Genomic DNA, 123,967 nt, shown 5'->3' on the forward strand with positions numbered 1-123,967 from the left:
ATTGTTTGTATATATTTATTTATTTATTTCACCAATTTAATTTTATTTTAAACTCATTTTTAATAATTTATTTATATAAAATAAATTAACTATTACCACTATAGTGTTATTTAATTAATTAAAACAATAATGTTATGTTTATTGTAATTATTACTTACATTTAAATTGGTGTTATGTGTGTGGTAAATATATATAATTACATATGAATTGTTTTTGGTTATTGTCCTAAATATATTTTAATTTTTGAGTTCATTATTCAGAATAATTATTTTTATACCCTGTATAAATGTAATATATATAAAGGTATACCAAGTTTATTGTACATTGTGTATGGAAAATATCAAGGTATAAGTTTAGTCTCAAGTTTGTTACGCTTAAAAATATTGACGTCACGAACAAAATTTTGGTATAGGTGTTCATAAAAAACCTAATTAGTCCATTTTCAGTAGCCTGTCCGTCTGTCTGTCAACACGACAGCTCAAAAACGAAAATAGATATCAAATTGAAATTTTTAAAGCGTACTCAGGACCTTAGAAGATAAGTCGAGTTCGTAAACGAGCAACATAGATCAACTGGATCTTGGGTCCGTACAACCTTTCTTGTAAACCATTACAGATAGAACAAAAGTTTAAAAGTAAAAAAAGTAATAAAGAAAAATATCCACACTTAGATAGCCAGCCACACATAATTGATATTCCCATATAATACGTACTATAAAATGTGAAACTAATTTGCAACCTCGCAAACAGTGACGTTTACGAAGAAATGTCTCAAACAAAAGTTGTATATTTAACGTGTATTTATTAGGAACATTTTTTCAGTTAACTTTTTGTTCTATCTCTAACGGTTTACAAGATCCAAGACCTATGTTGCTCATTTTCGAATTCGACCTTACCTACTTTTTACGTCCTAAGAACGTTATAAAAATTTCAGCTTGATATCTTTTTTCGTTTTTGAGTTATCGTGTTACGCTGTTAACACCTGTACCAAAATTTTGTTCGTACCATCAATATTTTAAAGCTTGATATATTTCATATATACATGGTATAAAAATGTATTTAACATCAATTAATTACTGTTATATCCATACAAAATTTTTGTTTCGTAGAGACATCTTCAATTTCTTACATTTCTTACACGATGGTGGAGGCGCCAATAATTTTAAATATAACATCCTGTCTCAATTTTGAACACTGCTTAAATATTTAAAAATAATTTTAATAACCCCTTCTTATAAATGCAATGTTTGTCCACTTAATTAATATAAAATATACATTCGAATTGAATTATTAACCACCATATAAAAATAAATATCTACACCAAAGCAAACATTTCATTACCCACAAAAAGCAATGAACGTTATATATGTATCGCTTCATGCGGTATTTTAAAAAGTTACTCAACATATACCGCATATTTGAATCATTAATTAAAACTCCAAACATAATATTTAAGAGTTATGTTTGCATTTTAATATAAAAAAAATAAAACTATAGTAAGGTTGTTAGTGTAATTAATAGATATAGTCGATTCACAAAGTTGCAAAAAAATTTAGAATAGAGTCTACACTAAATGTCATTGGACGCTCAGACAAACGACTTTAATATTTCTCAAAAATAAGCAATATTTAAGAAAGAAAATTAAAATATATAATTACAATATTGTAGACATCAAGGATAACTGGAAATCATAATAAAAGAAAATACGGCATGAAGTTCGAGTAATTTATCATCAAATGATCATTTTAATTACGTAACAAGTAATCAACCATGTTAATATAATAGAAGCAGCAACCAATATCTGACATGTTGACCATACACATCATTGCTAATAATGTATTTTTTTCCCTAACTTTATTGGCTGGACATTTGAACTAAACCATTATTTTAGTAATTAATATCTTTTTAATTACTTAAAATTAATTAATAAAAACACAAATTCAAATTTCTAAAACAGAAATTCAAATTTTAAAACGGACGTGACATCATAATATGTGGCATGTCAAACTTGTTGACAAACTGTCTGGTATTAATTACTTTTGTATGGTATTACCATGGATATATACTATATGTACTATATACGTGGGTATTACACTTGTAGTAAACAGTACATTGAACTGTCACCAAATGACAGCTCACATATTAATACGTCATCAGGACTTTGTTTAAACATCTCAAATTATTCTGTATTTTAAATATTTTTTTAAAACTTAATTACTGCATTTTTATACAGTATTTATATTTTTGATTTGTTATAACGGTCTAACCAATGAATTAAAAATATATAAAAAAAAAAGAAGCATGAATATTCCCTATTAGATAAATTAAAAGAAAACTTATTGCTGTGTTCGTTACAATCAACCTCTGGGTACTCAAATTTTTCTTCGACCATTCTGGTTAGGATATCTACGCATATACTTTTTAAATAGTCTTTTATTTCACCAACCATCTTAATATGAAAAAACTTTTTTTTAATTTTAACTTTTTTATTATTTTCATTTCCAAATAGAAAAAACTAAAAACACAGAGGAGTAGCAAAGCAGTATAGTAATTTATGATATTTAAAAAAAATATAAGTAGGCGCCATTTGATGTTTTTAAACGCATATTTTAAACATTAATACATAATAAAAGAATGTTTTTACTTGGTAACTAGGATGTTTTAAAACTAGAATAACATTTCTATACGATGTCATTTTCATAATTTACGTAATATATGCAGGTACCTACAACGTAACGTAATGTTTGCGAATGTGTCAGTATATTACGTTTGTTGCCTTACTTTTCTTGATAACCGACTTTTAATCCAATCATCTTAGGGTTTCACCTCGAAATCAAACGGAATAAGCTGACTTTTTGTACAACCTTTATTTTGATTGTACAATGTTGTCTCAAAAGTCACATATAGTCACGCGTGCGTGTCCTTAGATATTCAAGTTCAAAGGTTTCGAAAATCAGTTTTTTGTGAATATCTCGTTTCTTTTGCTTTCAATAGTATTAATATATTGTAGAAGACAAAAATTTTTACAAATTTTGCTTGAAACTTTTTTTTTGTATTTTGAACCGTTTTCGAAGTAGATGGCGCAGATGATACGCTCAGCTTAACTTACTTAAGTGCTGGGTCACTTTTTATAAATATAAGGTATTAAATAATTATTTAAGTAGTATTTAATAAATAATTAAGGGAAAAAACCGCATAATAGACTGGAATTCACGATTGATCCTGTCTATTATACGGTTTTTTCACTTAATTATCGATAAAATACTATTTAATTAATTATTTAATACCTTATATTTATAAATATTGACCCTGCGCTAAGGTACGTTTAGCTGAGCGCTCCATCTTCTGAGACCCCTATTTCAAAAAACGCTCCAACATATAAAAAAAGCTTTCAGACAAAAAATATCTCAGCGATACGTACCTTATCGTTTCCACCTACATTATTATTTTAGCTTACCGAGGGTTTCTTGTACGTATGACTTTGAACTATCGGTTCAAGGGAAAGGAAATATAGCAGATTTTCAAATCCTCGATGACGGGTCTTTTTATGTCACCGGCTTACCGCTTATTACTCTTTGGATTAAAAATTTTTATAATTTTTCAAAATATTTACATATTTTTAAACGGTAAAATAAGTTTATAATTTCTTAGCTTCTTTGCTATTCGAATAAACGGAGATTTACTTCTCAACTGCATAAGTGTTTTAATACTTAAAATCATAAATCTTATTCGATAAAGAAAGCTGTGGTTCAAATTTTATTTTTAATACGTTAAGCATTATTTTTTTAAAGTGTTATTATGTGAATTTTTTTTGTATTTTAAAAATGTCATTCACCATATGTTTTTAATTTGATTCGAAAATAAACTGTACGCTAGATGATGCTACTGATTTTTTTCTCTTTAACAAACTTAGTTATAAGTGCATCTTTTAAAAAACACTTTTAGGTAAATCTTTTTAAGGAACATTGTCTTTGAAACTACTGCACTTAAACCACCTATTTTAATCTAAACCAATATAATTAATCTAAAAGTTAGACCGTTCTTTTGTAAAATTACATTTTTAAATACAAAAGTTTTGATTTGATTTGATTACGATTCCAAGCTTTAATTTTAGTCATGACTACACGTCAAAAAATATTAGTCCTAATCATCAAAAAAATTATATTTATACAGAGACAAGTTCTTATGATAAGCTTGGTCATAGGGGCAGCGTTTTCCCAAATCGATTTCGCAAATGAAGAAAATTGTACCGAATGTACCATAGATAATTTCATCAACCAGTGCCAAAATATCTTTTTCCATTAATCTCACATGTCCCCAATCAAAACGTCGGAATACAAAATACAATTTCGAGGAATCGAATATATCATATTGTATTATTTTATAAAATTATAATAAAATTTATTATTCTGACTAATTATAGCAAATTAAATACGAGAGAAAAAAACATTCTGGCAACGCTCATTAAAATCTTATATTCTGCCAAAAAAATTTTACGTCTCATATAGGATTAGATACAACTTTTTCATACGAAGAAAAAAAAAATGTTTATCAAGATTATTTTATTGACGTTACGAACTTTGAACTCATTGAGGAAAATTGTAATTAGTAATTTTTTTTCGTGTAATTTGTAAAAGTATTTACATCCAATTTTCTCTAGTGCCAACCAAATACTTGTAAACATATTTATCATTAAAGTTGATAGATTAGTTTAAAATTTTAATTATTACAGTATAGCGGAAAGAAATACGGTGCCAAAGTCTATTTGTCGGTGGCTCCAAGTTATGTCACGTAATAACGTAGGAATTTTTTTTTTTTAACACAGAAAAATTATAGCCAAAAATAAAAAAATTCTGGTCTTTTATATTCTTATTGTTTGTTCCTTGCGCTTCCACCAAATTCTTCTGTCTTATTTTTATACCATGTATATATGGTATATTATAATATATATAATTAGACCATTTTCGGCTGTCTGTCCGTCTGTCTGTCAACACGATAACTCAAAAACGAAAAGAGACATTAAAATGAAATTTTTATAGCGTACTAAGGACGTAAAAAGTAAGGTCAAGTTCGTAAATGAGCAATATAGATCAATTGAGTCTTGGGTCCGTAGGGCCCATCTTGTAAACCGTTAGAGATACAACAAAAGTTTAAATGTAAAAAATGTTCCTTATAAAAAGTAAACAACTTGTTTGAATTTATAACTTACATTGAAAATTTAATATTATTGTCTTACAAATCTAAATAAATAATTATCATAATTTACATTTGAAAAATAATATTTGTGCAATTTGATTTCTTATTTTCACAATTTTTAATGCAATAAGTTTAATTAATAGTGTTTTTCAATAATATTAATTTGGCATTTTCTATAACATTAACATGTAAAGAATTGCAACTTAGCCATAACAGCCTCCTTTATCGCCAAAATTTTTCACTGGAAGCGCTGGTATCGATTTAATTGTCCCTGCCATGACTACGCACACAACGAATATTAAAATTGTCATTACCTCAATCATAATTTAATATAATAATTGAATTGTTCCTTATCCTTTTAATCTAGTTATTAATCAATTCAACATTAACCATTTTAATTAATTTAATTTTTTAATTTGAAATAAAAATTAACTATTGTTTATAAACCTGTCATTTAAAATGTCTAATAAATTTCAAGGGTACATCTAAAAATGTTTAAAAAAACGTGTGTTTAAATCTAGAAATCTAATAATAAAACTATTATCTAAACAATATTAAGAAATATCTGTTTTAGTAAAAATATTTATAAATTTTTGTTTCAGATTCAACAATTTATATCTTCGATATGTTTATTCAAAGACTGAAGAAAGAATTATAGACTTTTTAAATATAAACTATTATAAAATATAGAATTAATACACCTAAGTAAAAAAAAATCATGGACAAATTAGTATGGAACATAAAATATTATGCACGAATAAATGAAAGTGGAATAATATTTAAAATCAAATAAAAATGTAATTTTAAACGTGTTTTTTAAAGCAATATGATATTGTTTAATGATGGTTTTTATTTAATTCGAATATTTTTTATTTTACAATTAATTAAAACGGCAGCGTTTGAATCATCTGAAGATGCAACAAATTTTTATAAACATTGTAAGTATTTTTAAACTTTTTTTTAAACTAACTTAAGTATATAAAAATATATGTGATATTATAACGGAAGTTCTAGATTAATTTGACAGTCAGGGCCGTAACGAAGGAACATAGCGCCGGTGGCAAGTATTTAGGTAGCGCCTTATATATATCGGGATCAGTTCTAACGGTTATGATGAAAATTCGTATACTGATAGAGTATTTAACATAAGAGTAAAGTCAAAATGGAGGAGAGTCGCCATAATCGTGTCATTTTACTTAAAAGAGTCATTTGTACATTTAATTGAAAAACTTTTTTAATTTATTCAAATGATAGAGTATCAAATTAAAGTATTGATTTCTCTCTAAGTTTCCGAGCAAAACAAGGAACTCATTACTCCCCTAAATGATTCTGGGGTATTTTGCATAAGGAACTGATTAATCTTCAAAATCGAAATTTTGTTGATAATAAATAAAGTAAATAATACAAAGTAATACAAACAAAATTGGATTAAAATTGCAATTATTATTAATATATTCGCTGTTCATTAAAAGATATCAAAAAGTACCATATAAATACCCTACTAAATGTGGGTCATAATTTTCAAATTTGTAATCAAAATTAACCTAGCTCTAATAAGTTTCAAGAATTTGGAGTCCTGGTTCCGGAATTAAGCACATAAGTGATAACTAGCGAAAAACTGGCATCACAGCTAAAAAGAATGATCCAAAATTAGTGGGTTTCAAAAAAAATTCCAATTAGATTGGATAAAATTTGCCTGTATTATCAACAAAATCGAATTTATTAACTTCATGACGTCATCAGAATCCAAAAAATTTAACTTTGCTCTATCACATTCAAATTTTATCCAATTTTGATAAACCAAGTATGTAATCCTACTAAAATTGGGTCATATTTTTCAAATTTATGATCAAAATTAACCTAGCTCTAATTGATTACCAGAATTTGGAGGCTTACCATGACTAAGAAAACGTTTTGTTGAGAAAAGGGGGCAACCTTTCGGTTAGAGATTAGTTTTATCTACTCTCATGTGACAATCTATGTATCTCAACCAGAGGATATTTATACAACCGGTTTTCGAACTACTAAATTATCCATACATTCTGTACGAGATGAAAAGTTTGGAAACAGAATATAGGCTTAGAAAATATCACACAGACAGAGTACTTTCCGAAAAAATGTAAACAAAAGCTATTTAACAAAACATTATAATAGCAGTAACGAAAGTTAATATTATTTCAGGTTTCAAGACAAATTTTTAATCATTTAATATTCTAGTAAATGCTGTAAAAATCTTTTTATAGTAACTTGCGCTACACCTAATTTTTATTAAACTGTATTGATTTTTTTGAGACCAACATTTAATCCTTTTCGACCACAAAATAAACAAGAATCAAAATCACTAAACATTTATCAGGATTATAACAAGACAGACATTTACCTTCATCCAAAAATAGTATACTTGTAGGTAGATAAATTCATTAAATTGTCCTCTAAACGTAGCATCTATATTCAATACAGCAGATATAAGATGTATATTTTCATTTTAATTAAAAATAACAAATAAAAGAAATTGTATAAAATACAATTTTAGAGATTTTAATAAAATACATAATATATATAGGAGAATCTTGTACCTCGGAGCACAGTTGATATTTCTATGTTTCTATACCATGTATATGAAATATACCAAGGTATACTAAGTTTAATCCCAAGTTTGTAACGCTTAAAACTATTGATACTTTGAACAAAATTTTGGTATAGATGTTTAAAATCACCTAATTAGTCCATTTCCGGTTGTCTGTCGTCTGTCGTTTGTCGTTTGTCTGTCATCTGTAACCAAATTTTTAACAACACTTATTAGATTAATAGTTAATTTTACAGATTCTTATTTTTATCGAAAAACAACTAACTTTCCACAAAATTTATTTTCCTATACTATTCTTCAGACTTAAAAAAACGAAAATTCAAGCAGTTTTATTTAAAAGCTGACCTCCGACAACATCCACGTAAAAAAACCTTAATACTGTTTCTGCATTTCTCCTAAAAATGAGTCGATGCCAGTTTTTTAGTTTTATGATTTTCCATTCCGATTTCAAAATATAAGAGTAAAAGCTTTTTTAAAAATGATCCTGCATAACAATGGAAATAATACCCTCTTAAAGTATCAATATTCCTACTAGTTATTGGTAATTATCGAAAAACCATATTTATATTTTATTGATGTGTTACCCATGGTATAAGACCATAATATACAAACAAAACATCACTCACTAATTTACCTTGGATCACGCCCATCGATTGAATCATTGAAAACCTTTAAAGTTTCTCTTACAGGCATCTCTCTTTGTGAGCTTCCAGCAATACCTTCAACTACTTATTTCATTAACTCTGGTTCAATCAGAAAGGAAAATTTTTTACTTATTTCACTAAAATTTTTATTTTATTTATTTTGAATCAAAAGCACGTAGAAAACTTGGTAACAATTCCTTCTAATGATCGCCAACTCATAGATAGAAATATTTTTCTCAGAAGTTGTTCAAGATATACTCTGTGTTGCAAAAAATGCACGGATTACATATGATACTATATGTAATCGGTGCATTTTTTGCGACAGAGAGATACATTGTCTCCCAGATACAACACTTTACCTTACATTATTTGGCGACTTACCTCACAACGAACGATTTGTTCTTACTTATTATTACTCTATTACACAAATAAATAATTCCATTCATTGTTTAATACAAAATTATTTTGTTAAATTGAAAGTTTATTAACATATCTATTTTGATTTGTCTTCGAGAAATCTTTCAATAATACATCATTTTCACAGTTAATGCATTTAACATATGTATGAAAACTTGATGATATTCAAAGTAAATATTAATGTTTTTTTATCGATTCAATTTATTAAATTAAACATCATGTGACTTCCACAAATCTGTCACATTTAATTAATCCTCAATCAATCTGAGATAAATTTTATATTTTACTGAAATACTGAAATAAAAGAATCCTGAATAATAGAAGCAACTGTCATTAATATGACATACCATAAAATGGTAGACCATACATACTTGAATAATTTATAATAAATTGACTGTTGCCAAAGCTGAACAATTAATCAAATAAATAATTTTATCTACGCCCGTGAGAAAAGAAGTACTTTTCTCTTTCAGTATGCGTGGGAAAAATAGGTCATCATCGCTCTAGTGTGTTTTTGAATGCATTTCCGCACTAGGGCGGTCACAAACTTAGATTATTGATTGGGACAACATCTTAAACAAGTCTGCTAAAAATCAGAACTACCGGATTTGATGCATAAAGTTACGTCGAAAATTTTTGAAAAGCTTTATCTCAGGAAGGATTGGGTCTACAGAGTCCATTCTCGTCTCATATTGTAGAAAATTTAGTCTACTTTAAAAACGTACTGAAAAGAATTTATAAAAAAGTCCTTTAGGGTTATAATCGCAAAAATTTTCTCCGAATTTTTTGATTTTGCAATACAAAGTTGCATTCAGCGCTCGAGATCACAAACTTGGATTATTCATTAGACCAACATCATAAACAAGTCTGCAAAAAAATCGGAACGATCGGATTTGATGCAGACTACCCCGTACTTTCAAACGACAAAGTTACTGTATTAAGAGGTGTAGATAAACTTTTGTACGATATACGTGTGATAAGGCATTACTAACGTACTTTTGCTATTGTCAGACTCGTGCTACGTAGTCGTTGTGAAAATTTCGCAGGCGTACGTTAATAATGCTGTTATCCCACTAGTATCGTAAATAACTAATATAACCAATCAAATAAAGGGTGAGAGTGTAATGTAATATAAATCATGTTCTATCATACAGCCAACTTGAAGCTTGTTTAAATTAAGTTGTTAATGATCAGTATTATTAAAATCTCTTAGAGAATGTATCAAAATATCTTTATTGAACGTATAAATAAATCAATAAATTTATTTACGTCACATAAACTCGGACCTGACACACTTCTAAAAGGTTACCAATCTAAATAAAATACAAATATATTATTTTATTTTTCACAAACAAATAGATACAGGGTGTCTCAAAAACAATGCTCTACCACGTACAGTTCTGCTCAAAATAAGTCGATTTAGATCAAACTACTTCCTTATAAAGTTTCTAATTTTTGATGGCTTACTCGAAATGTTGTAGTTTTAATAGATTCTTAATTACGAAAATTTATGTTCAATTCTAGAAAATAGTATTTAATAAAAATATAAAAATAGCGTATATATAAATCTAAAAAAGAGCTCGTAATATAATATGTCCAACAACAGTTTGAACTTTAAATACAAGTTTGGCAGTTCTGATGTAAGGACAGAATATGGTCTCTAAGTAACCTTTAATAACGATCAAAAGAATATTTCGAATAGCTGAGCATAAGTTTTGCTCAAATAACTACAGGTACTAGCATTGGCACGCCATTATGTGTCAAAGAATTGATAATAATTTAATTATAGCCGGTATATATGAAATATATATTAAGTAACGCTTAATATATTACTTAATTAGTCCATTTTCGTTTGTCCGTCTGCCCACCCGTAAACACGATAACTCAAGACGAAAAGAGATATCAAGCTTAAATTTTTGTAGCGTGCTTAGCGTAAAAAGTGAGTTTGTAAACCGTTAGAGAAAGAACAAAAGTTTAAATGCAAAAAATGTTCCTTTAAAAAAACATCTTTGGTTTGAAACATTATTTCGTAAACATCATTGTTTATCCGTGAGGGCGCTAATTAGAACAAAACTTTGATGTCCATTTTATCCAAAACTATAAAAAAAAAGACAGTTGAAAATAGTTGGCAAATAGCTTCAGCAAGTGGTCTAGTGTACGATTCTCGACGAACAAAAAAAATTTTAGAAAATACTTTCGAAAATTTTCGAAATCTAAAACAAATATAGGCCGACCGATAGGGCGCCATAATTGTGTTTTTTCTAATTTATTAAAAAATAGTTTATTTTTATTTGTTTTATATAGTTTTTTTGTCACAAAACAGTGTCACCATATCAAATTTTAGTAAATTCGCGTTTTTCTTTTTAATTAAGGTAATTTGAAAAAAAAAATTTTTAGAATTTTAACTAGAAAGTCATCTAACAAACAGGACAGCATTTGTAGCACGTTGTAAAGATTTTTTAGGGAATCCTGTACATAATTGCGTACAAGACATTTTATAGCTAATGGAAGTTATAAATAATTGTACATACGTTTGCTCATACGTGTACTATACGTGTACAAATTCACATGATGCTTTTAACATTTTACAATTAGCTTTAAAATAATCTATTTTTGTATTTAAAAATAAAAATAAAATTCATAATAATTCAATCACCATTAACGATTTTCAACTATAAAAATTGTACAAATTTTTTTGAATTTGTAGCACTGACCACGCACAATTTATTTTTTGTTTAGATATATAAAAAAAATTTTTAATACTTTCCATACAAAAAGTAAAACAACCATCCAGCGAAAGCTATCACAACAAATTTACGTTGAAAAGAAGTAAAATAAATATTTTTGCTACAAAACACCAATAACTTTTACATTGCCATGATCAATATAATATATGAATTAATGGTTCGCTTAAAACAAAGAGGGATCATTTTACCCTGAGAGATCATTGTGTAGCACGTTCGCTACGTATATATTGGACCATATCGAAGTACAACTTTCGGAGTTGACTTCAAAGGTCTGAAAAATGGTTAATTTTCTTGAAATCCTTCAAACTACGCATATTAAAATTAAAATTATGAAAAATATATTTGTAGGCCTCGAAACAGACCATTACATTTTATATATCCCCTGATACACTTGCCAAAGTTTTTATTTTTTACCCCTTCAAAATTAGAATTCTATAACAACTATCCTTTACGTCTATATCAACAAACGTAGTAGATTACAACTTTTTTTACGTAGTAGATTACAACTCAATTTATTTAAATCGTGTCTATTCAAGTCGTAATTTTAGCAAATAAATCTTATGTATCTCAAACTACTTGTTAAGTAGAAAACTCATTAGCTCGAATTTTTTTGCATTTCTCTTGAGGTTCGAGTTATCGAGGTTCTACTGTATTAGTAATATCGATGATGTAATAGGTACTAATTTTATTATTATAAACTCGTAGCATAAAGAGGCACTTCAACGTAGTGGCACTTCAATCTAATGATAAAACTCTATGAAAATTTACCGACAATTAAAATCGCGTTCTAAGTATATTTAACTTATTTCCTTGTTGGAAACGTTTCTGCATACATATGACGTATGTACATAATTATTATAGAAAATTATATTTATCATGTTGAATTAATATTTTGTTGAAATAATGAAAAATAATTTATAAATCCTAGGATTTGAAGATCAAACGAATCACAATGACATGAATTAAATTTTTTGCTCTAATAAATTCATTTTCACTAATGGATAACAGGTGGAAATTTTAAAATAGCATTTGTTTTGTCTATTCAAAATTATTTAAATTTGAATCATTAATAAAAGTACAATTTTGGATTTTTTTTACCTCTCAATTTTTGCATACAAAGGCAACTTTTGGTACCATATAGAGTTTGATGATTGATACCCATCATATCATTTTTAATATAGTGATGATATACATAAAAAGAAAGTTTACAACTTGGCAGACGATAGAACGTTTAAGATCAATTTTTTTTTCGGAAAGATTTTTTTTACATTAGATTCAGAAAGTCATTTATAAAACTTGTGACCTATTTGGATTCTATAAAATCCGTGAACATTATTTTGGAATCACCAGGATGATTTTTCGTAAATGCAGCATATGACGTTAAGAAAAAAAAATTATTACTTGGAAAATAATTAACGAAATCGAAATTTTGTTACTTGAGTATTTTTGAGGTCGTTGATTGCGAATATGATGTTCGAAAATTTTCACTTGGTGACCAGGAGGACCTGGTTGTACATGTCATCACCAGGATTAACTCTAAATTGTTGTGAAATACATCAAAAATAATTACGTGCTAGTTTTCAAGGTCGTTGATCACGAATATGGTATCTAAAATACTCCTCGGTGTACCTGGAGGCGAGGATACCCTGGTTGCAGAACGCATGTCCAGGTTTTTTTTTAAAATTTGTCACAAAATCGGTACTCAGGGATTTCCGAGGTCGCTGATCTTAAATATGATGTCTAAAATATACTATTCGGGGGTACTCCTAAAGGGTGGAATAAAAGAAAGGTGCGTATCTTCAAAAATACCGTGCAAAATGTCTGGAATTTGATCGTGGAAGACGCAACAAATATCTAGAATCGTCCTGATACTGTACTGTCAAAAAAAAAACATGAATTTATCGTGCTGAATGTTTCATTCAACCAAATAGCGGCCACTTTGAACAATTACTTTGAATATTGTAGATATTATTAAATAAATGTCTTTTTTCTCCAATATTTCGGAACAATGGGATTTGTTTGCACTAATTTTCGAACTTTTTTTTGCTTATTTTGAGTTACAAAATACACATCTAAAATAATGCGTACAATTTTGAAACATCCAATATACCTAATTTTCTTTTAATTAGTCACACACACACACTTATTATACCTTTTAGTTAAAATTTGACGGCTTTTTCTATTTGAATTAAATGCATAATCACGCTTTATTGTTAACAGAAATTATGAAACAAAAACAGAGGAAATAAATAAAATTCCTCAAATTTAAAATCATAAATTCGTTTAGACAACTATTATAGTTCATTAAATATACCTACATTTATTTTTCGACAATATTCTATTTTTAAATTTTAGTTCTAATAACTGTAATAAAACAATTTATAAATCTTCTAAACAAAATAAATTCGATATTTAAATAGATCGGGCGATTTTAGTACAAAAAATTGAATGTCAGAATAAAGTCGGTCCTTTTTAATACTGATAATTTTTAATGCAGAATTTCAAATTTAACGCGGTTGTAGATTGTAGGCATAACGGGCGGCTACAAAATAGGTAATACGTATTATTAAATTTACGGAAAAAATGTTTCGAATAAAAGTTGTTTGTCCTTGTATAAAAAAAACAACGTTTTAATATAAATTTTCCGCAATAATTTTTCGTCGTAGCGATTACCAAAAAAAAAAATTATAAAGTTTCACGCCAATCAAAAATTTTTACATAACAGCCTTAACAATACAATACTTATTCAATATAATTGCTTAAAGGGGGCGACGTTTTCTTGAATGAAACGTTTTGCACGACGAATCCATGCTTCTTAGCAATTATTACAGCGTCAGACCGATTCTTTGAGATGTTACGGCTTCCACGATCCAATTTCAAAAATTTCTCACGGTTTGTACAAGAAATGTAGTGAAGAGTCGCAGCGTTAACAGCACCATCCCTTGTACATACCTGGTGTAAATTAGCCTTACCATTGGTAGGCCTGTGGTAATAGCCCATAAACTATACGTAATTCTAACAAGTGAAAACAAACAATTGACTCAGTTAATTGTTGAAATACCATGCATAGTCAGTGTTGATTTCTTTATCACATTACACATACAAACATGTGACACATACATAACTGATAATCAAGTACATATAGTACATATTATAAAATTTCCGCCTAATTGGCGCCCTCACGGGTAAACAGTGATGTTTATAGTTCGTACAAAACCAAGTGGCACCGAACAAGAGAGAGTATAGATATAAGTGCACATACATATACATCATACACTCTCTCTTACTCGGTGCCACTTGGTTTTGTACGAACTATACGAAAAAATGTTTTAAACAAAAGTTGTTTAATTTTTGATAACATTTTTTATATTTAAACTTTTGTTCTATCTCTAACGGTTTACAAGATGGGTCCTACGGACCCAAGACCCAATTGACCTATGATGCTCATTTACGAACTTGAGCTCACTTTTTATTTCCTGAGTACGCTGTAAAAGTTTCAGCTCGATATCTTTTTTCGTTTTTGAATTATCGTGTCCACAGACGGACGGACGGACGGACAACCGGAAATGGACTAATTAGGTGATTTTATGAACACCTATGACAAAATTTTTTTCCTAGCATCATTATTTTTAAGCGTTACAAACTTGGGACTAAACTTAATATATTATGTATATTTCATATATACATGGTATAAAAATATATTATTAGATCATTTTGGAATGCTAAAATTTATGAGCCAAATTCATTCAAGCATTATCTATATAAGACAGTCCTTAAATTTTTGTTTTTAATATAAAAAAGTAACCAAAATAGAATAAATATATTTTCGAGACCATTATAAACTTAAGATAAAATTGCATTCCTTTGTGGAAAGAATTTAATAATCCCCTTCTTAACTTAATGTTAATTACTCTCAAAAAAAAAATTAACAAAACAATTACATTTTTAAATAAAACCATTTAAATGAAAATTTTTAAGAATTTTTTTTAGAAGAATTTCAAGGTTTGTTGTTAGTAATTTTAGTATAAATAGAGGGAGTAAGAGGTACATGTGAATTAGTGAAAGTAAAAATAAATATTTTGTGACTGAGACAAATGTAGATATTCGTATAAATAAATACACAAACAGAAAACGTTGTGATTTAACGACGAATGCTTTTATTTATTTCGTTTTAATACGTTTGGTGAGGGATACTGTAGCATATAAGTCATAAACCCTTCTAAATTTACCACACAACATTCCAATTTTATACTTTTGAATGTATTTTATAACGGGTGTCTCAAAATTTAAAGTAAAGCTTTTTAACATGCATAAACCTTTTACAGGCTTAAACCGCATGAATGAAATATATTTGACTTTTTGATGGGGTTTCCACACACGTTGCAGATGTCTGAATGATTTAAAATTATTAAAACTTATTAAAGACCCTACGATAATTATGCACTTGAAAGAAACGAATGCCAGTCATTTAAATAGGATTTTGAAGTAGAATTTGATCTTAAGGTTATAATATAGAAAAAAATTACAAAAATCGGGTTCATTTGACGACTGGTCGACTAGTTTTTGAGATACGGACTAAAATCGATCCAAATATTGTGATATCTCAGAAACTATGCATCCAATCATAAAATTAACCTGATTTTTATACTTTTTGGATCAAAATTACCCCTTCCACCGAGTTTCGTCAAATTCCAAAACAAAAAGTTTTTTTTCGATTTCTTCGATTTTAACAAAGGGGTACCCCTTAAAAAAATTGCTAAAAAGTCGAAAAATTTTTTTTTGTCCAATTTCGATAAAACTCAGTATATAAAGTAATTTTGACCCAAAAATTACAAAAATCGGGTTCATTTGACGACTGGTGGAATAGTTTTTGGGATACAGACTAAAATCGATCCAAATATTGCGATATCTCAGAAACTATGCATCCAATCATTAAATTAACCTGATTTTTATTATTTTTGGATCAAAATTACCTCTTCCACCGAGTTTCGTCAAAAAATTGCAAAAAAGTCGAGAAATTTTTTTTATTTCCAATTTCGATAAAACTCAGTATATAAGGTAATTTTGACCCAAAAATTACAAAAATCGGGTTCATTTGACGACTGGTGGAATAGTTTTTGAGATACCGACTAAAATCGATCCAAATATTGCGATATCTCAGAAACTATGCATCAAATCATTAAATTAACCTGATTTTTATACTTTTTGGATCAAAATTACCCCATCCACCGAGTTTCGTCAAATTCCAAAGCAAATTTTTTTTTCCGATTTCCTCGATTTTATTAAAGGGGTATCCCTTAAAAAAATTGCAAAAAAGTCGAAAAATTTTTTTTATTTCCAATTTCGATAAAACTCAGTATATAAGGTAATTTTGACCCCAAAAAGTACAAAAATCAGGTGCATTTGACGACTGGTAGAATAGTTTTTGAGATACCGACTAAAATCGATCCAAATATTGCGATATCTCAGAAACTATGCATCCAATCATTAAATTAACCTGATTTTTATACATTTTGGATCAATATTACCCCATCCACCGAGTTTCGTCAAATTCCAAAGCAAAATTTTTTTTCCGATTTCCTCGATTTTATTAAAAGGGGGGGGGGGATCTATATATATATATAGATTTCAATATATTAGTCGGTATTGTATGTGTTTATTTTAGGATACTCTGTAAATACTATGAAAAAGTATAAAACTAGAATTTATTTATATATAAAAAATCGATTTTAACATTTCACCGAATATTTACATTTGGAGGTCCCCTGATACCTATTAAAATATTATTTATCGCCATTGATACATAGATAATACATCCTAAGAAATAAAGAACGGGTGTAAAGACTCTTAACCTGCCTCTGCATTGGTTTAACTTTTTGTAACACTCGGTATATTGTTACAAAGTTTTTTCTATTAATATCGCCATAATTTAAAAAAATGTTTAGGAATATAAGTAATGATTTAGGATTCATGTTTTGGCATATTATTATTTAATATTTCCTCTGTCCATATTAATTTTCATTAGATTTGTATGTTAGAAACACAAATTTGTTTTCCCTGTAGTGCATTAAGCCGTGGCTTTGTTATGTGACAAACATTCGTCAAATAGAAAATATCGAACAAATGTATCCAAATAGCATAATACCAATGAGTACCCAGGGACCCAATTAACCTATGCTGCCCAATCACGTTTCAAATGGTTAAACAGCTCCAAATGGTTCATGGAGTAGTGGCCGGAAATGCGCCAACCCTTTTTCGGTATCCCAACGGACCCTATGGTCTAAGTGTGTCCCACCCCAGGACAGCTACTCTAACCTAACCTAAGGGTTTACAAGATTGGTCTAACGGACCCAAGACCCAATTGACCTATATTGCTCATTTACGAACTTAGCCTGACTTTTTATGTCGGAACACGATATAAAAATTTCAGCTTGATATCTCTTTTCGTTTTTGAGTTATCGTGTTGAAAGAAAAACGGACCGAAAATCTGAAATAGAATAATTAGGTGATTTTATGAACATCTTTACTAAAAATTAAATCATATATTAAGTTCGTAGTATCAATATTTTTAAGCGTTACAACTTTGGGTCTAAACTTAGTATACTTTGATATATATTTTATATATAATATACAGGGTATAGAAAGGGAGGAAGAATTTGATAAGTTAATACTCCCAAATGGCACACCTTTGAATCTATTTCAGCTTACATACCGATTTTCAACCCTTTGGTGAAGCTGTGGATGTGTGCAAAGGCTTTAAAACCGCGAAACCATAATGTTAATACCCTCAAAAAGCACATCTTTGATACTAGACGAATCTGGGGGAATCAACCCAGCCATATCCATCTCCAGACATCCCCAAAACCCTATAAATAAATCATGTTTTAGAGATCCTGAAACGGATTTAAAGCACAACCCTACCTTCCTTGTTAAACTCCGATACAGTGCGTAAGTCTATATTTTCGGGGGTAATATTACTAAAAATATGAACATTTCCAAATGAATTTTTAGTGATTTAAATCATACCATTTACATTTTGAAATAACAATCTTTCAACGGATATATAAAATTGGAATACCTAAATACATTTTTCTAATTAAGTATAAGTTCGTATTATAAATTTACAAATGACTTATAATATATTGTTCTGCACCATTTAAGATATTTACCATTAACTTAACAAGCCTTGATGTTGATGTCGCTGATTATTTTATTTTTATTACAGTACCAGCCCAAGTTGTATGGGCCGTATTAGACAAGAATGTGGATTTACCATGTGATGTGACACCACCAACACCCCAAGATAGTGTTGCTATGGTTTTATGGTTTAAAGGTGAATCAGGAATACCTTTATACAGGTAAACTTTTTTGTAGTAAAATTTAGATTATTTTATTTATACCCTTCACTTTGCTGAGGAAATTTCAACTTTAAAAACAAAGACTACCGTGTTATAGCCCTCACGTTCTACTCATGTGCTTATGTGGAGGGGGAGGGGGGATTAAACCAATTCTTACGTAAGATTTTATGAGTTGAAATTTAATACTACCAAAAAATTTCAGATTTACCTATCGCCTTCTAGACCAAAAAGTACTGGATTTAAGATTTAGATTTACGTAAATACTTTTAATTATAGTTTACATACTATAACTTCGATTAAGTTACGGTAGAATTCCGTTAGATATATCTATACAGCGGACCTATTTATATATACTTTCTTTAGGAACTATGATAATAGAATATTAGGATACCAAAAAAAAGAATATGGTCAATTAATTCGTTCCTCCCCTGGTTTCAATTGTAAAAAATTTTTCAAAACACTTCAATAATATGTTAAAGTATGTTTTAACAATTAATTTCTCTCTTTTCAGTTTAGATTGTAGAGGTGGGCCAATAGAAAATGGAACACATTGGGCAACCAGTGATAATTTAGGTACCCGTAGTTTCTTTGTAACAGGAACTGCACCGTCAAAAGCTCATTTACATATACGAAACATTGAATTAAGTGATGAAGGTATATTCCGATGTCGAGTTGATTTTTTTAGTTCACCTACAAGAAATTTTCGATTAAATTTAACTTTAGTTGGTAAGAATTTTCACAATTAATAAATTTCATACACTTGTATATTTCAAAATCGTATTATTTCAGTTCCACCATCTGAACCGAAAATTTTTGATGGTCAAGGGCATGAAGTATTAAATTTAGCCGGTCCATTTTTGGAAGGATATGATTTATTTTTATCATGCCAAGTGAAAGGTGGACGACCACATCCCACGCTAATGTGGTATGAAGGTGATAATATTTTAGATGGTGTTATCGACACAAGTATTGATTCATACACAACTGTAAATCAATTAACTATCAGGAAAGTTTCAAGAAAAATGAATAATGCACGTTTTATTTGTAAAGCCCAATCTTCATTTGACAGTCCGCCAATCACACGAGAAGTTATGGTTGCTGTTTATTGTAAGTACAGTAAAACTCCACAGAAATCTATCTATTTTTATTTGATCTAGAGTGCCCGTTCCCATATATTACCGTTGATAATGATAGCTCGCTGCCTCTATGAAAATTTTTCATCCCCGGGCAAGCTTAAAATAGTTTGGTACTTGTTTGGTTTAAACCGCATCATAAGGGTTTCCATAATTGAAACTGTACAATTCCCTAGTTGTGGCATTAAAGAATATTTTTAAGTTGGAAAACCGAAACATTTTTTTATTGCGTGCTTCTATAATTTTGCACACTTTGTTACTCACTTCAGTGTAAGATAGGGCATTATTTCTAAAAAAAGTCTGTCTACTTATATAACCTATATGAAAAATTATCCAATCGTGATGCCTGAAAAATTATGCTTTACGATTTAAAGTTTTTCTCAAAAATCAACTTGTAAAACCAAAACGTATTTATTGTCGCCTATTACAAGAAATGGTTTCTTATACCAAAGAATACTTAAGTATTCTGTATTCTTTGCTTATACTACCCTTATTTATTTATTTCACTTTACAAGTATATGAATGATTTTATATTTGCAGTAAAACCTGATTATGTTAAATTAATATTACCATCACAACTCTTATCAGTACAAAAAACACATTTATTGAAATGTGAAACTTCTGGCTCATTTCCTCCAGCCATTATAACATGGTTTCTAGATGGAGAGCCAATTACCAATGCTACCTCAACTGTAAGTATGATATTGTAATAAAAGATCCGTAGATATTCGTAGTACCATGCCATCAAAATTTTGGAGCACGAAGCTGAATATAAAAATTTTAAATGAAAATTATCCAACGACGAAACTATTAATTTCATTTTTATTGAAAATTTGATTTACTGTTTCTAATTAGATCATTTTTTAATAATGCATGGATGCCAACCGCTTATCTCGATATTGGAAACAATTTCACATCTCAGAGAATTTATTGCTCTATTATCGAAAAGTGGGATAATTTACTTACTACTAATAATACCGCTACGGATCTTTCAAATTGAAGTTTTGTAAATCTTGCAAAAAATTTGACGAATTTCCTATTTATAAACTTTGCTTTTAGAAAAAACAACATGGAAATGTTACTATAAGCGTTTTAAATTTAAGAGTAGTTATTTCTGATGATAACAAAGAAATTATTTGCCGAGCAGCGAATCCACACATTCCAGATGGATTTGTTGAAGAACATAAAACATTACACGTAGCCTGTGAGTATTATTTTTATTGATTTGAGCAATAATAGTAATTTTTAAATAAATATACTATAGCATTGATGTTCCTATTACCAAGACTTGAGGCTTCGTTTGGTTGGTGACGATTTATGACAACTGTGAAACTATAAGATTCTCTAAAGGCTCAGCTCGAGGCGCCGAATGTACATACTTTTTCTGTTAAACTTATCATAGTTCGTTGTTCAGTACCATATACAAATACTCAGCGCCTGTGGAAACTAGTAACACGAACTACTTTTGTACTCGTAACACTAAAAACTTTTAAGTATTGGGATCTAATTTAATCAGATTCATCTTGCGGAGAAAATATTGTCGTATATTTAGGAACAATTTTCAACAAATCGAATAAATTTATCAAATTTTTAGATCCTCCAGCTGTATATATAGTTGCTGGGCCAGGTATCGATTCTACAAGTTTACATGAAGGTTCTGAAATAAACCTTACATGTGAAGCTCATGCAAATCCGAAACCACATAAATATAATTGGTTCCATGGCGTGAGTATATCCTAAACATTAAAATGCGTATAATCCTAGAAAAATGTTATTTCTAAAATGGATGATATTTTCAGGACCAACTACTTCAGTATAATGAAGTAGAAGGTATCATTCCAGTCGATAAAACACTGGTATTACGAAAGTTAGGACGACAGTCTAGTGGTGAATATCGATGCGATGCTGTAAACAGTGAAGGCGAAACAAGAAGTGTTCCATTTAAAATTAAAGTTTTATGTGAGTTATATTTATACTGCTTATTCTTTAAACAGTGTAAAATAGGTGGCAGAAACCAAATTAGTTAGAAAAATGATTTTCTTGGCTTAATACAAGAAAAACATTTCTTGCGCCAAAAAATTTTTCATGCTATAAGTAAATTTCCATCGCTCCATAAATTTTTTTCTTCCTGCTTATTCTCGATTTGGATTAATTACTGGTTCACTATTTAATTGAAGTTTGTAAGAAATTTGTATTCTAGATTTATATCATTTATGTTTACGTTATATTACCTATACTTTTTAATATTAAATAGTAATATTATAAAGTTGGTAAATTTTCTACTTCTAGAGGTACATCTGTTCTACTCTTACACCGAATAGACTCTGAATCTGCAGTTCTCTATCCTAAATAATTTACAAAAAATGAAAAGTCCTGAAAAATATGCTTATTAAATATTCTAATTTAAATTATTTTTAGATAAACCACGATGTCGACCTGGCTATGCAATTAAAGAAATAGGAGCATTTGAAAATAATGCACTAATTGCACATTGTGAAGTCGAGGCATCACCTAGTATAGTGAAATTCTACTGGACATACAATAATTCACAAGGCAATTTCCTTCCAGTACAAGGTTCACGAACTGTATCAAATGGGCTTGTGAGTTTATTATATTTCACACCATCGAATGAAAAAGATTACGGAACTTTAGCGTGCTGGGCAACAAATTCAGTTGGAAATCAAGAAGTTCCATGTTATTTTCATATCAAACAAGCGCGTACGTAATACAATTTTAAACTACGTTTATGCATACTAAATATAACGAGTTCCCATGCATTATAGGTCCTCCAAGTCCACCGCAAAATTGTCAAATTCGTTATCTTGAACAGATAAGTGTCGAAATTACGTGTACACCAGGCGAAGATGGTGGTATAACACAACGATTTTCTTTGGAAGTTCTTGAAGATAGCGCTAAACTTGATTTTACGCATGATCGAGCTGTAAATGATCAAGCGACGAAGTAAGTCCAGATTTGGTGATTCTAATAATTATTTTACGAATTTTTTTTACGAAAATAAGTTGAAATTTTTATTTTTCAGTTTAGTATCCCATTCACCAAGACTGTTTCGTGTTGTTGAAAACCAACCAGTATTCTATCTACATAATTTAGATCCGGGTCATGAATATAAATTAGTAATACATTCAATAAATTCGCGTGGACTAAGTGATCCACCAGTTGTTATTGACGGTGTTAAAATTCAACAAATGCTACAAAAACTTGAAGACACAGGTAATTGCAACTTATTGATATCTACTATTGATATCTACTGTATAGAAAAATTGTAATCTTTGTTTATTTTGCAGACATTTCAAAATTTCAAAATAATATTGAAAATGTAAGCCCAGTGGCTGACAAAGAGGATATACCAAAACTGTATTTAATAATAATTAGTGCAAGTATTTTATCAATTATAATAATTACAACGGTAGTATCAATATTAGTTTGTGCGTGCAAAAAAACAAACAATAGACAATCCGATAAAGGAATGGATTTAGCAGTAGTACGCCGTCGCCGAGAACCCAGTGATGATGGTGGTTTTGGTGACAGTTTTCGACGACATTCAGAAATGTTTACACGTAGTGCTAGTATTGAACAAAGTGTTCCAATCTCACGTAGAATATCACAACATTTAGTCATAGGTAAGCATGGTACCTTTCGATATTAGAGTACTACAATGATAGTACTAAATTTCTTAAATTTTTTTGTAAACAAAGAGAAAGCATTTTAAAATAAATTATGTACAGTATTTATAAAATTATTTTCTTTCGATTTTATTATTTACCTAAGAGTGGCAAAATTTTATTTAAAATAATTATTCTCTGTAGATTATTAGGAAAAAAAGGACTGACAATTACAACGGCGGAATATTTTTTTTTAATCGGATGGTAAATTTTCTAGATATTTTTAAATCAAAATTTGCTATTGACGTAAAATGTTTGTACAAAATTTTCTGAAACATTAACCAAAAATTATATTAATTATTTTGCTAAATTAAATCCTTAAAAAATTTGGATATAGACTAACAAATTCTTTAATAAACCAAGAAAATTTATTGCATTTCTATAGATTTAGTAAATCAGGCGGTATATTCTTAACGTATAAGAACAGATCTTAAACAAATAAAATTTACAAAATTTAAAAAACCCTCGGCAAATGCGGTTTTTTTCTTTGTATCCATAACCCCTAGTTTTGTCTCTCCAAACTGAACCAAACATACTTAAGAATTACACACACACATACATAGCAATATCTCATTTTTTGATATAATAATTTTACGGATTTTCAAAATACCGATGACCATCATATGATTTGGAACAAGGGTAAAAATGCGCTTTAACTTTTAATGGAAGGTTGGAAATTTTAAAGAGTAAACAGCACTGAAATTACTGAAAATCTTCTGAAATTTCTAGCTTTTGCTACTCATCTTTGGAGCTATTAGCAAAAGCTAATTTCATTTATTTTCCATATCAAGAGTAGTGTCAAAGACATCGGGGAGACAAAAATTAAATGAACTAGTTAAAAAAAAAATTACAAAAAGGAAATGGGTCCTAATCTAACAGAAGTTCTAAGGCAAAATCACAAACTATCCACATGCTCGCAGTCTAGGAGATCGAGTTTGATCCCTACCTACTTTCAATAAAAAAAAAATCTAAAATCCAGTCGTCTAAAAATTTTTTTCATGAAATTGGCTATTGTACCATAATAAATATTATGATTAATTTATTTATCTATAAAAATTTTGACCATGTTGAGTTACAGTTTCGGTAACTAATATTATTAGGGACTAATTATTTATTGGGAAAAGTATTCGCGTTTCAATTCTTCCACTATCAAAAGTTCTCGAGAATCTTCTACTAACAATCAACTACATAACGGCACATTGTATCTCTCTCAAGATGAATTAGCAGCTTATCCTAAATCTATTACAATGGAAGAGAAGAGTAGAGTTCTTAGAAAGCGTCATTTAAAATCATTATTTAATTCTTCATTACAATGGAAATTATTCTGTTCGTTTTCTTAATTTCAGAAAAATACATCCTCACATAAAGATTGTTGATAATTTTCGAAAATTAACTTTCAATTCAAATAAAGTCTGTTTTCTGTTAAATTTATTGTAATGTATTTAAGAATTAAAATATCAATAATAAATGAAAAAATTTTGTCGAATTAAATTCACATTTTTAATAATTTCATGTCAAGATTTTACAACACAATTTCAAGTATGCCTGTAAATATATTTTGAAAATAGTTCCTAAATATATTTTTTTAAATTTGATTAAGTTCATTAATTTTTAATTTAATTAATATCAAATTTGTGTTTTTTTTTTTGTGTTTTCTAGTAGCACCACTTTGCCTTTAATTTTGTTTTAGGAAAGCTTTTTCTTTTATTAACATTTGAATTTTATTTTGCTTTAATAGCTACAACAGAAATCGATGTTCATATAATTAATTTATAATTAAATTCTAAATTAAGTCCTATCCTCCTCTCTTCAAATATTTAAAATATCCTGCCAATCATTTTTTTAAGTGTTTATAAACGTTGGATTTAGAAACTAAATATTTCCAAAATATTAATAATTATTTATAGTATTAGTTAGTTATTCGAGAGAAATAGAATAGTTTCTATAGAATTTTAACTTTAATTTACGTATTTTATAATTTCATAGTGTGATCTGGAAAATGATTACAAAATTTTTGATTCTCATCAGAATCAAAGGCGTGTGAAAAATTTCAAACCTGTAGCTCAGTCAAACTATATACACTAGCGTTTTGTAAGAAACAAATTTATGCTTATCCTCGATCTCTTGTTTTTTCCACACATATCTCTGTTTCAAATAATACTGTCTTAAGATTTTCCATCCATATAAAATTTTCCTTCCATTTCCAATAACTGATCCAGAGAAACCTACCTCTCTATTTCACTTCCAAGACAGTAATTTTTGTTATAAAATTTCCATTGTACATAAACCAATAAGTCATTGTGAATTGTATTTTTTATAAAAAAAATTTCTGTTGTGGCTACAAATTAAAGCTTTTTCACCTTTTTTCTATACGAAACTGATACTATATTATTTTCTTTAATTTTCAGATCATCCTGACCTCATTCTACACTAAAATAATCTATATTTTATAATTCTTCTGGTTTTATCTTTAAACTGATCAGTATTTAATGAAAATATTTTCTTCTTTTTTTTAAATAAACGTACAATTTTTTTTTTATTCAATTAGTTTTATTTTGCATTTAAGAATCCAATAAAATTCCAGTAGGTAATATTTTATCTTACAACATAAAATTTATAACAGTATTTGTTTTTAACTCAATAATTATAACAATGACTAGTAATACCCTATTGATAATAATTGTAAAAAAATAATACACATTCAACCATTTTATACAATAATTATTATATAATTCAAGAGCCTATAATAGTCAGGTTGAACTTCTAAAGATTTAGATTTGCTAGTTCCACTCTCGGCATATTATAGTTTTTCTGCTATTCGGGGTTGAGACGAATCCAACAAATCAGAATCATTAAAATCGGTCCAGCCGTTCTTGAGTTATAAATGGTTTAACTAACCTGACTTTGTTTTATATATTAAATGTATACTGACCCTAAACCTAGAATTAATATTTCGGAGTATGAAACATAAAATAAATTGACTTGAAATATTATCGACATGCGATGAAAGTGATCTGACTGCTATGAGCTCTTGTACTAATAGAAAATATTAATTAAATGATTCAAAACTGTTGTAATAATCTTTGGAAGGACAATTTTTTTTTTTTTTTTGAATGGTTTAAAAAAGTTCAGCCCTGCCGGCTTTCCACTAAACGGGCAAACAAACAACAAAACACAAACACAAATAATAATTTGGTTTGTATAAATTTTATTTTTGTTTTTCAAGTTCTATAAAAAACAAACGCAACATAAACTCAACTGTCCATTTAGTGGAAAATCGCCTTTAGGAATGATTCAGGTTTTCCCAAATAAATTAAATCTATTAAATAATTCAAATTTCAATGTTTTATTCTTCCTTGAATATTTTAATTGTTTTTTATTTCTTTAATATGCGAAATTAAATCCCAGTAATAATTGTTTCGAAAATTCAAGTAGATGGATTGTAGAACTATACAAAGTTCATGCTACAAGGTACAACATATATATAAAGTCAACAAAAAGAACCTGTAAATTATTCCAGGCTAACTTTAGATTTCAGAAAAAACTAATTCATTCAAAACCTTCTAAAGAGGGCGGATGTAACAAATTTCACTAGTTCCTTATATCCTTTCAAGATGCAATAAAAATCAAAATCTTAAATTAACTCAACTATATGGCAGTCATGTAAAATGTCGAAGTAAATTCGAAATAATACCTTAAATTCACCTATTGTAAAAACCATTACAATATATACAAATTCCCGAAACGTGATGAAACATATTAACTTAATTAACATTCTCCAACCTTTTAAAGATTACTATTAAAAATATTCGTTGTATCATAACTATGAAATTCACTTCAAAAGATAACGATTAAACTGTTTATCAAATAATATTTTAGTCAACCATATGGAGCTTCAAAATTTATATAAAGAAAATTTATAAGAAAAAGTAAGTGTAACTATTCTAAATTTTATAATTAATAATTAATATTTTTTTCAACACTTTTTACTAAGGTTCAAATTGCTCAAATCTTGTCAATTTAAATTACCCCTCTCTTTATTGATTTTATACAGTATGTCACTACAAAGGCTAGTCATACATCTAATGAATAGCTACTAATCTTGATGGTAACACCTGCATTTTCTCGACATGATATGATTAAATTCACAAAACTAATTTTGCAAAGCCTTTTAGCTAAAACCGGTGGAAAATCGTAGTATTCGTAGAACCACATCTGTTCGACATGACTCGACTATGTATAATGATTTACATTAGTTTTATGCAGGGTCCTTTTGAAGCTGCTTTGGGAGGAATTTATATTAAGGTAGTTTGTTACCCAAATCGCTTAGTCAAGTCAGCAATCATTTTTGAATTACTTTTTACAACTAATGATAAAAAAACATTTCTAATAAATTAAAATAACAAAATTTAATATTTTATTGATCAAATTCAATCGGCATTAACAATAATTAAAAATCGTAAAAACATTTTTAAAACTGAGTTGTCTAAAATTAACTGTCAAATCCTATAGTCAGCTGTTGTTTAATACAATTCATAAACATAACCTCAAAATTTACCTTTTTTACAAAAGTCAACCTCGATTTCCGGAATTTTTGAACAAGGGCACTCATAAAATACCATATATTTTTGCATAGCTTTAGTAAATTATATCTCTCGGTAGAATAATCCGATTTTTTTATATGGCTGCATTTAAGTATAATATTTCGAATAAATATGAAAAATACGGGGTCATTTTAAGTGATTTAAGTAACAAACTACCTTAATTTTGTATATTTTTAAATAAATCACAAAATCAATACAAACCAAATATTCCAAAAAAACGGAAAAGAGAAAATATTTAGACTTTACATGCTTACAAATAACACAAGCCTTTTAGTTATTAATAAAGACTAAATAAACATAATGAAAAAATATATTTTTGCTTTTTACACAATAAGAGTGGAATGTATAGACAATTTTTGATTTGTGGAAATTGATTAGCAATTAAAGTTTTGGTAAGAGTCAAAATCCAATCACAACTACACAAGAAATTTCGAAGAACACATTTCCTTTTTAGTATTGAAACAAATCCAAAATACTCATAAATTTACACGGTGGCCCAGAGTTTTATTAAATAAATTCAGTGTAACTTACAAAATTACTCCAGATACATGGCTTTTTACAGAACAAGTTGAAAGCAATTACTAATTTAGGGAATAATTTGATAAGCAATGTTTATTAATTTGAAAAGTAACATTAACTAAAACAACATTCGAGGTTTGTTCAAAAGCAATCGTTATATACTGGAAAAAATACAATTTGAATGCGTGTCTAATAAAAAAACTATTCACTGCATTCGTTAGCTTAAATTGAACCACAAAGCAAACCTTTTAGAAAATGCATTCATAGATATTTATATTATTTATAGTCAACTTTTCTTATCGTTAAATTTTCTTAGAAAATTAACCCAATTAACAGCTTTGCTAACATCTGATCATTGTCCTTATTGCATAGCGATTTCTTTGTATATAGATCTTAATGACCAGAAGTCTAGGTAAATATCCAAGGACAGACGAAACTGAATATATTATTTCAAGTATTATGACAACATTAATTAATCGCCTGATTGCATCTTCATAGATTAGTTGCAACATTTAATTTCAACGGACGTTCATCTGTAGATTCATTGACATTGTAGGATCTGATTCCTACATGAGATGTTCAGTGGTAGAATGGACATGAAATAAAAACAACTTGGTTGAAGTTTGAAGTCCACTTTCTGAGTATCTCATTGATCTTGTATAAGATCAATAAGAAATAAGAATCACCAGGCTGTTACAACATCAGACACTATTTCTATACAATATATTTCTAAAGACGCATGTTAGTTTTAACGGTTTTAACTTACTACAAATTTTACAATTTGGTGTCAATAAACATTTTTTCTCAAAAATACCCACAAAACCAGTAAAACTTCTCAAAAAAAGGCCACCATGATTCAATTTGAAATGTGTAATTTCCTAAACAATTTATTCGAGTACAATTAAATTGATAGCGAGGTAGTTAGTTACATAACATTTTTTAATTAGTAGAACCTCTCATAAAGAATTAATAATACAGCCTTTGAAATTGTCATGGTAGTTTAAAAGATCTCCACTAATATTTTCTTCCCAAATAATTTTTTATCAATAAAAAAACGTTATGAACCGTTCTATATTTCTTTAGTTTAACTACTAAATAACTATTGTTCATAAACCCACGATAGAGAAAAAATATTTCCAACAAAATAAATTTACGTATCCTTTTCTTTATACGGATGTACGGACCATCCTAAAACACGACGGTCAAATCCACATGAATACAAATTTGTAATTGTGTTATGGCCGTTCGCCCATGCAACACTGGCCACCATGCGTCTGTGGCCTTGACGGCTGGTGCGCGGTAAACGAGCTAAACGTTGTCCAGATAAATCAAATAAACGAATTTGACGATTATCATGTGGTATTGCAATAATACCCGTATCTGAAACAGCTAATCGATTAACCGCTGAATCGGTACGAATTGTTGCTAATGGTGATCTCATGTTACGTAAATCCCATACTTTTACACTCCGATCATCAGAGCCGGATATCACTTTGTCTTCACTTGTGAAGACAGCCGATGTTACACTCCTATAAAATAAAAAAAAAATATTTTCAGTCAAAAACTTCCAAAGGATCACGCACTAAATACACAATAGTTTGACATGTCTAACCGAAGGTCATCAAAGGCATGAGGCAACGAAATGGGACATGTTTTAAGATATAAAGGTTTGAAATGTGCAAAATTAATTTTGATGAAATATAAAATATGTGTACAATATAATTTGATCAAACGACAGCCTTATGTTTTTACAAAAATAAGTAGCCTAATAAAAGTATACTGTATTTTATAGGTTAAATAATAACCAAAGGTTAATTTTGAATAAACAGCTCAAATGATCCCAATCTATGTAATGTTACAAAATTTTATATTATTTTACACTTGAAACGAAATACATACTCGGTATGTCCTTGAAATACTGAGACAGGAAACGCTGGTTCTCTAAAATCCCATAAACGGAATGTCGTATCTCTCGAACATGTCACAGCCATTTTTTGAGCTGAATGCGTTGAAAGGTCAGTTAGTTCCAAATCATGACCACCAAGTGTATTTAAAGCAAGGCCAGTTTCGACATCATGTAACATTGCTAATCGATCCCATGATGCAGTTATCACTTGTTCAGCACCAGCTAAAAAATCAGCAGCTGCAATTGCACCAGAATGAGCACCAAATTCCATAATGGGTGTACGTAATGTTTCTACACGATCAAATTTCTCGTCAATTTCTTCTCCATATTCAAGTTCTTCTTCAGACGAATGACCTTTCTGAAATCAAAAAAACAAGTTTACAATATAAATTAAAATAATTTTACACTTTAGATATTTACCGGTATATCCCAATTCACAGCAGCTTGCCATAAATGAGCTGTACAATCCCCACTTGAAGTAAGTACTAAATCTTTATTGGGATGAAATCTTAGTGAATTTACGGAGCCATTATGACCTTGATATTGCAATAAACATCGAGCGGAATCAGTACTCCATATACATGCCGTGTGATCTGCGGATGCCGTACCAATTACGGGTTGTTCAGAACGTGACACCGATACCTCCCATACACCATCTTTATGCCCTATATATTCCCGAATCATTGAACATTGTGTATTAGGCCCCTTAAAACTGGACACAATTTTACTTGTTTGAGCTTTCAGTTTATGTGCTGTTTTCAGTTTTTGTGATGAAGTATTACCCACTAAAAATTAAAAATAAATTTAATATTGAAAATTGTTTCATGTTAAACTAATCTCTTACATTTAGCTTTAACTGTTTTGGCAACATTATCAAAATCAGTTGAATCGTACCCAGGTTTATCACTAATAAAAGATTCACGTTCAATTTTCTCATTTAATGTATCAATTTTTTCTTGTACTAAAAATTAAAAAAATTTCTGATTAATATAATAATATTGCAATAAAATTTCAAAAACTTACAACTAAGATTCTCAGCATACAAGATATCAAATTCTTTTTCAATTTGTCTAAATAATTCACGTAATCGAGTTTTAAAGGGTGGTTGTATAAATTCTCCTTCAACTTCACCACGAATTCCTAAGTAATTTTCTCCATCCAATACTGACTGTAATTTAGCCATTGTAGACCGTTTCTTAGTCGATTTTCCATAACTCATTATTTTATTTTGTAAAAGCAACTCTCACAAGTTACTCACTTTTTAATTAAAATATGCTTATTATATAAATTAATTTAAAACATTTATTCTTCTAAACAATTGTTAGTAAACATTTTTTTAAACACTTGCTTTAAAAGCTGTCAAATCATTTTAGTGAGATGTCAAAAAAATTTCAATCCTTCCTTGTCAAATAGTAGAAATTCTTTTTATGTAACATTTTCTATTTACAGGTAATTATTTTAAAAATGTGTATAATATTGAATAAATTATATAGGAAAAAAATATTTGAGAAAATAAAAATATTGCAAAAATGCAAATTACATAAGTTAATAATAAAAAGTTAAAACAGGGTATGACTCAGTTTGTTTAGACGAATGATGGATGTTTATGAAATGATCCAAATTAAAAATATTTCAAAATAAATAATAATAAATTAATTTAACCTATAAATTATCAATAGATCAATACCTTGAACTTAATCACAAAATTTCATTTAAGTTTATTATTTTGAGCATGTTGCCAATTATTAGATAGTCAAGTATTTCATGAGTATTTCCTACATAGCAGAGCCGTACTTAAATATTTTATACAGTTATTATTCATGGTTGCTATTATCAAAGAACAAAGACTTACGATATTAAATTTTCTTTGCATTTCCTAGCAAAAAAATTAATTATTATTAATATTTTCGCAATTTATAATTTACTTTATCGCATTAAAAAATTTGATTTTGGCAACCAGTTTCCTAAATAGGAAATCACCAAAATCTTGCCAGTACATATAAGTAAAGTAAGGTTAGTAAACTTTCTTAGTCCATTAGTAAAGAAATAACAACCAATAAATTATTTCTTTAATTATTTTATTTAAAAGAAAAGGCTTTTAATGGAACCTTATAGGCATTTTTAGCTAATGAAAAAATCAACACGTACGATTTTAAAATCGATACGCAATAGGCAATTCTCTCCTATATTTATATTTCTTCACGATATTGGAAAATTGGTGAAAGTTGAGAGCCTTAGCCATAGAGAGCACATTAGCCATAGAATAATATAGACATTAGATATATTCTGATTGCTAACAATAAATTTAAAAAAAAATTAGTTCGAATCCCGCTCTGAAATTTTTAGAACTTATACGTTCACAATGCATAGCGTCTATAAAACCAAACTTTTCTGTAATAGGTACTAGTTACTTCATAGAGGTATTCATATCTCTATGAGTTACTGTGATCACACTCATACATCCTTAAATACTTTTGAAATATTTTTCAAAATTAACATCCCATCTGTCGATACTTGTTATAAAAATTGAAATGAAACTGCTCTAGACAAAATTAATTTTACTTATTTAAAAGTAACTTTTATTAATTATACTTAAAGAAGGGTGTACAGTGAAAGGGAGCGTATACCCTCCCTTCCCAAGAAGTGAAAACAAACAATTGACTGAGTTAATAGTTGAAATACACTGTATAGAAAGTGTTGAATATCAGTGCTTGCATTATTTTTTTTTTATAAATTAGAAGAGTTTAAAAAACCACCCTCGCGAGGAACAGTGGCGTTTACGGAAAAATGTTTCAAACAAAAGTTATTTATTTTTTTATAAGGAAAATTTTTTACATTTGTTCTATCCCCAAATGTTTACAAGATTGGTCCTACGGACTCAAGACCCAATTGACCTATATTACAACTTTACGATCTTATCCTCACTTTTTACGTTCTGAGCACGATATAAAAATTTCAGCTTGATATCTCTTTTCGTTTTAGAGTTATCGTGTTCAAAGATAGACGGAAATCGGAAATGGACTCTTTAGGTGACTTTATGAACACCTATACCAAAATTTTGTTCGTAGCATTAATATTTTTAAGCGTTACAAATTTGGGGCTAAACTTAGTACACCTTATATATTATATAAAAACACAGAGTATAAAAAAAATTCAGTCGCTTTATGGATTTAGCATTGAATTTTATTGAACCAATTTCAAATCATAAACTTATGAAACTTTATCTCCACCACTTGACGCTAACATTCCTCTTCCTCCGTTTTTCTCCATTTGAAACAAACTCGGAAATATCGCGGATCTAGAGACAGGAATATTCAATTATAAGTATTTACCAAACTTGCATAGCCGCTTGCCATAATATTATTACTCGTAGTTAGAATAGAATTTCTGAATTTTTTGAACCTTTTTATCTCCGATTTGTGTACAAATCATTTTCTTCAGTAAATTTGACCTAAAAATTCAAAAGTCGAATCCCTTTAGCGATTCGACGAGCAGTTTTCTGAAAAATCGTATACGAAAGGTGATATCCAGGAGTAATTTCTAATTGATACCTCATAAACTTATTGAATTTGATAAAGAATAGTTTTTTATTTTAAATATCTCCAGAATCACTACGATATAAAATCTTTTCGCGCAGGATTTTAGGCGATATTTAAATCAACTAAATTTTTTTATTTTTGGGTTTAAAATGACCTTATGTACCAAGATAAATCAAATTATGATACTGTATGATACTGAAAACAATAAATTTAAAAAAATTGATAAAAATTTTTCTGAGGGAGATATCTTGGAGTCATTACCTCAAAAATTTGTATCAGTCGTTACCTCAAAAATTTGTCGTTCAATCGAAAACTAAATCACAAGGTCCAGGGTTGGTATGCAATGAAACGAAGTAAAGAGTACGGGGATGAAAAGTATAAAATTACCGACTACTCAAAAAATGCTCATGATTAGTTCCTTCTCGTTATCTTTACAGATTTTCTGAATCCGTTCTTGAGATTTTCTGGACGTTACCATACAGTAAAACAATATTATAGAACCTAATTTGAAAAATACAAATTTATTGTAATGGAAACAAATTAATCATAAAATATTTGAAAAATAATTGATTTGTTATTTATTTTCGTATAAATCAATACATATATTTATTATAATAAATTAATTTTTATAAATAATTATGACTTTCATAACATAAAAAATAAAAAAAATGACGGCTATTCTATTTGTATTTTGTATTTTTATTTTATGAAAGTTTTTTTTTAAATTAAAAAACAAAATAATTATTCAACAATCCGATAAATAAATCGTGATAATTAATGTTAACTCAATTAATTATTTTACAATGGAGTCTTCCAATGAAAAATCAAAATTTGTTAAAGCTATTTTTGAAAACGAAATTTGAAAAAAAAAAATTTACTTTTACATTTTATCCATTTTAAAATTTCTAGCTTTAAAATTTAAATAAAAAATAAAAAAATAGCAATATAATTAATTGGTCAGTAAAGAAAAATTGAATTGTTAGATCGATCAAGCACCATCTTTTTATACTGATCAGTATACTAGATTTGCATGCATTTCAGAATGAATTCGTATACCATGCATTTCGGAAATATAACAAAATACCTTAGATACATGAGCCTATTTTTTTTAATCCGGTACAGTAAACCAGTTTTCTATCTTACTGGTTTGGTTTACGTTGCTGGTTTAGCATTAGACCAGTACTGTCTACACGATGGTATATAAAATTACAGCCAGTATCATTACTGAGACATAGCCAATACACAGTTCAATTAAGATTGACAATCATGATTGATGGTACATATATGTGAATGATTAACAATATATTATTTGACATCAATCAAGGTTACTTCTTCTTTAAAATTCCTCCTCCCTCTTTTTCAGAAGGATCGAAAATATCAAATCTATTATGGTGGTATGACAATCAGATTGGCTATGTATACCTGTGATAGAAGATCATTCATTTGAAAATAATTTCTTTGAAAACAATGAATAACAATTTTCAAGATACAGTGTAGTAGGGTAGCAGGAGTATGCCAGTAACTTAAAAAATAAAATTCACTTTATTTAATTTTTAATCTTACAGGCTATAAAATCAAGCCAATTTATGTACACTCAGCCAAGTTTACTAGCTTACTGGCTTGAAATACCGGCATCATGTGTACAGGACATAATATGTAAAAATGTTTTTATATGGTATTTTAATGCTAAGATGACAGCGTCACGAGTAAAAAAACTGTAAATCATATCTTTTAGACTTTGCTGATTTTTTCATTGAATAAAAAGACAAAATATAACTACATTTTACATTTTAATACAGTTTTCCTAAATTTTTTTATATAAACTTGGTAGTTTGTGTTCTTATATAAATTTTATACATACAATTTTATTTATTTAAGTCGCGATTGACTTTTTCTGAATAATTGCACCTTGACACAGTACAACGATACTTAAATGACATAGTGACCTACATTAAAATAAAAACAATTATTTTAATGTTTTATGTAAATCATTAACAAAATTTTTCTTGTCAAAAATTGTTACATTATCTTATATATTTAAACGAGCAATTCTTGTATATATTTGGAATCTCGGAAACGGCTCCAACGATTTTCATGAAAACGGATATGTGAGGGTCTTTTAGGGCGAAAAGTCGATCTAGCTAGGTTTCATTTTTAAAAAACATTGTTTTAACCATGTTTTCCGGAAAAATTGAAATTTTGACTGTCTAATGTGACTCTTCCTGACATCTATTGGTATTTATCGTAGTTAACGAAATGACGTACATTAGCGGGATATTCAAATTGGTATTTGTGTGGAGATATTTTAAACGGTTATTATATTAGTGATAAAATTAGTGTCTTTTTAACTCAAAAAATACCGAGCAAAGCTCGGTCATCCAGATATTCTTATTTTATACATAATGTACGTATGGTATACAACATACAATATTGTCAACAACATTTTCAATAAATATTATATTTCTGTGCCAGCTAACACATAAAGTTCTTAGCATTAAAATCCTATAGCTTTTATTTTATAAAGATTGTATTATTCAAATGGATTTTAACAACTTTGATTTTTAATTGGAAGGTACCATATATTGATAAGATTAATCACGTTTTAATAAGCTGTAAAATATGTTACGTAATTATAAAATCAAGTTTTATAGAAAATCATTCCGCAAAATTTGTATGAATGTATTTATGATATTAAGTACTTAATAGTTTCCGTTTTATACATTTTTAAATAATTCAGCAAACTATTTTTAAACTTCTTCGGGAAAATAAAATATGAACACTGTTTATGAACTGTTTGAAATACCAAGGAATTTGTTTTCCCGAAGCCATTAAAGTTTGACATACGTTATCATATTTGTTTTTTTTCTTATAAAACTAAAAAATGAAGTAATTAATCGCGTAAGATTTTCTTTGAAGAAATTAATTAAATAAGATGAGCAAAATAAATAAAAAATTGCAAAAATAAATAATTAGACCAAAAAAAAAACAACAAACAATTGAGAGTTAATTAAATCATCAATAAAAAAACAAACTAAAACAAATTCTAACTGTAAATCAATAAATAAATTATATTTTTTCTACTTTGACTTTCTCTCAATTTTCATAAAAATTACGTTCAGTATATGTTAATTATTTTGAATGATAAAAAACAATTTTTTCAACATAAGAGATTATTTGTAATGAAAAATTCAAATTCGTTTCACTTAAAATTATCGTAAGTGCATTCGTATTATGTGAAAATGTATTATGGTAAAAAATGCATCCGTAATCAATTGTGATAATAAAATTAAATTACGACATTTTAATCAAGCATGTAAATAATAAATTAATTTAAAACAAAACTAAAATTATTAATTTAAAACAAATACATCTCGTTTGCATTGACTATAGTAATTTCCACGAAATTGTTTCAGTATTTATTATTTAAATTAATTCAAGTAATTTATAGTTTAAATAGTTAAAAAATTAGATTCCCTTATAATTAAAAATTATTGTCATTTCTTTCAATTGAAATTCTATGGTTAAATTGTCCAGTTTTATCAAGACTAAAAATATCCTGATACGTTAAATTTATTAGAGAGTGTCCCGTGACTCGATGGCCGTTATTTAAAAGCGTATTTTTTTTACAATTTTTAGTCGTAAGTGCTTTAAATACTTTTGTCCAAAACCCAATATGTGACTATTAAATTTAAACACTAAATTTGTATGAAAAGTCTAGTGTATTCAAATAAACCACAAATCAAAAATGAGCTAATTCAAAAAATTATGGCTGCAGCTGAATCCACACACTCTTCCACTCTTCAGAGAGCTACGTTTTCAATTATTAGAAAAGCAATAATGTGTTGTGACATAGCGGGAGTGGGGGGCATTTTGAGTCAAAACTTTAATGACATTTGTGTTAACAATACAAAAATTTTCTTTTACTTTATTGGTTAAATTTATAGTATACAACTCCTTATCTATTGCGTTTTGGACAAAAGTATACAAGGCACTTTCGAAATAAAATTATCAAAAGAATACGCTTTTAAACTAGAGTCATCGATTCACGGGCAACCTTCTATATAGACTTATCAGTGGATTGCTAATCAACATGAAATCAGACAATTTCACTCAGCAATGAGCGTGCTCAGCAGATAAAAAGCGCGGTCGCTCTCTTTATAAATTTAGCACATATTATATATTTTTACTGTGGTTAGAGCTAGATAATGTAAGGGGGTACTAAATTTAGAGCAGGCGTTCGCTTATCAAAAAAACTACCGCTTGCTTAGACCGCGTGGTTTCTGCTGGATTCGGCATGTCCAGTTGCTAAGACGTTTGCAACAATCAGATATAGCTTGCGTTTCTTGATTAAAGCCATTATATTGACGTCATCGACGTAATGTTAAATACACGCTATGAAAGCATGTAATTACAAACCGCCATGTCAATTTTTACACGATGTCATCAATTTACTATGTATAAATGTAAATTGATGACATCATAACGTACCGCACACACCGGCATAATAAAGAAACTCAAACATGGCATGTATAAATAACTACCATTATACTGGCATTTTAATAAAATATAGACTTGAACCTTTGACCTAACATATGAATATGAAATTCAACTTCGATATCAATTTTTTTTAACAATTCACTATTTTATAATAATAACAACAATTAAGTTAATAATTAATAGGTTTAAAGGGAAAAATATTTGGGGGAATAAACAAATTTAATGACAAATTCTACAATTATATAATCACAGTTATATTATAAGTAATCGAAAGTTTTTTTTTGATGGTTAAAATAACTAAGATATAGCATTTCTGTAAATAAAATCAGTTGATATAAAAATTATTATGTACCATATAGTATTAGCATATAATAGAGTAGAAAATAAGAAAACTAATGTTCTATGAAATGGAATAATTATATCAAACTAATTGCATCTTGAACCCAGGCCTTTAGCTTTCTATCGACACTGTTAATAGAATACCATAGCTCTTGATATTCTGCTATGTATAGTAACACATCAAGAAAAGTAGCACAGTTCGTAAACTTCGAACGAAGACTAGTAATAATAACTCATGAAAAGTAATACAGTCGATTTCTTTTGAAAAGTAGCATAGTCATCATAACCATATCCTTTTCAATTGAATTCAAAAAGTAAAATTAACAAATTATGACCCTTTTGTGTTGAAAACTTACGTCATTTCATGGGATATGCTTCCTTTCCTAAGAAGTACACGCTCAGTGCTAATCTGAATCAGAATTTTGTATTCAACGAGTTGCTCTTCTCTTGTAAAATTCACGAATTATGCTAGCCTTCGTAAGGAATTTGCAAACTGTACTAATATTAAGAAACATGCATATTGTGGAGGATTGAGAAATCACTCAAGAAAACAAATACTTAAAAGAGATACAAGAGACCATACGGTAGCGTCAAAACTATTTACATAATGGCTTGTATCATCTTTTTAGATATGCAAGCGTATGAAATTCTTTGATTTCAAAAGAATAATGTCAAATTTGGCAAAATATTAACCTAATGACTAAATTCCTGTTACAAATATTTTGTTAACTTTGTATGCGAAAATAACCTGTTAAAAATTTTCACAATTCTAAAATAATATATCTATTAAATTTTCTAAATAAATAATTTGATGAATTACTTTTAATTACTTGAATTAAATGACATTAATCGGCGACTTGAACTACGTAAATAAATTAGGGAATCTTTATAATGAATTAAAATCAACATTCAATATTACAATATCAATAAATAGATGAACTGTGATAATCAAATTACTTACAGAATTCAAAAATGAAATTATTTAAAAAAAATGATTGTATTGTTTTTAAAATTGAATCAAGAATAATAATTATATTTAAAAATAAATTACTTATCTTAATTGATCACAAAAACGACTCGATCGTTTTACTAATAACGTCTTCTAATTATTGCACGTCCATTTTTTGGTGGTGTATGATCGGAATCCATTTGTACAGGCACTTCTGGATCAATATTAGTAAATAACTGTACTAAATCAGCACCAGATTCTGGATCAATTTCTTGACCATCTGGACATTTGTTTAACCGTCTATTGTCATTAAATTTGTTTCGTAAATGTCTGCCAATAATAAAAAAAAACAAAGATATCGATTATTAAGATAAAAAAATGAAAACATACAATTGACTGAGTAAATTGTTGAAATATCCTGTATGAAAAGTGTTGAACGCCAGTGTTTGCATGATTTCTTTATAAATTAAAAGAGTTTAAAAAATCAACAATTTGGTTTACGGAAATGTTTTCTAGATTTTTTGTTTGCTTTTTGAGAATGTTTTACAAGACCACTAGTTGAGGCTACCTGCAAATTTTCAATTCCCTACCTTGTTGGAGAAAATTGACACCAAAGTTTTTTATTTTTTCGTTTTTGAATTATTTTGATGACGGACTGACAGACGTACAGACAACCGAAAATGGACTAATTAAGTTTTATGAACACTTATACCAAAAGTTTATTAATAGCATCATTATTTCTAAGCGTTAAAAACGGGTATAACAAATTGTTAGGACTTGGAGTAATTTGAATTTCAAATAAACTTCTTATTTTACCTTATATTTTCAAACGGCAAATTCGCACGGCTGATCCATTTTATATCATATATGGTTTGTGTACCTTTATTTAAGAAACGAGGCCCACCAGTTAATTGTGCTACGCCTTGAAAATGTTTTGAACCCAAAACTGTGAATATTATAATCGGCCGCACACCATCCTAAAATTTTGAAATAAATTAAATACAGAATGGGCTAAAAGAACATGTCGCTTTTTGAAATTAGATTAATTTCATTTTTTGTTAAGTTTTATATTAATGTAATGAATTTTAAAAAGGAGCGGGTATCTGATTTACATAAAAAATAAAATACAACTTTACCCTATTGTAAAATACAGAAAGTAAAATACCTCAGTATAGAAATTTATTCACCACTTATGGAAGTAAACCTGAATGGAAACTATCAACCATTTATACAATTGGAGTCAAAATTGGAATCACGAAAACTAAACTAAATACCGGTCTATAGTACACATCTTATTGGAACAAATTAAAATTTTACCAAAGTAAATATTAGTTATAAAATTTGACAAGAAATTATTTCTTAAATTATTTTTATTATTTTACGTTTGAAGTTGATTTTTATAAAGTGTGCAACACCATCAATTACCTGTAAAAGCTTTAAAAATTTTTCTTCAATTTTCGATTGAAATATCCACGTCTTTTTTGTAATACTTATTTCCAACATATTCAAATTTGTTACTTTAAGAATAAAATACCGTAAACCATGATTTATGCCTACATTTGATGTACTTTCATCACTATCAGTTACAATTCGTCCATTGTATTCAAAATCTAAGCTCTTATTATTAAAATTATTATAATACGATTTATATTGTGGTGAATTATTAAAACTTTTCTTAGGCGTAGACGAACAAATTGAATCCACACTAGTTCTTCTATTCGATGTATTACTGAGTGAAAGACTAACAAGTGAATTAGAAATTGAAGACGCTTCATGTATCACTTGGTTTAATTTATTAAATAAGGACGACGCATTTGAATCTAATTCATAGTCATCATTTGTGGCAGTTTCATTTGGTAAAGTTTCTAAAGCTTGTAATAATTTTTCTTGCGGATTATTTGAAGATTTATTTACTGAACGTTGTGGTGTGAAATTCGTCGTATTTCTTCCTTTTGAATAATCTTGCCAGGGACGTGGGGAGGTATGATTTGAGTATTGCGTTTTACGTGAATATGAGTTATTTGGTAAGAATGGTCTTGGACGTTGACCAATTCCCAACGGTTGTTTGAATTTGGATGCTTGTTCTTCGATAGATAGAATTTCTACTATGCAGTTCAATATATTTTCATCGTTTACACGCATAAACTTTGATGGATATTGCATTCTTCGTAATAACAATGCATGCCATTTAACACGCAATTGTAAAATATCATTAATTATACTTTCATGCATCAAAAACGATAACCATGAATCAAGTGAAACTTTTGCATAATCTTTAAAAGGATCCTCAATGTCATCATCGTCATCGAAATCTTCTTCATCTTCAGAAAAGGAATTATATCTTACACAATCTAATGGTAAGTATATTGGTCCCGTGAATAATAAAATCTGCAACAAAAAACAAATAAAATTTTAAGGTTAGTGGTTGGGATAGTCGGATTATCCATAAGGCAAAATATGTACGTGCCTACAGGCGGAAGGTTATATAGGGGCGGGCATGTGGATTTTTTAAACAAGCATAAAATTAATTGTGTAAGTAAGTATGCAAATGTATGGCTTAATATAAGCTAATTAAAATTACTTACGGTAATAGCAGTAACTAAAGTTATACCGCGAATAAGGCAAATTTGATTGTTTCGACTAATTTCATCAAAGATTACCCATTCTGATGGTAAATTTGAATTAATTTGATTTTGTTGGCTTGATAACAGTCTACAACTTGATCCACGTAAAACAGATGATGGATGAAACATTACTTTTTTCTCTCGCCTATCAAAAACACAAAAATTTTACGTAAAATACAAAAACATCAATATGATCAAGAAACCTATTTACTTACTGTGTACGTAAATGAAAGCGCTGTTGATCAATTCTTGCAATATTTGGATACAATCCAGCCGCTAGAGCAGCTTTTACCACCGCCCAATTGTCAGAATGGGTATTCAAATCTCGAATATCGCATGGTGGACGATTACGTACAAAGCCCGCTGCACGTAATTGACCTAACAGTTGAGTTCTGAAAGATGTGACCATTTCCATCGTTGCCGAGCTAATAAAATTACGTTCACAAAAACGTTTATCGCTGTATGGAGCAGTCACAGACTCTTGCCATTGTTGGAAAGCTCTTAATAGAGCCATATGGTCACTATAGGTACCAGCAGATAATTCTATTTTAACTGTACTTGCGGCATGACGTTGAGAAGGATGTGCAGGTAAAATAAATGGTTCTCTAGAATAAATTTTTTATTAGTTTTGTATAATTTTCCAATTAAATATTTTTTTAGTCTTACCTGTATGTTAAGCTGCTAACAATTGTTAATATTGGATCCAAACATTTTAGCAGAACTCCATATAAAAGAATTTTTCCCAAATGAGGTTCAATTGATAATTCAACTAAATGCAATCCAAGCGCTGTCAAACTTTCATCCTGGTTCAAGGCTCCTAAAGTCTATACCCAAAAATAAGTTTTATAAATATTTCTTAAAAATCATAAAAAATTATAATATAATATTTTAAACCTTTAATGCTTCCACAGCCGTTCTTGTTACCATAGGGGAAGGTGGTTCCAATGCCAACGACAAAAAGTCTGCAATCGACATATTAGTTGGAGCTAACATTTTTGTTTGTAAACATAACTCCTAAAACGTATAAATTCATGTAAAATATTTGCTGCTAGAATTCTAAATATCTTAGAAAATCTATCAGTGATTGAAAAAAGTATTATATTCAGATTAATTTTTTTTTATCAGCAGTTATATATATTGTTAATGGTCATTATTATTTTCAAGTTAAAAAATTTATTTATTTCTATACAATAAATTTGTAAATTTTTTTCATTTCAACATCTCATTAAAAAGATGGAAAGAAAGAAACTTATGGTTGAAATTATTTTCTTATTTAATAAAAAACTTGTAAACCCCAAAAATATACAATCTAAAAATAATTTTCGACTTCAAAATTAAATAAACACGTATTATCAGCTGCAATTTAATCCGATAATTGGCATATCCTGTTAAAAATGAAGTTCCCATACAAAAGATTGACGATTTGGAGTTGACGCAAGCTCATAACTTTTTTTTAATGCAAAATAAAAATTAACGATACTTTAATCAAACAAAACTCTTGCGGAGTTTTCTTTATCTCACTTTATAATACTTATACTCATTGTTTGTTGAATATTACATATAATTAACACAATTGAATACACAGATATTTTAAAATATACGCTCTATCAACATTGTCCGAAGTTTTTTTGTTTGTGACTTATGAGCTGATACTTATGAGGCTGTGGCTTTCCGAAATCATCAGATTATATGTTTTTCGTATTCCTTAAATTATGGAATTATCGAAGCGGGCGGGTTATTGCTATATAATATGTAGAGATTATATTATATATGTCTTACCGCTCCCTTGTAGGCCTCTAGCACTCACAAGGGGGCGTTATAGCCAACCTTGAGAAAGACTGCCCTAAGTGAAGAAAATAATCACATTCTTTTATTTTTCTTTGGCCAGAGTTTATTGGCTATTTTGATTGTATTAGATCGATTGACATTATTAAGGGTTGAGTGCAATAAAAAACAAAGTTCGCAGATTAATGAAAATAAATAAAACGGAATAACATACCACACATATTTATAATCGTCAACCATATGATGACTGAGTAATATAAAATTTTGTATTTAACTTTATAAATTTTTTTTTATAGTGATATGAGAACCATAAATTTTTTAAATAATTCTTAAGTGCTAAATTTTTTAAACTAAATTATTAATAACACAATACTATTTTCTCATAAGATTGAACTAATTGACTTCAACTTACATGTAACGGCATTCGTAAAATTTCTGGTGTAGAATACTGTGGAAATGATAAAAATCGTTTATGTGAAAACATATGAAAACATACTCCATCCGATGTACGTCCAGCTCGTCCAGCTCTTTGTCGTGCACATGCTTGTGATATCCATGCACTTCTCAGCGAACACACACTCGTTGCCTAAATATTGTATTGTTATGAATCATTACCAAGTAATAATTAAAAAAATTAAACTTATTTACCGCATCAAAATTTTTTTCTTTCACTTTACCACAATCAATAACATACACAACATCCTCAATTGTAATACTAGTTTCAGCAATGTTTGTAGATAAAATAATCTTACGTTTATTATGCGCTGGTTGAAATACTTCCCGTTGATTTTGAGTTTGCATATTACTATGCAATGTGTATATTACAATTGGAGTACCAGCTTTCCGAAACCGTAATGATTCTTCATTTATTATATTTTTCATTGTTATTATGTCATCGTAGCCTAGAAAAGTCGAACAAGTGCATGTTGTACTTGCATAATCAGTGTTAAGCATTATAAGATGTTAGGTATATAGATAGTCTTAGATATTAATTTATTGTATTATCCTTCTATCTATTACGCAATCACTCCTAAACTACTCAACCGAACTAAATGAAACTTGGTACAAAAATAGTCTAGAGCCTGAAAAATGACATAGGCTACTTTTTAATACGGCTGTAAGGGTTTGAAATAAGGGTTTGAAATTATATATGCATCCATACAATATTGATAAATGGTAAGTAATCAGGTGGTCTAAATTAGAACTACTGAAAAAGCGATCCACTTCCTGTTTAATAGTACAATATTTTGAATTTGAATATTTTTATTGGCCTTTTATCATAGAAACGATAAGTTGAAAAAAATGTAAAACGTTATAGAGGTTTTGTTTATTTCGGCCAATAAAAGAGATTAAATACTACTTTATTTAGGTTCTTAAATTAGAGTTATTTCCATATATAGCCAACTTAAGTAGACACGCTGTATAGGGTCTATTAATGAGAATGATACTATTTAAAATTTGAATAAAAGAAAAATAATTCAATATATCAAAATAAATTGTTTTTTATTTGAAGATCAGACATTGAAGTTATGTTGTCCACAAAATATAGTTCAATTGTCCAACACAGCTTTTTTGCTAACCTGAATTTGAATGTTAACGATTTTCAATTACACCAATTCTATGGCTTAAATTTTATACGTTGAATATTGATTTTTAGTTCATCAATTGTTTGTAAATTATTCACATCACATTCACTTTACAAATAAATTCAAGTAAAATAGCCCAATGCAAAACAATTATTCGAATGAAATCCTCTTAAAGAAATTACTTTGATACAAACGTTAAGTTGTTTTTGTTTTACTCAAATATTAAAAAGCATCCCGCTTATTTAAAAATTCTATACATTTGAATTATTTTAAAAAAAAATTGAGAGAATCCAAATCTTAAAATATTGAACTCAAAGGGAGGCTAATAAATAATAATGAACTTTTATTTGATTTTGTTAGCACAATTCTAAAAATAACCATCTAAAAATAAACTTATATTCATATAGATAGAGGAAAAGCTTGACTATAAAAGTAATTCTATTACAACAATAAACGATTTTTGTTGGATACTTTTTTTCGTAAATATAATAAATTCGGGAAACAAATATAAAAATATGCTTGTTCGTTTTCACGTTCCGCTTTCTACGAAAGTGGCTTATTAAAACTTGTCCTCATAACTGATAAAAGACAGACTAACACTTGAATGAACACTAAAATATTGTTTTATGTAAATAAAAATTTTTATTGAAAACCATTTTTCGAATGCCGAATACATTTAGCAGAAATCGAGTTATCAAAAGTAATTTTTGAGAGTATGATTTTACTTTCGGTTTCTTCCGAAGCATTCGTTTTTCGAAAAATTCGTTTTCCGGTTTCTTAGGATGCATTCGTTTTTAGAAAATTCATTTCTGATTGGAACCGAAATTTTAAGATTGTTGAAGTTGAAGAAGTTATGACCTCTCCATTCACAACCAACGCAATACTTTAGATTTTAGAGGTAAAGGCTACAGGTTCATTGAAATAGCCGATGAAATGATTAATAAAAAACTAAAAATTATATTACTTACCAGCTAAAAAGCATAAAATACTGCCACTTCGAAAATTTGTATGAATATGAAGGATTAATTCTAAGACTAATTCATAATCAATAAATTCGTCTCGAACAACTTGGTTATAGACATGCACTCGATGTTCATCCATATCAGAATTATTTACTTCTTCTAACTGACCATTAATACAATTAGCTTGTGCAGCACACATTGTAAGAAAAGTAACAACATCCATATGACCTTGTGCTGCAGCCCAATCACAAGCTGTCTTATTATTATTTGAAGTTAACATTACATTTGCTCCTAATTAAAAATAAATTATTTCTTTAAATAAAGTTTGTTATAAATTTAAAATTATCAGATGATTTGAGAAACTAGTTATTGTCAATTAAAAATAAAAACAAACAATTGACTGAGTTAATTGTTAAAATACCATGCATAGTCAGTGTTGATTTCTTTATCACATTACGCATACAAACATGTGACACATACATAACTGATAATCAAGTATAGTACATATTATAAAATTTCCGCCTAATTAGCGCCCTCACGGATAAATAGTGATGTTTACGAAAAAATGTTTCAAACAAAAGTTGTTTAATTTTTAATAAGGAACATTTTTTACATTTAAACTTTTGTTATATCTCTAACGGTTTACAAGATGGGTCCTACGGACCCAAGACCCAATTCACCTATGATGCTCATTTACGAACTTGACCTCACTTTTTACGTCCTGAGTACGCTGTTTCAGCTCGATATCTTTTTTCGTTTTTGAGTTATCGTGTCCACAGACGGACGGACGGACGGACAACCGGAAATGGACTAATTAGGTGATTTTATGAACACCTATGACAAAATTTTTTTCCTAGCATCATTATTTTTAAGCGTTACAAACTTGGGACTAAACAATTAATATACTATGTATATTTCATATATACATGGTATAATAATACCTATTATTGATTCATGATTCCAATAAATAATTATTCAGTGAGGTATTTTATATAATTTACGATAAATGAAAAGTTAATGTGAAAAATTCAACATATTTATTTTGTGGAGTCTACAGTTACTTTATTACAAAGATGCAAACATTGATTTTTATTCCTTGAGTATTAAAGTCACTTTAAGATAAGAACATACTCGGGTAACGCAATTAAGAGCAAGGAAAAACATATTTATTCTTATGCGACATGTACAAAAGTTTGACATTATCATAAGTCGTCATTTTTTGTCAGTATATTAAAGGGAGATACTCACACTGCTTAATACATGTTGACTAACCGGTCAACCAATCATAGTTTGCCATCTTGTATGGAATTCGTGAAATAAAGAAAACTGGGTAAGGCACATTAGACAAAGATGACATGACATCACTAGACAAAGCAAGTCGTATACCACATTATGTAAAGTTATGCAGCCGTATAAATTATTTGAGATTTGTACTTTCATTATTATTAACAAATAAGGCAATATGGATAACTATATGGATCACTTCCCCAAAACATCATTAAATTTCTCATTATCAAAAATGTTTATTTTTTTATTAAAGAGTAAAATAAAAATTTAAAAAATTACCCAAATTCACGAATTGTTTAACTATAGGTAAATTCCCATAAACAGCTGCGGACATTAGACCAGATATTCCAGTATCACTATGACGGTAATCTACCGAGGCATTTTCGGACATTATGAAATATAAGAGTTGCATAAAGGCATCTTCGGATCCTGTAGTCCAACACTCTGAAAATTTATTTTATTTATTTACGAAGACATAATAACGAAGATATAAAGGTATAGAAAGAGTGTCTACATGAGATCCTCTCATTTAATTTAAAAAGAAAATATATTTTATGTTTTATATTATTTTATTTTCAAAAAATGATGCAAATTTTTAATTGATCTTTATCTCATTATAAAAACCGTTAATGAATTTTGATAAGAATTAATATTGCAATGCTTACCTAAAATATACTGATCATACATGAGTACACTTTCCTGTGGTTCGTGCCTTTGATTTGCAACAGAAGACGTTTTGGGAACACCAGTATTTTGTGTGACCGATTTTAATTTAGCAGAATTTTCTTTTTCAAATTTTCTCATTGCAGGAGTTGCATAATTTAATGTGCGCAATATATCTTCCAAATAATATTCACTAACAGGATACTGCCGTCCAGGTACCAAAATGATTGGCAAATTTTTAAAATAATTTTGAAATCCTGCTGTATCTGCTGTGGCTGACATCAAAATTAATTTTAATGACTTATTAAACACTAAAATTTCACGTAAACATATTAGCAAAAAATCACTAAATCTATCACGTTCATGTATTTCGTCGACAATGACGTGTGTGAGTGTTTCTAAACAAGACATTCCAGTCATTAAACTACGTAACAAAACTCCATTTGTACAATAAGTTAACACAGTTCGTGGACTCACTCGAGATTCCAATCTATAAGAAATGTTATCATGTTTTATACAACATTCTTAATATTTAATTGGGTAGGAATTCTAAAAACGCTTTACTTCCGATTAAACTTGAATAGATATCCTCTAAACTTGAATAGATAAACTCTTTACTACTCTAGGTAAAATTTCTCAAAATAAGCTAAGCAGAAGTATCAGTAACTAACTCTTGGTAAAGAATCAAGACATTGGAAAAAAAATCGAAATAATTTCTAGGAAAATTAAAACAGAATTTTCAATTTCATCAAAATAAAAAAATAGAAACGAGATTATAAGGATTCCGTTAGCAACGAAAGCCGTTTCTCCGTAAAATGCCAAATAGGCATGTTTTTCATATTTATTTCCTTTAATATAACTTTTTTTTATCTAAGTTCAATTACATATCTACATTTTAAAATTTCAAACATTTTCAACAAGTCATTTTTCCTAACAAAAATAAATTAACCTTTTAGTAGATTAAACTTAGAATTCTCCGTATAACGTTTTTCGAATCCCAGTCTGAAATTATTATTTATATGAATACCTTATTTGATAACCAACAGTTTGTCCAATAGGTTCTCCTCGTTCAGTCGCCACTCTTTCGGCTACAGCAACTGCAGATAAACGTCGTGGTTGTGTACAAAATACGCGACATTCTTTACGATGGCGATAAGCGTCTTCTAAAATAAATTGTGGTAACTGTGTAGTTTTTCCACATCCAGTTTCTCCCGATATCAAAATAACCTTTAATAAAAGTAATATTTGTACATTTCTAAATTTTTTTACATTATAATCATTGAAGCAACAATAAATCGATTTTAAATTTTGAACTTTTCAATTTTAATATAAAAATACTTATGGAAACTTTTACTTAATTCTTCCCTTGTTTTACATATGTGCCTCATTCTTCTTTGAATTAAGCAAGCTACGAAATTTTGTAAGACATCTCCATTCACGTCGATTTACCCAAGATAAATCCCCCTCTGATCGATTTACCTGATCAACAATTCATCCACAACGTAGATCTAATCATACAACTAACATATCTTACACAAGTTGTTATATAACAACAAACAGATGGTGGATCTTAGAATTTCTGTTGCCACGAGAGTTAATAAGCATTATCAAATATTCAAATTTAGGTGTGTATAATTACAATTAATTTATTTAACGGGTGAATTTTCGTTAGGAGTATTTTCATTTATTTTACAGACGAATTGTATTTTCCTTGAGCCTGTTATTGTTGGGCGATTTATCCGCAGGTAAACGGACGTAACAGCGAGAATTTAACTCAAATTACTTTATGATAAGCAGTTTAAATAAAAATTTATACAATAGTATTTGCGCAATTTCGTCTCTTATTTTCAAAATGTTTAATGCTACAAGTTTATTAATTATTTTTCACTAATTTTACTTGACCCTTACTATACCAATTACACGTAACACAATTGAAATGCAGTTTAAATAAAACGGAAGATTTATTGTAAGTTTCATACGATGGAAGCGCTGCGATCGATTTAGCTGTACCACGGATCTAGTAATTATAGTAGAGATGTAGTATAAAGTCCTACTTTTGACGAGGGGGATGTATCACTCAGAGGGGAAGCAATGTGCCTACTTTTGATTGGCAGCGGTTCTCCTTTTCGGGAAATTCAAATAGAACGATAATATTTCGTGTTTTAGATTTTAATATTTCTATAATCATGGTTTTAGATTGCCGCAAGCAATATGCCTGCTTTTGATTGGCTGCGGCTGTTCGCTCTCTCAATTGCGGGAAAATTTAAATGGGTAGCGAATTCTGCGTGTGTTGTAGATTGGTCCGACCAAAAAATCTTTCTATTTAAAGTAAAATCTTTTACCCTAAAGAATGTATTTTTTTTTTAAATACAATTTAGAAATTAATTATAGATATAATATTTTTAACTAATTACCCTTGAATGAAGGAATATACCCTTAATATTCCTACGACCGACTAATTACCTAAAGAATATATCGTAAATAATTCGTAAAATAATAAAAATAAAACTTCACTTATTTAAATTAAGATTAGGTTCACGGGTACATAATCAATACATAAATAAGTAATAATTTCCCCAAATAAATTTTTACATTAATTTCATACTTAAAAAATTCTATAATACGTTGAAATTTAGTATTGAAAATTAATCGACGTATTTTCGAGACATTCTTAAGCCTTCTTTTGAATTTCATTAGTTAACTTATAATAGTTATAACACTAGGATTGAAAATAGAATATTGTTGCGTTTAGGTTACTTATATCGTTGAAAAAAATGTTTTAAAAGAAGCATAAATACTTCACGTATTTATTTTTCTTTACAAATTTTACTTTTCTTTTGAATATAAGATTATTTATTTATGTTGTCCACACACGTCAACCATATGTCAAACATGTTTCCATGCTTACAAATGAATCAAAAACACTTAAAGAATGCTTTGAGCATACTTTCAGCATGCGCCTAGTTAACAGCCAATAGAAAGTAGGCACAATGATACCCTGCCTCTTCCCCCTGAAGGAGACTCGCCACACTCGGTTATATTCCATCCCTTATAAAATATTCTTATATCCATGAGCTGTACTCTTCACCTACTATGCACTCAACGAATATGTACAGTACATGCTTGACAATATACAAGCTACGCGATCGGTAAATGAGGTTTTGCACGCATGTAGGTAGCATAAATGCATTCATGGAAACTAATAGACCTTTTCATTTTAAAAACGATTATTTTTTGTTTCGCGCAATATATATAAACTATTCAAGTGACGAGATGCCGTATATCTTCCATCTGTGTTTAACAGTACTATTTTACAAAGAGAGGAAATATTTGATGTCATAAAAATATTATCAAAGATAATAAATGAGAATTCTAGGATATTTCGAAATAAATTTCGATTTTTTGCCCCAATTTCCTAGATCAGTTTTTTGTATTTTATAAATACGTATTTCGACTACCAAGTAGTCATCATCAGTATGAATTAGCTAATAGTAATTACTCTTATGTTACTCGTTGCTAATTTGGTGGCGGACTGCACAAGCGAGTAACATAAGAGTAATTACGATTAGCTAATTCATACTGATGATGACTACTTGGTAGTTGAAATACGTATTTATAAAATACAAAAAACTGATCTAGGAAATTGGAGCAAAAAATCGAAATTTATTTGATATCATATTCATCTAATTAAGACAAACCTGATTATCATTGATAGAATTAATGATAAACTGTTTATATTCAGCAATTGGAAGTTCTTTTCTTGATTTTTCGTATGTTGAGGTGGATGGAGGAGGCGGTATTAACGGTTTTCCATCGTGAAGTCTCACTAATGTTTTACAAGCAATAGGGTCATCATCGGGCGAAGCATTCTCAGGATTTTCTTTATTATCTTTATTTGTTTGAGAATACGGTTCCACATCATTTAATTCCTTCTGGCTTAGTGGAAAAGACCTTAAAAGTTTTCGAACTTCCTGTATTGTTTCTGCAGTTAAATCTAAACCAAAGTCATCTATGGTAACCAATTTATTAATTTTCATAATATTTAAACATCGATTCGGTTCTTTTCCAGTTGATCTTGATTTTAAACCAAATTTTCTAGCTAATTCATGAACATATGCCCGTTGAACATTAGTCAAGTTTGATGGAAATGTATATTTTTGTACGGACATATCCTGAAGAAAATTTCGAATTATTTCATCTGTGGATATTTGAAAATCTTCGCTCACTATTGGTTTGGAACGATTTTTTCTTCTATCTCGCCCTGACATTTTTTAATCTGAAACAATTTTAGAAAATAATAAGTTATGTCGAACAAAAACAATTAGTTAGCAATAATTACTTCAAGTAAATTCGTTATAAAGGATTTTTGTAATGACAATACATGAAAGTATTCGTAAAATGTTAAGTTTTATTACATTAATTGTCGATTACTTAAAAATGAACGTTAATCGTTAAGATATTTCGCGCTAATATAATAGTTATTTTATTATAAAATTAATAATGTCTACAAAACAACACTTGAAAAATACAATCCACTTCCCCATGTGCGTGTTTATTTTTATTTCTGTACTTATTGTGGTAACATTGTGTGTCAAATTTGGCGTTTACCATCGACTTAAAAGTTTTCAATCGAGCAAAGTTGTATTTTTTGACATCATTATGGAACCACAGATTATAGTTTTTAATTTAAAACAGATCTGCAACTCCCTGTAAAATTTTTACTGTTTTGGTTCTCTGAAGGTGGCTCTACACGTTATATTCGTGTAGGGCCATCTATTAGTTTTGATAATAATTTATCCATTTCAATGGTTGTTGGGGAAACAATATTTTATATATTTTTAAATAAATAAACAATACGTCTTTCAAAATTCGTTTGAATGTCATTAAAATTCGTTAAATTTCTTTGGGTGTATTCTCAATTGATTGTCCTTATTAACATTTTGTGGATTATTTAAATAGTGGCATTATTTAAGTCTTTTGGCCGTTTTCATTGTGCCCCTGTTCATTAACTAATTTGTGTAATTTAGTCGTTTTAGGTGTGTTTATATTATTTTCCGATTTTTTTATGGTATGTACTGAGTTTATTTTAGCGCTTAGGTCTTGTTAATTGTGTTGAATACATTTAGGTAGTGTTAAATTGTGATTATAATTGACTATTAATGAAATAAAATGGTTTTACATTGCATTTAACTTACATCAAACTAATAATTAATTGTTATTAATAATGTTAATATTAAAATAAATATGCTATTTTATTTCAAATATTGCAATAAATTATTATTTTATTAATATTTGTTATTTTATTTACAAAACTTCCTTTTATTTAATTAGAAGACAAATAAGTAAATACAAAAAAATTAAAAAAAAAAAGATAAACTGAATAGAAATATTTCGAATAGTACCTAATTGCCGCCATTATTTTTTTTTTAATAGTTTGTTGTAAGTGCCTTTCTCCAAGGGGCTTTTGGACATCATTTCATTTACAGTAGAGTTGCCTATCTATTTATGTAATAAATTATAATCTGTGGAATTAATGCCAGAATTCTCATCTTCTTACAATTTAAATAATAATAATATTTATTTTACTTCCGGTATACATTCTAATTTTATTATTATAAACATATAAATTTTATTTCAATTTTACCCATATATAATTAAGTTTAATAATATTAATTAATCAATAAATATGAATGATAATAATTTTTGTTTTACAGGTTTTAAATTAATTTTGTTACCTAATGAAAATGTATTGAACTGATGAGAAATTAGAAGCTTGTACGATTTCATCAAGTCGGGAGTTAACACTATCAAAGTTTTGGTAGCATCGAAGAACTTTGTCCAATTTCTTTGTTAGTATAAACAAACCCATCTTTTTCTGATGAAAATTTTGTAAGTCTATGGTAGAATGATTTGCGCAGTGTGTATGGAAATATATATGTCGTTTGTAAAAATTGTATAAAAATATGTGGAAAAGAATCGCAAATATTTAAATTATTTTGTTTATTGGCAGTTTAAACGGTGCATATTTTTGTAGTTGCTAATCAATACATATCCCCAGCAATAAAGTAGTGCAAGCTTTCAAAATGACTGGTGTTGCGACAGCGATGGATTCTTTAACAGCGGCATTGAGTTGCAACATAATTCCGAATCAAGAATATCTTTTGCAAGGATCTGTATTGGATGTGGCTGTTGAAGTCTTATTGCATAGATTGCGTGGATTATGCGATAATGTTGATAGTGGTCCAGAAACATTTCATGATCATGAGCTATGCTTGAGTTTGCGAGTAGCAACTGGAGTTCCACTTTCTCTGAGAGTTCGGCGGGCACTAGATGTACCTGACGCACCATATCAATTACGATACGTCGGTCAACCTGAATTAGGTGACAAAAATCGCCCAACAGTTGTTAGATCAAGCATTGATGTTGCCTGTAGTAACACAGTTGTAGATTTTCTATGTGAACTAGGATGTCGGGTTGATTTTGAATATATTGTGCGTGGTTATATGTTTCGAAAGGGTCGCATGAAAGTGACTGTTTCGAAAATATTTAAAATGACAACAATTGCAAACAAACCGACAGAAAGTGTTGAACCAATATCACAAAGTTACTTAGTTGAACTATCAGTGTTAGCACCGTCTGGTCAAGATGCAATTGCTGAAGATATGCGATTATTTGCCGAACAATTGAGGCCTTTAGTTCAATTAGAAAAAATTGATTACAAACGTTTAGCTCACGTGCCTTGACCTTTTGTTGATGATACTTTAGTACCGAATTTCAATACAATCACAGATCAAAATTCTGTACACTCAATGTTACATTAAACGATAAGTAACGTTTAAAATATCGTGTTACGAATGTGAATATCGAATGAGGAAAAGTAATTATATAAACATTTTTTTTTAAATAAGACGTAAAATATTATATAGAGAAATCAATGTACAGATGCCATGGTCCAAACGTAATGGTTTTTTTATTTTTTAAATAGGCATAAATATTTAGATTTCGTCTTATTTTCAAAAAATTATCGTTACCTCATGTTTAAACCTTAGGCCTTATTAGTTATTAAAAAATTGTATAACATCCGGCTGTAACTCTATACGTGCTTTTATTACGACAAGCTGAATCTGTTACCTCCATCGGCAGATTTTTAAGTTATTGGCAAGACCGAAACTAATGAATATATGTTTTTTTTGTTATTCAATTAAGAAAATAATTTAATCATATACAAAAATGATTTTTGTTAATCAAAAATACTATGTACCGAATCACTGCCCAAAAATTGCTTTTTTGAGGTTGGTGGTTGCGAATACATATATCGACGATATTCGACATTTATTTCCGATTGTTAAAATTTGTATCAATTTCGATATTTTTTAAGAGCTGTGTTCCATACATACCTCGGATGTATCCGAGTACAGAATGCTCCCATCTCCGGGTCACGAGTTTTTTTTCGAAAGTTATTCTTATTTATTTTGACAATAGTTTTAGGTAATCAGACCTTGGGAAAAAATTAGGATATTTTAAAATATTTTTTACTCTATACATATCGATATTGTTTAAAAAAATCGACACTATATATCGAGGTATTTTTTTCATTTAATCTTCCCCAATATTAATGACGAATAGATAGTTCATTCATTTATTCGACAATTATCTTCTTAGAATAACAAAAACCTTGAATTTTCATTAAATGTCGGCAAGCTGCTAACGTAAACATTTTCCGACCGTAAAGTAAAGCGATGCATAGTATAAAATTTTTTCGAATAATAAATGGTCGATCAAAATGAAGATACAAACACATTTACAGCTAATTGTCAGACTTTTTTAATCACTAACTAGCCCCAGACGCCACAAAAGTTACTATCCAACATAGAGAATACAACTCTGAAAATAAAAGGTAATTTTGAATCATAAACAAAATTACCTTAATCTTTTCTTTGGGTAGTGGCTTTTGGCTCAACTGTATAACACATAGTTGTTAATGATTATAATTATAATAAATTTATTAAAATTTTGTATTACATTAATAATTCATAAAATAAAGAATCTTGTTTATATGAAATAGAAAATCTCAGGTGTTTATTGTTTTTATTTTTTTAAATTTAACTTAAATTTCCGAAGGATTTCAGGTTTTCCGAACTTTCCCTATCTCCTGAACTGCTTTAATGAGTAGGTACATTTCACTAAGGCAAGCGGTATATATCCTTAGCCTACACCTAAGTGTAATTTTGTCATCATAAGTCCTGATTTCAGTATATTCCAAAATCATTGACTGATACCAAAGTCAATTGAATTTCTTGAAAAGTAAACGATGGCACAATAATATACATAAAAATCGTATACTCTTGAGTTCATATAATAGATCGGGTGATTTTAAACAGGTCATGTTGGTAATTAATAATAGAAGGATTTTTGTTCTTTTGTAAATAATAACGTTCTATTAGAAATTTGCCTAAATCTCTTATCAGAAATATTCTACTACGAACATATGGGTTATTTTTTACCCTTCTGTGTTATGTAACATAAAATTTCACATTCCATATTAGAAACAATTTCTATTTTGAGTGCTAAAAAAGGCAGAATGTATTCTGCCATTCCCATTATACTTTTAAAATCGCTCGATTTACAACAACCAGTTTCCTTACAATTAGTGTATTTACATATAAACCCGACAGAAAATACTTATTAACTGCGTTATTTATCTTTTAAATTTCAAGAAATTGTAGAAAATAAAATGTGCTACAATTTTTCATCTTAATTTTTACTAAAACACAAAATTGGAAATTCCTAGAATAAAAAGCTAAAATTCTGTATTTGTTTTAAAATTTTTATAAATAGAATTTTAAATTTGCAGATCATAAATTTTAGCAAATTTTATTTTCTATAACTTCCTTTTCTATTACAGGTTGCCATCTCAAAGCTCCGGGAAGTCGGGAGATGGTGAAATTAATCTAATTATATACCATCGAATTATATAATGCTCGATATTTTTGATTTTTTGTGTACCAATTTTTTCTATAATTAAATATTTAAATAAAAAAAATATATTTCAAGTAATTTAAAATAAAAGCTGCTCAGAATGTTCTAATTTACCTGAATATGAACAAACAATAAAAAATCTTATTTTACTGAACTCTGGAGATTTATGTTGATATCGGGAGTCGGGAGAGACTACACGATTTCGAGAATCTCCCGATCAAGTATCTGGAGATGTGAATTTCAGTTTTTAATAACAAGCTGATAAATGCGTCTAGATCCAAAACGTATCTTAGGATATATGACGTAATAGAAAAGTCAATATAGCGAACGAAAATAGAACAGATACCTACACTTATAGAAACTCGCGCATTAGTATTAAATAGTTGAGGCAACAAAAATTGTTCCAATTTGTTTGATTTTGTGGCTAGCTAAATTGATACCCAGTAAAATTTAAAAGTGGAAAATACTTTTGTTAAGGTAATGATCCGGCGGGATAATGATAGAAAATTAGGTTGTATTAGTTCATCAAATGCGTGGCAAGAACTGTATTGAACTTTCATACAATTAAGCTATCTTTGAGATTGAGATTTTAGTAAATAGTAATATAGGTAAAATAGCGAGTATGCAGTGATATATGCAAAGTCCTGATATTTACTAATGTTCGATTTTCTTACTTCCGTGTTCAAAGCAAAGGAAGTATTGTAATGACGAAATTTTTTTTTTAAGTTTTAGTAGGCTGAGTTTAAGGTTCAGTAAATAAACAACTATATATATAATGACATGGTGAATAAGGATAAATTGTGGGTTTATCACTTTTATCAGTACAAAATAATAATTACTGTACTTTCAAAATAATTTGTATAATTTGACGTTCAAACTCAACGCCAAGCGTCGGGATGAAAATACACCTTTAACGTTTAGTGTTGAAAATTTGAATTTAAGACTTTTGTTACATTTAATTGTGCAATTTTGCAAATCTTTAAACGTATGACCGTATCGAAAATTTCCGTTTTCCAATAGAAATATTCATATTGATTAGTTTACAAGTGTACGAGGAAGTCACGTGGGGTCGAAATATCACATCATTTTTTAGGCTTATAAGAAGAAGTCGCCCATGATTCTAAATGGCCGTTTCTACGGTTACAAATTATTTATGCCATGATTTTAATTTTTAAAAGTTTACAGTTTATTACAAATTTTCAGAAGAACTACTTGTTGGATCTAGCTCAGGATAATACAAAATGCATTTTATAGTATTTCAAAATTCCCGCTTAAACATAATCTATTTATAATTCATCCTACGCAAATGTTTCTATTTTACAAATACCCAGAAATTTACTGTTGATTTTTAAAAGGGCATTCATTATTTAATAAATTAAATATGGAAATAAATTAGAACAAAAATAAAAATATAAAAATTGAAATTTATGTAAAATGAATGCAATCATCTTAATTAGCATACAGTGGCACCAACGTCGACTCCATTTTAATTATATAATTTTATAAATTTTATAGTGATTTTGTGTAGAAATGAGACAATAATTAATTAATTTTTAATTATTTTGTAAGAAATTAGGGACAAAACTCATTAACTTTGAAATAAATGTGAATTTAGTACAATATTTAAAAACTTAAAATAATTACTAAGAAGTTGGTTAGCATGTATGACGCTGATCATACAGAACTCTGGGTAACAAATATGTACGTCTGTATTTTGTGGCTCCTTTAAAAAGTAATTAAGGCATTTTGCCGCGTAAGTTTAATATATGCATATGTTTATGTGTTTACAGTGTTTTGTGATTACAAATTTTATGTATCTGTTATATATTAAATGATTCAATCAGTTTTACTTAAATATAGCATACATGTAAATTATACATAAGATATATACCTAGGTGTTTTGTGTGTATATCAACTTTGAATCAAAAAACTATACTAACGTGTTTAGTTTTAAGTTATTATTATTAATATGGATTACACAAATAAGTAATCGTTTTTATTTATATTTTGGGAATCTTATTTGCTCGGTAAGTATCTACATTAATTTTAATCATCATCAATGCATCAACTCTTTTTTATTTATACATGAATGTCTGTATGAGTTAGAAAAAGAAAACTGCACATAGTGATTACTGACTTCGTATGCACCACTGTGCGAACAAAAAAATATGTCAGAAGATTGATCAAGTTAATTATTATTACAATTATTTGTTCAAATTCAAAATTATTCGAATTTTTCATGAAAATTTTTTGATCATTTTTCAATGTGACGGCTCGTCGGTACATGGCGCTGTTGTATTCTTTGTTTTATGTATCATAACCACTTAAGTAATCGTCTTAGATGACATTTCGTATTGTTGATTTATTTAAGTATAATTTTGATATAAAGTTTTAGTTTTAATGTTTGTTTTATTTTAGATAATTTCCCACAAACATGTGCGATCAAAGTTCCGTGCAATATAATGATGGGGATGTAGTATGGGTGAAATTGGGACCGTGTTGGTGGCCTGGTGAAGTTCATGATATCAAACGAGTGCCACCTGAAATACAACCGGGTCTCAAAAAACCACCAATTGCATATGTACATTTTTTTCAAGAAGATAAATAGTAAGATTTTTAACAATTATTCCATTTATTATTTTGATATTTTGTTAATTTATCTAAATATAGAAAACTGCATGATTTTCGCTTATTCGATGATTGATTTGTTTTTGCTAAAATTTATACGCAATATATTTTGTAATAAATAGTACATGGAGTTTATAACATATCAAAAAACTGTTCATATCGAATGATTATGATTTTATCATCATAATATGTACTTCGTTATCTATCGAATTTTATTGAACTCAGAGGAGATTGTAATATATTTGGATCTAGTCTTTTAAATTATAGGTTTAGAGTGGGTTGGTTTTAAAAACAAATATAAAATTAAAATTTTTATTTTAATAAAACTGAATTTTTATTAGGTTTTAACATTTTGTAAAACATTTGTATCTAGAATTGTTATTTTCGGTTTTATAAAACTAACAATACTGTAAAACAATTTTAATATCTTAAAATTTGTGATTTGTATCAAATTGATCCATCAAGTGACACACGAATTTATTAGATGGTGATCTGTTCATGTGTCTATAATATAAAAGTACGTGGCATTTGGCTAGTATAGATCAAGAGAATGTGTTTATACCTGATATCTTGAAACGCCGGAATTCTAAGACAAATGTAGAAAAAAGTCTTGTCTTATCATCAGTTATCAAGCTACCAATCATCAGGCGGTTACAATTTTTACATAAGAGTGCATGTAGGCTTCTTTAAGTACCGCAAATTATACAAGTATAATTAGTTTATCGGCTGCCCAAAAATATAACCGTTATCATAGCGATGCTTTTCTTTATTGTAAGTCAATAACACATATTAAGAGAAAACAACTGTTAACTCTTAAAATAAAAAGTTTTTTACAAATTTATCGTGACGTTAATAATAAATACATTTCAATCGCATGATTGGAAGGTGATCCATGACCGACAGTCATTCAAATTGACGTACATCTGCGGTTAGAACATTTTGAAAAATATTTTCACTAACCGAATCGAAAGAAAATTTAATTAAAAAGGTCTGACAAATTTGTCAACTTGGTTATAATTTTTATTTTCATTTAGTCTCGTTGCTCATCCATATTTATGATATCAATACATAGTATAAAACAAAGTCGTTTCCGTCTGTCTGTGCCTAATCCCTATGCATGGGTTCTTTTAAACTACGCAACGGATTTTGTTGCGGTTTTTTCTAATAGATAGAGTGATTGAAGAGGAAGGTTTTTATGTGTAAAACATGCATAATATAGTAAATAAACACTGAGGTTTTAGAAATCAAACGAAATTGTGAACAAAAGGAGGGTAAGTGACGACATGTGAAGTGAAGGTTATAACACAATAATCTTTGTATTTAAAATTGTAGTTTCACTGCGAAGCGGGTATCTCATAGCTAGTCATTTGTAAATTCTCCTCTAGAAATTATTGTGTGATCTAATTATGCTTATAGAATGTCCTCGTGACAGAAAAGTTAATCAACTTTTTACAGTCTTCAATGGTAGAGAGCATATATACAGTCACAAGCAATAGAAAATATTTTTAGTGTATTGAACATTATTCTTTTATTCAAATGAATGGCAGATTATAAAAGTCTCTTATACATTTTCCTCTTTTTTGTGTTTGTATATATGTCGTCTGTCATTGGCAGACTGTAAAAAATTGATTATTTTTTTCTGTCACGAGCTGACAGTTTATAAAGGTAAGCACTTTTTCTCTACTGCATCTAATGAGTGTTTTTTTCCACGAGACCCGAACAATTTTTAAAGTAAAAATTTGCTAGTCTTAACAAAGTTAAGCCACAGAAAAATATTTAGATGTGTATTTATCAATGGCATGATCAGGTGCTGGCGGACGGCGGAATTAATATTTTAATATCATTTTAAACATCTCTCATTAATTTAAACAGATATTGTAAACATAGAAATAGTATTATAGATTCTTTGAAAAAAATAATAATTTGATCAGATTCCTGTGATATTCAGCGCTCTGAATTCTGTGGCAATACACTTTTTTTTATCGAGCACAGATTGAGTCACGATCGTAGTGAACCCTTTCTAATAACACTGTAGTTCAATTTTTAATTTAATTTATAGTTTTTATGATATTTTAAAAACCACAAGTTGTTAAAAAAGCTTGAGTAACATTATAATACATTTACTAATTATTTTTTTAACACAGTAGCTATAACTTGCAATTTCGCCTCATAGACAAACCCAGTAGAATAGCTGATTGAAATAAAATCTTTATGATCACATTGCAATTCAAATTATAATTTATTGTAGAGTTTGTATGTTATGTTTAGAGGCTTAGGCTTTTATAGGTTTTGAAATGGATCGTCAGATTTTCGGAAAATATTATAATGTCTTTGTATTTATACGAATTTCAATATTTTAAGAGTAAACTATATTCAGTTTTGTGTAGTGTAAGATGCCTCATAGGATAATCAATGTTAAATATTATTTACTATGTAAACCAGGGGCGGATCTACTTAAGGGCTTTTTTGGTTACAATCCAGAGCCCCGTTGATACAAAAGTCTCCCCAACCTTCATTGAAAACAATAGAAGATATTGTGAACAAAAAAAGATACAATTCATGACCACCTGTTCTGATATTCTCAATGAATCAAGACTAAACATATAAAAATAACATTTAAAAAAAATTGAAATTGAAATCTGTACATATATGTTACTGTATAAAACACTCTACCCCTCTCTATTTCAAGTTTTATGGGAGGGGGAAAAGCGAGAACAAGAGAGGTGGAGGCTAGTACGCGGTGGCCTTTACTTTTAAACTCAGCGAAGCGGGCGGGTATCAAGCTAGTAATTTATATATCATAACTACATCCAACTTGGCAATTTATTTTGCAATTATGTCGTATAATTGCTGTTTGTATATACAACACCAAGTCATACATTTAATTGTCTTATTTTTTCCTGTACCGTATACTTACATTACTAAAGAAAACAGTTTTTTGACAAAATGGCAATTAGATGAGTAATAAGGCAGGCCTCTTAGTAGTGTTAGCCCAGGGCCCCATAAATGTTCGTTCCGCGCCTGATTAAATTATCCAAATACACCGTATACATTTTACATGTACACATACGCAATACTGATCGTAAGATTAATGTGTACGCCTGCTAGTCATTTAAGAGTGAGATTATTGTTCACACTTCTTGTACTCCATATTTCCGCAACCAATGAGTTTAGACAAACGAAAAGAAAATTTTTATTCGAATTATAATTGTTATTTAATTTTGTTAAGGTAGTACCAGCATGGTATTTGCAGTTTCTATGTTAAAGCAATGGTACAATTTTTTTTTCGACAGAATTTAACGAAAAATTAAATTTAAGAATTTAATAATGCTTACTATTAATTCCCAAAGTTTCAGAAATTTTGACCGTTTAAAATGGGAAATAATTATGCCAACGTCCCAATTTCGATCAATTTACGTCAAAATTAATATCTCGAAAGTGAAAATTAATTTCTAAATTTTTTTTTTAGAATTGTATTGTATAAACATTTTTTTCTACTTTTTCTTCAATATATAATAATATCATAAAAAATAGTTGGAGAGACCGGACATTTTACATGCTTTAAATGGGACATGACCCTCAAAATCGCGAACTTTGTCTTTAAATATCTCGCGATCTAAACGGTCAAAAATTATGAAATTTTAGGAATTCATAAATAAAGCTATTATAAACCCGAGAAAAAAAATTCGGCCAAATCTGTCGAAAAGTGATTTCATGCTGGTACTACCTTAATTTTGTTTTGTTGTTTTTTATGTAAATGGTAAAACATTTTTAAAAGCACTTATTGACTAATGTATAAAGGGCTGTTTTTAATAATTAATTTATCGTAAACCATACAGAGAATCGACTTGAAATTTATACTGAAAGCGTATTAAATACTCGTCAATTGAGACACAAAATTTCAGTTTTTTGATAACACTCTTAAATTGTTTGCTAAGATTCTTAAAGAATATTCAATTAATATACAGCAGGAGTACGAATTCTTAAGGTATTTCTGTTTCATTTTTTTTTAATGATTATCCGATACCCGATCAGCTGATATAGTTTGAAAATATCTCAATAATAACCTAAGGTTCGTTGCACTTAAAACACGACAGTTTTCTAACTATTTAATTTTAAAATAGATTTCAGTGAAAAAATTAAATTATACAGAGTGGGCCATTTTAATCTATAATGAATAATAGCTCGTTTTATGAAGGATATTATGTTCTGACATGAGATTGGACCTAGTTCTTCATGCTGCTTTTATAGCCACTTTAGATTCTAAACAGTAAGAGAAAGAAAAACACGCTAAATTTCAATGTTGATCCTCATAAAAAACTAATAATTTTTTCGAAAAACGTTATCTTTCGAAGGAAATGCGACTTAAAAATATGTCATTATTGCATTTAATCGAAAGAAAATACGCTTATAGTTTAACACTAATTGTAGGTAAAGTCATGGAAATGGGTGAATATCCTCTATTGCCCTTGACAACTTTTGGCTAAACATTTTTCTATAGTTAATGTGTTTTCTTTGGATTAAATGCAAAAATGACATATTTTTAAGTCGTATTTTCTTCGAAAGTTGGCGATTTTCAAAAAAATAATTTAAATGAAAAATGTTAGCTTTTTTATGAAGATCAACTTATTAATTTAAAGCGTTATTCTATCTCTTACCGTTTAGGATTAATATTTCCTATTAAAGAAACCCAAAGAACTAGGTCCATTTTGATGTCAGAACATGATGTCCCGCATCAAACTCTGCAACTTTTGTTTAAGTTATTATTCTTTGGTTACCTACAAAACGACCTATTAGCCATTAGACATTACCTTTTAGCCATTATAGATTAAAATGATCCACATTTTATATTTTTTGGTTTATGTTAATTTAAATATAACTAGCGACCCGCCATAAATATTTTTGTAAACATAAACATATTTTTTCATGGGATATATTTGTATAAATGTGAGCGATCTCTTATAGAGTTTCGCCTGTGTTATATCGAAACTTTACGATAAGCAGTGAAAAGTGGAAAGAATAGTTTTAACTCGTTATGTCCATCAAGGCTTGATCGGAATATTAAAAAACTGCAACATAACACGATCTCAATATGACTCGAATGTACATTTCTCTTGTATATATTCTACGCATTTTAAATCGTTAATATCTAGACTAGTCAATATCAAATTTTCATAAAAATATGCTGCGCTTTTTCAAATCATTTTTATAAAGAAATTTAAATGCTTAATTTAATTATGTGAATAAATTTATTAAAATGATTTCATTTTATTATTTTAGTGAATACGTCAGAAGTTTAGATTACATATATCATTATAATTGCCGAAGGAAACATGAATTTATTAAAAAAGGATTGGGTAAGTTATTAAAAAGATAAGAATATAATATAATTTCGTTAATTTGAGTCCATTGAAATAAAATTATTTAAACGTGACTTATGAATATGATTTGTGTCAAAGTTTTTAAAGTTGATACAAAGTTTTAAAAACATTTAATCAGTCAGCACTAGTGTCAACCGTTTGGTAAACTTTAGTCGCGTGATAAAAATTCTTTAACTTCGCTATTCTTTAACTTTGTAAATCAAAACTTCTACATAATTTTATATAAATTTATTTTTTAATTCACTAGTTAATTAAAAATAATTTGATTACGTGTTTATTGAATGAAAAATGTGATTATTGAGAAATAATCTTAATAATTAAATTCGTTTAACAAATTCCACCATATTGAAACTTATTTAACTGTTCACAAGTTTTTTTTAATTTACTGAGTACGACTTATTTTAAACTAACGAAAGTGCTTGTACACCTTACTCACGTTATGAAAAAATTTTCACAATTTCTCAAAGATTATAAAAAATATATTTTTAAAAACTGTAGATAGATTGAAAAAATATGAAAAATTATTAATTCGAAAATAGATAATATTATTTGAAGATAGAAAAAGTTTCAACAACATATGCCATTTGATTTTTTATGAAAACCAACGTTCAGAGATATTTCGCCCATGTGGGTGTATACTATTATATTAATTTAAATTGTAATTTAAACTTCAAATATATTTTTTAATTTTTAATTGGTCATATTATTTGAAAACGAATTATTTTGTCAATAGATATGCATCGTGCGAAACAAAAGCATATGGATAAATTTCCAGTGGATGTTTGTACAGCAGAAACACTCACAAATGGTGATCCCGACATAATAACAAGTGAAGAATTTGCTCCACAGCAAAAAGTTAGTTATGCAAATTTATTTGGTTCTCCTGCCAATCGTAAATCAACATCAATGAAACGAATTAGTCTAGGTAATTTCAAATGAATTATATTAAAATAGAAATAGTTAAAATTCTGTAAGAGTGATAATGATTAAAAATTAATTGACCTATAGCACCGATTTCGATGATAATTTGGGATTAAGTTTTATTCATCCTCCAGATAAAAAGTTTTATGATGTCTATTGGTGCTTTTACCCAGTGGGTGGCAAACCACCCCCTTCTAGAGGATAGAAAAATATATTGAAAAATGCAACGGAAACCGATACAGCGATGAAATCTAAGCAAAAATTGCCATTAAAGTATATTTAGAAAATATACAAAATACTTTCCGAGTTATTGGCGATTGAAATTCGGAGAATGATGAATTTACCACAGGAACTAAAATTTATGCTTGCCACTTTCCAATTTATTTTATATAGGTACTGACAACATGCTTCAATTTTTTATGATGGCCTCGATATTAAAATTCAATTAATAGTAAATTCTAGTTCAAAACTGAAGAGAGATTGATGTCGTTTTTAATTGCAATTATCTCATGTTAGATGTGGTAAATTGCCTTCAAATTTGAACAGCATGTGAATTACGCTTTTAATTACTTATATTAAAAGTTTTGAAGATTTCTTAAGATTTTACTTACGTGACCCATAATGAAAAATTTAATATTTTAATAGGAACATTTTTTCGAATACTGAATAGACTCGATGCAAAAATATACAGAATCAAGATCAAATTCAATGCTTCTATCAAATTTACCCCTTTAAATTTAATTAGTTAACTGATTACCTGATAAAATATTATCGTTAAATTTCCTGTTGTCGTAAATTAACAACACATCTTGAAAGTTCCAAATTTTGATATCAAATTCTTATTTGCGAAAGCTTTCTTAGAAAAAATTATAATAATGTGTATTCTCTTTTGAAGGTGGCTCTGGTGGTAAACCTGGCCGTGGTAGAAAAAGTGGCACTCCGAAATTATTGGCTACAAGCACACCAACACGTTTTATCAACCCATTATTAAACAATAAAAAATATGAGGCCCACGATCTTACAAAAGGTGTTGATACTTCACTCGCTCCAGCAGTTAGTGATAATTCAACAAATGTTATACTCAGTTGTGATCGATGTAATTACACTTGTACAAGAATAAATGTAATTGCATACCATATTAAAATGCATATTGCTGAAGATAATGGTACCATATTATCAGGTAAAGGTAAAAAGAAATCAAAATCGAAGATGTCACCACAAAATAAATTATCAAAAATATCACGATGTTCGACACTGACAATTGACGAAGATTTAGAATTGTTAAGAAAAGGTATTGATCTGTCCACATATGATTATCAGAAAAAGAAATACAAATCTCCTAAAATCAAATTTGCTAAAACATTAAAACTCACCGAGAAAAAGAAAAATAGTAAAAAAGATACTACAAAGGGTATTAGTAATTTATTGGCTGATTGGGATGATAGCGGAAGTGAAAAAGAAGAAGATAATACTGTTAAATCAGTTGATACGAGTTTAAATGAAACCGGTATTAGTGAATTACAGGCATCCCAAACAGAAGAGGGGTCTAAAACAGATACTACTGCAGAAAAATCATGTTTCGATTTCGAAGAGGATGAAGAAGTTGCAACTATTATTAGTAAATCACCCGGACGTAAAATACCACGGGTTATTCCAGAAAATCAGAAGGCTAAAACACCCGAAACTGGATTAGATATATCAAATGATATGAGTACAGAACCTAAATCTGCTCTAAAAGAAGTAGACAATGTTGACAAAACAATAAAAGGGAAGAGGAATAGAAAATCAAAAGTCGAGTTTGAAGAAATGACAACACAAATTCCCGATTATACAGAGACAATTGAAAAACAATTCGATCAAATTATGGCTGAAACCGCTTTACCAGAATTGACGTTGTTAACTACGGAATCAACACCTTTACTTAGTGATACAAAAACACCCGACAAAAAATCGCGCGTTAGAAAAAAATACGAATTATTTTCGAAGGATAAATCTCCAATATCATCCGATCATAAAGAATCTGATTCAGAAACTATAGTTAACTCGGATAAAAAAGTGCGTGGTAAAAAGAAATCTGAAATTTCCAGAACAGAAATTTCTACAGAGCAACAAGAATCTGAAAAAGAAACAGATAAAAATTTAACAAGTAAAGATGAATCTTCACATGATAAAAATAAGTCTGAATCAGATAATAAGGTGCTGGAATCGGAATTACATGAACCACGAGGAAAAAGAAGATTAGAAATTAAAAATAAAGTTGTAGAAAAACAAGAAAGTTCCATTGAGACGGACCAAGAAAGCCATAAAAAGAAAGTTGAAAATGAAGAAAAAGTTTCTGAAAGCATTCAACCTAAACATGAATCAACTCATGCAACACGTGGTAAACGAAAGTCTGAACTTATTCCTAAAGAAAAATTATCCGAAGATATTGAACAAGTTGAACCTTCCAGTAAAAAGAGAGCGGATGAAACAAAATTGATTGAAATTACTGAACAAAAAGAAACACGTGGGCGACAAAAATCAGAAAGTTCCTCAAAAGAAAAAATTTCAAATGAAACGCCAGAACGAAAAGAAACACGTGGTAGAAAAAAATCTGTGAGTCCAATGAAAGAAATGAAAGTAGTGGAAGTTCCAGTTTTAGATCAAAAAGAATCAGAACTTAAATCGAAAAAGTCAAAATCTGATTTCAAAGAAAAATCCCCTGAATTGAAATTAGAGAAGTTGTTTTCTGAGAAACCAGAGAAAAAAATTCGGGGGAGGAAATCAACTCCAGTTATTGATAAACTTGACGAAAATGTTGTAGAAACGATTGCTCATGTAAACGAATTATCAAATGTTGTGGATTTAGGAAAAAAAACGAGACATAGTAAAAAATTTGAACCAGTCCAAATCGAACCTGATTCCGAGCCTTTCAGCGAATCTTTAATGGTGGATACTTCTTCTAAAAAATTACTTCCAAAGCGTAGAGGATTATCTACAGTGATACCAAAAGATTTTAAAGATATTTATAATAAAAGTGATTCATTACAAACTGCGGTTAAAGATAATGAAAAAATTGAAGAAAACCTAGAAATTCTTTCACAAAATAAGCCGCAAATGGAAACCGAACTGACAGAAGATATTGTAAAATCTAAGTCAGAAGAAAAAAATCAAGATGTGAAGGAATTGACACAAGAAACAAAAACTGACGCAAAATCAGATACACCTAAACGATCCAGAAGACAAACTAAGACGGAAACTCCAAAAGCAGAAATAAAAGATACTAATAAAGAAGAATTTAAAACAGATATCCAAGAAAAAGCTGGTGAAATAAAAGTGGATAAAAAATCTAAACGCCAAAAAACTGAAAAAATTAGTGAATCAAACTTAGAATTAACTGAAGAAATTGTTGAAAGCAAAACAGAAAACAAACGTTCCAGGAGGTCACAGAAGATAATCGAAAATTTTGAAGATAAAACAGAATTAAAAGTAGATTCGAAAGATGAAAACATTGAAAGCAAATCAGACAATAAACGATCAAGAAGATCGCAAAAATTACCCGAGACAGAAGAATTGAAAAAAGACTCTGCTGAAGAAAAGGCTGCAGAAGATAAATCACAACCAAAATTAGATGACAATATTGACAGTAAATCTGACAGTAAAAAAATAAAAAAGTTATCGAATAAATCAGTAGAAAATTTGGAAGAGAAACAGGAAGAAATAAAAATTGACATTGCAGATGAAAATAAACGATCAACAAGATCACATAAACCTACTACAGAAAGTTCAGAAGATAAACAAGAAGAATTAAAAATTGACAATGTCGATGAAAATAAGCGATCAAGGAGATCGCACAAAACTACAGAAGCCATAGAAAATAAATCAGAAGAATCAAAGACTGACAGTTTAGATGACAATAAACGGTCAAGAAGGTCTTATAAACTTGTTGAAAGTTTAGAAGAGAAATCAGATGAATTAAAAATTGATACAATGGATGAAAATAAACGATCAAGGAGATCGCTTAAAATTTCAGAAAGTTTAGAAGGCCAATCGGAAGAATTAAAAATTGATTCTGTGGATGACAATAAAAGATCGAGAAGATCAAATAAACCTGCGGAAAGTGTAGAAGATAGATCAGAAGAATTGAAAATTGACATTGTTGATGAAAATAAACGATCGAGAAGATCTCAGAAACTTGCAGAAAATTTAGAAGATAAACCAGAAGAATTAAAAATTGGCACAGTCGATGATAATAAACGATCCAAAAGATTAAATAAATCCGCAGATATTTTAGAAGAAAACTCTGAAGAATTAAAAATTGACACTGTAGATGATAATAAGCGATCGCGAAGATCTCATAAAGCTACAGAAAATTTAGATGATAAAACAGAGGAATTTCAAATTGACACTATAGATGAAAACAAGCGAACAAAAAAATCAACAGACAATTTAGAACATAAGGATGAAGAATTGAAAATTGACACTGTGGATGATAATAAACGGTCAAGAAGATCGTATAAACCTTCAGAAACTTTGGAAGATAAACCAGAAGAATTAAAAACCGATATAGTTGACGAAAATAAACGTTCAAGAAGGTCTCATAAACTTGTTGAAAGCGTAGAAGAAAAATCAGAAGAATTATTAAAAATTGATAATGTTGAAGAAACTAAACGATCAAGAAAATCACATAAATCATTAGAAAGTTTAGAAGGAAAATCAGAAGAGTTAAAAATTGACACTGTTGATGAAAATAAACGATCAAGAAGATCACATAAACTTACCGAAAATATAGAAGATAAACCTGAAGAGATAAAAATTGACATTGTAGATGAAAATAAACGATCGAAAAGATCTCAAAAACTTACAGAAAATTTAGAAGATAAACCAGAAGAGTTAATAGTTGATAGTGTGGATGAAAGTAAACGATCCAAAAGATCACATAAGCCTATAGAAATTTTTGAAGAGAAACCTGATGAACTAAAAATTGATACCATACAAGAAAATAAACGGTTAAGAAAATCACACAAGCCTGCAGAAATTTTAGAAGAAAATTCGGAAGATATAAAAATTGATACTGTACAAGAAAATAAACGATCAAGAAAATCACATAAGCCGGTACAAAATTTAGAAGAAAAATCGGAAGAGCTAAAAATTGATACAATTGATGAAAATAAACGATCAACAAGATCACTTAAACCTGCAGAAATCGTTGTACAAAAAGCAGAAGAATTAAAAATTGACGTGGATGAAAGTAAACAAGCTAAAAAATCGCATAAAGCTGCAGAAAGTTTAGAAGAAAAAGCCAGAGAATCTAAAATTGACACGTCTGATGAAACCAAACGATCAAAAAAATCACATAAATCTACAGACAATCTAGAAGAAAAAGCAGAAGAATCAAAAATTGACACGTTTGATGAAAGTAAGCGATCAAGAAGATCTCAAAAACCTGCTGAAATCGCTGAAGAAAAAATAGAGTTTTTAAAAATAGAAGCATCTATTTTAGATAATGAACTTAAAATAGATAATAAACGGTCAAGAAGGTCGCTAAAATTACCCGAAACTGTGGTGGAAGAATCGAAATTAGAATCCACTGAAGAAAAAATTGATATTAAATTGGATAATAAACGTGTAAAAAGAGGAGCCTACAAACAATCGGACAGTGATAAACTTGATGAATTTAAACCTGAATCAATAGACGAAAATAAACCTGAAAGTAAACGACTTAGAACTCCATCAAAATCATTCGAAATTTTAGAAGATAAAACAGTTGAAGTTGGCAAAGATAAAGTTGAGGCAACAACAATTGAAATTGTAGAAAAAATTGAACAAAAATCAGAACCAAAACCAGATAAACGTTCTAGAAAACAAAAAATGGAATATTTGAAAGATGATGAATCAAAGGCAGATGATTTTGGTTCGACAAGTACGATTAATAAATTAGATGATAATTTAGATATTTTAGTCCAGAAATCTAAAACAGACAGTCCTAGAAAATCAAAGCGATATAAAGCGGATTCTGCAATTGTTGAAAATCTCAATGAAAGTGTATTACTAATCAAGGATACCGCTTCTTCTTTAACGATGTCTTCGAATAAACTAGAAACTTTTATTGGCAGTGATATTAAACGGCACAAATCACCAATGAAAGAATTACATAAATTTGATAAAAATAAGGCTGATGCAATTGATGAATCTGTTAAAAACTTGAGAGAGGGAGATAATAAAAATGAAACTGCTAATAAAGTTGAAATAGAACAAAAATTAATTCTTTCACCAAAAAAAGACGAAATAGAGAAAGAAAAATTGACTCTTTCACCGAAAAAAGATGAAATTGGTAGAATAAAATTAATTCTTTCTCCGAAAAAAGATGAAATAGACAAAGCAAAATTAATTATTTCTCCGAAAAAAGATGAGACAGATAAAGGAAAGTTAATTCTTTCTCCAAAAAAAGATGAAGTAGACAAAATAAATGTAATTCTCTCACCGAAACAAGATGAACAACCAGAAAAAGAATTAATTGAAAAACCTAGAGAACGTTTAAGGATTTTAAGAAAACGTGGACGTTTTAGTTATTCATCGCCGTCTCATTCTTCTAAAGAATTGATTGGCACTGATGATGTTTCCGATAAAACCACAGCTAATGAGTCTTCAAATGTTAGTGCATATACTTTTCAAGAAAATACAGGTCTTACCGATTCCTTGTTACATATTAAAAAACCAAGTTTTTCATATAGAGAAGCAAGTGCTAAAGCTGCTTTAACGAATGAAAATAAACTAAAAGAACAAAGCGAAACACTATTTGAAAAAACGTTTGATGAAAAACCAAAAGATGTGAAATCACCAACTAAGTTAGAAAAAGAAAAATCAGATGACTCAGTTAAAGTTATGATTTCATTAAATGACTTTAAAATGGAAGATATTCCTTTACCACCAACACCAAGTCAGTCAACATCGTCTCCATTAAAGATAACATTTAGAGACAAAAGAATTCAAGAAGCAGAAAAATCAGATACCTGCCCCAATACTTCACAAGAATTAAAACGAACGCCTATCAAATTTGAAATATCGAAAATGAAAGCACAGATAAATAAGAAATTAATAACAACCCATAAGAGCTTTCTAGCTGCAGATGACGATGACGAAAATAAATTCCCACGAAAAATACAACCATTACATTCTGAAACAACCAGTTCTAAACGTACCAATGAAAAAGAATGTGAAGCGCCTAAAAAACGAGTTATGGCAGATTATAAAAAAGAATTAGATATGGAAAAAACAAAAGAACGAGAAGAGCAAGAACGAAAAATGCTATCGGAAAATCAATTTAAAGCGAAAGAAGATGAAATAACTGACACAAAAGTTTTATTGGATGAAAATAAATCAACGGAAGGTACAGCTTTAAATTTGGTAGCTGAAGTAGATATTGAAAAAGACGAGGTGATGGTGATTGATAAATCAGATGAAAGTACGATTATTGAAAGTAAAAAGCAAGACGAACAAATTACATCACCGTTAAAACATGAAGATATAAGTGCTGTGATTAATAGTGGATCAGAAGTGAAAATTATTGATTCAAACTCTGAAAATTATGAAGATAAAGATAAAATAGTTCAACAAATAGTTCACGAAACATCAGTTGAAACTACATCTGTAGAATCTATTCTTGAACCTTTAGAAAGTAACGAAATTAACACAACTCCAAGCGTAGTGGATGTAACACATAGTGAAACTGATACGACATCTAGTAAAATAGATACGACACCCAAAAATGATGAAGTTGATATACTCAAAAACGATGAAAATATCAAAGAATTGCAAAATGTTTTGGAGAGTAAAGATACAAATGAAACTTTATTCAATGAACTAACAAAATCTGATGATCAACTTCTTGTCGCAGAAATTCAGGAAGGAAATAATAAAGACGATACTTCAGCGAAATTGCCATTAACACCTGACAAATTGGATGAAAAGTTAGACACATCTACCAAAGTAGTAACGACCACTGCTTATGAAGATGAATTAGAATCAATTGAAAATGAAATTCAAAAGATTACATCATCGGAATCGAGTCCCTGCAAAGCGAATATATTTCCTGAAAATATTGCGCTCATGTCAACACCCACAAAAGATAACATCTCAATGAGTGATTCTTTAATCGATAATAAAGATTTATATGCTCCACAATTAAGTGAATCCGAACAAAATACTTCGTTATTATTATCGACTGAAACTACAAAAACAACTGATAATGAAAATTCAATAGAATCAGAGATTGCAAAATTAACCGATACAAAGCCAGAAGAGGACGAAATTATACCCGAACAAGCGTTTTCAACAACATCATCCAAATTATTAGAAATACTAGAATCAAAGGGTGACAAAACAAAAGTTGAAAAGAAATTAGTACCAGTGACATTATCTGATAGAAAACAAACATTTGTTGGATTAACCGCTGCACAAAAACGGACAGTATCCTTAGGTTCCAAATTTGGACAGCCTAAAGCAACAAAATTTGTTATAAAATCATCCCCGATTAATAAAGATACTTCAAGTACTACTAAGAAACCAAAACCAATTATTTTATCCGAAGAAATTATTAAACCAGCAAATAATGACTTAAAAACTCCACCAACAAAAGGTGTTGCAACAAAACGTAATTTTGAAGAAGATATAGAAGATAAAGGTGGTATTAAAAAATTCATTATCGAAAAAGCTGTTGCGGATTCTTCGACACCATCATCGAATAAAGCAAGCAGAATAAAACCAACGGTTTTATCACAAACAATTATTACTTCAACTGGAAAAATCATTGACGGCAGTTTGGAAACAAATAAAGAATCTGTTGATGATAATATGTTTGATATTAATTCAATGCCAATAGTTTTAAGCGACGATTTGTTAACTCCTGAAAGTATTGAAAATATGCCCATCGTTCTATCTAACGAACCAGAAAAATCGAATACCGTTCAAATAATGAATAAATCAGGTAAAGTGATACCTGAAAAAATGAAAATTATTAGCCAACAAAAACCGATGATCAAATCTGTAGTGCACCAAGGAATAGCCAAAAATCAGAAAATTTATCAAACTAGTTCCACAAAGCTTCTTTCTAATAAGACTGCCGTTATTACTCAACCAGGAAAACCAGAGAAATTTATTATTTTACCATCATCATCAGCCAATCAAACAACGGGTTCCAAATATACAGTTGGGAAGAGACAAATTCGAACTCCTGGCCAATCATCAATCGTTGTTAGCAAAAGCTTGACAGGTGTGTCTCCCAGTGGATCTCCTGTAGATACAAAGCCGAAATTGCAATCTGGTAATAAAGTTATGGTTGTAACTAACGCACAAGGTCAACAATCACGAATTATACTATCACCAGCTCAACAAAGAATGCTAGGGACTAAAATGGGAACGAAAATTGTTGCTAGAGGTTCACCTGTAACAAAGGGTACAACATTATCTCTTAATAATATTGTGACATCAAAAGGTGCTATTTTGACCCCAACTTCAACCCTTGTTCAAACTAAAACACAAACAGGTTCGCCTCAAACGGTTGTTACCTCCAAAGGACAATTATTAACATCAGTTCATAGTCAATCAATAATTACATCAAAAGGTCAAATATTGACACCTGTAACTCCCACACAAATGAAAGCTTTAAAAAGTGGAGTCCAAGGTACGAAAAAGATACAGTTACATTCACAAAAAATAATCATACCAGCCGGTTCCACGCCAACGAAATCTACCCTACCGTCAATACCAGGAGCTAAAACAAAAACAGTTTTAGTGAAAGGTCAACGTCATATCGTACAGAAAGTTCAACCAAATACATCAACTCCACCTGGTCAATTACGAACGGTTGTACAAAAGAGTCCTGCATTAAAAACAATATCGACCCCTACTTCAATCTCACCGGTAATAACGGGCAAACAGAAATTAACAATTGCACCTAAAACGCCAAATGTAATTAAAAGACAAATTATTCGTCAACAAGGCACGCCGTCACAACAACCACAACGTATTATTTTACAAAAAATGTCATCTTCTGATGTTAAAACTCCATCTCCAGTTCAGCGACCTCCGCAACAAAAACTCGTTGAACAAAAACAATTTATAAAATCTACACGACCATTGCCAAGCCCAATTATAACATCAAGTCAAAGTGTTCCACCATTAGTACCGCTTTCATCTAGTCAGCCAAAAACAACTGAGTCAACACTGTCTCAGAGTATAAACATTGAACCAACGCCGTCTATATCTAGTGGTGATACTTCTGTCCATTCACCTAAACAACTGATAATCCAAGATGATATGGGAAATCAAACAAGTATTACTCAAGGTCAAATATTAGCTGTACCTGGTGGAGAAGTGGTAGACGGTCAACCTCAATCGTATATGTTGGTGACTGTAGACGAATCTGGAAATTTATTACCTTTAGATAATCAAGCACTCATGGCTTTAGATCCAAATTTAATTGGACCTGATGGTAATGTTATGCTCCAATTTAATCAAGGTTTAAATACATCTACGTCAGATACATCGACTGCTTTAACACAAACTACCACAGATGTGTTATCGGCAGGTACTGAAACAGAAATTCCTAAAAAACAGACTGACATGTTATCCGAAGCAACAAATACTCAAGACTATCAACAATTATTAATAACTGATGATCAACAGAATTTAATAGCTCTTGGGGCTGAACAACAACTATTAATGACAGATAATCAAAATTTAATATTAGCTGATCAAACAGTTTTACAAGATCCGAAAGTTACCCTTCCAGCATCCGATCAAGCTGTTACCTATAGTATTGCAAATGCTGAAGACGGACAACAAATATTTATATCAGGTGATCCAGAAAAAGCTCAACATTTAATAAATGCTTTAGCATCTGGTAGCCAAGATTTAAGTCAAATTATGTCTGGTACTGAAGGTAATTTAATAATCAATGCGGATGGACAACATATTATTTTAAATACAGAAAGTGCTGCAGGTGCTGAGCAAATTATTTTGGCTACTTCTACAGATGGTTTTGCTCTATCTGAAAATTATACACCCGACTTTGCAACACAAGTAACTACAAATCAAGATATTTTAGCTGCGGCATTAGCAAATACAGTATTTCCACAAGAAAGTGCTATAACTGAAGGTCTGAACATTGTGACAAGTGCTACTGGCGGACCATTAATGTCAACTACATCAGAACTTAGTCCTTCGTTATATCAAAATATGCAATTACCAAATTTACCTAGTGGAGCTGTTTTAGAAACATCATTAACAAATTTGGCACCAATAATGTCTCCATTAGAGGTACCGACAAGTGGTACGAGTAAAAAAGTACCACTTGATATTGAAACCACAAGTCAAGTACCTAAATCCTTGGAATTACCAATTACAATAACTGATCCAAACATAGCGCAAACAGTGAATTCACAATTGGCGAATGAATTACAAACAAATTTGGGACTGCCAATCACCATAACTGATCCCAATATTTCGAATGTACGAAATTCTGAATTGACAACTTCAACATTTGGATATTCTTTACCGAATATTGAAGATTCAGTTCAGGTATCCGGTACATCTAGTGCTGGTCCAATTTCAATGCCATTATTGACGGAAGATTTAGAATCAGAAACAGCACAATTACAAAAAAGTGAAAGCGCCAAAAACAAAGATAATGAAATCGAAACCCAACCAGAGGAGTTAACAAATATATTTGAACCATCTGAAACGAATAGTCAACCAAATAAAATTCAAGTCGAAGAAATTGAAAATTCTGGCAATGGTTTAGATGTGTTAGCAAGTGTAACAACAGCATCCGGTATGATAAATGTAGCGGAAAGTAATTCAGAATTAGAACATATATTCGCTGAGAAAAAAGACGATCAACAATTGCCAGCGAATGTTTTTGCACAGAATCCATCATTCGATAATGACATTGACGAAAACAAAGAAACAAATAACGAGAATACAATGCATCATCATCCTCATGACGATGAAGATTCATTTTCACGATCACAGCTAACCGATCATTTTGTGTTAGGATCACCGCACAGTGAAATCGATGCAAATTCCGATGAGATATCAATACAACCATCTATTGTCACCGAAGAAGGTAACAATAGTAATCAGTCATTGTCCGAGCGTAGTACTAACTCATTAAAGCGTGGTTTTGATGGTTTAGAAGAAGACGATGAATGTGATGATAATAAAAAGTCTAAATTTGATATAAGTTAGAAACCGATGACAGTTTAATACATTTTTGGTGAATGTAAATACAATTTTCGTAAAAAAATATTTTTTTTAAACAATTTGAAAAAAAAATTGTATATTTATATAAAAATAGGTTAAAAAAAATACAAAAATAGGTGAATTTCGTGTAATTTCCCTTCCGCGTTTAAGCGTTCATTAGAGCGTAAACGTATTAAAATATTTAATTATACATCGCTTACAACAAATCAAAACTTACGTCACTAATAAATAATATTTAATGTTAGATTTGTACATAGTTAATTATTAAAACAAATTTTTTATAAATAAATAAAAGTGTTTAAAAAAAATGTACTTTACTTGCTATATTTTATTTAAATAGTGTACGTAAACCATTTATATGTTATTTATTGCAAGAAAATTCGAAAATTTATATTTTAAAATGTTTTTGTTTTTGAATTGTCATCGAAATATAAAAAGCTGAATTACGATCATTACCGTTTATTATTTTATGTTCTCAAAGTTTTAAAAAATTAAAAAATACAATCCTTTTTTTATAATTAAAGAAATTGACGTATTTGAATATTTTAATTATTTAACAGTTTAGGCTTTGTAAATGATTTGAATGATATTATTTTCAAATATTTTTCTTTCTAAAATGATAAACATTTTTTATGAACTAGTTGCGTTTATTTAAACTTTATTAGGAACGTTGAACTCATATGAAAAATTAAAAAAAAAAAAAACAAAAAGCAAGAATAAAAATAATTAAATAAAAAAATTTTATAATTTAAAAATGAGTTTTACAAGTTTGGCTGTCAATGAAAAATAAATAACATGAAAATTTGAGAACGTATAAAATTGAGTTAGTTAATATTTTTGAATAATAATTATTCACATATTAATGAAGTAAGTTTTTAATTTGTTGCAACGAAATCGACTAAGAAGAAATTTTTATTCATTTACTACTACTGATGATATGTACAAAGTTTCAAGTTATATCATAAATAGATCGATAGCATTGTTTTCACTTTATTCAAAATAAGATAACGAAAAAAAGAAAAAAAAAAAAACAACAAATTTTATGAAATTTTCACGCATACACAACACATATGGTACTACATATTTTGATATCTGTTATTTTTTTATTAGTAGCCTTCACTTAGGGAAATTCGCTTTATATATTAAAAGATTATGACTTTAATGACTTTCGTGTGTCTCTGATATTTTTTTTAAGGTTCTCGGAAACTATTAATTCGAATATGAAGCTATAAAGAAAGAATAAGCAACTACATGTACAATTGCAATGTTTAGTGGATCGCTTTAAAATATAAATGATTTATTCTTATTAATATGTTATTTTTATTACGAATCCTAATTTCAAACATTCACATTTCTTTGTTTTTAGTTTTAGATATAATGATTTATTGTTGGACTTGTGTCTATATACTTAGTAAAAATGTCTCTAGATACATTCACCCCAACATTTCTTTTTTTTTTTTTTTATTTTGATTAAAATTGAATGTGTAATTGTGTAAAATTTTAAAATGAATTTTGTTTTTAATTTTTTTTTTATGATAAGAACTATATTTTTAAAAATTAAAGAGGACAAAACTATTTTTTAACGTGAAAAATGATACATTTGTTTTTTTATTAGTTAGAAATTTCCCTAAGTGTATGTCACACCAAATTGAATATGTAAATAGAAAGTTAAAAAAATTTTTAATGTAGTCATAAAAATGTTTATATAAGATTTACAAATATAATAATGTATTAGATTATATACTCAAGTAATATTTATTATACTTCACATACAATCATTTCTTTATTCATTTTATAGTTGAATCGTAAATGCGAACACATCATTTAAAATCACTTATTTCAATAAAACCTTCGAAAAATGCAAGCAACGGAACTTGGAACGTGGAAAAGTGTAAGGATAAAATTAATACAAATTCTCTGAAACAGGGGTGGAAATAAAATTTTTGGACCTTTTCTTTCCAGATGAACTTTGATAGCAAATATCTCCGAAAATATCCAACGAAAAATCGCATGAGAAAGAAATAAGGACTAAGTTTAAACCCAAGTTTGTAACGCTTATAAATATTGATGCTACGAATAAAGTTTTGGTATAGGTGTTTATGAAATTATTATATTATCAGGACTACAAAAGTGAGATCGAGTTCGTAAATGAGCAACATGGGTCAATTGGGTCTTGGGTCTGCAGGACCCATCTTATAAACCATTATAGATAGAAAAAAGTTTAAATATGAAAAATGTTCAGTATATAAAATAAACAACTTTGATTTGAAAAATTTTTTTGTGTCCATTTTCTCCAAAACTATAATAGATAGGGTGTTGAAAATTTGAAAGTAGCTTCAACTAGTGGTCTTGTGGTCTAGTGGTCTCTTCTAATTTATAAAAAATAATGCAAGCACTGAGATTCAACACTTTCTATACAGGGTGTTTCAACAATTAATTCAGTCAATTGTTTGTTTTCACTTGTTTAACTCAATTTGAGCTCTCACGGGTAAACAATGATGTTTACGAAAAAATGTTTCAAACAAAAGTTATATATTTTTTATAAGAAACATTTTTTACATTTAAACTTATGTTCTATCTCTAACGGTTTATAAGATGGTTAGTACGGTTAAATTGTTACTCATTTACGAACTCGACTTCACTTTTTACTTCCTGAAAACTCTATAAAAATTTCAGCTTGATAAATTTTTGGGTTTTTTAATTATCGTGTTGTCAGACAGGCAACCGAAAATTTACTAGACTAAACTAAAATTTTGTTGAATATTTTTAAGCGTTACAAACTTGGGACTAAACTTAGTACATCTTGATATATTTCACATATACATGGTTTAAATATATAAGGGTTCCATTTTAGAATTTAAGTAACTAAATGTGTAATTTGCTTGGACTAAACTCTTTAATCGAGTTTTACTTATTTTAGAACTTTGGTGTTCATATCGCAAATAAAATATCGAGTACAAAAATGAAATTATGGATGGAAAATGATACAAATATGTAATTCAATTATTATTTTAACAAAATACGAACATCAAGGAGTACATAAAATAGCCATTCTTAGAAAGTCCTCAATAGCAGCTCCGATTTTAATGATTTTTTTTTCAAATGTTTCTTTTTTTATTTTATTTAAAATCAGAAACATTTCGGAGGGGAGGGGGAAAAGGCAATGTTCCGACTGATATATCAACGCCCAGCCTAAATAAAGAAGTGAGATTTCGAATGGATATTTATAGTCTAGATGTCATTTAAGAAAGGATTTTTCGAAATTCATTCCCTAAATAATATACAAACCCTCATTTTTGAGTTCACTACTTAACCGATTTTTAAAATTATTTCACCTATATAATTGAATGCTTCATTATGAGTAAGTATAACCTGGGCTGTATTTTATTTTCAAAAAAAATAGGGTTCTGCACCAAAAGCTAAAAGTTTCACACAAAATTGAAAAAAGAGTTTTATATAATTTATTGTAGAAATTAAAATGCGGTATAAGTAAGTATGAAGCATTCGTATAAATAATATTTTTAAATCAAGAGAATGTATACGAGTTGCGTTAGTTCGAACTAATAAGAGAAACCCAATTTCGATGGAAAAGTAAGTACTAAAAGTAAAAGTTAAGTATATTTCAAAAATTTATAAATATAAATAAATTAAAACATTCAAAAAACCTATAACAAATCGGAATAACTCGATGAAGCACCTTTGGTACAATTTGTAAAAAATAATTCCGATAAATAAAAAAACTTACTAACATCTTTATTATTTCGTAATTTTTAAGGTAATCGCTAATCATTTCCTGAGAGTACAACAAAATTAAATAAAATATCATGGTAATGAAAAAATTGGCATTTCTTTAAAATTTTTCACACTTGTTTATTGGGTTGTAAAAATATCGTATCAAGAAGTCGACCACTTACAGCCACGCCTAACCCATGTTTTTGGCGGGTAGTTGGGGGTTTAATCAGTTTTTAACAAATTACAAAAAAACTAAGTATCAAATAAAAAAAAAGTTCAACTAAAAGCTCTAGTTTTTGTTCTGTTTCTAACGGTGTGCAAGATAGATACTTTTTCATTTAAGCAAACCTTAAGAAAACTCACTGTTATTTTGAGCGTAGAACCTGAAAATAAAATAATATACTAGGTGTTCCATTAAAAAAAAAACTACTTTGATACTTTTCGTGTTTTCTGGACATCCGCGACTTGATTAGAACAGTTAATGTGGTATTGGGTATACTGTACATATGCATTTCATTGCACAATTAAATGATGGGTACTACAATTTTTCATACGTGAATAACTCCTATAAAATTTTATTTTTAAATCATTCATTCTTTATACACGAATACTTGTATATTATATGTTACGCTATTATATTACCAGTGGTGGATTTAACAGGTAGGGAATGGAACAGTTGCCCACTGGATCTTCGACATGGGGCACCACAAAGGGGTTCTAAGTGTATTTACGAAAACTAAAAAAAAGGGGAAAAAGACAAAGTTGTATAAAAGGGCACGATAAGGGAGCACAAAGTTCACTAACGAAGACTAAAAAAGGGACGAAGACAAATTTGTGTGAAAGGGCATCACACGGGACGCAAAAAGCTCATTAACGAAGACAAAAAAAACGTCTCTCTTTATAGATTTTACCTACTGGGCTTTTTCCCTTAAATCCGCCACTGAATGTTACCTATATATCGGTAAGGTATGCATATTAGTATTATTACGTATAGAAAGAACATGGGTAGTTTTAGTGCAACATGAAGAGGCGTAGGAATGTGGAAAACTATAGAACGAAATTTGGTCCTGGGGTTTTCCTGCGGAATAACTGGAGTATACGAAAAGTCATACCAGGCTGCCGAATTACGCATATCACTTTTTAGAACGTTTGGTGCGTTATTTCTTTCCTAAATTGAACCGTTTCCAAAATTACAATTTTTTGCTTGTTTTTTTTTTCGGATACCGTGGACGAAATTGGTTATACGCCTTAATCAACTGAGCTCATAGGGCGACCGTTTAGTCACGACAAATAGTCTTATTTAAATTTTAGAATGAGATATCTTGAAAACGCTATTACTTATGAAAAAATCCTTGACAAAACTATTTACAAATTTCATTAAAAAATTTTCCACACTTGTACACTGCTCCATGCTGCACTATTTTATATTCAGTTAATAATAATTTTATTCACACAAGTGATGATGAACAACATACGTGCAAAATTAATTACGTTTTATATTTTTTTTTAAAGTTTTATATTTTTTTTCAAGAATCATTATTAACGTTGTTTAATTAATTGAAAATTTTATATACGAATAATGTTTTTTTTTGTTATGCCGACTGATATATAGGAAACTTTTAACGAATAAATGAGGAAAATGTATATTGTATGCATTAGGGATGGGACGAATGTTGAATTTTGTACATTCGCGAATGCGAATGTTAATTTAAAATATTCGCGAATGCGAATTTTAACTTTCAAATGAAGCGCTCACAAATTCTAATATGTTAATTAATCCTTATATATTATTTCTCCTGCATGTTTTTTTCTGTCCATATCTTAACTTCCTTATTCCTTTATCAAATTCCATGCGATTCACCCCTCATTTTCAAGCTTTGTCATGTTGGCTTCTGACGAAAAATATATTCACGGACTAAAATTGTATCGCTTAGGAACAAACAGACTCCATCATTAAGAAGTGAATAATCAGCAACTGCAATGATATTGCAAATGAAATTATTTTTAAAACATGTTCTCCTAATATTAATTTAATATTTTTTGATGTTTTTCACCGCATTTCTCCGAAATTTGTTGTTTTTTTTTTTAGTCACGAGTGCAGGGTAGCCATGGATTACGTAATTCCGCACGATTCGAGCTAGTGCAGATAATTCTTCACTAGCGTAAAAGAGTCCGTGATTTTTTTACTTACATGACGTAAACAAACAATCGATTGCGTAATCAACATTGACTGTACATGGTATTTCAACAATTAATTATTTGTTTTCATTCTAGTTGATTAAAGTTTTTATCTCTAACTAAGCTTGTGATGAAGAATAAATTGACAAAAATCTTTGCAATTTCAAATTAGCTAAAAACTGCTTATAAACTGTCAATCTAATAAAAGCGTTTCAATTAACAAATTGATCACACAGTCGCAGAAACGAAGCAATGATGTTCGGAAAATTTGAACAGTATCTAAGTCGGATTTGATTGCGCTTTTCGACATTCGATTCGTTAGAGCGTCAGGAAATTTTGTGACCTAAATTGAGTAATAAAGAAATTAAAAATATGCTCGAAATTCGAATTCAAGAAATAAAATTATGTAAAACAAATCTTGGTGGATGAGTGAACTTTAATTAGTAGTAGTACCAGACCGTACTCTCTGTGCCACAAAATTGCACATTTTAGTGTACATATCTATGTAAATCCTTACGACTTTTGTGACATAGAGTCTACATGAAAAGTTGAAATTTTTCAATTGGTATTTGACACATTTGAAAGCAACAAAGCATTCGTGAAGGGTCTACGCTAGTTATAAAAAAAATACGGAGTATACGGGGATGTTTACTGCCGTATACCTTTCACTGACCGCACATATTTGATAAACGTACTTATAAAAAAAAAATCAACCCTTAAATAACGAACAATATCATTTATAATACTAATTATATATTGCGGACAATAAATAAACTGAAGAATGTCATTATTTAAATTTCTTTTTTTTTTTTTTTTTGGGTAAAATGGTTATCTTATATGTGTGTGTATATAAAAGTATATAACTCATTGTTTATGTAAATTTATTCGTAGCACGAAGTTTTGATAAAACTTTTATATTATACATACATATTATTGGATATAAAAGAAGAGAAAAAAATTGTCCTGAATCCGCGTAGATACGATGAAAATTTTGCTTTTGTTGTTTGTATTTGAAAATCTTGTTTTCCAATTAGGTAATTACTCAAAATATAGATGACAAACTCTTAACAGTAGATGTACTTCGTAGATAGTGAAGCACAAGAAGAGTGAGTGAATGAAGAGTGTATATGTACAATAAATATTGTTAGTACATTTTTGTTTTTAGCAAGTTTTCTCGTTGTAACTAAAACTTTGGTAATTCAATTATTAGGTATTATTACGTTATCAAATTGTATGAATAATTTAATTTTACGTTATTTTATATATTCACAATATATATTAGATGACATTCAGGCAGGTAGTCGTTTATTAAGCGAATGCAAATTTAAATAAACATCGTATCTATTTATTCGTTCGCTATCTTTATATTAATTATTACACTTCGGTCACAGTGCATCGTAAAAGCATTATACAATAGGCTTACGTTATACAACAATGCGCGTTGACTTTTATGCGAGTGCATACATTATTTGTCTCTTACTAATACAGAAAAAATATATGTAGTCGCAGAAACGAAGCATTGAAGTTCGAAATATTTGAATAGTAAGTCGGATTTGAATCCGGTTTTTGGCATTCGATTCGGTAGGGCGTCAGGATATTTTGTAAATTAAATTGATTTATATTAACCGTAAATATACTAAATTTACAATTCGGTTAATAGTGATGAAAGGAATCGCTGAACATGATTATCGCGACAGAATTGATCTACGAGGTACCAGGTTGCCAAGGTACCCGGGACACCAGGTATCTGGTGCCCGATTCAGTCGCGATATTCCTGTTCAGCGACCCCAAAAACCCCCGAATAACGAGCTTGGGCCGATTATATAACGAATTTCCCGAAACTTCAGGAGACGATGGGGATATCGTTTACCTTGGACACCAGGTACCTATGAGACCAATTCTGACGCGATATTCATGTTCAGCGACCACAAAACCCCCGAAAGTTTGGAATCTAATTCTACAAAGCATCTCAGTTCTCAAGGTACAAGCAGGTACTACCAATGAGTATCATCCTGCTCACTTCGGAACATACCTCTATTGCAAAAAGCCACTCAGAGTACAGAAAGTCAAAGCCTGCCCACCAAGTAGCTATAATATTGGCATAAATATTTGCGATTCTAATGTTCTATTTCTATATTGAAAATTTGATTGCCATATATAGTTAAAGGATGGATCAGTTGATTAAAATGCTTTTTATACACTTGTACTCGATTTATTGTGGGGGCGACTTCATTTCCCGAAATCGTTACAAAAGTCAGTTTAAATAGTTATTATCGGCTGGTGTAGCAAAACGAAACCTATTAAATCATGGGGAGCATACATTATACGTGAAACTCGATTGCACAATTTATTTTGTATTAGGAATAAAAATAGTTGCAGAAAAACTAAATCTTTGATTTGATGTCTTACATACATACTTGTAAGTAACGAAGTGTTGAATATTTTTTCAAAGATAGAATTATTTATTTTAGGACGTAGCCCAAAGAACAGAAGAAATGATTAACATGCTAACGTGTGAATTACCTTGTCGTTAAATGAAAGTAACAACGAGAGACATTATTTAAATGATTTTCTTTTGTTCTTTTTTAAATGTAAATTGTTGTTTTTTCTTCAAATGGACGTGCAATACCTTTCGTTTTTCATCGTTTAATGTTGTGCATACATAAATATATTCTATATTAACTACACAAATTGTGATTACCAACATTTGGTATCATCGATAATAGTCTTGGCTGATTCTATTCTTATGTATAATATTGGCGGACTTTAAAATGCAAATTCAAGTGTAATTTTGATTCCATATTATAGTAAGTACGTGGATGACCGAGCTTTACTCGGTATTTTTCGAGTCAAAAAGAAAAAAATTGTCATTTATATGAACAATTATTGTCACTAATATAGAAACAGTTTAAAATCCACACAAATACCAATTTGAAAGTCTCGGTAATGTATTTTATTTCGTCGCCAATAGATGCCAGGAAGAGTCTTATTTTGCATTCAATGTTTCAGTTTTTCCTGAAAACATGGATAAAACGACATTTTGCACATTGAAACCTAGCTAGATCGATTTTTCGTCCCACAAACCCCCTGCATACTAATTTCCAGGAAAATCGTTGAAACTTTTTTCAGATTGTTGATATATATAGCCCAGTATCACCTTTGAACGCAATTGAACTGATTTTCGGGGTCAAATTAGTCCTAGAAATGAAATTTCAAAAACTGCACTTTTCGATTCTCTTTGGACCATTTTACCTCAACTGGAAATATGCGAAAATTGTCATCTACTTCAATAGTAGGGAAATTTTTGTTTCAATGAAATCTCTTGTGACAAAAACCTTCTGTTTTGTTATAGTTTTTATATTTTAGTACCTATTTTTTTAAGAATACAAGCTTTTTTGCAGTGAGCGTGTAAGGGATTTGAGAAAAAAAGAAAAAAACGTTTTAAAACTACACATCCTTTGATACATGATTATACAGTTGTTGGCACATACTAACAATTGAATAGGATCTTTTACTCCTACTAGCGCTTCCACAGTTTATTTAATTTTCGGGTATAGATGTGCATACAGGGCGAAAAATTACGGCTCACCCCTTTTTTTGCGTACAAAATCCTGAAAAAATAAAATACCAGAAATAATCTTCACCATTTGACATTATGTTAAATTTATTATACATCTATTTTGAATTACAAAAAAATTTTTAACTGATGTTTTCTTAAATACTTTACAAATGTGACCGTTCGTGACAAAGACGGGGTTAGGGGTCAAAAAATCATAAAATTGTGTCGTATTTTATGGATTGTCCCTAATAAGTAATGCAAGCATTGATTTTGAACATTGTTCGTACAGAGTATTTCAATTATTAACTCAGTCAATTGTTTATTTTCCTTTGTTTTATTTTATTTTTAGTGCGCTTTTATACTAAAAAGAAGTGTGATTGGTAAAAAAGTTTTTTTTTTTATACAATATTATTTATAGTGTTGTCAGTTGATTAGACGATGGTGGCTGTACATATTTATTATCATTGTTCGTTATAGAAGTTTTTGTTTCTATACATAATAGAAGCAGAATAATAAGACGTATTTGATATACGTCTATAATAGAAAAATGATAAAATGTCTTTGTTTGTAGTTTTACCGCTATATACAAACTGCATTGTCATAGTGTTAGTTCAGTAGTGGAGACTATTTTCGGCATCCTTGGCCAAGATTTAAATTGACTCTCCTTTTAACTGTGATAGAACACCGGCTTTTAGTCCGAAAAATGTGTTGAGACTCTAATGTAGACGCCACTAATAAAGGATTTTTCATTGATAATGAATAGAAAATCTTGGCTTCGGTGGGACACTCGTATACACACGTGGAAAATATAATTTTTCGTTTATTCACTTATTTCGACGGCGTTCGTGTGATTTTCATTATTTATTGAACCAGTCGACTTAAAATTTCTAGCCAGACGATGAGTATGCGAGAGATAAGAGTACACAGTAAAGCTAGCGAAGCAGCGACCAAACAACAAAACTCTTTCTTATAAATTAAAAATTCGTGCGCAGCAGGGTTTTATCACTTCATTCATTACCTTCTCATTTAATGTTTCATAGTTAGACGTTTTGTATTGAAGTATAAATCGTTAAAAAAGGCTGTTCAGAGAGCCAAATAGTTATAAAATATCTAAAAGAGTGGTTTCCTCCTTGGGAATCTCTTCCAAATTGTTGAAATTTTCCCGTTTTAATAACATCAATCCGGCTTGAATATAACGCTACATAACGAATTTTAGCTCATTTGAACTAAAGAAGGCTGTTAAAGCCCAAACTAATCTTAATTAGTCGTTGAGATCAAAATCTTATTAATTAGTCGTTGAGATTTCTTCAAACATTCACATTTATAGCAATACAAAACTATATGCGGTTGATAAACAACACATTGTTTGTCAATTTGTCTTTAATTTGTACGTATGAGTTTTTAAAAGAGACAGAAGTTTTATTGTAACACAATTTTATAAATTTCGTACGAAATTTATAAAATTGTGTTACTTCAATAACATTCCATACTCCCCCAATACTTTAGTAGGTAGTATTTGCTGTTAAGCGATAATTTTATGTACAAAGTCTGTCTTGTTTGTATATAGAGGTTATGAGAGGTGTACACCAGATTTTCTTCTTCATGATTACAATTCGTTCATAAATATTCTTCTATGTAAGATTTATAACATAACATTTAAGGAAACAGGGATGTATAAATTTATAATATGTTTAGGTAAATTGAAGTGTAGTATTTGAGTTTTTTTACGCCTTTATTTTAAAAAATTTTGATTTAAAACTTTTTTATATATTATATACGCGTTTTAGCTTTATTAAAAAAAATTGTGCCTCAATTGCAGCATCTTAAAAAAAGTATTTTGTGAAAGCCATAAATTAAAATACCTATAGTCTATTACCTAGTAAGTGACAAGGAGATCTTCTAAAAACAGTTGCCACATATTTCCTGCTCACCCAACAATTTTTTGCTTTGAGCTTGTTTTATCGATTAACTTTTTTTTGAGTTTCAAGCATATATCAACTTAAAAATGACATCCTGTATACAGAAAACTTACTTAGATTCTAATACATAGATTCCAATGGTGTTTTTTCCAGTGTTTTTTATTTATAAATTATAATTAATTTTTCCAAACAATCCCAGTTTTCGGAATAGTCCTGGTTTTATTGAGTCCCGTTTATCGAGATTACTCAATATCATATTTTCGGGATTTGATGTCCCACATTGTTGCCACTCCGGGCGGTTGCCCAACTCGCTCCCCACCCCTGAATCAGGCCGTACTTTCAATTTCTGATCATTATATTTGGGAATAGATGAAGCATTAATTGAAAATTTCCATTAAATTCATATACATAGGCCAAATTAATTATAACGTGTTAAAAATGAGTAAAACCTAAGCAATAATGTCAAAAATATCCTCCCGTTTCCTCAAAACACTTTTAAAATATTTGGTTAGCCCTTAGATATTCCATACAAAAACTAACAATAATATTAATATAACGACTAGACATAATGTCGTGATGAACGTCTATCTATCTATTATCTATTACCTATTTCACGATGGTGTGTACGCAACTAAAAAGTATAGCGTCGATCGAATAACATAACACACAAAAAAGACTACTCTCTGATGCGATACGAGTACGCAGATAAGCACATAATCGAATGAAGCCTCCAGGATGGGTCTACTAATTACAACGATAGATTATTGATTTATGGATTTTTATTATGTTTATTTTTATTTACCTGAGGATGACGGTTTTATGTTTTAGTTACTTTTACTCCGTTTGAAATAGATAGTGAATAAAAGAAGTTAAAAAAGCAGTAATGTTAAGTAGTAGCTCTTGATTTGAGGTTAAGTAATAGCTCTTATCTCACTTATCCCCTCTATTATATACTACTCACAGAGACAATGCTTACTTTGAAGGCCCGCAAGCTATCCTTCAACCTGCTTGCCCTCGCTTAATCCGCAACTTCAAAAATGAAATAATTTTTTGAAAATAGTCATACTGTAAACTTTTGTTTTTAACCATGAGCCCATACATCATTTTTTACATTTTTAACTACAAAATTGACCCATTTAATACAAATTTTCAACTCTCATTTTAACTCCTTAGGGGATGAATTTCCAAAAATTTCTTCTTAGTGCGCACTAACGTTATTTAAGGAACGAATGTGCAAAATTTCATGCTTCTAGACCCAGTGATTTCAGCTCTGCGTTGATCGATCAGCCAGTCAGTCAGTCAGTTTCTCTACATGCTTGAAAAATAAGTAAAGCCCATTATATGGCTTCATGGAGGTGGCAGTTAAAACTTTGCATTTTTATGACCATCGATGGCTTAAACCAGCCGATCTTAGCTCATTCATATCCTTTTGGGTGCATATGAAAATATTTATTCTTCAATTCAAAAGCTATAGTTCGGTATATAATTTCTGCTTTTTTTTTTTTTTTAATTCAGAAAACTAGCGATATTTAATCTATTTTGGACGGAGTATTCACACAAAATAACTTCATTTACATCTTCTGTTGTGTTAAAATATTATTATATTTGTTATATTAATCAAAAAGGAGTATATGTTACTTATCGTACTAAACCGGTTTAATTAAAAGACAAGCGTCTTATTTTGTAGATAATAAGGGCCATTGATATTTTTACGGAACAGTATTTCGCTTGTAGTGCTTTAACTACATTTAGAAAATATTTCATTGATCTAGTAATTGTGGGTGCATTAAGATAATTTGTGATAGTTTTTTAAAGCGGTTTTGAAGAACTAAAGGTGGTAACAAATAGTTTTATATGTATATCAAAAATATAATCAAATAACTTTGATCCTAGATCCCCCGAAGCCGTTCTCTGATAACCTTATAAACCATCTAGCTATGAGTTACTATGTATATACAAATCCTGTATACAATAGCTATAAATAATAAACACTTTATTATCAATTTTGCCTAAAAAATCCTAAGTGATTGAATTTGTAAACAAAATATCGTTTTATAAAACTAGGAAAACACGCTTTATGAATTTGTGGACTAAAATATACAGAATAATTTGTATGATAATCTCTTTGTCAAATGACATATAGATTTTAACATTGAATTTTTCACTATGAGTTTTGATAAAGTTGATTTTGTACTTTTTATACCACTTTGTTAATGTAACGTGTTTCCCGCTTAGGCTAATGAAATGTAAGTCTCTCCGCTGCTTTCAATATTCCGATAGATCCGGATTATTGTATTGCCATAGATTTTTAATATCTCTAAAATTTCAGATCATTCAGGCGTCTGGGAATGGGTAAATTGAATTGAAAAATTGGAAATACTAAATTTTACATTTACACAATTACATCAAGGTATTAGTAATTTCTACAGACTATGTTAAAAAAAATTGCGGTCGTGGGACCCCCGTTAGGAACTAAGTGCATTATAAAACTTGTACAAAAACAAATGTAAACGTTAAATATAAATACTAATATAAAATTTTATTAAATTATTTTTGTCAATCTGTATTAAGTAAACATAAAATCTGTTTTTGATTGCTTAACTAAATTTTATAAACTAATTAGTTATGATAATTTGTTAATTAAGTAATTATTAATTGATGTTTGTTTGACAGATAACAGAATAGTAATGAAGTTGGACACATGTTGGACACATGACTACCTACTAGATGATAATTTTAAGCCAAAATAAGCATTAAAAAAAATTTCTACATATGACTCCCGCTGGGCCCTATGCCTCTCGATGACTAGATTAAGTTGGTTGAATGTTCCTTGGAGTCCTAAAATCAGTACTGCTTCATTAAAATTAGTTTCCCAACTTTTCCAATGCATCCCGGCTTATGAACTATACTACAAAAAATGTTACTAGAATTTTTTGTGTCCACAAATCGAGTGAACATAATTTTTATAAAAATGGGTGTTTAATAAAAATGTTTACAAAACATATGAGTCGGGAATAATAAATAAGTGGGCTGCATGCTATGTGATGTATCAAATCATATTAAAAACTACATCAATATTTATTTACGTGTAATAAACTGTTTTGATTATTTTTATTAATAAATAAATTAGTTTTTGATTTATTGGATATTATAATCATAATTCAATATATATTATGTATTATTATTAATAACAGGGCAATGTGGAGTACCTGGGACCATTTTTGTATTTTGGATCATTCTTAGTCTCGTCTCTCCAGTTTTTGTATCTCCAATTTCGATGAAACTCAGTATATAAGGTAATTTTGACCCCAAAAATACAAAAATCGGGTTTATTTGATGACTGGCCTAATAGTTTCTGAGATACGGACTAAAATCGATCAAAATATTGCGATATCTCAGAAATTCTACACCCAATCAATAAATTAACCTGATTTTTACACTTTTTGGATCAAAATTACCCCATCCACCGAGTTTCATCAAATTCCAAAACAAAATTTTTTTTTGCGATTTTCTCGATTTTATCAAAGGGGTACCCCTTAAAAAAAATGCAAAAAATCGAGAAATTTTTTGTATCTCCAATTTCGATGAAACTCAGTATATAAGGTAATTTTGACCCCAAAAATACAAAAATCGGGTTTATTTGATGACTGGCCTAATAGTTTCTGAGATACGGACTAAAATCGATCAAAATATTGCGATATCTCAGAAATTCTACACCCAATCAATAAATTAACCTGATTTTTACACTTTTTGGATCAAAATTACCCCATCCACCGAGTTTCATCAAATTCCAAAACAAAATTTTTTTTTGCGATTTTCTCGATTTTATCAAAGGGGTACCCCTTAAAAAAAATGCAAAAAATCGAGAAATTTTTTGTATCTCCAATTTCGATAAAACTCAGTATATAAGGTAATTTTGACCCAAAAAGTACAAAAATCGGGTGCATTTGACGACTGGTCGAATAGTTTTTGAGGTATGGACTAAAATGGATTCTAACGGACATAAATCGATACGGAAATCGGATAAAATTTCTGTTTTCCTATCTCTACCCTAATCATATCAGTTAATGATTTGCATTTATTTTAAAAAGGGTGGCTGCAAATTATTGTCTGCATGATAGATTTGATGAATTTTGTTATTTCTAAGAACTAATAAATTACAAACTCATAGATATTTCAATGAATATTAATTTTAATCCAACGACTTCTAGAATCAGTATATAGTATTTAATCCACTAAATTTTTCAAAAGTTGTATTTTTGACATTTTCAAAAGAAGGTAAATTGAAAAGAAAAATAGAAAACAATAATCCAATTAATTACGACTATCATATAAAATAAATGATTAGAACATATTATGTAGAAAGTATTGTTGGGAAAACAACGCAACAACGAGCAGGCCATTGACAACAGTAATGAGAAATTGGGCGAACAAATGTCAAAGTAATTTTATATAAAATAAATTGTATAATATTGTTATCGTTTGTTTTTACACACAATTTTGACGTCTTACGAATTTGTTGTAAAATAACACGAATCATTTGTTATATGAGTGTGACCTATCTTTACCGATAATATACATTCATTTGTTTCATCTATGTAGAATCTTATTCAAAAAAATACGAGTTAATTTTGCCAAACAAATCAAATTTAGAAGTCTCAGACATTTTCAAGTCATGACAGACAAATATAATCCACATAATATCAAATATTATTCAAAAATGTTTGTCGGACGTGTTATGACAAACAACTCACTAAAGTAGGTGTTAGCTGGGTTTGAGTATGAAAACTTGTCTTATGGGTCGTCTAGAGGAGTTATCTAGGTATAAGAAAGTCGATGCTGCCAAATTGGTTGGGTTATAAATATTTCAAAAAAGGTCCAATATTAGCAAAAATTCTTCTAGGAGTGTTTGACACAATGATTATGTAAAATAATTGACTACTGAGTGGGAGGATGCGGGTTCGAATCCAGGCAGCGGCTGTGTGAACAAATTATCATTAATAGGGGCGGTAGAATTGATCACATTGTCGCCGCTTGAATAAGAAGTAACCGATTCCACCCACATCATAAAATGTAATTGTATATAAATAGATGTATTTAAATAAATAAAGATTAACAAATAATGATGTAGGTGGCCTCTGTTATAGGCATATGTCAGAGAAATGGAGGTTAAACCACATTATTATTTTTAATAAGTCGATTAAATTTTTGTTTAATCTGCGTTTTTAACTACTTGTTCATCACGCAGTATTACAACTGATAATATTTAAAATATTGAAGCATCCTCCTAAAAATAGGAAAGGTAGCTCGACCCCTTTCAAATTTGGCAAAATCAATTTTCTTATAACTAAATGGCCCTTATGACATATTTTGGTTCTTTAAGTTTGCATTCTCAAATTCAGTTGGCACCTCTTCATCTAATAATTCCATCCAGCACAATGTATTTGCGTCTGACGTTTTATTTTATGCCAAACACGTTTGACCAAAAATTTCATGAGACCTTCTATCTTTTTTTACATTCTCTTTGCTGTAGAATCATTTTCTTTCCTATTAAACTAACTGATAGTCTTATTTATTTGGAATTACACTATATACAAATTGTATGCAGTTTTGTATCCGTTTCTACACTATCTACACTTTTCTGTAAAAAGTGAATATACCAATGCTACAAATGGTGAACAAATTATTGGTACAAGATTTTATGAATATCAGTGTATTACCAGATATATAAAAATTCACACCTATGTTACATATGTTCTATATTTTGACATATTGATATCAACGACTAATACCATTTGATCTATATAGGGGTGATATTATTTTGATAAGGGTTGAATTTATTTTAAAGACGAGCACGTTTTTCATTTCTTTGATTCATTGTTAAATTTTATGTTTTATGTCTACTTGCATTTTATCTACATATATTTTTCGATTGAAGTTAGTTTTTTTTCTTATAATTCTTAATGTTGTATGTGATGCCATATTTTCGATCACAAAAGGTATAGATTTCACTGAAAATACAGAAATTACAGGCCTAAGTTTGAAAAAATAGGCGGATTCAACCAGTCATAAAGTTCATAAACCATGTACAAAAATAAGGAAAATTAAAGTCTCTTTTTTTAACTTTTCTTTCCATTTTACAGAATAGTAACTTTTGAAGCGGAGATGTTAACAAAAATGTGGAGTAGATGACAAATTTTTTGAGTGTTTGTATCACTTGAGGAAATATATACAGCCTTATAGTTGACCCTGTTTGACCATGAAAGTGTCCGTATAAAAAATTGAAAAATTTTTTCATTTTCCTTTAAAATTAGCCAAATGTGTATAAGAGTGCAAACTGTTAAAACAATTATCCTGTATAACACATACTACGTTATTGAATTCTGTTGTATACATATAGATAATTAATTAATGTGGAATTCAAATTAAAACTGTGAGGCAATTTCTCATAATTCGATCGAATTCCATGTAATTAACTATTTATTAAATACTTTATACAGGTACTATGCCATTTCTTTAGGCGAATATGTCTTTAACAAAATAATATCTACAATAGCAATGATACAGAAGAGATGTAAAATAGCTTTATAGACTGGTGACTGACCGAAAAAATCGGAATTCTTTAGTAAATATTATAGTTATATCTCAGTTGTACCTATATGAGTTTTAAGTTTTCTAAGTCGAATAAATGAACGATTGTTTACCATATTACTAGATAGAAAAACTGAAAAAAGTAGAAAATATTTGAGACAATTAAAAATGTCTGCTAAAACACAATCATGTAGCCCTATAAGCAACTTTCTTAAACTAAATGCCCTAGGATCCCTCGCTGAAAAATCTTTTTTCTTTTAGGTTAAGAAGCAGTTTCCGAGGTCGTGTTTAAAATTGATAAACATTTATTGAAGAGGTTGTTCAAATCAGAAGATAATTGTATTAAAAAATATTTAAATAAAAATACTTTTTAAAGAACAAGCTTTTAATGTACTAAAAAGTAGAAAATAATTATTTTCATAAGTAACTCTAATGTCTAAAAGTTGGTTCTTAATTTAAAATATCAAGGGTGATGTGAGAGTTTCTCGAGCTTTTATAAATATATGACTTAGATACTCATATAGAAATACTCTATAGAAATAATTATTTTCAACTTTTTAGTGCAATAAAAACTTCGAAACTTCGTAACCGGAGACTAAGAAGTCTCCAGTTACGAATATTTCCATAGATAAAAAAGTTGTTAAACACGACTTTGAATACCACCTCTCAAATTTCCAACCATTCTCAAGTGACTGTTAAATATATGACCCGGCCCAACATTAAGTCTCAGTGATCAGTCACATATTTGAGTAACCTTGAACACCATCCAAATATTAAAGTGACAAATATTTATGCAAGAGTGAAAGAATAGATTTAAGGTACAGATTTACTCAACTAAAGTGAACCATCTAATGAATAGTTAACTAGGTAAAATTTAAATCAAGTGACTTCTAAGAGGTAGTTGTTAGTTTTTATTTTTATAAGGAACAACTTTCTTATTATGTGTTTATTATTATTTAACAACTGCAATCATGACTCTGAAATCGTCGTTTTTCTGAAAAAATAATGTACATGAAAAAATTTTGAAATATTACTTTGAATACACGAAATTATGTGTTTTTATCAGTCGGCTGCCGGCCCGTTTGAATAAATCGGCCGAATGAATAATAATATATTGCAATTATTTAGCTTTAGGTTATTTATTTATTTAAGCAGGTATTTCAACACAATGCTTAAACAACTTTTAAAATAAACAATCATAACCAATCATAATAAATACATCAAGCTAACAATAAACAGGCTATTAGCATGAAAGAGTCTCCAGTAGAAATCGTACATTGCAATAATGAATATTATTACATCTAAGTATACCTGTAATTGACTGAACGACTACAATCTTTTGTATGTGGGAGTTGCACTTATCAAAATCACTAGATGTTTTCTGATTTTCAGTAAAATTTAGGAAAATAATACCAGAAAATTCTGATATTTCATATTCTAGGACTCCTATTTGAGGAAAAGCCTTTTTACGGTAACATCATAGCGACTGTTCAAATTTTGATCTTAATTAGTAAGGAATTGTCTGTAGAAACACTGTTAATTTGACGCGAAATTCAATAATTTCTAGAAAAAAGTATAGATAAAAAAGTATAATGATTTAATTGAAAAAATCGACCCTCCCTACCATTGTAAAGTTATCGGATCGAGTTGCCATGAAGTAAGGCAATAGAGTAGACTATTTTACATGCTTTTATTTATTTTCACCTGTCCCGTTGTCTGTCTGTAATCAAATCTTGCAATCCACTGATCCAATTTCCGGTTTCCGATTGAGCTGAAATTTTGCATGCACATTTAGTTTGGATGAGAATATCTACATGGTAAGGTTGTGGCGTAATTTTCCCATCGCTTCCACCATATTTGATATATATACATTTTTTTAGTCTTAAATTAAAAATTTTAATAAAAAATACTTTTTAAGGGACAAGCTTTTATTGTACCAAAAAGTAGAAAATAATTTTATCTATAAGTGACTCATACCCGACTATTTGCAAAAGCTTGAGACGCTTAATATCAGGAATGAATGGAAAAATAATTAGGCATGTGGAGTAGATGAGGCGTTCCGATTCATTTTTGATATTTTTAATTGAGCACCTCAAGCTTTTACAAATAGTCGGGCATGAGTGACTCATAGATAAAATTATTTTCTACTTTTTAGTACAATAAAAGCTTGTCCCTTAAAAAGTATTTTTTATAAAAATTTTTTTGAAGGTACGTAGAATTTCTGTTTTGATAATTTAGGACCCGCAGTACAAAATTATGATGAAAGCAAGCATAAAAAATAAGAACAACTTCTTCGAAACACAAAACAAAATTGTTAGTTTTATTTCAGAAATGGTCAACAGAAACCGAACAATGCTCGAAGCACGAAACACAATTCTTGGTTTAGTTTCAGAAAAGGTGGACAAAAACCGAACAAGGCTCTAACATATCCTAAATCTGGTAACTGATATATTCATTCCCATCTATAATAACTGTTTAAGCATTAAACTTTCTCATAAAAATATGCCCGCATACATCTACTAAAGTAATTTTTTTTTATAATTAGTATGGATAACATTTATATTTATTTCGAGGTATTGCAGTAGTTAAGTGGTAGTTCAATGGATGTAATATATAAGGTAATCATTATTTACCATTATAACCAATAGTTTATAAGCCTTGAAGCCAAATGCAACAACATATTGAAAATATATGGTAAATACACCTCTATAATTAGCACCTTTTACTTATAAAATATATTATTGGGGCAGGTTTTATTTATAAAAAATTACCATGTAAATCTTTTTATTTTTTACATTCTCTAAGTACACGAATATAAAAAAAAGAATATTTTAAAAATATTTTTGTATGGGTATGGGTTTAAGTGTCAAATATAATGTTGTGATCCGACCTTCTGATTAATAAAGAATGTATAATATGGTTTACTATATGTTTTTAAAAAAATTTTTAATATTCAAGCATTAAAGAAATTCGAATACAGGTGATTATTTATTTATACAGATAGAGATCATTAATACAAGATGATTCATTTTAATCTATCACCACCAGATTTTTGGCTTGAAACTTCCCAAAGAGACTTGTGATAAAACCCCTTCAAATCCATTAAAAATTAACTCAATTTCATAAAAGCTTTATCAATCTTTTATGAAATTGAGAGACTAATAAAATTTAAAAAAAAAATTGTTTTAAGAAAGTTTTAACATAATCAGCATGAAAAATGTTGGTATTAAAGAAGAGAACCTTCAGTGAAATTTAAGATAATATTATGAGAAAGTCCTCATGCTAAATAAGAAAATAAAGTTATTTTAGTGTAAGCCTAAACAAGTAAAATTTACAAAATTTAAAAAACCCCGAAATTTTTTTGGAGTGGAACTGTAAACTGGTAATTAAAACATTTCAAACAAAAATAGGCGCTATGATGCCACAGATAGACAGACAGACACACATACATAGCGGATAAACTTATAACACTTCTTTTTTTAGTTCGGGGGTTAAAAAAAGAAAATAATCCTGTTTTTTTTGGACTTTTTCTATGGTGACGGTTTGTGTCTTTATGCACAGACTACAGAACCATTTTATTGAATGAATTTTCATACTTCATTAATTTTTTGTTACTTAAAGTAGGTATTCCAATAATAATAAAGTTTTTCGGTTGTGTAAAAATGATATTAAAACTATTATGATATAATGATATGATATGAAGTTAACTGAACAAGAAATAAATTTTTTGTTTATAATATAGTAAACTTTATATAAAATATTTTATGAAAACAACTTAAGATTGTTATGGATTACTTTACTTTTACTATACATGCCATACATTTAGTAAATACCTAACTATCAGAAAAACTTTCTATGTTTTTCTATGTAATATAACACTGATAAAAACCATTTTTATGATAACAATCAACATTTTTTTATACACATTGTAGTAAAAGTGAAAGTAGATATTTTACAATTTTTCGACATTTGCTAATAAATTATCATTCCTTTTCTACCCTTTTTGGTAAAAGATAATGTACGTTTTATATTGTTAGGATGACAAAGTTTTCATTTTTAAGCTCTTAAATTGCACATTTAGTTTTGAGATAGACATCTGAAAATCGCAAGGATTGTGTAAATTGGATTATATAATATTATATATGGCATACAAAATAATTACAATATGGTGGAAGCGTTGTAAAAATAAAGTTTTCTTACCTTTTTTCTTTTACTATTTTTAGTTTTATACCACATTAAACTTCCACCTTTTTTAACTCCACATTTTTATAGCCAACTGAAAAGTACAAAATAAATAATAATTAAAATGATCAGTTTTCGATATATTTGTAAGGGGTACAATTTGTTGGTTAATGGTTGAACTTTCGCCTGGCCTTTTTTTTTAAATCTCAATAACGAAAACAACTCGTAAACAACTTATCGATCTTTTTTTTCAAAAAGAAAAAGTGATTTTTTGCCTAATCCTTCGTTTTCAAAATAACAATTGAAAAGTTTTTTAAACTTGAATAATTTTTCGATATACAAAATAATTTTGAATTCTGAGAATCTAGTTTAAAAGTTAAAGTTGAGGTACTCAATCCATAATTGGAAAGATATACGAATAGCGTTTGGAAATTTGCCAGACGTTTACCTAAAAAACTAAGAGTATCTTTTTTGTTTAAAATTAGTCGAAAACTAAAATTTGTATATATTTTTCTCCTTTATTTGGTTTAATCATAAAATTTTTTGAAATTAAAAATTGTGAATATAGAAATGCAATTTTCTATTTGTACCTTGATCAAATTGGAATACTTTTAATATAAAGTATCAGTTATACAAATTTGAAAGAAACGTTGTTAAAGTTTAAGGTGTAATGTAATGATTGTTTCTTGAGATTATGCTGATTACGGACTATGTACGAATAAAACTTTTTAATAAATACTTTTAAAAAGTTAAAATAGATTTTTTTTCATATAATTAAAAACATAAACTTTAATCCATTTTTTTTCTGGTTCTGTTATTCCAATATTATCTTCTGTGAATAAACTATGCCAATACGGAAAAAATAAAGTTGTTGAGCATGTCTTTAATTAAAAAAAATACTGTCAATTTGTCCGATAATTCCTTATGTATTTTGAATAAAAGTTACCATGGACCCAACAAATAATCATATTTTTTCGAATTATTTAACTTTGAAGTGTAAAAAACCGGTTTGATGTATAATATCGCGACTGAAAATGGAATAACTCGAAAAAGTATCATTATTTTGCACTGATCCAACGATAAATTTTCGTTGCCCTAAATTCCTATTAGGGCAAATTGAAGGCATTTTTTTCATTAATTTTATGAAGGATCATTTTTCATAATTCCAATAAACAGTTAATGATAATTGAATACTGCATTTTTTATCTAGATTGGTAGATTGTAAATGGATACAACTCAAAATTTATTAGTGTGAAATTCTAAAAATCATAAAATTTACCATAAATTCAGCTTGAATAATTTTTGAGCTAGTTAGTTATTTTCAACTTTTTTCACAATAATTGCATGAATTTGAAATTATGGAATAAGATTATATAGTATAGTAATCACATTAAACACTTAAAATGTCCATCTTCGGTATCAGTTAAAATCTGTAAGAGAAATAAATTCTTTGTAACACCATATGTGGTTAAAATTTGAATAGTTTGGTTAATATATTTTATAAGACAGTGCGACGTAATCGGAAATGATCTTATAATGTAGCCTGAAGGTATCAATGAAGACATAAAATATATATACTTTAAAAAAGTTTTGTTTATTTTGAGTTTGTTGAAAACGAAATTTTAGAATTCATTATTAGTAGCAGAAATTTATAATTAATTTTTATAAATTTAATAAAATTAAAATAATTATTATTTTATTTTATTTATTAAAATTTAAAAAAATTTATATTTATATGACTATATACGTAAATCATGTATTTTTAAAGACTGCACTAGACACTCCAGAAAAAATAATGACATGTTTTCGAATTAATCAACTTTCAAGTTACTTTATTTTACGACATCAAAACAATTTTTCCAAAAAAATCACTCAACAATGTGCAAGTTGTTTATTTCCTATTTTCCATTGATATTAGGCAATCGAACAAATCAAACCAGCTTTAATCGGTTTAGGCAATAATCATTACATTTGTAGCGAAAAGCGTTGAATAGTTTTATGCTCAAAAAGTTTGTATAAAACCGTTTCGAGATAAACTTGGTAAAATAAATTCAAGATATGGCCATTTATTTGCTAGTTCATGAATATTTTCTAATTATAAAAGCTCGTTTTAGTTGTAGTTGAATATATTTTCAACAAGTTTATATAAAAACGTTTTGAGACAAACTTTGTAAAATAAAATCAAGATATGTCCATGTATTTGCTAATTCATGACTTTTTTTCTAGTTATAAAAGCTCATCGTAGTTTTACACTTTTAATTTGCAACCTTGATGATTCTAATACTCAATGTATTCAGATCAACTTATATTTTCAACAAGTTTATATAAAAACGTTTTGAGACAAACTTTGTAAAATAAAATCAAGATATGTCCATGTATTTGCTAATTCATGACTTTTTTCTAATTGTAAAAGCTCATCGTAGTTATACAAACTTAATTTGCAACTTTGATTATTCTAATACTCAATGTATTCAGATCAACTTATATGCGATATATTATTATATTATCAAATAAGTTGACTTTATAAATCATTGGATATTTATTGAAAATATAAGTGGATCCTAGTGATTGTATACAATGGTCACAATACATATTTCCTATCAAACTATACTACAGAGATACCAATTTAAAGAAGATATATGGATTTTTTATATCTATTATGTTATACAAAAGTAGTACAATAGGTCTCTTTAAACCACATTTATCCTGTATATGTATGAGTAATATATATATCCATATAGTTTTTTTCTCGAAAATAAATTTTCGATGTAGAAAATATTATTAAGTTTCTTTTATTTAGTTACAACACTAGTGATTAATGTAATACCTAAAATATACCATGATATTATTAGTAGTTTTTTTTTTTCTTTTTAAATTTATAACAAAAATTAGAAAAGATAAAATTAGTAGTTTTCTTTAATCTATAGTTTTCGTGGAAAAAAAACTTTTCTTTATAAATTTTACTACATTTTACTTAAGAAAATAATCGAACGAAGATGAACTTTTTGTATAAAATATAATTTTGTACTTCCAAGATAATAAAAATTAAATGAAAATTTTGATAAAAAGTTTATTAAGTAGCTCATCCACATATTAATTTCCGAATTTCCGAAGGAGCTATTGTTTTTGTACTGTTGTTGGAATTTGAGAAAAAATTCTCTTAAAATGTTCATCGATTCTACATAATAGATGTCAAAAATGACCATCGTTAAAATTTATGTATATATGTATGCATGTATGTATGTATCTATGTTTTATGTGTCTGTACCCTCTCTAGCGGTGCAATTTAAGTCTGATTTGAATAAAATTTGGTATCAAGAAGGTTTTTGGTATTTGAAAGGTCAAGTTCGTTAATAAGAAAATTGACAGATAAACAAGGGGTTTATGTGAAACTTTCTTGATAATAATTTACTTAATCCAAAGTAAATGAAACATATTAAAAAAATCAATTAAAAAAAAAAAAATTACAACTTTATCGGATCATTTGTATATACAATTTCCACAAGTTCAAAACTTCGAGAATGTTACAATCACAATGAATCTAGAGGAAGTATTGGGAGGTGATTCTAAATAGAATAATAATAAATGTGTGATTCATAGATCACTATGATATTGTACCATGGATCATACTTCATGTAACATCTTTCACGCGTTTTTATCGACAGGTAGTTGTTTAATATTTAAATTCTAGAAAAATACATAGTGTTCAGGAATAAAACAGTGCCATCAACCAAATAAAGAATTGGTTTTAAGAAACACATTTTTATTCTAGGTCCTTTTCTTTCTCTTATTCTTAGAAAGTTATCATTTAATTAACATGGCTTATAAGTTCCCTTCTCGGAGGCAAATTGTCCAGTTAAACACCACATTCTTCCAGACTACAAAAACAGCAATGAAATGTTAAAAAACGTTGGATTCATTTAAATGTAGGTAGGAACTTAATATTATTTTAAATTAATTTTTACTCTTTCTAAGACATGAAAATGACTTTACGGCAGAATGTAGGACACATATTTGACATATTAATTGAATGGCTTATCAAACATCTTATGGTATAGGCACCAAACACTTTGGTTTACATTAATTAACAAATGTAATTTAATTTAATCAGATATACTTACTAATCCTAATATTGGCTACTATTATTGTTATCAATTAGCTATAATTAAGGAACTAAATTATCTATAAAATTAATCTATATAATACATTTATCAAGGTGATTAAAAGCTGATATTGCTGCAGAATTTGAAGAATTTCTGGAGAGATGATTCTTATTTTGATTTAAAATGTGTGAAATACAATTGCTCTAAAAATCTGGTTCAGACAAATATTATTGAATTGAAGAATGTTTATTCACCTTCTTGTTGTGATAAGTGATAAAACACTCTAAATTAGAAATAGGCTTCTCATAAAAAAAAAACGAACATTTTTTATTTGATATATCTTTTCAAAAATCGATTACTGTCGGACGATCAGACGATTTGCGTTAAGATAAATGGATCACCCCGAAGATGTATATCAAACTAGAGGTTAGAATAAGATGCCTCTCTTCAAGATCAATAATTTTTGTATAGTAGAGTTTCGATATATCGATTAAAATGATACAGTTGGAAGAAATGAGGTTATAATTTGAACCAATAGGTACGTAAAGAATTTTTGTCAGAATTTAATAATAATTTTTGCTAAATGTATTTGTATGCACGTGTGATTGTCTTCTATGGTCGTGATCTGATTTAGGTTAAACTCAGTGACGTATTTTACAGGCAAAGAAGCAGTTGGGTCCTCGAAATAGGGCATCACAAGGGCCCCGATTTACGAAGACTAAAACAAAAAGAAAGGGGAAAAAGACAAATTTCTCGTTCATTAACGAAGACTAAAAAGCAGTCTCTATTTATAGATTTTGCTCGCTGGGTCTTTTCTCTCAAATCTGCCACTGGTCAAAACTTAATTTTTGTTTTACCTTGTGCAAAAATTTTCTTATCCTTTTAAGTCGTCATTAGAGGGTTAATTCCATATTTTTTTTTTCTGATTTAGCTATCGAAGGAGGCTGCAGAATTATTATGCTGATTAAAAGTGCCAATGGGTAGAAAGTTGTATTGTGATCAGTTTTTAAGATATTTATGTTCATAGGCCCTTATATCCGCATAAACTAGTCTTGAGAATTTTAAAACTCGAGAACTTTTTCCGAGTACAGCAAAAAGGGTGTAATAAAAAAAGCTGTTAGTTTTCTTAACACTTTAATAGACTTCTGCTATCTGTTTCTTACAAATGGATCATTTTTCCCAGTTTCATTTAAGTAGGTATTTGTTTATATTCGCATTTTATTAGGACGTGTATATCCCAAGTAATGAAGGTATTAAATTTATCGGAAGTACCTACATTTATACTATATTTGTATGTTAAAAAGACTATAGTAATACTTCAAAGATTGTGACGAATATACAAAAATTTCAGAGAAATATAATAATCAATAGGTATTTTCACGAAAGAGTAACATTTGATTAGGAAGTTCGTTATTTTTATATATAACTTGTAAGATCCACGTCCTTAATTTGTTTTTGTTTAGTTTTTCTTTTTAAAGTAATTATATTTAATGAGGTTATATTGTAATTTTGATAATTATAATTTGTAGTTGCTGAAGAAGTCTCAGTAAAGAGTCGAAATTCTCGGGGATTAAATTTGCTTATATACTTTTCGTTTTACACGTGATAAAAAATTTTAAAATACAAATATTACTACAAATTTTAGTAATATTTGTTTTTTCAAAAGTTTTTTTCACACATTTGTATGTCATATTCTTATCATATTTAATTTACATACAAATAGTATGATTTATACCAGATAGACTTTTTTTTGTTTCGAAAACTTTTGTGAAATTCAAATTTTCGATTTTAGAAAAGATCCATTTCTTTTAAATATCTTTTCGGAAAAAGTTAAATAAATGAAAGTCTACAGGTTTGGTTGTAGTATTTTTTTTCTTTTAACATGGTATGACTGACTATACAATAAATATAATCATAGATCAACGTATTATGAATGTATTACAATATATATCTAGATACAATTACGTTCAGTTAAATTGACACAAAAACAAATGGACCCTTCCAAAAAAAATTTTTTTGTCTTAAAATTTAGTTAAAGTTCAAAATGTCATCTATGCTATCGAAATCGTTTTTAATCGTTCATTTAATTAAAAATTTAATGTAAAAGTTCAAATTTTTGCAAGATAATATAAACATATTTTATGAATCCAAAGAGTTTATATTCATAGAGAACGCGAGGCATCTACCAGCCTGTAAGTGGATGCGATATGATGAATGAAAGAGAAAACTGCCAGTGATTTTCCCCGTGTCCGTGTTATAGTCATATACCATAATCATATGATGCATAGAGATTTTGTGTCTGCTATATATTCTACAATATGTGACCGCAGTTTATACTAAGTACACAATTGGTTTTTTTATAAATATTGTAGTTGAAATATTTCTAGATGAAAGTGCACTTATATTTAAATAATAATTAAACTCAATAAAACTTCTAGTTAATTTTCATTCAATTTATGGAAATGTTTAGAAGATAATTTCTAAAATTTACTCTCTAATTTCAAATCACTCTAAATTTGGTAATTTTCCAATGCGATCATTACACTACACCCCATATAAAAAATTTTTGAACATGAGTCAATTTTCTAGTCAGTTAATTTTTACAGATTTAACTGTACCTACATATATTTGTGTAGAAGTAAAAAGGTAAACTGAATCTTAAATTTAAAAGAAAAAAAAATTGTTTACATGAGAGTAGCATATACATATATTTACAACAACAACGTATACTAGAAAATAGACTCATGAATACATATTGCGCTGTCAAGTTGTTTTGTTTAGAGTTGACCCTTGAAATTCAAATAAGGGTTCAAAATGTGCACGATAATAGACAGATCAATATGTTCCAATTTAAAAAGTTATTTCACTTTTAACATGCATCAGAGATGAAATAGAATGAGTGGATTTCGGTTGGTTACTGATAATTTTACTTGGAAAATACCAAAAAAATTGGCGTGAGTGGTCTCATTGACTCTATCAATTTTTTGCATATCTTAGGAGAAAAATTGAATTAACAACCACGAATATCCTGAAGAGAATCTTTCATAGCACGGAAGAACTTCAATGAGTATAGTTATTTTAGATATCGAATTTTCTGGTAATTTGTCCTCACCAAAGCTAGAATGAGAAAATTGGTGGGAAACAACTAAAATAGATCTCTGTTCTGTCGTTCGTAACAAAGCATACGAAGTTGGGCTTTATGAAACAAAGCAGGTATGGTAGCAAATGTAAGGGTTGAGAGCCTTCCTTAAAACTTATCTCTATATATTATAAATGCCAAAGTAAGCATGTTTGTTTGTCTGTTTGTTTGTTACGCTTTCATGCTAAAACTAGCGCATGGTTTTTAATGAAATTGTACAGCAATATAGCCGATATATCAGAATAACACATGAGATATAAATTTCGATTTTTTGGCACAAGTGCAGTCCGCCACCAAATTAGCAAAAAGTAACATTCACTAGCTAATTCTTACTGATGATGACTACTTGGTAGTCGAAAATACGTATTTTAAAAATACAAAAAACTGATCTAGGAATTGGGGCAAAAAATCGAAATTTATTTCGACATATCCTAGAGTTCTCATTTATTATCTTCGATAATATTTATACATGAGATATAATTTATAAAGATATATTAATAAAAAAATAAATATAATTTGACATTACTATAAATTACAGATTTCTGTAAAAGTAGTCATTTGACATTACCATAAATTACAGATTTCTGTTAAAATAGTCAATATAAAATATTTCACGGCCATCTTTCTGATATACTCAATGAATAATTACTATTATATATTTAAAAAAATAGAAAATCATGAATATATTTACCTGTATTAAACAATCCTTACCATTATTTCGAGTGTAGAAAGGGTATAAGCGAGAGCAGTCTTTGTCAATCTTTACTTTTAAACCTAGCGAAGCGGGTGGGTATCACTCTAGTAATAACTATAAACATAAAAATTGAAATCTTTTGTACACACGATAGCCGTACGCATAATAGAACTAGCTCTTTTTGATGGTAAGGGATTATATACAATACAAAATATAAACTACAGGTTGATTTCTATACATATTATATGTAGTTGTAGTACCTATGTAGTAGAGATTTAAGGATATGTATGTATTCATTTGTTATCGATAATCTATACAATTTCCTAAAGTGATGTTTTAGAAACCATATTATATTATGTATACTTATAGCTCTAGCTTCATTATTATCCATATATTTTGTTTAATAGTCTGCTGTGGCTTCTACCAGATTAATTTTGGTTTATGCCATATTGTGTACCTATTATTATGTAGATATTTGTGTTATAATAATGTACTTTTGTAATGAAAGTACTTATTTATTATGAGAGCCATGGCTACAAACCAGAAATTCGTAGTATATGGCTAATAATTAAATGAACAGTTAAAAGTCAATAGAAGTTAAAAATTGCGAGAGTGCTGACTTTCTCGACAATCAGACACTTTTATGAAAAACGGTTTTTATATCATGTATATATGAAATATATGTATATTAAGATTAGTCTCAAGTTTGCAACGCTTAAAAATATTGAAGCTACCAACAAAATTTTGGTATAGGTATTCACAAAATCACTTAATTAGTCCATTTACGGTTGCCCGTCTGTCCGTCTCTACACATGATAACTTAAAAACGAAAAAAAGATATCAAGCTCAAATTTTTAAAGCGTACTAAGGGCGTCAAAAGTGAGGTTGAGTTCGTAAATGAGCACATAGGTCAATTGGATTTTGAGTATTTTTCTTTACTTAGATACATGACGTAAAAAAATAAACGATTACGTAATCAACACTGTCTATACATGGTATTTTAACAAATTACTCATTCAATTGTTTGTTTTCACCTGTTTATCGTAAAATTAAAAATTTTGGACATTTTTCTTCTTAACAACTTGATCGGCCAACATACTGCACAAATATAAAAGAATTGCCAGCTTAGTGAATCATGTACTGTAAACCTTGATATTTGTGAGATGAACCCATGAATGAGCGCTGATAAATGAGAAAAAATATTTCAAGTTTTCTTCGTTGGCAGCAGACATTAGAAGTATGATTTTGATTTTAAATTTGAAAACTATTTATTTTCCAATTTGATCTAAAATTTAGATTCCATATCGCAAAATGTACGAAACTAAAAATTCAAGTCGTATGTAGAAAAAAATGTCTTATATAATTACATTTATCAGGCATCCTGAAGTTAGGTAAATACAAAAATACCAATTTAGGTTTGACGTAAATGCTCGAAATGATAGTATTGAACTAATTTTTGGGGGATATGTTTATCAAATTTGAGTTTATTAGGGAAATAAATGTTTGTTTGAGGCATGGAATATAACATAATACAGTTTACATCATATTGAAAGCTTACATCATACATTCATTTTTAGGGTTTGGTTTCATAAAAAAGGACCTCGTATTAGTCTTGGAAATTGAAATCGGAAATTAAATCACGGTCAAAAAAAATTAAATTATAAACTAAATTTCAGATTTCGGTTAAGTGTCTTAAAAAATGTGACTCATTATCCTGTATAACTGCGAAAATTTCAAATTGATAAATAACGAAAAAATTAGGGTATCTTCATGTTAAAGGAGATACTCCAAACTTGTATATTCATTTATTATTTATATAATTGGCCCTAAAACTAATATTTAAGATGTTTTACCAGATACGAAATACATAAATATTTCCCAAAAAATTCGTACTTTACCAGTACGAATTACCATTTCCGCCACATCTGTTTTACTGATTGGTAAGAGAAATATTCAGGTATGTAGATACCTCTGTTACATTAATATTCAAAGGTAGGAATATCCCACTGCCTAAATGGCAATTTCCAAGAAGTGTCTAGTACCCACTTCTATTCATACAGTTTATAGAATTTTCAATCATGTTTGATATTGAAACACACAATTATTATTTCTACGAATCCTTGGACGGTGGATTTATGCTCGTTCAGCCGATAGATAATACCTTTTAACATGTGATAATCTAAAACGTTCATTGTATATTGAAAAAGATGTTTTGTATAATAGGTTTTTTTAACAAATAATATTTCTATAAAATGTAGGCCAAATTGTGTGAGATAATAAAAAGTACATATGGGATGTAAGCGGCGCGCTGTTTTATGTGAATGAATCAATGGATAGGTGTTACCATTACTATACCATCGTATGCATCTACTTCATTTTGTTCTCTTCAAATCTATCGGCTCCATCAAAACTTGTGGAATACCCATTTTAACCTTATATCTTTACTTTATATACATTATATATTCACAAATTGTTGATAAAGGTCTATTTAGATGACATGTAACATGAAATAATATCGTTAAAAACAAATGAGAATGGAATTTTGTATTTGGCCAAATATTTTTCAGAAATAAAATTATACAGAAACTAGTTTCCTAACCGCTTCGGTTTGTAGGTAGGGATATTAGTTTTAGAATATTGAAAATTATATCGCAATAATGTACCTTTTTATGGAATAGAATGCAGACTTAAACTTCGGATAAACTGTGATTTTGCAATTGCTATAGAAAGAGTGCAATTGCTATAAGAAAGCTTGTTGCAATAATATTTTAACTGTACCGAAATAAGCACCATTGAAATTAGAATTGATAAGCTTCTCTTGCCAGAAATCAAACCGCAAATAACCGAACTTCGAGCAGACTGGCGTTAAAATATGCACCTTAGAACTATCAAGAATATGCCAGGCAATGCTTTACTGTGTTGTGTTTTTTCTGCATTAAATTCGACAAATTTGAAGATTAAAAGCGTTTCAAAGAAACAAATTAATTGTTTTACTTTATTAGAAAATTTTCAATATCAGAACAGATATTTTCAATGCGTCATAATGCGATGTATTAAATGTATCTGTTGGTCGAGCCTAACTTCATGGACCCTTTAAAAACATTAGACATAAAATAATACTCACCTTTATAGTTGTATATTAACACAAAAGAGAAGAAGTGTTTTTGTCTACATCTATTCCATTTAAACTGATTGTGAAAATGAAGAGCAAGATTTTAAGAAAACCTTTAAACCTTGTTGTCATTGCATATTGAGTAAAATGAGTATAAAACGTATATTTAAATGTATATAGAAGGTATATTAGAGCATGATGCTATGGTACTTTGTATCCGTATCACACGGAATTTATATAACAGGGTAAGGTGTTGCACCTTGAGGACAATATGTCTTCAAGGTGCAACAATATTATTTTGAAAGTCATAAGCATTTTTAAATCCTTAAAAATGTAATAGTGGTTTATGGAATAACTTGACCATTGAAGGGGTGGGCTATGAATGACAACTAAATTAAAGCAAACATTTTTACAGAATTGCAGTTAATTACTACGGTCTCTTAATATATGCATGTATTTATTACATTGCTAAAACTATTGAAAATAATTTTGCAATATGTAGACACTTAATGTTATAGTTATTTTATCTACTGTTATAGGCAAGCACTCATAGTTGAGCTTAGTGCAAAAGTAGATAAACCATAAACTCAATCTATCCAGTCCTTAAAAAACTGTTAAAGAGTAAATAGGCGCTCAAAAAATGGAGTGTGTCTAAAAGAAATTTGTAAAGTTTTCCATGTTTCAATCACACAATATGATCTTATGAAAAACCTTTTAATAAATTATAAATATATTTTTACTTGAAAATGCTTACTCCATCCAACAAAAAAAATGGCGTGTAGGCATAATGGCGTTACATTGTTATGCTATATTTTAACTAATGGATTTAAAAAGCATCAATGTAAATTCTGATCATTGGTACAAACACTCTACCCTACTATTTGAAATAAAAGACGAATTTATGTTTTAAGAACTTGTGGTGGTAACTAAAGGTTCATGATCATATTTCCCTAAAACATTAGTGAGTATAAATTTTAAGTCAGATTTAAGCTATTGCCCAAAGATCAAGCTATTGATTGACATGTATCTCGCGACTGTCAGATTTAGAGTTACTGCCTTTTAGTTCGATTTACATCTAGGCATATAAATATCACGAGTATAACAGAGTACAGAAAATTGCAAAAGTGACTTGTAAGGTGGCTTCGATGTCTTTTAAGATTTAAGCTATAAAACAGTTCTTCTGTTGTATGCCTGCAAAGAGTGGGGTCAACACATGTATATAATACCTCTCACTGAGATGCATTGCTTAACGCATGTATTCTGTCATATTCTTGATATTTATATGCCTAGATGTAAATCGAACTAGTGGTATATATTATATGCTACAGTACGCTAGGGATTGCAACACTGCTAGTGGGTACAGTTTATATTTTTTCGTGTTACCATTTTCAATATACATAGTGAACTATTGGGAATTTATTATATTTGAATGTTTATTACCGTTGTGTATTATTGAATATGATATAAATATTGGTTGTGTCATATTTTTTAAAAAGTTATTATATTATACGAATATATATTTATATATTTCTAAATTCATCGTAGAAAAAATTAGTAGATGTAATAAACTCGTTTCCGTTTGTTTGTTCACGCGTCCGGTGGATAACAAAAAATATTTCTAAAAATATCGATTATCAAATTGAAATGGAAGAATGATTTTTGGAAAAAATAAAAGAGAGAAAAATTGTAAAATGTAAGATATTACACGTTCTTAATATCAAGTATCAAATTTAAAAGTTATATTCATCCATTAATTTGACTCAGTAGAAAGCAGTGAGTTTGTTAAAATGTTTTTCCCTGGATTATAGATCCGGGGAAAGCAAATTCTCGAGAATAAACTTAAATACCCTCTGGGGTCTTTTGTAGATATATAATTTTAATTAGATTATTTAACAGAAATCAAGCGCCTATGCTTTTAGACAATTAATTTTATATTATCTTAAATCTATTTTGATTCTTTTGATTAGAGTTTCTACTCGAAAATTCTCGAGACAAGAATTGCCAAAGCATTTGTCTTTAGCCGAGACGGGAAAAAAAAAACTTAACGCCTCGAGATATGAATTCCGTGCGATAGGTAACTAAGAAAAAGCACACATAACGAGTCTAAAGCATTGTAGTTATTTGAGTCTACAAAGCATGATCATTTTTATCATCCTCGGGAAAAATTGTCACTAAAATAAGAAACCGTCTATCAGATGATGCTGTTAATACTCTTGTAAGTGTTTTTGAAAGTCTATTTAATAAGAAATAGGATTTGAATTAAAATTTGATTTCTTTGTTGATTATTTTGTGGGTTTCTGATTCAGTTTTAGTTGACATACTATGCTCAAATTAAAAAACTAATATTGAAAGTTAATTATGATTTCGAAAGACTGTGATTCTCTGAAGTTCTCTATTGAGGATATACTTTTTCAGCAAGTATTTCTAATAGAATCAGAATTGCATCTATTTCTATCTTTCTTCTCAGCTTTTGTGTAATCGGATTTTAGTTTTAATTTTTTTGTTTGTTTTACTCTGCATATTAAAAAAAGATTTTGTGACACAGTATATTTTTCGAAACACGAATTTTAAAGGAAGAATCTTCTTGAAGCGTGAAGAAACTTGCTTGTGCCAAGAATAATTTCTTTTTTTAGATATAGTCTACACCTTTTGTTTCTATTACAGCTTGTATAACAGCTAAAGTTAAAAGGAATGAATGTTGTTATACCTATTCTATAATATATATCAAGACAAAGTAAAAGCTAATTTACCAACATGGAAATGCAATTTGTGTAAAGACTTTGCTTTGTGATAAGAAAGCTGCTGCTACTTCCGCTAATTTTCTTCAATGTTGTTTACAATCTTATGTTATTTCATTACATATTAGTACCTATAACAACAGTCTTTTAACTATAATAATGTATGTTATATAACATAATTTATATTTATATAATAATATTGTATAAATTTTGTAATAATTGTCATTAAAAAACAATCATGTTTTTAATAGTATTGTGATTTTTACCCGAGTGTGAACGAAGGGCAATGTTTTCCAGGTTCATATATGTACGAATATATGCATTATACATATATACTTATATAGATAATAACAAAGTACCTACTTTTCTTTGAATCATTCTCTAGCTTTGTATACTCGTGGTTTTTTTCATAAAGAAGAAATTAAAGGTTTGATATTTTTTATATGAAGTTGGACAAAGTCTGAATCAAACTGAAAATTTTAGGGGGAGTTGCTCGATTATTTAAATGAATAAATGACTTAAAAAGTAGACATATTTAACATTTGTCTTATGGGAAAACGATAGATGGATGTTTTCATAGATTTCTCTAAAACTAGTCGATGGAAATTAAAAAAACCTATTTAAATTAAAGTTAAAACATTTATAAATTATTGGAAACAAGAAAAACACTGTGCGCGACTAATTAAAAATGTATGAACACGACTGTAGACACAAATTCAAAAAAATTTATATTTTCAATTTTGATGGTGAATTATGTTACAGCTTGGCAGTATAAGACGAAAAGTAAGAATAAAATGGTTCGATATCTAGAGTAGAACTAGTGCCATGGTTGTTGTAAACAGTTTTATTTACTTTATAAATCGTTATTTACTTTAAAAACGTTTCCTGATCCTATCGATTTTAAAAACTATCTAAAAAAAACTCGGATTTTCGAAATATATTATCGAAAAAATGTGTCTAGCAAATATTTTTAGATTCAAAGGAATATTTCTTATAGAGATCTTGAATGGGACTTCGATCTTCAAGATATTCAAATATTAAGTCAGATTCGGGGCCGAAGAGATTGAAAACATTTAATAATATTTATTTAAGAAAGTATGTCTTAAACAGCATTCTATTCTACGAATAATATGATTATTCATTTTTGGTGGTGGTGCAGGGAAGTCCAAATCTGCACATGAAATAAATATGATATATGCATTATACATATCAAATAACTGACGAAAATACCATTATTTTAAAGCTTATTATAAAGAAACACGAAAATTATTATAAAGCAATTTTTTAAATTTGATTATTCCACAAAAATTTGTAGAAAACATTTGTCAAGCTATATTTTTATCAACGCCACGTTACGTTTCATTCAAGGTTATCTCTGTAAATTTCTTATCCATGGTTTTTGATGCTCAAGTAAAGTCATATTGTACTTACATAAAAGTCAATAGAGTATTTATAATAAATTATAAACATACACTGCTCTAATTCAACTATAAATACTATAAAAATAGATATCTTATTTATCATGATCATATTTTAGAACGGATTTACTGGGTGTAACTTAATATTAAAATCACAAAAGATACTCCATTACCTCAATTGGGTCTAATTACCTCACTTTGTTATTCATTTTTATTGTACATTTAAATCATACTTGCATATATCATTAACATGTTTCATATTTTAGCTTACCCCTTTTCTTATTTTTCATTCAGTGCGAATATTACCTACATAATATCAAGAATCTCCATTTTAACAAAATAATTTATGATAAATTTGAGAATTCCGATTTTATTCACTTTACACTTCCATTTCACTTCAAAATTGATTTGATATCACACAGATCTTTTTAATGAAAAATTTTCTACGTTTGGTATTTGAAAAAACAAATTCCAATAGGCTGTAAGAGATGTAAATAAAAAATTTTGGAGTCCACGTTTTATTACCCGCAATACCGGCGTGCCACGAGTAAACAGGTAAGTCGAGAAACAAAGCTTAGTGTTTTTAAATCTAAATAACCGAGTAAAGTAGTGTGATACGTTGATAAGGCAAATGGTCAATGTAAATTTGATGATCTTTAAATATTTTTATATACTTTGACCTCCTGAACGGAGATTATTGAAGAAGTTCTTCGAATAATGGTGTTTTAATGTAATAAGCAAAATAACTGTTAAAGTGAAATAAAATACAAGTGAAAACAAACGATTGAATGAGTTAACTGTTGAAATACCCTGCTTAGCAAGTGTTGAATGTCAATGCTTGCATTAGTTTTAATAAATTAGAATTGTTTTTTCTTTTTCAAAATATTTTGCAAGATCACTAGTTGAAGCTACCAGTAAATTTTCAATTGCCTATCTTTTATAGTTTTGGAGAAAATGAAAATCAAAGTTTTCTCCTAATTTGTGCCCTTACGGGTAAACAGAGATGTTTAAATAAAAGTTGTTAATCTTTTTATAAGGAAAACATTTCAACTTTTCTATCTCTAACGGTATACAAGAGGCTCCTACAGACTCACGACGCAATTGACCTATTTGACCGCATTCTTTACGCCCTCAGCACGCTTTAAAATTTCAGCTTGATATCTCTTTTTGTTTTTGAATTCTCGTGTTCAGATTAGATAGACGGACAGAGAAGCCGAAATAGACTAATGATTTTAGGAACGCTTATACAAAATTTTATTCGTCACATCAATATTTTTAAGCGTTACAAATTTGCGACAAAATTAGTATACTTTGATATGCCGGTCATTTGATTCACACTTTCGCATACTGCATCATACAAATACGATAGAGTACATACATATGTGTAAATTAAGCAATGTGTATAAGAAAGACTCATCATAGCAGCATGCAAACACACAGCATAGTAGCGAAACGTCACACAACTCATACAACACATGAAAGAAATCATACCTATAATAATATCTCTTTCTTATACACATTGCTTAATATATACATATGTATATACTCTCTCTTACTCGTGGGATGACTACGGACTATGAGAAAGTGTGAATCAAATGCCGGATATATATTTCATATATACGGAATATATATAATGAGGAAACGACTTTCAACAATTCCTTATTTTTTTGCAAATAGGTGCATCCTGTATTTGCATATATAGATGTATATTTTAAAATGTAAAATCCATAATATATAGGTATCTGTATGGATCTACTTAGTATCTAACTGCACATATGTAGGTAAGTATACAGTTCAGTTTTATACAATATGTATGAGAAGATGAAGCTCTTACTGCTATAGTAGAAAATACGAAGGCCTTCAGGATAAATGAGAAGTATTTCACAATGAAATTGACTCGATCAGATGATATCTGTTTCAGTCTATTATTTTATGTTCTATTTCACATTTTTCTTATTCCACTTCGTTTGATGTCATTGAATTTATTATTTTATACACCAGTATCGCTAGAAGGATTCATTTTTAGTATTTTCTTTTACATATTGTTTAAGATACACCGTGTGTTAATTAATTGTTTGATTTGCAAGTTTTCAGATATTAGACCGTGAGCTTATAATAAATTGACAATTTTTTGGATCTTTTTATTTGCCATTTTTCAACTCTCTCGACACTTACCTACTTTTTTTAAACATATTGTACTGTTAATGACTTCTCTATAACTAGAGGGTAGGCAAAAATCAAGATGACAAAACGTTTGAAATCCGAATTTTTTTTAGTTATCCAAATAGAAAGAAAGAAAAGTAACACTTGGTGACGTCATAACCAGCAATTGCCATAGAGACTACATATCAAAAGTTGTTTTGCAAGAATAAGATAATATATTTAATTGCTTATATCTTTTATGTTTATCAATCGATTTTAATTTGGATTTTAGATCTTGTCATATATTCTCGCACATTTTCAAATTTACGAAAGATACATTGAAATCGATATGAGGATAAAGGCCTGTTAAATGTTAACATTCCTTAAAATTTCTATTTATAAGTGATGAGTAGTTATTTTAGTAACACCAGGTATATCTCGAATGGAAGTATAAACAAATAGAAAAAAATAGTATCCGTAAGATAATAATATATTTATTATTATTATGGTATTAATTTAATTTTTCATAATAATATTTTATAAACCAGTTGTACCATCTTACAAAAAATAAAAATAAAAAATAAAACAAATTAAATAGCAAAACGCGATGTAATGCTGCTTTTTTGGAATGTTACTTAGACCGTAAAGGGGATTGAAAAAACACGTTTTGCCAACAAAGCTTTTAAAATTGCAAAATTTTTGACGTTAGTTTGTATTATCATTTTGAAAGTATATTAAATTTGAAACAATTGAAGCTAACGACTTTTACTACTACTTTTTACTACTCTATTGACTTTTTAAGATATGATGCTTGATAAATTGACATGGTTTTCAGTATGATTTACAAAAAAAAAAAGTTTTTTAGAAAATACTTTAAATTTTTAGAAAACTAGTACATATTGGCGGGCGGAAGGTGATGTAAAGCTGCTTTTTTGGTATGTTATTTGGATCCCTTAGGGGAGTGTAAAACTACGTTTGGCAAATAAAAAAAAAGTAATCGGATGACAATGTACTATAATATAATAAAATATAATTTAAATAATGCGCAAACGTTCTTTAACCATATTACTGTTTTCTACCCATTGCTTCCGCCATATTTAATATAAAAATATATTATGTATGTTAAATTGGTAGATAGACCATTCTTTTCATAGATTATCGACACTCCTCGAATTTAATAACTCCTTATGTTTAATTGAAATCTATTTTTGCTTATTATGAAAAAAAAAAGATTTTTCATTTTTTTTTTGTACGTGAAGAATATTTATTGAAAAACATTTTCATTTACTTCGAATTTTTAAATGAATTTTTTAAAGAAAAAATTACGCAGTGAATTAAGAACGCATCTGTGAACAGAATACATAACACGTAAATGATAATTTCATGATGTGATGACATAATATTCTGTCATATTGAAGATACCTAGCGTATACATATACTGAATGCATACAGCATAAAAATATTTTTATTCTATCACTGAAGTATCATTGAGAAAGTTGCTTTTGATTGAATTATATAAGTTTTTTTTTTAATAAAATATAAACATTATACTGAAGAGGAAAAAACTTCTATTATGTTATTAAAAAGTTTACTATTGTAAATTTTTTTTTTTTTGTAGGGAAAACATTTGTGTCGATTATTATCCGACGAACGAAGTTTATATGTACTTCACATGTCTGTAACAAGTGAAATTTACAAAATTAAAAAAACTCCCGATAAATGCGATTTATTTTTTGTAAACCAATTTTTGGAAACTGGACTATAAAATGTTCTCAATCAAGTCGGTTTCACGGTTTAAGGGCTACGATGCCACTGAGAAACACACGGACGCACAGATAAACATTTTAAACTTATAACACTCCTTCCTTAATCAATATCAAAGTGATGGTCAAGGACATCAGATGAGATGAAAAGGATACTTAGAGAGTTATCACTTTTTGGGAAAAATTTTTGGAAATATTTTAATTAAAATTGAAATATTTGAGTTGACTTTATTCATTTGAATTACCTTATTATTTTACCATTTCAATTTTCGAGATGAATTGAGCCCTGTTTATTTGACCATTCATTTCCATAGTAATTATTTATATGTTAAAATTATATGTCATGCCTTTTCCAAACTGAATCGATTTTGAAGATCATCGCCAATTTTGTAGTTTTTACGGGTACACAACTCTAAGCTCGCACATGAAACATAGCTAAGAACACTCTCTGTTAAATTACTTTTCAAATGAAACCAAAAAATAAAAATCGGTTCATCCGTTTAGGCGCTACGATGCCACAGACAGACAAACATGCAGACACGCACACATAGCGGTCAAATTTATAACACCCCCTTTTTTAGTTCGAGGGTTAAAAAGGCGGCCGTCATTATAAAAAATTTTATATATGGAGGCTGGTATTTTAAATATGCTTTTTCATAGCTTTTCCTTACATCACAGATTCCGTACGTTTTTACAGAAATTTCGAAAATAGTACTTATGTGGATTGTTGATAGAATTTGCAAAAAGTTAAAACATAAAAGTTGTCGATAATGCGAAAAAAATAAAATAGTTATGAAATTTGGTATAATTGAAGCTATTTGAATTCCCAATTAACCTGGTAATTTTTTGTTTATTCTAAGTCCATTCTGAGAAAACGATTTTCGAAAAAAAACCTTCAAGTCGCTTAAAAATGCATTACTTTATGCAAAAAAAAAAATCTTAAAATTGCATAAAACGTAAAATTTTTTTAAAAACTAATTACTTATTAAAAATAAAAAATTATTTCAACGGCATCTTAAAAAACAGAAAAATTTTATAAATTTTAAGACGTATGTAAAAATTGCAACTTATGCGCAAACATATTCTAAAACCGGATCCAAAACTTATCTAGAAGTTATTTCAAGATAAGTTTTATTAATAATATAATTCACACATTGATAAGTTAATTATTAATTAATAAGTTAATCAATCATGTATATCATTTTATCATAATAAAAAATAAACTCATTTAGATAAAATTGTAATTTTTTTCGGAATTCCTGGAAACTTTACTTTTATATCCTTATTTCAAGAATCACCTGACAAACACGGATATGATTTCAAAAATAAGTTTTAATTTCTACAAATATTAACAATAATAAATTTAAGTGTTTCCTAAAACTGTACTTATACCTATAGAACTTACAAAAGGAATGGTAGGCATGGTAACAGTTGCAAAACTTGAGCAAAAAGGTGAAACAGGTTTTGAAAAATGCAAAAATATGTGAACAAAACTCTCAAATCTAAAAAATTGAAAATCAAATTCCCATTTTTATATCCCTACCTGCAGTAGGAGTAATCTTTAAAAGCTTAAATGAAAACCTCTATTTGTTTACGCCTTATATATCTTTTATTTTCAACTTCATCAGGCAAGCTACAATAATATAATCAAAAAAAATATTTACATTTGTTGAAAATAAAAGGTATAATTTTAAAAATCTTACATCAAGATTATTTAGTTCCCTTGAAAAATTATATTTTATTATCAGCTTTAATAATAATAATATAACTCTATAGTTCAATTTAGAGGAGCTATAGAGATGGGCCAAGCCTGCTATAATTTAATTTTTTTACCCAAAAAAGACGGAGGGTGGGATTTGATAGCTCGTTTGAGACTATGTGAACTTATATTTTTAACCTTAAAGATGAATGAGTGTCTGTACCAGTGTGAAAACGTGTGTGAAAAACGACGGAAAGTCGTTTTTGTCATTGAAATCAACTGCAAATTGCTGAAATGCAGCTCAGCTTTAATGAGAAATGGCCAATCTTTTTAGTAAAGAAAAATTATTTTTCTAAAGGATTCATTGAAATAAGTTTTTTTTGTTCTCCTACACATCAATAATATTTTAGTTAATCTTAAAAATTTGATTGACAGATATAAACTAAAAAAAGAAAGAAGAATGTATTTTAATTATGGCCATGAACACTATACTTTTAAAAATGTAAATAAATATTATGTAAATAAATAATAATATTAATATATTATTAATATACAGTAAAGTCAGGTAAATGAAGCATTTTACCTCGGATTTCGATTACTATGAATCGATTTGGATGAAATCTACTGCAATCGATTCCGTTTTCGCCAAATTAAAAAGTTCTGGATTTGAAAATGTGTGGAAATTATTTGGAATTTTTTGTCAGTGATTTTTCTTTTCGTCGATTTATACCAGTCATTAAACTTGCATGATGCTTTTGGAGTATTGTAAGATAACGTGCTTTAAAATAATTGGGTAAATTTATTAGCTTTTTATTAATTGATTTGTTTAATTATCTAGGAAAGTATTCATTAGATTGAAATTTGTGTAAAAAGATTTTACTTTCGGCTTAATAAGCTTAATATAATGAACTCCCTGTATATTATAATTTATTCAATTCATTTTATAATCTTAATAGATATGACGTCTTAATTCATACAGATAAGTTTAGAACATTTATAATATAAACAGTATGGTTGTTACTGTGTCTCATTAAAGATAAATTAACTTAACGGCTTAACATTATTAAATCTTTGATTAAACACATGAGATAATAAACAACAATATCTTGACGTTTAGTATTTTTGTATACATAATAATTACTTTTAATTATAAATAATAATAAAAGTGCAAGTGAATATCATTGTATTTTTTTGTTTTGTAAGTTTAATTTTTATGCTTTTGTTTATTGTTTTATTATTCTTTTGATTATTATTGTCTAAGCTTTAGTTTAGTTTATTATTGCGATTTGCTCGAATGGTGGGTGATTCATATTTCATTGTTTAGTTACGATTAAATTAAATTGATCGTGAGCTCATAGTTAAAAAATTTTGTGATTTTTTGAAAATTAAAGTTTAACCATGATTCAATGTGTCGTGTTAATAGAAATAGTTTTCGGTTATTTTTTTTGTTTTCGGGCTGTGTCAAAAAAAAGTTATTGATAACGTAATACATAAAACAATGGTAGAATATATGCAAATGTCGAAACTTTCGCCTCGAAAGGATATAAACAAGAAAAAAACTTTTTTCATCACTCACTTTGTAACTACCTACCTTTTAAATTCAGTATAAAATGCCCTAGATATACGCAATTTATTAAGCACTAAAGTGCAGTCTTGTATTAACCCGTCAGCGTTCGTGTTATGTTCTTTGGTCTAATATTTTCACTTTCAAACATCATTCAATAATGGAGCTTTTTTTTATGGAAAATTTTAAACTATAATTAAAATAAATAAGAATTAATCTTTGGATTTAGGACCGTTTGATACAATATGTACGTAATAA

At 28.8% G+C, this 123,967-nt stretch overlaps 5 protein-coding genes across 7 annotated transcripts; 3 read left to right on the forward strand and 2 right to left on the reverse strand.

Moving 5' to 3' along the window:
- Positions 1–5,961: 5,961 nt before the first annotated feature.
- LOC123291661 (hemicentin-1) lies at positions 5,962–26,238 on the forward strand. 2 transcript variants are annotated; one of them, XM_044872023.1, is made up of 13 exons: positions 5,962–6,133; positions 18,816–18,948; positions 19,460–19,674; positions 19,738–20,055; positions 20,622–20,773; positions 21,141–21,285; positions 21,676–21,806; positions 21,881–22,040; positions 22,500–22,799; positions 22,865–23,042; positions 23,122–23,312; positions 23,387–23,722; positions 26,173–26,238. In XM_044872023.1, the coding sequence occupies exons 1-13, from the start codon at positions 6,022–6,024 to the stop codon at positions 26,196–26,198; spliced, it is 2,397 nt and encodes a 798-aa protein (XP_044727958.1). In that variant the 5' UTR covers positions 5,962–6,021; the 3' UTR covers positions 26,199–26,238. The 2 variants fall into 2 exon arrangements, with proteins under 2 accessions (XP_044727958.1, XP_044727959.1); XM_044872024.1 differs by lacking the exon at positions 26,173–26,238 and adding an exon at positions 25,111–25,139.
- Positions 26,239–27,705: 1,467 nt separating this feature from the next.
- Positions 27,706–32,043, reverse strand: LOC123292467 (WD repeat-containing protein 37). The gene is made up of 5 exons (XM_044873146.1): positions 31,817–32,043; positions 31,638–31,754; positions 31,214–31,578; positions 30,787–31,151; positions 27,706–30,416 (listed from the first exon to the last, which is right to left on the reverse strand). The coding sequence occupies exons 1-5, from the start codon at positions 32,010–32,012 to the stop codon at positions 30,038–30,040; spliced, it is 1,422 nt and encodes a 473-aa protein (XP_044729081.1). The 5' UTR covers positions 32,013–32,043; the 3' UTR covers positions 27,706–30,037.
- Positions 32,044–40,196: 8,153 nt separating this feature from the next.
- Positions 40,197–53,480, reverse strand: LOC123293469 (3'-5' RNA helicase YTHDC2-like). The gene is made up of 15 exons (XM_044874308.1): positions 53,364–53,480; positions 52,723–53,300; positions 50,052–50,251; positions 49,027–49,514; positions 48,641–48,805; positions 47,081–47,365; positions 45,175–45,428; positions 44,939–45,112; positions 43,636–43,755; positions 43,408–43,565; positions 42,957–43,346; positions 42,703–42,886; positions 41,543–42,505; positions 40,934–41,094; positions 40,197–40,447 (listed from the first exon to the last, which is right to left on the reverse strand). The coding sequence occupies exons 2-15, from the start codon at positions 53,290–53,292 to the stop codon at positions 40,258–40,260; spliced, it is 4,302 nt and encodes a 1,433-aa protein (XP_044730243.1). The 5' UTR covers positions 53,293–53,300; positions 53,364–53,480; the 3' UTR covers positions 40,197–40,257.
- Positions 53,481–54,924: 1,444 nt separating this feature from the next.
- On the forward strand, positions 54,925–56,987 carry LOC123292006 (mediator of RNA polymerase II transcription subunit 18). The gene has a single exon (XM_044872502.1). It carries the CDS (start codon positions 55,108–55,110, stop codon positions 55,765–55,767), a length of 660 nt encoding a protein of 219 aa, XP_044728437.1. The 5' UTR covers positions 54,925–55,107; the 3' UTR covers positions 55,768–56,987.
- Positions 56,988–59,814: 2,827 nt separating this feature from the next.
- On the forward strand, positions 59,815–79,390 carry LOC123293709 (titin-like). 2 transcript variants are annotated; one of them, XM_044874611.1, is made up of 5 exons: positions 59,815–60,030; positions 60,422–60,610; positions 65,912–65,988; positions 66,746–66,937; positions 67,829–79,390. In XM_044874611.1, exons 2-5 carry the CDS (start codon positions 60,438–60,440, stop codon positions 79,159–79,161), a joined length of 11,775 nt encoding a protein of 3,924 aa, XP_044730546.1. In that variant the 5' UTR covers positions 59,815–60,030; positions 60,422–60,437; the 3' UTR covers positions 79,162–79,390. The 2 variants fall into 2 exon arrangements, with proteins under 2 accessions (XP_044730546.1, XP_044730547.1); XM_044874612.1 differs by lacking the exon at positions 59,815–60,030 and adding an exon at positions 60,271–60,331.
- The last annotated feature ends 44,577 nt before the right edge of the window (positions 79,391–123,967 follow it).

Source organism: Chrysoperla carnea, chromosome 2 (genome assembly GCF_905475395.1).
Source record: "Chrysoperla carnea chromosome 2, inChrCarn1.1, whole genome shotgun sequence".
Taxonomy (NCBI): Eukaryota; Metazoa; Arthropoda; class Insecta; order Neuroptera; family Chrysopidae; genus Chrysoperla; species Chrysoperla carnea.

What these genes read in the sequence shown, in the direction of transcription:
- LOC123291661 (XM_044872023.1), top strand. Translation starts at nt 6,022, where the DNA reads ATGATATTGTTTAATGATGGTTTTTATTTAATTCGAATATTTTTTATT. An exon ending in AGTTATGGTTGCTGTTTATT is followed by an intron (nt 20,056 to 20,621) that starts GTAAGTACAGTA and finishes TTATATTTGCAG; the next exon opens with TAAAACCTGATTATGTTAAA. An exon ending in TTTTCATATCAAACAAGCGC is followed by an intron (nt 22,800 to 22,864) that starts GTACGTAATACA and finishes CATGCATTATAG; the next exon opens with GTCCTCCAAGTCCACCGCAA.
- LOC123292467 (XM_044873146.1), bottom strand. Translation starts at nt 32,012, where the DNA reads ATGAGTTATGGAAAATCGACTAAGAAACGGTCTACAATGGCTAAATTA. An exon ending in CAAAACAGTTAAAGCTAAAT is followed by an intron (nt 31,579 to 31,637) that starts GTAAGAGATTAG and finishes TTTAATTTTTAG; the next exon opens with TGGGTAATACTTCATCACAA. An exon ending in CTGTGAATTGGGATATACCG is followed by an intron (nt 31,152 to 31,213) that starts GTAAATATCTAA and finishes TTTTGATTTCAG; the next exon opens with AAAGGTCATTCGTCTGAAGA.
- LOC123293469 (XM_044874308.1), bottom strand. Translation starts at nt 53,292, where the DNA reads ATGTCAGGGCGAGATAGAAGAAAAAATCGTTCCAAACCAATAGTGAGC. An exon ending in ACTGTTGGTTATCAAATAAG is followed by an intron (nt 49,515 to 50,051) that starts GTATTCATATAA and finishes CATTTCTTATAG; the next exon opens with ATTGGAATCTCGAGTGAGTC. An exon ending in CGCTTTCATTTACGTACACA is followed by an intron (nt 42,887 to 42,956) that starts GTAAGTAAATAG and finishes TGTTTTTGATAG; the next exon opens with GCGAGAGAAAAAAGTAATGT.
- LOC123292006 (XM_044872502.1), top strand. Translation starts at nt 55,108, where the DNA reads ATGACTGGTGTTGCGACAGCGATGGATTCTTTAACAGCGGCATTGAGT.
- LOC123293709 (XM_044874611.1), top strand. Translation starts at nt 60,438, where the DNA reads ATGTGCGATCAAAGTTCCGTGCAATATAATGATGGGGATGTAGTATGG. An exon ending in ATTTATTAAAAAAGGATTGG is followed by an intron (nt 65,989 to 66,745) that starts GTAAGTTATTAA and finishes TTTTGTCAATAG; the next exon opens with ATATGCATCGTGCGAAACAA. An exon ending in AATGAAACGAATTAGTCTAG is followed by an intron (nt 66,938 to 67,828) that starts GTAATTTCAAAT and finishes TCTCTTTTGAAG; the next exon opens with GTGGCTCTGGTGGTAAACCT.